Source organism: Pristis pectinata, chromosome 10, assembly GCF_009764475.1.
Source record: "Pristis pectinata isolate sPriPec2 chromosome 10, sPriPec2.1.pri, whole genome shotgun sequence".
Lineage (NCBI taxonomy): Eukaryota > Metazoa > Chordata > Chondrichthyes > Rhinopristiformes > Pristidae > Pristis > Pristis pectinata.
The window spans coordinates 52,118,660-52,262,838 of record NC_067414.1 but is presented as its reverse complement, the minus strand read 5'-3'; the positions used below and the strand labels follow the sequence as shown (position 1 = coordinate 52,262,838).

Genomic DNA, 144,179 nt, shown 5'->3' with positions numbered 1-144,179 from the left:
ATTTTGACCCCAAGAAAAAGATACTGGCTGTCTGTCTATGCCTCTCATAATCCTGTAAACTTCTATCAGGTCAAACCTCAGCCTCCACTACTCCAGAAAAACAACTCAAGTTTGTCCAACCTCTCCTAGCACATGCCCTCTAATCCAGGCAGCATCCTGGTAAACCTCTTCTGCACCCTCTCTAAAGCCTCTATATCCTTCCTGTAATGGGCTGACCAGAATTGAACGTGTACTCCAGATGTGGCCTCACCAGAGTTTTATAAAGCTGTAACACAATTTCCTGACTCTTGAATTCAATGCCTCAACTAATAAAGACGAGCATATCATATGCCGCCTTTACCGCCCTATCAACCTGTGAAGCTGCTTTCAGGGAGCTATGGGCTTGGACCCCAAGATTCCTCTGTACGTCAATGCTGTTAGGGGTCCTGCTGTTAACTGTGTACTGTGCCTTTACATTTGATCTCCGAAATTGCAGCACCTCACACTCGGCCAGATTAAACTCCATCTGCCATTTCTTCACCCATATATGCAACTGATCTATATCCAGCTGTATCCTTTGGCAATCTTCTACACTGTCCAAGATGCGACCAATCTTTATATTGTCTGCAAACTTACTAAACCACCCATCCGCATTTTCATCCAAGTCATTTTATATTAATCTATATATTAATTAATATTAATGAATATTATGCATTAATATAATTAATATAACATATAGTGTGTGTATGCGAGTGTCCTGGTACAGATCCCTGCAGAACACCACTAGTCATGAACCTCCAGCCAGAATAAGTCCCATCAGTCACTATCCTCTGTCTTCTACGGGCAAGCCAATGCTGAATCCAAATAACCATGCATCTTAATCATCTGGACGAGCTTCCCATGAGGGACCTTGTCAAACTCTGGTCCTGATTCAGGGTTTTGACCTGAAATGTTGACAATTCTTTTTCTCCCACACCCACAGATGCTACTTGACCCCTTGAGTTCCTCCATCAGGTTGTTGCTCCAGATTCCAGCATCTGCAGTCTTTTCCGCCTCACCATCACCACCATTTCTTTCATGGCACACTGCAGCACACAAAGGTTTCGAGATTCACCACCCTCTGTGAGAAGAAATTCCTGTGTCCCCTGGGTACAAGAACAGCCCTCTTAAACAAAGGAACGTACTTACAGTATGACATGCTCCCTTTAATGGAAGCATGTACCCTGCTGTGCCCCCTTAGGATCTTAAATGTTTTAATAGGCTCACCCATCAAGTTCTCCAGGTGTGTCCTCAGTAATAACTCTACGATTGTGTAAATACTTAACTGTTTCTAAACTCCAACCCCTTTGCACTAAAGTCCTATGTGCCATTTACCTTTCTAGCTATTTGCTGCATTGGCATGTGAATGTTTTGTGATTCCTGTACAGGAACAGCCATCTCACTATCTAATCCACTCATTTGCAACTTTCTCTATGGATACTGGTAAATTTTACTGATTTCTCCTACAAAAGTGCATGGCATCAGACTTTCCTACATTAAACTCCCATTTATCAATTTTTAGCCCATACATTCAACCCAAGAGTCCAAATATTATCTTGCCAGCAGATTCTTCCTTCTATTTTCAGGTCATCAACAAACTTGGATACCTTACCCTCAGCTCCATCCTTCAAGTCATTAATGTAGATGGTAAATAATTGAGGGCCAAAAACTGATCCTTGCAGCTCTCCAATAGAGACATTCTTCCAGCCTGAAAAAGACCTTTTTGGTTCAATTTTTTGCTTTGATATGATGACCACCCTCCACTCTTTCATCCATGTTACCATACTTCTCCCCCCCACCGAATACAGTGAACCAGCCTTTTATCTAGCATCTTATAAAATTAGGTATCGCGGGAACTCTTTGCAACATTAACTTGGATACCAGTTAATGTGCATAACTCAGACCTTTTGCATGTTTTCATTATGCCAGATTTGGATGGCACTCTTCCATCTTCTACCCTGAGGTAGTAGTCAAGGAACAGCAAAAAGATGAACAGGCCTTTGGTGGTATCCCAACTGCAACAATGATCTTTCCATTCTATTTTTCTTTAAATAAGAGTTTGGGCTGCTTCCTGGAAAGCACCCATTGATGAACACAGTGATGTTGCTGTCTCATTGTTTCCAGACTGCCACTGACATAGCCCTCCATCAGCATGCTGACCACTTTTACCTCTTTCCTGAGATCTGAGCATGACTGCCCTCTGATCTATTGTTTGTCTTTTCTTGCCCTATGGAACACGTTTCTTCCTGTTTTTTTTGCCCCCGATCCAATCTGTTTACACCTACATCCACTTCAATGCCTTCCACTACCTTAAAAATGTCAAGACAAGTCGAATTTGTCATGTGGACAAGTACGGTGAGATACAGGTACAATGCGAAACTTGCTTGTAGCAACATCACAGGCACATAGGCACAGACAACATATGGAATATAAATTATACAAGACAGTGAAGAGAGAGAAAAAAGACTGCAAAGACAAGAGCTTAGAGCAAAAGAAAAGTTTCAAATTCCCTGACTCTATTTAGCAGTTCTTTGCACATGGCAAACCCTCAATACCTCCCATCTTTCATCAGAGTGGTCGGAAGACCCTCTGTCCTTACTTGTCCACTTCTTTCTCCTTCTCCTCCTGATCATTTGCAATTAACAAGCCTTCACCACCCTTTCTCAGTTGGCAGCATCACCATTTTATGACAGTTTCTCTTGGTCTCAACCCTATCACAGACATTTCCCTCTGCTCCCTGCACCTATAGAGTTATACAGCACAGAAACAGGCCCTTTGGCCCAAACTCTCCCCTTTTTCTTTTGCAACTTAATGTTCCATTTCTAAACTTTTTGTTTTCATGAAAGATCAGCAGCCTGAAATATCGACTGTTTTGCACTCCATAGGTGCTGCCTGATCTGCTGAGTATTCCCAACATATCCTGCAGCTTTTTGCTCTTCGACTCCCTGTTTGTTCCTTGACTGGAGAATAAACAATCCTTAATCATTTGCACTCCATCGTCAAGCTAAACATGTTCTCACATTGCATAGCTTCTCTTTTGACACCACTTCTTCCAAATAAAAGGTGTTGCTATAGGAACTGTTTGGGTCTCAGCTGAACTGTTGTTTTCTTGGGATTTGTGGAACATTCTTTGTTCTGCTCCTACTCAGGTCCCCTCCCGTATCTGTTTCTCTGACTTGTTGGTAATTACAGTTTCTTGTTCTCACCCAGACCTGAAAATCCCATCAATATTTTGCACCCTTCCCTCACCTTCAAGTTTCTAGCTCTTCCCTGTTTCTATTTCTGGGAACAGGCTAGTGACCAATATCCACCAGAAGTCCACAGACTTTGTCAGCTGCAAATGATCCACAAATCCCACATATAGCTAGGAGTAAAACAGTTCCCATAGCAACACATTTTATTTGGAGAAAATGAGTGGAGTCACAATAGAAGTTATTCAACATGAGAACTAGTTTAGCTTGGCAATAGAGCACGGTGCTTGACTATGCTTCCTTGTTAGGTAAGGAAACCATTCCATTCTCCCACCTTCTGTCCATTTGTCCTGTCGATGCTATTTTCCATAATGAGAGTACCAAGTCCATGGCAAAATTATAACCATCTTGTATTCATTGTCACAGCACACTGCCCTTATTAAGGATATTTTACTAATTTTGTCATTTGGCCCAAATTTTCATCATCTTTACAATGCACATTTACTTTATAGGACCAGTGATCAACCTGTATGATGACAGTAAGATTCTTCCTCAGGCCTCTTGCAGAAATCAGAAGAATTTTTTTTTCTATGCTCCTCCTTGCTCAGTACGTCATTCTCCAATTATTCATTTGACTTCCATTGCCGTGCTTTTGATAGCTCTCAAAAAAGTTTCTTCACTGTCAAGTGCTATGATTTCCATTAGTAGCATTAAGACAAAGACCTAGTGAAGGAGAGAGCAAGCAAGCATTGTGCTTTCCCTGTGATGCAGACTTTACTATCTATTGGACAGCTGAAGTTGGTCATTCACTCTTGGACATATGTTCACTAGCAATGCTCATTCATGCACTGTAATCCTCTGGTACTCTCTATCCAGTTCCATTATTTTCCTTAGCATCTACCTATTTCAGTAAACTTCAAATCATTTCTTTTGACCAACCTTTAGCTCCCAGTCCTGGCTTCTCTATCTTTCACCCCTTTCCCAGATTTGACACCCACCATTTTCCAAAGTGCAGTGTACTTGAGATGTTTTCCTGCCTGTGATAAGAAGCATATAAAGCTTCACCTTGTGTAAGATAATATTTTGTCAAATTACAAGAGTACAGTGTCTTTTTAGTGGGAAATTACCAAGTGTAGGGGACAGATAATGAATCCATCCAATGGGCAAACGTTGATCAGAAATGAGAATCAAAAAAGCCACAGATGCTGGAAATGTGAAACCCGACAAAGGTCTCTGACTTGAAATGTTAACTATTTTCATTCCACACATGTTGCCTAACCTGCTGACCACTTCCAGCGTTGTCTGTTTTATTATGGAGCAGTAACACCTTGCAGAGTTGTATGCTTTTTCTTTGACATTAACATTTATTAGAATTTGACAAAACATTCGTAGACTTATAGTTGCAGTATTGGAAGCTGCTGGAGAAAATCTAGGTCTGGTACAATGGTTTCAATGGGAAGCTTAAAACATGTGAATAGAGTGTTTCATGTATTTTGTTTCAATGAAAAACTCTGCTTCATAGAATTGGGAGAACAAATATTCTTGTGTGCTCAGGAATTTTCTACATGCTTCTTAAAAACAATCCTTCAAAGCAATGCTGAAATGAATAGAGAGGTGCTATTTTTGTAAGAATGCCTCTACATTCAATACTTTCTGGATTGTACCCAAACTTTGTAAAAGAAGATTGGCTTACTCTTCAAAGTATTGGGATGGTTCTACATCATTTACATTCAAATCTGGTGAATGTACTTGTTTAAGAATCATTAGCTAATATAAATAGCCTAGGAAATTACTGATTCTGTGCACTTTGGCTTAATGACTTTTAATTATAGTAACAGCAACATCTTGATGCAATACTTTGAAGCGAAAAAGAATTATTGGAAAATAGAGTTGTTCCTATAATGGTTTGGTTGACATAAATTATGTGCTCAGTTGTACACATCAGAAGTCTCTAAGTGCAATTACTTCTATGATACTTGATCTTGGCCAACTTGATGGTATGGGTGATCTGCATTAGCTGGAGGAATTTTATGCCTGGGATCAGAAAATTTAGCTCACTCAAAAAATTTAATCAGACAATCCATGGATAGTTGGATATAAAAACACATGATATGATTCACTCTGTGATGTTTCCCTGGCAGTAATCTTTCATTCAGCAACATAAGTTGTGATATAACATGATCAAGGCCCATCAGACTAACCAGCATAATGGTTAGACTGCACATTTATTCAGGACACTAGGCTAGTTCTGTTGTCAGTACTGATCATATCCTCTTTGAGGATTGTCACCTTGCCAAGGTGGAAAAGCTTGCATTATCCAGCGATCTCAAGATTGATGCCATCTGGAGCTTACTGTCCTGTAGGGCTACCTATGGAGGGAAGGTTGAGAGAGAGGTTCCAGAATGATTCAAAAGGTCCTAAACAGAGGAACTGTCGGAGAAAGGCTGTGGCCCCAGTGACTATGAAAATGGAAGAAAGCTGCAACAAAGAACATAAGAAACAGGAGCTGGATTCAGCCATCCAGCCTGCCCTGCCATTCAAGATCATGCCTGATCCTCTACATCAGTGTTACTCCTTTCTCTGCACTTCAAGCACAGGCTTCAATTCTGGCCACTGTCTGTAGGGAGTTTGTACATTCTCCCCGTGTCTGTGTGGGTTTCCTCCAGGTGCTCCCGTTTCCTCCCATATTCCAAAGATGTACGGGTTAGGAAGTTGTGGGCATGCTATGTGGGTGTTGGAAGTGTGGCGACACTTGCAAGCTGCCCCCCCCCCCCCCCCCACCGAACACTAGGCAAAAGATGCATTTCACTGTGTGTTTCAATGTACGTGTGTTTCAATGTACATGTGACTAATAAAGATGTCTTATCTTTTACCCAGGTGCTTTATACTTTCAAAGCAAACAGAAGTACACAAGTCAGAACAAGACACACACTCCATCTGTCCCTCATTACTTAACAGGCTTTGACTATCCATGAGCCCCAATAACTATACGTCACACTTGGGGCTGTCATAGGGGTCTGTGCTGGAGTCCAGGGTTCTTTGTTCTCCATAAAGGGTGGTTCATCTGGTGGTGCCAAAGCCATCTTCACTCCCTTGGTTGTCACCCTCAACGCAGGCCTTCACTGGCTGTGGTTGAGGATCTTCACTGCTGACCACCAGGCAGAGTTATTGCTGCCCTGGCTTGCTGATGAGTGTTAGTTATACCCCTGCTGTTGGCTTCCAGAAACTTCTCTCGGCTTGGCCAATTGGATGGCAAGGTGGGAGAGCCACTACTAGTCACTTCGAATGATGAGTTTGGGGGAAACTTTGAATGTAACCCTCCAAATAAGGTAAGAAGCAGGAAACTGAGGCTCCATTCAATCTGCTTCTCTACTGTTGCTCTTTCAATATTCAGTCACTAATCAATGGACCTGCATGTTGTGGTCAGTAACACCTATTTCTCTCATAACATCACTGACCTGAGCTCAGACTGAATGTTTCACCCAGCTGGTTTTATGGATTTGGATCTTCCACTAGTCTAAGGACAGCTTGACCAAGCTTCCCACGATTCCCAGCTCTTGTTCTGGGAAGCTGTTTGGCCACATCAGTACCATTTTCCTGCACTATCCTCGTATCTCTTTATTCCCTGAATATTTGGGAATCCATCAATATATTTCTTGAAGCAGAGAACCTCAAGGGTTAACCACCCTCTGAATCTTCCTCTCAATCCTAAATGGCCTACTTCTTATTCTCAAACTGTATCCCCAGTCACAGACTCTAAAATCATAAGAAACATTCTCCCTGTAAACAGCCTGTAAAACCCTTTAACAATTTTGTAAGCTTCAATGAGAGCTCCACTCATTCTTCTAATCTAAGGAATACAGTCCCAGTCTCCTCAACCTTTCATCATATGGCAAACCCGACGTCCCCAGAACCAGCCTAGTGAACCTTCACTGCACTCCCTGCATGGGAAGTCCATTCATCCTTGTGTAAAGAGATCAATCTGTACATAATACTCCAGCTGTGATCTCACCAAGACCCTATACAATCTCAATAAGACCTCTTTATTCCAGTAATCAAACCCTCTCATTGTAAAGGCTAACCATTTGCCTTCCTAATTGTCCCACACCTCCATGTTGGCCTTCAATGACTTGTGTGCAAACGAATATACCTCCATTTGAACATCAACACTACCCAACCTCTCACCATTTAACAAATATTCTTCTCTTTTTCCACTTTATATTCCATCTGCCATTTCCCTCCAAAGGTAATGGTGGAAGAAGGGGACCAACCTGGGGCTGAAAATCCCTCTCCCCTTTGCAACAGCATGCCCTCACTATAGAAGAATTGGGCTTCAGTCATAAAATTATACACATGGAAACAGGCACTTTAGCCCACTGTGTCTGTGCTGACCATCAACCACCCACTTACACCAATCCCATGTTATTCTCCCCACATTCCCATCAACTCTCCCCAGATTCTACCACTCACTTACAGAGGTAATTTAGTGGCGAGTTAATTTACCAACCAGTATGCCTTTGAGCTTTGGAAGAAAACAGGAGCACCCTGAGGAAACCCACATGGTTGCAGTGAGAATATGCAAACTCAGAGGCTGTGAAGCAGGAGCTCTACTGTTGCACCGTGCTGCTCAATCATCTGATGATGGACAGCATCCTCAATTCTAAGGGACTGCTGCTGCCCACTGTCAGTCAGTGACCTGTGCCTGGGCATGAATTGACTCTTGTATTATAACATGTTCACCATTATTTCAAGCTGTTTCGTTTCATTCCCGCAATTCACACTGGATGCATTCCCATTTGGAACCAATTGTTGCTTCAGTGGAACTGGAGAAATGAAATAAAAGCCATGAAAAGGAAAATAAAATTGGGTTTGTGGAAGGAGTCAGAGGGTGGTAGTGGAGGATTACTTTTTGGATTGGGGGCCAGTGACCTGTGGTGTGCTGCAGGAATCAGTGCTGGGTCCCCTGCTGTTTGTCATATATGTTAACAATTTAGATGAGAATGTAGGTGGCTTGATTAAGTTTGCAGATGACACCAAAATTTGTGGTGTGGTGGACAGTGAAGGAGGTTGTCTAAGGTTTCAACAGGATCTTGCTCAGCTGGGAAAGTGGGAAGAGGATGGAATTTAATTCAGACAAGTGTGAAGTAATGCATGTTGAGAAGTCAAGTTTATTGTCATATGGACAAGTACAGTGATGTACAGGTACAATGAAAAACTTGCAGCATCACAGGCAGGTAGATTCAGAAAACACACCACAGTAGGACTTGCACAGTAAATTGCAGGGCTTTGGGGAGAGCAGATACACCCTGGGGGTACAAGTACATAGTGCCCTGAAAGTGATGACACAGGTAGACAAAGCGGTGAAGGAGGTGTATGGCATACTTGTCTTAATCAGATGGGACATTGAGTACAAGAGGTTGGTGAAACTGCACCTGGAATACTTTATGCAGTTCTGGTTGCCACATTACGGGAAAGATGTGATTAAGCTGGAAAGGGTGCAGAGAAGATTCACAAGAATGTCGCCGGGACTGGAGGGCTTGAGTTATAAAGAGAGATGGGATAGGCTGGGTCTGTTTTCCCTGGACCGAATGAGGCTGAGGGGTGACTTGATAGAAGTTTATAAAATCATGAAGGACATTGATAAAGTGGGTGGTCACAATCTTTTTCACAGGATATAGGAGGCTAAAACCAGAGGGTATAGGCTTGAGGTGAGAGGGGAAGGATTTAAAGAGGACCTGAGGGGCAAGCTTTTCACACAGAGGATGGTGGGTATATGGAACAAGCTGCCAGAGGAAATGGTAGAGGTGGGTACAATTACAATGTTTAAAAGATATTTGGACAGGTTTATAGATAGGAAAGGTTTAGAGGGATATGGGCCAAATGCAGGTAAATGGGACTAGCTCAGGAAGGCACCTTGGCTGGTATAGGTGAGTTGGGCTGAAGGGCCTGTTTCATGCTGTTTTACTCAAAGACTCCAAAAGCAAAATGATTGAGGGAAGCTAGCTGGAGAAGATCGTAATGCAGCAAACTAATTTTTCTGCTTTAATGAAGGACTTAGAAAATACTCAGGAAATCTCAGCACAGCCCTTATCTGCCTGTTTCCAGTGGGAATTCACCAGGACTGCATCACAAACTGATGACAAGCGGTTACCCATCAGAACCCAAAATCAGTGTTTAAATATCCCAAAATGAATACTGAGGAAAAAAATCTTTTGGTGTAGAAAGAGGAAAATTTAATAAAATATTGCAATCCTGAGGAATGGGAATTTGAAAGTTCATTTCAAGTGGAATGTTGTTGCTATTTAATCAGCTTTACAAAACATTGAAAGTAAAAACTGAGTTTTCATTATTTTCTCCCACTTAGCTCATTTTGTAACTATTATCAGCAAGTAATATCTCAGACACAATTTGTACTCATATTTCACAGCTTCAGTTTAAATGCATTTGCAGTTACACTTCATCTTTATTAACACAGCCTGTTGATTAATATTCTGATGTGTTGGCTCTTTTGTTTTTCATGTGTCCTCTCAAGTAAGGTTCACTTCTGCCTAACCGTAGAATTCAACTGACCCTTTGTTTTCTCAATCAATTGCTCCTTTATTGTACATGTGATGGCAAGTTTTTAAAAAAGCCTCAGTAAGCATATCCATTTAATACGTCAAAAGGATCCATTTCTAAATTCATATGCACAATATCAAATAGGAGATTGTTTTCTAAAAAAAAACTGATTAGGAAGAGAAGGGATTGTGCTATTTTATTAATTGAAACACTGGCAAACTTCATTCATGAAACATCGATTTTGGGATGGCTGATCCCTTGTGCCCTGAGAATATAGCAATGGGGTTTCTTCATGAAATCAGCAACCCATATTAGAAACCTACTTCTGCTTTGCCCTCAGATAGAAAGTTCCAGAACATGTACAGTCAGGTGGGGCTGTGACTTGGAGAGAAACTTGAAGGTGATGGTGTTCTTACAATCTTCTTATCTTTGACAATGCATGTCATGATTTTAGGACCTAAAATGCATTCAGTTGAAAGTAACTATTTCATTCACAGTGTGCTGCTAATTGAGGCAAGTGGAACGGTGCCAATCATGCAGTCTTATGTCATGCATAGTGTTGCAAGTAGTGGACAGTTTTGGATCACTTGCCTCAAAATACCCATCCTCTGATCAACTCCAGTAAAAAGCCTGTTTACTCTTCAGTACCAACCAAAAGATAATCTTGTCAAAACAGGCTGCATTTTCAAACCTTGCCTCCCAATCAACATTCAAAATTAAATACTCTCATTGACCCTTAAGATCTCATGCTACCAGCACCTCAAATGGATTCAGATCAAGAGTAGAACTTAATCACAGCAGGAATCTGCAGCTGTTTGTTGGGCCATGGATTTTGGGAGATCGGTGTGAAGTTTGTTAAACTGGTTGGGATACTGGACAAAGAAGTGGCAGATGGAATACAGCGTAGGGAAGTGTGGGGTAATACACTTTGGAAGAAAGAATAAAGATGTAGACTATTTTCTAAATGGGGAGAGAATTCAGAAATTGGAGGTGCAAATGGACTTGGGCGTCTTAGTTCAGGATTCCCTTGACATTAACTTGCAGTTTGAGTTGGTAGTAAAGAAGGCAAATGCAATGTTAGCATTCATTTTGAGAGGACTAGAACATAAAAACAAGGGTATAATGCTGAGGCTTTATAAGGTGTTGGTCAGACCACATTTGAAATATTGTGAGCAATTTTGAGCCCTGTATCTAAGAAAACATGTGCTGACCCTGGAGAGGGTCCAGAGGAGATTCACAAGAATAATCCCAGGAATGAAAGGCTTAATTTATGAGGAGCGCTTGATGTCTCCAGCCTGTACTCAATGAAGTTCAGAAGGATGAGGGGAGATCTCATTGAAACCTAACAGATACTGAAAGGCCTGGATAGAGTGATTGTGGAGAGGATGATTCCATTTGTATTAGAGTCTAGGATTCAAGGGCACAGCCTCAGAAGAAAGGGACAACCCTTTAAAACTGAGATGAGGAGAAATTTCTTGAGCCAGTGGGTGGTGAATCTGTGGAATTCATTTCCACAGAGAGCCATAGAGGCCAAGTCATTGGGTGTATTTAAGGCAGAGATTGATAGGCTCTTGAATGGTATGGGGGTTAAGGATTATGGGGAGAAGGCAGGAGAATGGTGTTGAAAAAAAAAATCAGCCTTAATTAAATGGCAGAGCAGATTTGATGGGCTGAATGGCCTAATTCTGCTCCTATATCTTATGGTCTAAACAATCTTGATTAAGAGTGTTCAACAAAGGGGCAAACAGTGAAATGAAATGAGAGGCTGGGATGGCTGCTTCCTTTTTGCTGCTGTATTAGTATGCCAAAAAAAAAACTGGCTTCCACCCACTGCAGATGCAGACCATTCCCTCAACAGAAAACCCCTGAAAAATCCCCAAAGAGTGAACATTTTTTTCCTCTTTTGTAGCCTGAGAAAAAGTAAGGAAAAATCCTCTGATGTTCAAGGTTCGATTAGTCAAATCAAAAGCAAAAGTCAGGAAGACGTCTCAATAATGTGACTTGGAGATGAAAGCATTGTGAAAAGAACAGTTTGTAGGCCTCCTGCTGGCTGTTTTATTTAGGGGTATAGCAAAGCTTGAGTCACACTGCAAAAACTAGTGCACAAGTGTGTGTTGATTTACACAATTTTATAACATTCAATGGTGCCAGTGCAACAAAAATACTGCTTCCAAAATCCTGAAACTTATTCTTCCATTGAATCAGGCCTGTTTTGTCTATCTTGATGATGATAGGGATTGGGAGGTATCATACAGCATTGTGCCTAAAGTAGTTCATCATAGAATTTACTCTAACATGGCATCAAATAGCACTAGTTAACTTATTGACTGAAAAAAAATTATGGTCATGATATTTCATGAATGGTAACATTGAAAAGCTTTGAATTAATTAATGTTGGAGTTGTTGGCTGTTGATTAGTAAATTTCTTGGAAAGCAAAACTGAATCTTGGATAATTTGCAATTAGTCAATGATTCGTTTGTGACAATCACGATGTTTACTGTATTTCAAATACAATACCCATGATAGAATAAAGCAATAACTGTGAGGTTCAAGGGCAGGAACTGGGGGGGGGGGGCAAAAACTGGGGCTTGGAGTTAGGTTGCTAGGGCAGGTGGTATGGGGTGAGGAGTAGTGTTTGTTCCTGGGTGGGGTTGAGAGTGGGTCTTCAAAATCTCGGGCCTGGGAACAAGGCTGCTGGTTGGGTAAATGACAGGGAAACAGTGTGATAAAGATCCAGGCCTTCATTGGGGACCTCAGGGAAGTGACCCTGGACCAATAAAATAGTTCAAAGGAGGGAGTATGTTTGATGGAGGAGGTATGACCTGGGCCTTGGCAAAATCAGAACCACCAGGAGGCCTGGAACATCAGATGTCCAAACATCATAGGGTCAGAGAATCGAGAGCATGGGGCCACAGAGGGGTCAAAAGTGAGATTGGGATGAGAGTTGGTGTGGGGGTAAATCATCAGTTCGGTGCTGATCGCCCTGAATACAACTTGTTCCAATTTCCCTCAGAATTCCCTCAGAATGCTCCAGAAGGAGTGTTGCATGAGGAACGACATCATACCGCCTGCAACTGATGTGGAAATTGTGTCAGGTACATAAAGGTGAATAGCCCCAGGAGGTTCCTAGTCAAATTTTGAGAGTGACGCTAAGTGATCTGCAATGGCCATTATCACTTTCCTGGTAAAGCCAATTCTGGTAAAGTCAAGTCCCAGTTGTATAATTCTGAAAAAATTCAGTATAATGTGACCGTTGTTTTATTCGACACCCAGAGTATCTACCTGTTCTTTTCTCAGGAATGCATACGAATATCAAGTCCATTTTACTTCACTGTCATCAGAATCATGCCTATAATTAACATTTAATTGCCATGTATATACATGTTCTGGTATGTCCATTCTTACTGGACAGAAAGGCCTTATTCCAATATTCCTAAAGCAGAATATTGCAGATGCTGGAACTTGGGAAAAAAATCAAAATTGGAAAAACATAAAAACTGTTGAAAATGCTCAATGTGTCAGGCTGCATCTGTAGAGACAAATGAAGTTAATGTTTCAAGTCAATGACATTTCATCAGATCTGGAAACATTAGCATTGAAGCAAACTTTAAGGTGCAGAGGAAGCAGGGAGGGTGTGGAGATAACCAAGTTGCATGTCTGTGGTAGGGTGGGTCCAGGCAAAATTGAATGATGTTACTGAAAGCGGGTGGTAAAGGTGCACGTGGGTGAATTTGTACATTGGAGGAGACAAACAGCAGAAGAGGAGTGATTAAGCAAAACTGAAAGCAGGAAATGGGATATGCAAGACTGCAATGGCTGATATTCAGAAATTGTTGAATTCATTGTTAAATCTTGAAGATCATTCTACGCCAAGTCTGAAGATGTGCTGTTCTTTAAGTTTACATGTAGCATTGTTGACACAGTGTAGGGGCTAAAGACAGAGGTCAGAGCAGAAGTGAGATGGAAAATTAAAGTGACAGGTGACTGGAAGATCAGGCTCATCCTTGTGGACTGAATGGAAGTGTTCTGTAAAGCAGCCCAATTTTCATTTGAGTTTCATGGTGTACAGAAGACCACTTTGTGAGCAGCAAATGCAGAACACTAAGCTGGAGGAAGTACAAGTGAATTGCTACTTCACCTGGAAGGAATGTTTGAGTCCCTAGGCAATAGAAAAGGGCAGGTAAAAGGACAGGTATTGCAACTCCTATGTTTGCATGAGATGGCAAGTGGGTATTGGTTGAAGTGGAAGAGTGAACTGGGGAGTTTGATGTAATAGTAGTCCCTTTGGAAAGCTAAAAAAGGAAGGGAGGGAAAGTTGGATCTGATGGTGACATCATGTTGAAGGTATCAGAAACTAGGGAGGATGATCTGTTGCTGGTGGGGTGGAATGTGAAACCGATCCTTATTCTGGGAGGGACTGGTTGGTGGTAGGAAAAAGGCAGAAGTGGGGGAAATGGGGCAGATGTGAACCAGACCCCATCCAAATATGGTGGTGGGGATACCATGGTTGAGGGAAAGGGAAGACCTCAGAAGAACTGGTGTGGAGTATGACGCAATGGAGGTGGAGAAACTGGGAGAATGGAATGAAGACTATACAGGAGGTAGGGTGGAAGGGAGTGTAGTCAAGGTAGCAGTAAAAATCTGAGAGCTTGTGGTGTATATTGGTCACTAACAAAGCTGCCGAGATGGAAGTACAGAAGTTGAAGAAGGGAAGACTCAAATGGACGGTGAATGTGGATAGAAGTTGGCAGCAAAGATGAAAAGGTTTTGAGTCAGTACAAGAGCAAGAAACAGTACTTATATCTAGACAACATTTAGGCATGGGTTGATAAATGGCAAGTAATAATGGTGAAAAGACAAAATTGAAAGTCCTTTATCTGAATGCACGTAGCATCCATAACAAGTTAGACAAAGTAACGACACAAAGATACCACAGGGACACGTTTGCAAAGTGATCAAGGTTGGGAATTATCTATTACAGAATGTTTATTCTTTAGGAGAGATAGGCAAAGTAATAAAAAGGCTTGGGCTGATAATAACGGATGGTTAAAGGCAGTAGAGAGAAAGAGTCTTAACTTGGAAAATCAAATAAGTAGAATCAGTCAGGGTGGAGCTAAGAAAGGGGTAGAAAACATGAAGGGGCATTATTTATGGCCCCTCCAAATGTAGTGGTAATGTAAAGCATTGTATGAATTAGGAAATACAGGCGCTTATAATAAAGGTATTACAAAAATCATGAAAGACGACAGTTTTCTTATAGACTGGCAAACCAAATTAGCAGTAATTGTGTGTAGCCAAATACCTGTATGAAAGAGTTTTCCAGAACACCATATTAAGTAACCAACTATGGAATGGGTTATCATAGATCCAATATTGGGCAATGGAAAATGCTTAATCAATAATTCCACAATTAAAGGGAAGAGTGAGGATGATTAAAGTTCACATAAAGACCAAATGAGATTTATTTTCAGAATCTTTCCTCTAAACAAAACAAACTACTCAGCTATGAGGAATGATTCACTAATGGTAGATTAGTAGATTAAAAGGTATGAAAGTAAACAAGAAATGAATTACACTTAAAGAATTGTTGCATGGTTTACAACCAGTATATGTATCTCTTCAAGAAGAACAGGAAAAGTGGTTTGAATTGTGGCTAACAAGAAAAGATAAAGGTAGTATTAGATAAGAGGAAAACACTTATAATGTTGTCAAAAGGAACAGCATGGCTGAGTACTGGAAACATTTCAAACTGAGCAAAAGAGGAGCATGGCTTTGATAAGGAAAAGGAATGTATGAGAGTAATCTACTGAGAAACAAAAGCATACTGAGAGCTTCTATAGATGTGTAAACATAAAAAGATTAGTAACAAATAGATAAATTGGTTTCTTATTGTTACATACCACAGTACAGTGGAAAAACTTGTCTTGCATACCATTCATACAGATGAATTCATTACAACAGTTCATTGAGGAAGTACAGGTAAAACAATAACAGAATGTAGAATAAAGTGTTATAGTTACAGAGAAAGTGTAGTGCAGATAGGCAATAAGGTGCAAGGTCATAACAAGGTAGATTGTGAGGTCAAGTGTCCATCTTATCTTACTAGGGAACCATTCAATAGATTTATAACAGCAGGATAGAAGCTGTGCTTGAGCCTAGTGGTATGTGCTTTCAGGTTTTTGTATCTTCTGCCCTATGGGAGGGGAGAGAGGAAAGAATGTCCAGGGTGGGTGGGGTTTTTGAGTATGTTGGCTGCTATACCAAGGCAGTGAGAAGTGTAGTCAGAGTCCATGGAGGGGAGGCTGGTTTCCGTGATGTGCTGAGCTGCGTCCATAACTCTCTGCAGTTTCTTGTGGTCACGGGCAGAGCAGTTACCATACCAAGTTGTGATGCTTCTCGATAGGATGCTTTCAATGGTGATCAATAAAAATTGGTAAGGCCGACAAGGACATGCCAAATTTCTTTAGCCTCCTGAGGAATTAGAGGTGCTGGTGAGCTTTCTTGGCCGTCTTGTCTACATGGCTGGCCAGGACAGGCTATTGGTGATGTTCACTCCAAGGAACCTAAAGCTCTCAATCCTCTTGACCTCAGAACTGTTGATGTAACAGAAGCACATGCACAGTCCCCCTTCTTGAAGTCAATGACCAGATCTTTTGTTTTGCTGACATTGAGGGAAAGGTTGTTGTCATGACATGATGTCACTAGGCTCCCTATCTCCTTCCTGTACTCTGACTCATCACTATTTGAGATACGGCCCACTATGGTGGTATTATCTGCAAACTTGTAGATGGAGTTAGAGCAGAATCTGGCCACGCAGTCGTGAGTATATAGGGAGTAAAGTAGAAGGCTGAGGATGCAGCCTTATGGGGCACCAGTGTTGAGAATAATCATGGCGGAGGTGTTGCTGCCTATCCTTACTGATTACGGTCTGTTGGTCAGAAAATCAAGGATCCAGTTGCAAAGGGAGGTGTTGAGTCCCAGGTCTAGGAGTTTGGAGAGGAGTTTGCTTGGAATTATAATATTGAAGGCGGAGCTGTAGTCAATAAACAATAGTCTAACATAGGTGTTTTTACCATCCAGATGCTCCAGAGATGAATGTAGAGCCAGGGAGATGGTGTCCACCATAGACCTGTTTCAGTGGTAGGTGAATTGCAGTGGCTAGAGGTTGTCTGGGAGGCTGGAGTTGATGTGTGCCATGACCAGCCTCTCGAAGCATTTCACGATGGTGGATGTCAGAGCCACTGGGCGGTAATCATTAAGGCATGTTACCTTGTTTTTCTTAAACGTTGGTCCTTTACAGACTGAGAGGAGAAATTATATTGCAGGATAAGGAAATGGCAGAGAAGATAAACAAATTTGTTGCCTTTACACAGAAGACAATGCAAAACCACTTCTCAGAAATAACAGAGCACAGATATAGAGTGAAAGAGAAAACAATTAGCATTAGTAAAGAAATAGTGTAGGAGAAATTGATTGGACTAAAAGCCAGTAAGTCCCCAGGACCTAATGACCTGGATCCCAAAATTTTGAAAGAAATGACAATGTACATAGTGGATGCACTGATTGTCATCTTCCAGAATTCCATACATTCTAGAATAGTACCCCCAGAGTGGAAGAGAGCAATTGCAACCCCACTATTTAAGAGAGGAGGGAGAGAGGAAACAAAGAACAACAGACCAGTTAGCCTGCCATAGCGAGTAGGGAAATTGCCAGAATCTGTTAACAGGGCACTGGAGGCTGGGAGTTAAAGTAGAGAACAAGGGAACCCTTAGAACAGCATGACAAAAGCAAAATCATATTTGACAAACCTGTTAAGAGTTTTTTGATGTGACTAATGAAATAGATAAAAGGATGCTAAGGAGAAGCAGTTATAATCAGAAGTTTTATGGTGGTAGCCACTAATACAAACAAGAACCAATCCTCAAACTGACAAACAAGCAGTAATCATTCTTGAAATTATAGATGACTGTGTAACTAAGCACCGTGTCTGTGTAGAGAGCAGGCTACTGGCTCATAGCAGGTGACCTTTCAATACAGAGACATAGAGTCACACAGCATGGAAACAGACCTTTGGCCCAATTTGTCTGTGCTGACCAAGGTGCCCAATTAAGCTAGTCCCATTTGCCTATGTTTGACCTGTATCCCTGTTGTGTGAAAAGGTTCTTTTGGAATCTTAAAGATGGAGGCCTCTGGACACAGGCTTTGGATTTTAAAAGTAGTTTAATCACAAAGGCAAACACGGAGACAGAATGAATGGGAACAGATGCACACTCGCACACACACATGCAGGAGACTGCGAACATGAGGGGGAAATCACAACAAGGATGAGATATACATACACCCACACACACACACAATAAACAAAGTGCAGCTTATCAAGGGATAAACACTTCAGTGCCTGAACTCCTTGACCCAGACAAGCATTGGCCCTAACACTCCCTGGAATCTGCCTAAGACGTTTCCAAACCACATGGTGGTGCACACTCTTACCAGTGGTCTCTGCATCATTGTCTCACTATTCCTGTGGAAGCCAAAAGAGGAAGGCCAGGGGGGTGCAACACCTTTTATAGTGCTGGGAGGCTGGGTGGAGCCTGGCCAGGTGATTTAGACAGGCCAATGGCTTGGAGGACAAGGACAAAGGTGTTTACCAAGGCCAATGGTGAGGCAGGTTCAGGAACAAAGGTGCTCTCCAAGGCCAATCCCTATGCCCACACCTGATGGGTGGGGTGGAGCCAAACCTTGATTGACAGTGGTGTCACTTGCGATCTGATAAGCAATGCTAACCTCCAACCAGAGGGGTAAGTGTTGTTACAGGCACGTGACAGCCAAGTGCTGTCATACTACAATCCCTCTGTATGCTTTGGAAACTGGCAGGACAATCTCTAGACACTTATCTGAAGATACTTTGTTAGAAGATGTGACATTCAGTGATACTGTGAGGGCACTGAAATTAACCATTAGGTGTGGGATTTGTATCATTGTTTTACACACAAAGACACAGACACAGACACAGACAAACACACACACACACACACACACACACACACACACACACACACGATAAATAAATGGCTATGTTAATCAGACTGCATCAAAACCCTCAGGATGAGATCCGGGCAGGTTCCAGATTGGTTCTTTTGACACTTAACACATGGTCCTGGTCATACTTGTCAATCAATACTCGGGGTGTTAGTGTGTCCAGAGAGCCACCCTCAGAATACAGTGGTATAAGAAGGGTGGTTTGGGTGTCTAGATTCCCAGAAAAGGTGTCTGAATATTCAGAGTTGGTCTTGTCAATTAAGATGTGGTCCCATTGTAAATATATATTGTCTACAGCCAATCTATTGAAGTAAACTATACAATTGAAACTGTATCTAATCACCCTTTGTTATCTTTGTGCTAAAGACTATAAAAACTCTATATATTTTGAGTTCAGAAGATTCTTCCAGGAGGTTCAATCAAGAAAGTCTCCCACCTTGTGCTTGTGCTGAATGAACACCTGTTACATCTACAGCTTTGCTCTCGTTGTGGCTCATTCAAAGTCAGAACAAAGAAAACCAATGGATGTCGTGTATTTGGACTTTCAGAAGGAAACTAAATTAGAGCACACAAGACTGAGTAATATCCTGGCAGGCATTCAGGATTGGGTCAATGAACACAAAACTGAGAATTGGAATAAACTGGTCATTTTCCAGTTTGGATGTTGTTACTAGTGAGATGCTGGCAGGCTCAGTGTTGGAACCCAGCTTCAATGATTTGGATGAGGGGATCAAGTGTAATGTATCCAAGTTTGCAAATTATACAAAGCAGGGTGGCAGTGTTAATTATGAGGAAAATGCACAGAGGCTTCAAGGGATTATAGATAGACAAAATGACTTGGTGAGGACAAGTCAAATGGAATATAGTGTGGAAAATTGTAACTCATCCAGTTTGGTACAAAACTAAAAGATAAGAGTACTTCTTTAATTGTGAGAAGTTGAAAGATATTGGTGTTCAGAAGGTCCTGGGTGTCTTTGTACATGATTTACTGAAAATTAACATGCAGGCAAAGAAAGCAGTTAAGAAGGCAAGTGGTATTGCAAAAGGATTTAAGTACAAGGTTAGAGACATCTTGCTCCAACTATACAGAGCCCTAGTGAGACTGGACCTGGAATATGGTGTACAGGTGTGGCCTCCCTACTTATAGTAGGAGATATTTGCAATAGAAGGATTGATTTCAGGGAAAGGGAAATGACCTGATGAAAAGACATTAAGCAGAATGGAGTGATACTCTCTTAAGGTCAAAAGAATAAGAGGTGATCTCAGTGAATCATACTAAATTCTTGCAGGGTATGAAAGGATAGAAGCTTGGTTAATGCTTCTCTTAGCTGGGATGCCCAGACCCAAAAATCATAATCCCAAAATAAAAGGTCAGCCATTCAGAACTCAGAGGAGAAGTTTCTTCACCCAGACAATAGTGAATCTTTGAAACTCTTAATCCAAGAGACCTGTCAAGGCTCAGTCAATAGTGTGTTTAAAAGTGATAGATTGTTGGATACTAAGAACATCAAGGAAAATGGGATTGATGGGTTAGTACTGGATGAGGTAAAAGATCAGTCATGATTCTCTTGAATGGTGGAGAGGGAGCAAGGACCTACACTTGCTCCTATTTGTTATGCTTTTATCCTTTTACATATGCCACAAATATTCCAGGCAAGGATTAGTTCCAACAAGAGAGAGTCAAGCTACTTATCCTTGCCATTCAATGGCATTACCATTACTGAGCCCACCACTATCAATATCCTACGATCATCACTGAGCAGAAACTAAATACAACCAATTACGTATATACTGTGACTACAAGAACAAATCATCTACAAAATACACTGTTTAGGCCACTCTGACAGCAACTTGCAAATCTGTGACTCCTACCACTGAGAAGAACAAGAGCAATAAGATGATGGGAACACCAATACCTGCATGCTTCCTCATAAGTCGCATATCATCCTGATTTGGAAATATAATGCTGTTCCTTCAGCGTCGATTGGTCTAACACCTTCAGCAGGGCTGCCGTGGTTGCAGAAGGTGACTCACCATCTTCACTAGTGCAATGAGTGATGTGTAATAAGTACTTCCTTCTTTGAAGGCAGTATGTATTACATGTCCCTCAATACACCAGCTGAAGGCACAAAAGCAACATGATTTCTTCAGTTTTACAAGTTTCAGAATTATAGGCAACAAAATATGCTTTGCGAGGTTTGGATTACATATGAGATCACTTTCTCTCAATGTTCTTAAAACTATTCAAAACTGTACCCAAGCTAAAGGTTTATTTCCATCAGCTAATTTAAAAATGGTTAATTTTGAACTGAATATGATACTGAATTTCAAACATATTCTCAAAAGGATTGCTTGAAATTATGTCCCGTACTATTTATCTAACATAAACTCCTATCTTTTTATAGGGTGACAAACAGCACAAACACGAGGTATGTTACTGGATGAGTAATTCAGAGGCTCAAACAAACACACCAAAGACACGTGTTCCAATCCTAGGAAGAATGGAAAAACTGACCTGCTCATACCTTGTTAGCTCGTGATTTGAAATTCAGTTTATAAGAAGGCTGTCATTCTGAACACAAATGCTTTCTGCAGCTTTTTGATGATGTATCAAACACTTCGAATGATCTGAGGTTAAGGACACAGAGGTCCACTATCTCAATCAGTGCAGTCATTCTCATACCATCTCTTCACTGCATTCAACAGAAACTAGAGAATAGGCAAAACACTGAAGTTCAGCAGGAGAGTGGTATCTGACTGGTCATCCTTATCCAACTGCTCATATTCCATTGAAGTTGAAAATGCCACCCAAGTCCAGGGACCATGCACTTGTTTCCCATAATCAGAATTCCTAAGCTTAGACAGGGTAATGTTCATGACTGCTCAGACCTACTATAGAGGCTGAGGGTTCTAACCACAAGAGGATCTCTTGTCCCAGTTCAACATATAGGGACAGAGAGTATTTTTTTGCACGATTGTGTTTGCCAAAAGTTCAGCAGTCTTACAGATTTGCTGGATTAACACAGATCAAGATTTTTTTTCAAATCATTCTTCAAATAAGTTGCCCAGCCATTTTAGAGAGCTGCTGGGAACCAACCACATGGTTGTGTGGGTCTGGAGTTGCATACAAGCCAGACCAAGTAATGCAAGCTAATTTCCTTTCCTAACACACATGAGTGAACCAGGTGGATTTTCATGACAAACTGGTTTTGATTCCATTCATGGTTATTGTTAAAATTCTTTATGTGATATACATTTTAAAAATTCCAGGCAAATTTATTTACTAATTAAGTTAATTGAATTTAAATTTTCCAGTTGTTTTTGTGTAGGATTTGAACTCATGTCTCTGGTTTAAGCTTCTGAGTTCTTAATGTAGTAACATAATTACCTCTTGGCGGTATGGAAACGATCCCTTGTCATAAAGTAGCCTCCGCTAGCTGCTCACAATAGCATTCTAGGTACTTACAAACATAGAAAAGTAGGAGCACAAATAGGCTATTTGGCCCTTTGAGCCTTATCCGCCACTCAGAATGGTTTATCCTCCATCTCAATGTGATATTGCACCTTTCTCCCCATACTCCTTGTTGCCTTTTGTGACTAGAAATCTACTTACACCCACATGCCTTTGTACATCAATGTTTCCCAGTCGATCACTATTTAAATAATGCTCTCTCTTTGTCCAACCAAAGTGGATAACTTCACATATTTCTGATGAAGGATCTTTGACCTGAAACATTAACTCTGTTTTATTTTTCCACAGATGCTGCCTGATCTGTTGAGTGTTTCCAGCACTTTTTGTTTTTATTTTAGATTTCCAGCATCTGCAGATTTTGAACTTCACATTTATCTGCATTATACTGCATTTATACACATTTGGTTCCCTCTTCCAAATCATTGATGTTTACTGTGAATAGCTCGGGCCTAAGCACTGATCCTTGCAGCACCCCTCCATCCTGTATGTACCTCAGGAATTCTTCCTTCACAGTATTATTGCTGATTTGATTAGGCCAGTCTATATGTCGCCATCATCTGTGAAAAGACAAAAAACCTGTTAATAGTCCATAACCTTTTTCTCAGAAAAGATGCTGTTACTGGAAATTTCACTGGTCCAGTAGATCTTGATTCTTATCTGTAATTCCATGAGTTTTGATTCTTATCTGCAATTCAATCGACAAGTTGATGAAAGCTATTATGACAATCTGCAATAGTTCATGTCAATAAAATTTACTATGTTGCAGGTATGGTAAATTTTGGATTTAAGCCAGTTCTCAGGTGCAGAACAGGCATCGAGAGGTGATAATCATAGAAATTTATGGCACAGGAGGAGACCCTTTGGCCCATCACGTCTATGTTGGCCAAAGAAGAGGTATTTATGCTGATTCTAATTTCTTGGCTTTCAGCCCATAGTCCTGCACATTACAGTTCTTCAGGTACTAAGGAAAATCTAGGGCTAGGGCTTGTGTAATTTATGTGGATCCATTAAATTCCCCTTTGACCTCTGTGCCAAAGAACGTAACTCTAGTTCAGATAATCTCTCTTTGGAAGTAAAATTACCCCACCCTGCAACATCTTTGTAAACCTTCTCTGTACTCTCAGTAGTGCTGTTACTTCCATTCTATGACGTGGTGACAGGAACTGTATGCTGTACTCCAGCTAATGTTTTAAGAAATTCTAGCATGACCTCGCTTCTCTTATATTTTATTCTAGACCAATAGAACTCAGTATCCAGTGTGCATTTTTAATCATCTCATCTACCTGTCCTTCATAGATCTGGGGGAATGCACTCTAAAACTCCGAGGTCCCTCAGTACTTCAACACTTCTTAGTATCTTACTGCTATCATGTATTTTCTTGCCTTGTTTGTCCACCCTCCTACCTGAATTGAATTTGTTTGCCATATACTGGATTCCTTTTGCCACTGTTTTACCCACCTGACCACTCATTAGATATTTTCCTGTAACCTGCAACTTCCTTTCTCTATGTCAATGACTTGATCATTTTTTGTATCTTAATCATGGCATTTAAGTCATTGAAATTTACAAAAAGCAAGTGATGTTTAACAAAGAGCCCTGCAGAAATCCATTTTATGCAGCCTTCTGGCCAATGAAACTCCTGTTCGATATCCTTTTCTTTCTCCCACTGAACCAATTTTGCATCCAATGTCATTTCTGTCTTGGATCCCTTTATGTTTGGAGGCATAGAGTGTATAGCATAGAACCAGTCTGATCAGTTTGCCATGTGGGGAATGTACAGAAGGCTGCGCTAAAATTGATGCACACCACATGACACCTTCATTGACCATCCTTGCCTCCTCCTCAAAAGACTTAACTTATTGGTCAGAAATGACTTTCCCTTGACAAATCCATCTCATCTTTAATTAAACTGTACCTTTCCAACAGATCATTCATCCTGTCCCTCAGATTTTTTCCAATAATTTTTGTTATGGTGTGTTAAAATATAATAATATTATGAGTGACAGAGATGTTGGGTAGATAATTGTTGGGTGCATTGAGGAGTGTTAGAGGTTGGTATCGTAATGTTGTGAAGATATGGCATTTGAGCATAGATTCACCCATCCTAACCATGCACGCAAGGCCATTGAACTGCATCTGGGTTCTTGGGGCTGGATTTCTGGCATTGATATCCCTGGTGCATTCCTTCTACTGCATTTTGAGTGCATATAGAACATAGAACATTACAACACAGTACAGGCCCTTCAGCCCACAATATTGTGCCATTTTATCCTGCTCTAAGATCTATCTAACCCTTCCCTCCCACATAGTCCTTCATTTCTCTATCATTCATGTGGCTATCTAAGAGTCTTTTAAATGTCCCTAATGTATCTGCCCCCACAACCTCTGCCGGCAGTGCATTCCACGGACCCACCACTCTCTGTGTAAAAAACTTACCCCTTACTTCCCCCTTGTATCTTCCTCCAATCACCTTAAAATTATGTCCCTTCGTGTTAGCCATTGTCGCCCTGGGAAAAAGTCTCTGACTGTCTACTCGATCTATGCCTCTTATCATCTTGTGCACCTCTATCAAGTCACCTCTCATCCTCCTTCTCTCCAAAGAGAAAAGCTGAAGGGCTTCCTGCAACTAGTGAACAGTTCTCTGCCTCTCTACATCCTGTACCAACGACTACAATGTAGTGTCCAGGAATCATGAAACCCCTCATCTACCAAATCGCTGTGACCTCCACCCTGAATTCCTCACTACCTGGGGCTCCATTGCACTGTCCCTTAAGAGGTGCATTCTGATTTTAAGATGTGCAGGCCTGGAGCTGGGCCTGGTTACTGGTGAACTGGCAGCTCCTCCTCCCCAGTGGTTGGTCTGCTGACTTCATTGCAACAGGTGACCCCCCCCCCCCCACCCCCGAGGGTCTGCCTCCCTCAGGAGATGCAGCCATTGAATGCCTATGTTTGGAAAAGACTGCTGTGCTCTCCTGGTACACCTCTGCAGGCCTACTGACTCCCTGGAGGCCTTCCGGTGGGCACCACAGGGGCTGGAGTGCATCTTGGGTGAGGATAACATTAGTAAAGTTTGTAAATATTTAAATCAACATGATGTAAATATTGTAAATATGTGCATAAAGGAAGTTGCTGCCTAACTTGTTCTGCTTGCCCTCCTGATTTGGACTCTCAAGGGTCAGCCAGCAGCACAACTATATTCACCAAATGTGAACGTGGAAATTGTCTTGATATATACAGTATATATTAAAAAATCAGTACTTTAGAGAAATAAAACTTCTGTGATTGTCGTGAACACCCATAAAGTAATGGGAATTAGACTCGGGTTGATAATGCACGCTGACAACAATCCTTGACCTAAGCTGAAGACTTTGCGCCTGTACATAAGGTCCCTTCACTGCACCTCAGTCCGTGGTGTCGATTTCCAGCAACTGATAGATTTTGCCAGTAGGTAGTCCCGTGTTTGAGGGGCCGGGCCTTTACCCGCCCGAAGTCATTCTCTGCAACTCCGCAACAGACGAGGAAGTATTTATTTAAGGAGGATATTATCGCACCTGAGGTTTTCAGCGATCGGCACACGCGGTGAGAATTAACCGGAGACAGCATTTTTCATTCCAAAGAAAAGGTAAGAATAGGAAGGTGTTCATAAATTAAAAATCTTCAAAACTTATATCGCTGTTAAAGCTTTTTATTTCCCGCAGCTTAACTTTGCATGACTTCCTTTGCCGGTAAATGAGAATGTATATTGGGGGTACATGTGTTTACCAATACTTCGGGATGAAGGCAGGTCTCATTCTCCCTTCGAAGCTCTCCGGCTCTTTGATTAGAAAACAACCGTGGGTTTTTGCGGCTATCCAGAAAAGTAGCAGCGTAACTCTTCAGACAAATCCTAGTGCGAATTGTGGATGGGTGGAGACTCTGTGCTGAGGACAATTCCAGTCCGATGTGGCTTGGTTTAAAACAGCCAAGGTTGTCTGTTAAATTGGAGAACTAATTAGTGCCAAATATGTAATCTGTATAATTTATAAAGCAATATGGCTGGAATCAGAATACTACAAGACTAAACAATGGTTTCTGATATTAAACTGGCGTGAGGGATTTGGAACCAGGTTGACCTAAGAAGAAAACAAGTTATCAGAAAAATTCTTCCTGTTGTTTAATGACAGGGTCCTGATTTTAACCCTGATGGCACCTCAGGAGAACAGAAGAGTTTTGATTTTTTTGGGGTTTTATCTGGATGGTGAAAAGGTGTACTGGAACCAGGCAGAGATGTGGCAAAGGGAATGGGAAGGAGTTGGAATAGAGAGTGGGGAGAAGTTCCTGTACTCCGAGCTGTTCCATGCAATTACACTAGCATTTACCGGGCATTGTGGAAAATTACCAATTTAAGTCCTATTCACAAAAAGCAGGACAAATTAAATCTGGTTTATTGCTGACCAGTCAACCTGCTCTTAATCATCAGCAGAGTTGTTGACAGTGTGATCAAGCAGCATTTACTTCCTAATAACCTAATTACCAATGCCCAGTTTTGCGTTTCTCCAGGACCACTCAGCTAGAAACCTCATCAAGCAGTCCAAGTATGGACAAAGGGGCTGAATTCTAGAGGTGATGTGGTAGTATCTGCCTCAGACTTTAGGGGAGAATTTTATCCAGGGTGACATCAAGGAAACACAAGAGAGTGCAAAGCAAAAAAATAAGCTGCTGGAGGAACTTAGTGGGTCAGGCAGCATCTGTGGAGGGGAATGGATAGTTGACATTTCAGTTTGAGACCCTTCATCTGGACTGAAAGAGTAGAGGGGAGATGGCCAGTATAGAGAGGTGAGGGGGAGGGATGGGGCAAGAGCTGGCAAGCGATAGATGGATCCAGGTGAGGAAGGGTTGATTGGCAGATGGAGTCAGGTGGGAGAGGGAAGGGCGGAAAGAGCGCCAAAAGGCTGGGAGGTGATAAGTGGAGAAAATAAAGGGGACTCTAGTGACCCCTACAAGCACACGCCATCCTGACTTGGAAATATTTTGTTGATCCTTTATCGTATGTGGATCTAAATCCTGAACCTCCCTATCAGCAGCACGGTGAGAGAACCTTCAGCAGAAGTGCTGCAGCAGTTTAAGAAAGTGGCTGAGCAGAACCTTCTCAGAGTAGATGGGGATGGGTAACAAATTGTGGATCTGTGGCAATGTCCAGGTCCCATAAGGGAATAGATAAAAAGTGAAAGACAAGAGAGTTTTGAGAGAACATGGGGACATGGAGGAAGGAAGACATGAAAAAGAGGGGCAGTGAGACGTACCATGGTAGGTTGAGAGGGGAACAACAGTGAGAGCAAAGGCAGGAGGAACAATAGAGAAGATATCTGGCCACATAGCCTTTGCAGCATCCAGTGGTCTCAGCTATTTCCTTATATCACGTGGAATATCTGTTCACTTATGTCAAGTGGAATGAAGCAAACTGGCTGACTGCCTTTTGTGATGGTAGAGATCTCAGGAAAGAGCTAAGGTGGATCATCCATTTGGCCCTTCTGGATGAAGACAGGCAAAAATGCTTCAGCTTTGCCTTTAACATGGACATTCTGAGATCTCCCTTCATTGCTTACTTTTACCACATTACCACATTAGCTATTTACTTGTCCAGCATCCTCCACCACCTGAATGTGACAGGACTTTAGAGCTTTGATCTGATCCACTGAATTTGAGTTTTCTTAACTCTGCCTATTACAAGCTGTTTTTGCTGTCTAGTATACAGGTAGTCCTATGTTGCAGTTATGCCAGCTGGCACCTCATTTTTAGGTATGTCTGGTGCTGCTCCAAGCATGATCTTCTGCACCATTCATGTGTAGAAGATCATGCCTGTTTATTCAATATTGATTCCCTGGTTTGATAGGAATAGTAGAGTGAGGAAGAGCATGGTTACAGGTTGTGGTTGTGTACAATCCTGCTGTTTCTGGTGGTGCACAGCAGCTCACAGATACCCAGTTTTGAGCTGCCAGTTCTTATTCTGGGTCTATCCTATTTAGCACATCGTCTGTGTCACTCAATACGATTGAATGTATCCTCAGTATCATTATAGGGCTCCACAAGAACTATGCCAGGTTCACTCCTAGCAATGGAGTTATGGTTAGCAATGTTGATGTCTTGGCTGAGGGTGAGTGTGAGAAACAGAACAAATAATTAAAAAGAAAAGTCATGTTGAAGTAAGGATGTGGTTGGTACATAGTCAACAGGGAAGGGATCTTTGGAAGAAAATCATTATAGGACTTTGCAGGTTACCTGCAAATGAGGTCATCCAAAATCTGTATCCTTGTACCACTCCTTTTACATAGGATTCCTCTGGTTGCTATCTGTACGTTCCCAGTTAAACAAAATCTTTTTTTAAAATTCTCCTTTTTTCAATATGAGAAAAACCAAATCTCTCCATGATCACATCCTCACTATCTTTTCTTCCAGCCTTATAACTTTGCCATATATCTGCACACCTTGTTTCAACATTGCTTTCAGCTGCCTAGCATTTAAGTTCTGGAATCCCCTCCTTAATATACCTGACCAGTTCTCTTTCATCCTTTAAGACACTCCTCAAAACCTATCCTTTTGGTTTTAATTATCTGCCCTCAATGTCAAATTTTGTTTTGCAGTCATTATTGTGTAGAAATTTGGGGCATTTGCAACTTTAATGACACAATATAGACAGTTATTGTAGCAAATTAATATAGTTAATATAGCCAGTTATTTTTATTGCTGCTGTTGACCTTATGAGTTTGAAAGAGAAGGAATATAATAATGGAAACACAATGTGATAATTTTGCTCTCAGCAAAATCAGAAAACAAGGAAGTCCCAGACTCTCAACTCAACAGTTCTTAAATTTTACTTCCCGTCTCCAAATATAGTTTATCATTGATGAATTAAGTGGTGAACATAAAAACATTTTGAACCAGAAATCCAGGCATATGACTGGAACAGGAAGAAGAAAAGAATGCAGGAAGGAATGAGGGAAGAAACAACATGATGCAGTGATTGGTAACTTGTCAGGAACTCAAAATTACCACATTTCAAGGACAAAATTCCCAATGATCATACATATTAAGGGATCTTAATAACTATCATTTCTGGTGGTTGATGAGTACAAACATATTATAGAGCGAACCATTGTCTTCCTCACATAATATAGCTCCTCTGCCCCAGCAGTTTCATTGCTACATATTCTGCTGCACTCTATATAATTTTACTCTTTAGATATGAGTGATAATGAAGAAGACCAAGGATGAGCACAGAGATAGATATAAAGTGCTTTCAGAGAAGCCACCGTGAATTTCTCAATGAAGTACACAGATGTATACCCAGCACCCATTCCTGATGTCATCTTATAACATCTTGAACTACTACTGTAACAAGCATAGTACTGTCAGGTTACACTTGGATTTGATGAAACCTCCGTCCTGATACCGTGTATTGGTAATTTTGTATCTGTTCTGCATATATTAGCCCAAGTGATGCCCAAAGTCTTCAGATACAAAATACACCATTTACCCAAATGAGTGTTGTATACATTTTATGTATTATAGCTTCCCAATTAGATTCTCTTGACTTACTGTGAGAAGTAACATCCATGTCAATTGCCACAGGGCATTGATGCATGATGACTGGGATTCTGATAGATGAATGCCTTTTTGGGCCTTGGCAGAGATCTCAACTGCCACAACTTTTTATCTCTCGAATGTGACTGGCAACTGAGCAGGCTGAATGAAGGTTTAGAAGCAGTGTTGATAGGAGGACCAGTTGCTGTTTGCCGCAATGATCCTTCTGCAAAATGCCCTGGTGCATTGACCAAACTGAGAGTGGCAATGTTGGAATTAAGGATTTGAAGCTTTATCTCAAATCTGACTGAATCCATTTTGCAGGATAGTTTTTAATGCCTCAAGTGTAATCTGCTTCAATGTTCAAGTTTCCTTTCAGCTGCTTAGGTAACACTAATAATTCTTTAATTTTAATCCCAGAATTGTTTTTGTTTAACAGGAAATTAGGAATTCACGCAAACCTTTTGCCAAAATTCTGCATTGTGATGTTTGTATCACCAGTGATGTAGCAGGTTCACTTGGTGGGCTACTCCCAACACCATGGCTGTCCCCAGGCACCTATCACCAGAGGGTCCCTTCACTCATGGATTGTAACTCACCAATTGCTTCCTTGTAGGAGAAACATCATTGTACCTATTTTACAGCATAAATTAGACACAAGGTTGTTAAAATAGGAGTTCTATTGCTTACCTAAAAGTGGCATTTGTTCCTAAAATGTGCCAACTTGAAAATGTTGTCAGTCTTGTGCTGGGGATGCTCTAGGCATATATTCTTGCCCTAACTGCAGTTTAATTGTTTTTGCCAAAAATGAATACCTCATATTTAAAAAAAACAGCTTGACTATAAAGGCAGCAAAAGCTGAAATTTATTTTTATGTACTTTGGAATTTGTTTGAATTACTAAAGCCATTTCTTCAGATCTTACAAGGAAATGCCTGTAAAAAAAAAAAAAAAATTTCATTCAGGTAGCAGGGTAAGTAATCTGAGTAATCTTTACAATTTAACAGAACCACAAGGAAATCTTTTCTTTTAAGCACTTTTATTGAAAAGTAATTTGTGGGTAATTCTCTTACAACATTCAGGAAATGCTTAAAGATTTTAAAAGCTTTTCTTGAAGAAAACCAAGTTGATTTTATAGAATGCAGGTTTATTATGAACAATCAAGTCAACTTTAGCACAGTTGGAGTTTAATTGTCACTTTATGCTGCATTACTTGCTCTCTGACGGAGCAGCAATATTGTAATTTCTATTACTAAAAACCTTCAGGGACAATTGCTGTTGGTGAGACCCACCCCATAGTAATTGAATCTATTAAGCTCAGAGAAACCTAGAAAAAAAGGCATTATAGGAGTACCCAGGTTATGTAAGACCTGACTTATGACAAATTCTCCCAGACTCTGCTCACAGGTACAGTACTCTAGCTTCTTCACCAAGAAACAACACAGAGATCACCCATAGAAAAAACAATGCCTTCTTCTAACTCTCCTTCAGGCAGGATCAAATGTTACAAACCCTGAGCCACCCTTCATTAGTGCACACTTTCTTTTGTTAAACTGCCGATAGTTTTCTTGCTGATCAGCAGATCAGCTCCCTGTTACTCCACCTGGGCTGCATTCAGACAAGGATTTGTCACAGTTCACTTGCTGGTAACAGCTATCAGCTACACTGACTTTCCCCAGTCTATTCTTTGCAAATCTGCTGTCGAGGCTAAAGATATAACGATTTTGGGGGGAATTGTTCATTTCTGACATATGGAAAATTCAGTTTACAGGCAGTTCTCAGGAACAGAACCCTTATGTAACCCAGGAACCTCCTGTATTAAAATTCCAGGATGAAAGTCTCAGGAAAGCTAAATACTTATTTAAAAAAAAACCAAAGTAACAAGGAAATGAGGCTAATTAAATGCTTCTTTGAACCAGGCATGATGACTGAATGATCATTTCCTATAGTATAAGATACTTTGAAAAATATTTACACTTGTTCACAATGCCTATAATTACAAGGGGTCCCTGGTTATGAATGACCTGACTTATGGAAATCCAACTTTATACAAATCCTCTTGTACATTTTTGAGGCATTTTCTAGCTAGTAATAATAATAATAATAAAATGTTTCATGGTATTCATTGATAACTGGATACAGTATATATTTCATTAGTTTAATTATGGGTGTGTTAGGGTGATTATTCAATGAAATGAAATTATAACAACTGTATGTAGAGTGACACAATATGGATAGCTATAGAAAATGGATGTTACTGACTTACAGGGAAATTGGCTTACGGACAGTTCTCAGGAACAGAACCCTTACGTAACCCAGGGACTGCCTGTACTGGATCATTTGTGACAAGTTGTGGAAGTCAGTATTTAAAAGATTATCAGAATTTCTGCACAGTGCAATTTAGTGTGTGAAAAATAAGCCATCAAACAGATTCTTGTTGATGATCTCCAAATATAATAATGGTGTAAACTAGGAATGAGGAAATGTAACTAATACTTCATCAATTTCCTAATAGAAGCTAGTTAAAATAATTATTTTTTTCCTAAAATTAAAATAAACTACATCAATGCACGGTTGAAGTTAATGGCCCTAGCTATAATCTGTTCTATGATGCTCAGTTTGGAATCACAGAGAGATACAGCACAAGAACAACCCCTTCAGCCCACCAAGTCCCCGCTGACCACCAACTACCCATTTATATTAATCCTACATTTATCCTGCACTCTCATCAACTCCTCTCAGATTCTATCACTTGCACACACTAGGGGAAATTTACTATGGCTAATTAACCTACCAATCTGCACATCTTTGGGATGTGGGAGGAAACTGGAACACACAGAGGAAGCCCATGTAGTCAAAGGAAGAACATGCACACTCCACACAAACAGCACATGAGTCCAAGATGGAACTTTGGTTTCTGGTGCAGTGAAGCAGTGACTCTGCTAGCTGCGCCACTATGCTGCGAATTTAACCAGGACCACTCAGGTTCAGATCGTATTACAGCCTTAGTTCAAGAGTGGACAAAAGAATTGAATTCCAGCCATGAGTTGAGGGTGTTTGCCATTGACAGTAAAGCAACATTCGACCAAATGTGGTATCAGGGATCCCTGGTAAAGTGGTCATCAATGGGAATCAAGGGAAAAACTCTCTTGACTATTGCGATACCAGGAAGATGGTTGTGATTGCTGGCAGTTCATCTTCTCAATTCCTGCACAATTTTACAAAGTCTCTCTTGTTTTTCAAGTCGTTGAATTTATTGCCATGTACACCAGTATGGTGAGGTACAGGTCCAATGAGAAACTTGCTTGCAGCAGCATCACAGGCTCGTAGGTACAGTCAACACACCGAATATAAATTATACATAAACTGTACAAGGCAGTGAAGAGGAAAAAAAAGACACGTCTTTTTCATGTATTTTGTCACATCTATAAATAGAAAGAACTTTATTTAGCTATCATGTAAGGAGTTTGTACATTCTCCCTGTGTCTGCGTGGGTTTCCTCCAGGTGGTTCGGTTGCCTCGCACATTGCAAAGACGTATGGGTTAGGAAGTCGTGGGCATGCTATGTTGGCACCAGAAGCGTGGCGACACTTGCGGGCTGCCCCCAGAACACTCTACGCAAAAGATGTATTTCACTGTGTTTCGATGTACATGTGACTAATAAAGATATCTTATGACCTCAGGACATCCTACTGTTACACTATTTATTTGAATCTCCTTTTGATAAAGAAATCTACTTATCTGCAGTTCCGATCTCCAGATTCTCTCACAAGCTCATATCGGCAAGCTCAATCAGCAACCTTTAAAAAATCTGTTCTGTCCCTTCCTACTGCCTTCAATTTAAGGATAACAATTTTGCTTTCTAAGAAGGCGTATATATTTTTCTTTTTTGAACATCCTCATTAAAATCTTATAAACTAGATTTAGTTACGCCTCTTCCTTTCTAAATGTAAAGATATACGCTTTGGGAATTCCATTCCTTTCTCTTCCTATTCTTCCTCCTTTTTCCAGTCAAAGGGTAAATAATCAAAGTTTCCCAAAAAAATAATTATTGTTCTTACTCATTTTCCTACTCACTTATAGATCTTCTTACGTACATTAGCCTGCAGTATATTCCACCTGCAGTGCAACATCCCAATATATCAAATTCCTCTCTTTTTAATTTTAACTATAGAATTGCATATTCTCTTTTCAAAAATTTCCTCTTTTTGTATGCATCAGTTTACTTCTTTATTAATATTACCAATTTTTTTTTCTTATCTGTCTGACTGTCTTAAAAATCTGACAGCCCTACATGTTTATTTCCCTTCTCTCCAGGCATAGCGTTGTCTCTGTTACTGCTACTCCATCTAAGTTTCTAGTTTATTTCCCAGATTCCCAGTCGCTGTGACTCATTTATGCAATGGAATGTAAGTTATTTTCAATCAATTTATTTGGAACAGGCTATAATGATGTATTAAAATAAATATTTCACTCCAGGTCAGACCAGAACAGTAAATTTTAAGTTCATGGTAAAATTGCTAGGCTGGCGCCAGAAGCGTGGCGACACTTGTGGACTGCCCCCAGAACACTATGCAAAAGATGCATTTCACTGTGTGTTTCGATGTACATATGACTAATAAAGATATCTCTCTTAATCAGTCACTCTGTTAATATGGGTTCCAATTAATACACACAGATTTCTTTTTTTTTGTCAATTGTGTTTTAACAATGAACTAAGGGTCTGCTGCCCTCATGTTATCTTTATGACGTTCATTGTGATTTAACCTGGCTTATATTTGTGGATTTTGTTTTGGAGTTCATCACATAATGTCTTGGATATTACTTTAGCTATTGCATACTTTTCTTTGTTACTGTAGAGCTTCACTCTATCTTTCACGTTACAAAGCACGCTTTGAGTAAAATTTTACAGGTTTCTGTAAAAGTTTCATTTCTGTAAAAGGACAGTCCAGAAGACTACTCTGCCAACTAATACATTCATAACTATTGCATAGTGGAGCATTTTTTTTCTGTTGTAGCTTTGGAGAAGAGTACACTAGGTCATGCATATGTCCTTCCAACTAATCCTTACTTTTTGTTTTTAAGGGCTCACCATGTACATGACAGTGTATGTATTATCATAATGGGTTTCCATGTAGTTTTGATTTAAGGCTAAGATGCCTAGATATTGTTTATTCCCCTTATATGTTTTGAACATAGCACAAATACCAAATCAGGGGTCACCAGAAAAAAAATCGTATCACTGGAATATTCTCGCTTTAAGATGCTGTCTTAATTTTCTCTTTCAGGAATGGTGTGATGTGACCTTCACATCACGGATGGCATTTGCTTGCTAAGCTTGGAAATGTCTCATTATCCGTGTGCTGCCTGCTGGGAAGCAGGTCAGCTCAGATAAAGTGCTCTCTCTGTAGCAGGCAAACATGAGAAAGGGAGGAGGGTAGGGAGAAGAGGGAACAGCACCCTGGCCTCCCAAGGGAGAACTCCCACTCCCCAACCAAACCCAAGATACGGAGTGGCCCAATGCCCAAGCCACCACCATCAAATTGACTATTTCTTATAAGGTCAGAGCAGAGATGCTTCAACCTATGGCAAGTGCTGCCAGCAATTATACTTGCAACTGAATTGAGGAGAGTGTTTCACAGTGCCAATTGATGGATCTGAGGTTTGAGTGAGGTCCAGAAAGGCCATGTAGAGTGCTGCCCTGCATTTTTCTTGCAGGTGTTGCCTAGTGAAGGTCATGGCCACTGTGCCTCTATATGGATAGAATCCACACTGTGATTCAGAAAGCAGCCAGGGGAATGTCTAGGGGAATGTTAAATTGCATGTGATTCCTGGCTTTCAGTAAGATGTACCCCTTGCTTTCAGAGAGTTGCTGAGCCTTCTGCACTCTCTCCACCCACCATCTGTTCTTTAGGTCATGGGCTTTCTGTTGCATCTCTGACTTCAGGCTGTTGTGGAGCTGTCTCTTTACCCTGCAATCAGGGTGCGGCTTGCAATCCCGAATGCCTTAAACTTGCATTTGATTATCTCCTCAATCTCCTTGTCATTCCCATCAAAACAGTTCTGGTTCTTCTTGGTAGAGAAGCCAGGAATCTCTCACAAGTTCCAGTTGTGGCATATTTCAGGGCAGTCCCATAAGCTGTGGACGCTCTGTGATTTCTGCAGGCTGGGATGTGACAGTGGCCAAAGAGCTGCTTCCTGAATCAGTGTGGATTCCGTCCATATAGAGGCACAGTGGCCATGACCTTCACTAGGCAACAACTGCAAGAAAAATGCAGGGCAGCACTCTACATGGCCTTTTTGGACCTCACTCAAACCTCAGGTGCATCAATTGGCACTGTGAAACACTCCCTTCAAATTCAACTGCCCACAGAAATTCTCTTCCATCTTAAATTTGCTCCATGACTGTATGAAGGCCATGATACTAACCAATTGAACCAGTCTCAGTGAAGACCTGTGTCAAATGTCCCAATGTTTCTTGCTGCAATGTTGTACCTCATCTCCAATAAACCTTCTGTGGGTGTGGAACTAATATTCAGAGCTAATGGGAAACTGTTTAACCTACAGTGTAGAAACAAGGTCACCCAATGTCAATCATCGAGCTGCTGCATGTAAGGTAAGATCTCTTTGTTGGTCACATGTACATCAAAACACACGGTGAAATGCATCTTTTGCGCAGAGTGATCTGGGGGCAGCCCGCAAGTGTCGCCGTGCTTCTGGTGCCAACGTAGCATGCCCACAACTTCCTAACCTTTGGAATGTGGGAGGAAACCGGACCACCCGGAGGAAACCCACGCAGACACGGAGAACGTACAAACTCCTTACAGACAGTGACCGGAATTGAACTTGGGTCGCTGGCGCTGTAATAGTGTTACCCTAACCGCTACACTACTGTTGAGGTTGCTTAGGGGCTGACCTTCAAGAAATTGTTGACTCATTCACTGAAGCCTAAGAGGGGATTGATGTAACACTCAACATCCACAAATCCAAGGTCCTCGACCAACCTGCCCCCACTGTAGCACACGCCGTCTGACAGTGAAGTTTCCAGGTGAGACCCTGAGAAACATGAACGATTTTACATTTCTTGGGAACTACCTCTCAGTGAGGGCAGATATCAGATATGAAAATCACCACCAGCCTTCAATTCGGGTCTAGTTAATTGATTATCCCAATAGTGGAAACCCTGTATTACCTCCCTCAGGATCTTATGTTTCAATAACATCAATATGATCACACCATATTCTTCTAAATATAAATCTAATTTCTTTAGCTATCATGATAAGACAACATTCTCATCCCAGGACTTAGTTTTTTGGAAAGCCTCCAATGCCAATCTATCATTTTTTTTAAATAAGAAGATGAAAATTGTTAACAGTACTTCAGGTGTGACCTCACCAGTACCCTGTACATCTACAACAAGACTTCTCTATTTCCAGATCCCAGCCCTCTTCCAATAAAGGCCAATATGCTATCTGCCTTCCTAATCACTTGCTGTACCTGTCTGTTAACATTTTGCAAACTTTCTCCATTCAGATAATAGCCTGCCTTTAGATTCCTCTCACCAAAGTGCACGACCTCACACTTTCCCACATTAAACTCCATTTGCCGGCTTTTCACCTACTTATTCAACCTCTCTATATCCAGTTGCAGAGTCCAAATACCTTCATCACAACATGCCCTTCCATTTATGTTCATGTCATCAGTAAACTTGAAGACCCTCACTTTTCCTCCGTTCCAGGTCATTAACATACATCCTAAATAACTGAGGGCCAAGAACTGATGCTGGGAACCCTCTACTAGGTACATCATTTCAGCCTGAGAAAGACCCATGTGTTCCAACTATGTGATAACCGGTTTTCAAACCATTTGAACGTGCATCTCCCAATATCATGTGCTGTTATCCTGTTCACCCTCCTTTTATGTGTCACCTTGTCAAATGCCTTCTGAAAATCCAAATACACTACATCTACAATTTATCAAGCCTCAAAGAACTCTAGTAAATTTGTCAAACCTGTTTACTTGGTGTGATTCCGTTAAGCTTTTCTAAATGACTGGTGATTTTTTTCCTTGCTTGTAGACTTCAGCATCTTGCCAACAACCGATGTTAACAAGCCTGTAGTTAGCACTCAGGGAAACAAGTACAGAGCTTTGATCATATCCTTGGGCTTTGTAACTACTGCTGGAGTATTCCACCTGTGAACCTCATTGACAGACAGACTGCTTTTTCAGGCTAGGATGTTAACACAGCACCACTGCCTTGGCAATCTTCCTAACACTCTGCAGATTCAGTGACTCAGTACTGGGCAGAGGCTAATGTAATGCCCCTTTAAAACCCCTGTTCAGTGGAGAATACGGATTAGTCATCCTATTGGGTAAAAGGTGGAATTAGTGGGATTTCTGTTTGATATTATTGGAATGTGACCATTGGAGATTCCAAGTCATATGGCAACAAGATCTGGCATAATTACTAACAAATTCCTCTCTGCCTGGGTGGGAGCCAATGGAGCAGAATGCTGAAGAGAAGATCTGAGTTATGAGGCATTCCTTAACAACAGATAGTGCTTCTTGCATTCACTCTCAACTGCTGTGCACTTCCTCCTTCTTCCATAACTGCCGCAGACAGTGCTTTGTAATGGTTTGAATGTGGAGAAGGAGGTTGATTGTGTAACTGCTTGCAGAAGAAGACAGCTCTCTGTCATCACTGCCTTAAAAAAACTTAGCCTCCAGGTATATTGCTTTTTAGAGTGCTTAGAGGTTATTGTTTCCCCCCCCGTAAGCTCTTGGGTGATAAGAGGCCGGGCTGTGAGCCCTTCTTCCCCTTCCCCTTCAGGGAGCTCTGGTAAGTTTGTGTGGGATTCCTCTGGGTGTTCTGATTTCCTCCCACATCACAAAGACATGTGGTTTGGTAGGTTAATTAACCACTGTAAATTGCCCCTGGTGTGTAGGTGAGTAGTAGGATCTGAGGAGAGTTGATAAGAATGTGAGAGAATAAAAAAAAGTGGGATTAAGGTAGGATGAGTGTAAATGGGTGGTTGGTGGTCAGCATGGACTCAGTGGGCCGAAGGGCCTGTTTCTGTGCTGTATCTCTCTATGACTCCATGAATCTAAGCTTGCTTTGGCTTCTTGTTCCTGGTTGTACAGGTGTAACGCCAACAGTAAAGTAACAATTGTAAATCTTGTGCTTACAAGGCTTCTGTGAGCTGTTGCTGAAATGCTTTTGTGGCCCCCAGAGGGATCTGAGGTGATCCTGTACCATGCTGTTTCTTAACCAGAGGAAAATGGTAGATCTTAAAAGGGAGGCTCTACATAAGCATTGCAGAGTGATTTGCATCTTCAGTGCATGTTCTGCGTGTTGCCATGTGCAAAAGCTTCAAGCGCACTAACATGCCGGCAAGAGATTCTCACGGTACAATGTGCACAAACTTGCTGTATTCATGCAATATGAAGGTCTCATTTGGAATTTCCACTTGCCTAAAGTTCAAAAACAAGTGCTGTATGACAACAATTTATGCTCTCCAGGTAGACAGTGTACCAACAACAGTGGAATTGTTGCACATTCTTTGCTGGCTAACCACGAGACAATAAACTGCCACTTGTCTGAAATAAAAACAGAAAATACTAGAAAAACTCAGCAGGTCAGCCAGCATTTGTGGAAAGAGAAACAGTTAAAGTTTCATGTCCAGGACCCCACATCAGAACTTATCAGTACGGAGTTTATGGACTTGATATTATAACTGTTTCTCTTTCCATGGATGCTGCCTGACCTGCTGAGTTTTTCCAACATTTTCTGTTTTTATTTCAAATTTCTAGCATCTGCAGTTTTGTTTTTTGATTTTTGTTTACTACTTCCCTATGTCTTTCTGAGTTCCAGTATCAGTGTCCAGTCCAAAGTTAGAGTGTTCAGTCCCACACTTGTTTATTAGGCTGGGTTTTAATCCTAGGATGTAGCCTGTCCAGAAGCACAGGGTTAATCACATCCAGACTAATGCACCCTTACGTACCTGTGATTTAGATTTCCACAAAGCACAACTACAATAAAGACAACTGAATAGCTCAGTAAGAAGAATTGAAGTATTCATCACTTTAAAATGACAATTGAAGGTCATAATTTTCCTGTGTACTTTCCTGATGTGTGACAAGTAAATCAAAGTAGAAAATCTCTCTGCAATTCACTAGAAAATAGCACAAGATAATTGTTTTGATAACTTAAATAATTATTCCTCATGAGAAATTTGTGGCAGTTTAGATCACAGAACTTTAATAATTAATTCCAAAGAAAACAATGTGGTATTGTGTATTAAAACCGGTTTATATTTCAGCTCCCTTTGCTCAATTACTCCCACAGCATTGAGACCATTGCATAAAACAGTAACATGAGTAGTTTCAATATTATAATTGCTACTTTAACTGGGAAACCTTGGTATGGTGGCTTACTTGTTTTACCAGTTCATATGTCTCAACACATTTCAATTGTAAATGAACAACATCTCTGCTCTGTCCCCTCAAAACAATTATGTCCTCCCACTTCCTTGTGATGAGTAAGGAGATCTTCTGCTTTGATTCACCTGTCTCACGCAAGAATGTGTGCAGGAAACTTGTCCACTCCCAATGTATTGTTTTCTGCTTGTCTTTTAATTGGTGGAAATTCACTGGGAATTGGCAGTTTTTCGGCAGGTGTTGGGAGTGCAGTTGCAGCCCAGAGTCTCTGAAATTGTCATTGTGGATTGAATTTACTAAAAACAATTTCAAAAATAATACTATATTTATATAATTGCTCCAAATTCTATGTGCTTTCTAATATATCGTATTTTCTCTACAACAGAGAGAGAGGCCATTTGGCCCATGGAGTCTATTTGGAGCAATCCTATTTCTCTACTTACATCCCTGTAACCAATTCTCTCTCACATGCCCAACAACTCCACTTTGATTCTCTTACTAGCCACCAACACCAGGGATAACTTGCAATCACCCATTAACCTACCTGCCAGCACACCTTTGGGATGTGGGAGGACACTGGAGCCCCCTGGAGAAACCAACATTTTCACAGGGAGAACGTGCAAACTGCACATGTACAGCAACGGTGGTCTGGTTTGAAGCATATTACTGAATCAGTAAGGGAGCAGAATTGTCATCTATGCAACTGTGCTGCATTAAGTACAATTAATTTATTTTCTTTCATACCAACTACCTCAATATGATCATAATTTAAAATACCACAAACTGTTACTTTCATAGAACATGGAACATAGAACAGTACAGCACAGTAAGGGCCCTACCACCCCCACCCCCCCACCCCAGCGGTGCATTCCAGGCACCCACCATTCTCAGTGTAAAAAAAACACCTCTGACATCCTCCCTGAACTTTCCTCCACGCAACTTAAACAGGTGACTTCTAGTATTGGCCATTACCGCCCTGGGGAAAAGATTCTGGCTGTCTCCTCTGTCTATGCCTCTCATAATCTTATATACCTCTTATTGTCTCCTCTCATTCTCCGTCTCTCCAAGGAGAAAAGTCCTAACTTGCTCAGCCTCTCCTTATAAGACTTCTTTCATTTCTTTCCTTTTATCCATGTTTACAAGGATCTGAAGATGACTGAATAAAGTTTAATTTTGTATTAGGTACTGATTCCTGGCTGATAATTTTGAAGAAAAAGACAAATTTGGTTGTATGATTTCTTGAGCCTTGTGAGTTGCTAGCAATGACAGTTTAGTAGAACCAGGATTATGATCCTCTCCATATTACCTCTGCCATGCCAAACATCTGCTGATCTCCAATATCATCTCTTTGGCCTTTGAAAATGCTCCCATTTATCTGAAATTAGCATCTTCTCTTTCATTTAGGACTTGTAAAGTACCTTTCTGTCAGAATGTTTGATTGCTATATGTAGGGATGAAAGGCAATAATCAGTCTTTTTAGTTCCATTTTGCTGGTTATTATTCTGTTTTGGTTTGCTACTTTTATTCTTAATCATTACATTATATTCTGCTTTCAATGCCCAAATATAGTTATATTTGGCAAGCTGCTCCAGCAAAAGTGTATGATATTTTACATCAGCTGTTATTAATACCAACTAATTTTTACAGAACTGTAGGAATGAGGAAGACCATCAGGCACTTAACTGTCCAAAACAATGGTTAGGCTTCTCTTTCATGATCCCACCTGAAGTTAGATCACACGGACATTACCTGGGCTATATTATCATTTGAAGAAATCCTGATTAAGCTTGTGTTTACTTAATTTATTCCCTGCTTCGTCAGTCCCTTCCCAGTGTATCTTAGTAGAAATCTGCTCTCTCACGCTGAGCATACAGAGTTAATTTTTCAGCTCCAGGACTCTTCAATAAACTAGTGCTGATGAGGGGTGCTGGAGCTGAAACGTTAAATGCTTCTCTTTCCACAGATGCTGCCTGACCTGCTGAGTATTTTCAGCATTTCCTGTTTGTGTTTTTATTTCAGATTTCCAGCATTGCAGTTTTTTGATTTTGATGTAGAAGAGGGATATCTGTGTGACAGTAAGAAAAACGAGAGGGTATAACTCCAGTCAATAACTTTTTCTCCATCACTTCCCCTGTACCATTGTGTTTTCATGTGAGCCCCTTCCCAAATGCAGGCATTCTGGTCCTCTGCATATTACTGCATCTTTGCTCTGCATCATTGGAGATTTGAAACTATTTCTACACCATAAATATTTGTGAAGAATGCCATGTAGTTTCTGTTTTTTAATTATGTGATTCTATTTGTACTTGCAGTAAATCCAATGCTTCAAGGCATTTACGATGATGCTTCGATCCAGGCATGTGTTATATTGCCTGTTGCTGATTATCTTCTGTCAATGTGTTGAAGTTGAAGTTGATCAGCTACATAGTTCAAATTCTCCTCTTCCAGTAAGTAGCCACCTCTGATAAATATTTTGCAATCAAACACATAACCACAAAAATTGCTTAGATTTTTAACTCTCCTTTTACCAAGGGATAAATTAATTTCTTCCTCGGGCAAATTAATGCAAAATGTGTCAAGAACTTTTAACATGCAAGTAGTTGGCAAAATAATAAAAACTCCAAAGCCAGGAAAGGAGCAGTGAGGCCAGAGATTCTACAACATGTACAATTATGAGACAATCATACTGATTTTTTTCTAAGGAGTTAGAAACTTTTCACTCACTTCTAACTGCTCCTGCCATAACTTCAGCTGGGATCCAGTTAGGATAGGACACACTTATTGGTGAGAGTTTCCTGGATAGGCTGGAATGAGAGGGGTGGCTATCAAGTATGCCATGAAGAGAGGAAGCATATGTATAAGGGATGCAGCTCCCTATTTCTGGACTTTGAAGGACTTAGTGTTTCATTGTCAACAGAGTAACTTCAAAAGGGGCATGCAGAACATTTGTGCCAAGCTAGCAATCTAGGCCAGGATTGTTGCTAGAATGCCTGAGAAAAAAAAGGTAGGTTTCAGAAAAATAAAAATGTGGCATTCTTAAAAAGAAGGCAATCATCTCACTTTCCATAGTAGCCCTAGGATTCATATCCCCATTGTTTACCAGAACCATCAAGTTGTGTTGCACCATCTGGTAGGTTCATCATCCAAGTCTACGAGGAACATAAAAAAGAGAATTTCATTGGTAATGCAAGAGACTGCAAGTGATGGATCAGGCAACACCTATTGGAGAGAAAAGGACAGTCAACATTTCAGGTCGAGACCCTTCATCTGGACAGATGAAGGGTCTCAATGTGAAATGTCAACTGCCCAGTTCCCTCCATAGATGCTGCCTGACCCGTTGAGTTCCTCCAGCGCCTTGTGTGTTGAATGTCGTTGGTATTTGTTCCCTCTCTCCCCTCCACTACCACTGTGATCTTCGAGCTCTTTAGACTTGGGAGATTAAAGTTACAAAGTGAGATTAACCTTCTTGTTTGGTTAGATTCTTCTTCTTAGACAACCCCCAGGAACAAGGAGGGTTTGCTTCTACTCTGGTTTTTCAGGTTCCAAGGTGACTGATGAGGCTAATGAAGAAATGACAGGCTCTTCTACAGATAGAGTGGGAAGTGACTGATAGGACAGGTGGGTGGGCAGTTTGTGAAATATCTCCCTCCTTTCACTGTTTACAAAAAGCTTCTGTGTCCTGAAACTGAGGTTGGTATTGGTATTGGTTTATTATTTTCACTTGTACTGAGGTACAGTGAAAAGCTTGTCTTACAAACCGATCGTACAGGTCAATTCATTACTCAGTGCAGTTAGATTGAGTTAGTGCAGAGTGCATTGATGTAGTACGGGTAAAAACAATAACAGTACAGAGTAAAGTGTCACAGCTACAGCGAAAGTGCAGTGCAATAAGGTGCAAGGTCACAACAAGGTAAATCGTGAGGTCATAGTCCATCTCATTGTATAAGGGAACCGTTCAATAGTCTTATCACAGTGGGGTAGAAGCTGTCCTTAAGTCTGCTGGTATGCGCCCTCAGGCTCCTGTATCTCCTACCCGATGGAAGAGGAGAGAAGGGAGAATGTCCCGGGTGGGTGGGGTCTTTGATTATGCTGGCTGCTTCACCAAGACAACGAGAGGTAAAGACAAGGAGGGGAGTCCAAGGAGGGGAGGCTGGTGTCCATGATGCACTGGGTGCATCCACAACTCTCTGCAACTTCTTGCGGTCCTAGGCAGAGCAGTTGCCGTACCAAGCCGTGATACATCCAGATAGGATGCTTTCTGTGGTGCATCGGTAAAAGTTGGTGAGCGTCAAAGGGGACAAACCGAATTTCTTTAGCCTCCTGAGGAAGTAGAGGTGCTGGTGAGCTTTCTTGGCTGTGGCATCTACGTGATTTGACCAGGACAGGCTGTTGGTGATGTTCACTCCCAGGAACTTGAAGCTCTCAACCCTCTCGACCATTGATGTAGACAGGTGCATGTACAATGCCCCCTTTCCTGAAGTCAATGAGCAGCTCTTTTGTTGACATTGAGGGCAAGGTTGTTGTCATGACACCATTCCACTAAGCTCTCTATCTCCTTCCTGTACTCTGACTCATCGCTGTTTGAGATACGGCCTACAATGGTAGTATCATCTGCAAACTTGTAGATGGAGTTCGAGCAGAATCTGGCCACACAGTCATGAGTGTATAGGGAGTAGAGTAGAGGGCTGAGGATGCAGCCTTGTGGGTCACCAGTGTTGAGAATAATCGTGCCGGAGGTATTGCTGCCTATCCTCACTGATTGCCGTCTGTTTGTTAGAAAGTCAAGGATCCAGTTACAGAGGGAGGTGTTCAGTCTTAGGTCTCGGAGTTTGGTGACAAGCTTGCTTGGAATTATTGTATTGAAGGCAGAGCTGTAGTCAATAAACAATAGTCTAACGTATGTATCTTTACTGTCCAGATGCTCCAGAGCTGAGTGTAGGGCAGGGAGATGGCATCCGCTGTAGACCTGTTTCGCCGATAGGCAAATTGCAGTGGGTCCAGGTTGTGTGGTAGGCTGGAGTTGATGCGTGCCATGACCAACCTCTCAAAGCACTTCATGATGGTGGATGTCAGAGCCACTAGTCGGTAGTCATTGAGTCACTGATGTCAGAGATAAGTGTTTTTTTACACTAGAGAGTGGTGGGTGCGTGGAACACACTGCCGGCAGAGGTTGTGGGGGCAGGTACATTAGGGACATCCAAGAGACTCTTAGATAGATACATGAATGATAAAGAAATGGAGGGCTCTGTGGGAGGGAAGGATTAGATAGATATTAGAGCAGGATAAAATGTCGGCACAAGTTGATGGTTCTGGTAAGCAATGGCGATATGAATCCTAGGTCTATTATTCGAGTGGTTCTTTGGGGATTCTCGTGTCGGGCATGTGAATTACATGGCCTCCTCAATGTATCTGACTAAGTGTAACTCGGGCCACCATTGTGAGGATGTTGGCCTAGGAAAGGACTCTGACATTGGTTCACTTATCCTTCCAGTGAATTTGGAGGATTTTTCAGAGATAGCATTGATGGAATTTTTCCATTGCTTTGAAAAACATGTGTTATATGGTTCAGATCTCGGTAACATATAGGAGGACTGTGATCACTATGGTAGACAATCAATTTTGTGCTGTGTTTGATGCTGTAGTCTTTGAACACCCTTTCCTTGGTCTAGCAAAAGGCTGTGCCAACTTGAGGAAGTATTAAGGGATCTATCATCTTTCAAAATGGACATATAGCCAGGGCCAGATGAAAGATATCCCAGGCTTTTAAAAGTAGCAAGGGAGGAAATTGTGGAGGATTCCACTACAACTTTTCAATCCAGTCTGCCCGTAGCAGTGTTGCCAGAGGATTGGAGGAATGCTAATGATGTATCATTGTTTAAACTAGAGAGGGAGGGATAAACTAAATAAATACAGCTCTATTGGTTAAACTTCAATGGTGGGCAAGTTATTGGAAACTGTTCTAGGGGCAATGTAAACCTTCACTTAATAAGGCACAGTTTAATCAGGGGCATTTGTTAAGGGTATAATTGTTAAGGAAATGTGTTATCAGACTGATTTTTGAGGTAACAAGGAGGATCAAGAAGGACACTGCATTTGATATAGTCTACATAGATTTAATAAGGATTATGACAAGGCAGGCTGGTCAAAAAAATAAAAACTCACATCAACCAAAGGAGAGTGACAAATTGGATCCAAATTTGGCTTAGTGGCAGGAAGCAAAGAATATTGCTTAAAACACATTTTTGTGACCCGAAGCTGTACCCAGTGAGGTTTCACCAGTCTCAATACTTGGTCTTTTGTTTTTGTAATATAATTAATGATTTAGAGTTAATGTATGGAGCATGATAGAGAAGCTTACAGATAATACAAACACTGGCCATATGTTTGACAGTGTGGCGAAAAGCTTTAGACTGCAGGAAGATAAAGACGATATGGTCAGTTGAGCAGAAAAATGGCAAATGGAATTTAATCTAGGGAAGTGCAAGTAATTCATTTGAAGTTAAATCAAGAAAGGAGGTATAGAATAAATGGGGGTATATTGAACAATGTGGAGGAACAAGGGAACCGTAAATGGTGTGTCTGTTGGTCCCTAAAGTTGGCCAAACAGCTCAATAATGTGGATAAAAAAGTGTATTGGATGCTTTCCTCTATTAGCTAAGACACTGAGTATAAGAACAGAGAGGTTATACAACGTTAATTAGACCACAGCTTGAGTACTATGTACAATTCTGGTCACCGCATTATAGGAAGGATGTGATTTCATAGGAGAGAGTGCAGAGGAGATTTGAGGACATTGCCAGGACAGGAACCATTGTATCAGTGCGGCAAGATTAGATAGGCTAGGTTGCTTTCTTTGGACCTGAGGAAGTTGAGGGGAAACTTAATTGTAGTATATAAAATTAGAAGAACCTAGATGGAAAAGACCGATTTCCCTTAACAGATGGTCAAAAACCAAAGGGCCTAGACATGGCAGTAGGATGAAAGGGGAGATTAATTTTCACCCAGAAAGTGGAAGACGTCTAGATTTAACTGCCTGAAAGGGTGGTAGAGGCAGTGAACAGTGCTTGTGGTGTATTTGAGGAGCCATGACCTGTTGGACTACATACCTAGTGAAGCAAGGTGGGGTTCTGTTGGGTAGCTCTTCTTTGTTTGTTACAATGGGCTGAATGGCCTCCTTCTGTCATAAATGTTCTGCATTCTTGGATACGCCTTCTCTTTGAATGGTATCATAAGACCTTAGGCTTCTTCCTGAAGAACAGATGGGACCTCTGTCCCATTCAAGAGATTAAACTTCTGAAAGTGCAGCACTCCCTTGGTTCAGTGTTGTGAGTCTCATGCTCGTGTTTTTAGACTGGGACTTGAAATAATACCTGATAAGTTCTTTCCACACAAAATGCATGACCTGTTAGTCTTGCAGGTGTCCAGTACTTACCAAACCTTACCATATTGCATACAGTCAATGCAGAGGGTTTTAGATGTGGAAGAAGGAAGGCAGAAAATCGGGAAACAATGTTATATGCAGTTGTTGATCTCACAAGAGTGGTTGGCTGCTGTCAGCTGTGCAAATCTTATTGCCAATACCTTGTTTAAATCCTAGTCAAGGTTGTCTCCATTGTATCATGCTTGTTATTATGTAATAGGACAAATATTGTTCGTTTGGGTGTGTGAACCAAACTGAGACAACATTCTAACAGAGTATAAGAAAGAGTTAATAATTTGAGCTTGAAAGATTTTTAAGCAGTCTTATATAATTCAATGATCTCAATATGTCAAAATTCAGATAGAAGATACTTCCATAACAGAAGACAGTAAAAGTCAAATCCACCTCAACAGACGAAAAAGAAATGGTAAGTAATTAATTATATTATGACATTATGATATCCTGTCATATCCCTTTATAAGTGAAGAGGACATTCTGAAACAATTTCCAAACCTCTATCATTAATGACTGAGATTTGTTTAAAAAATCCTATTAATTTTTGAAATAAAGTAATTCTGATTTTCTTAGTCAGATAAGAGGAAAGTAAAATAAGTTTGGGATTAACTGAAATCTGAATTTCATTGTGTCAGGGAAAATATCACAATCATTTATTGTCAATTTTTCAAGAAATTCTTTAAGTTCAACTAACTACTTATAACTTGATCTATACTTGTCCAGAGTGAATGGCCCAATCACCTTATAATTGCAGTCCACACTCTCTCCAATTGTATAAAGCATGACATTTGTAAACACATTTTAGAGATATGGTACAATAATTCCACCAAAGTACAGAGGTTCAGTTATTCTCTCTTAATCAGTAGGAAGCAAGAAGGTGCATGATCAGCCACCTTTTTTTTAGATATCTTTATTAGTCACATGCATATCCAAACACACAGTGAAATGCATCTTTTTGCGTAGAGTGTTCTGGGGGCATCCTGCAAGTGTAGCCACGTTTGCAGCACCAATATGGCATGCCCACAACTTCCTAACCTGTATGTCTTTGGAATGTGGGAGAAAACTGAAGCACCCAGAGGAAACCCATGCAGACATGGGAGAACATACAAACTCCTTACAGACAGTGGCTGGAATTGAGCCTGGGTCGCTGGCACTGTAATAGCATTACGCTAACCGCTACACTACCATGCTTGACATCACTTTCCCCAGGTGTCAATCATGTACCTTGGAGGCCCCTGCCCTGGTTAATATCCAATCATAATAAAACAATCCTTTGCTTTTATCAATCATTTCGTTATTATTAATCACATCTCTTCAGAGGCCTTTTGTACTCTATTTATTGCCACATTTCATCTGGTGACCATTTACTTCCAACATTCCCGAGTCCTCTCCATGCATCCCTGCAGAGATTAATTGTCTTGGCAAGAAACCAGTCTGCAGGGTTAATTTATCTCAGGGGATAGTATTATCTCTCTTCCACATTCATTTAGACACCTGCTATCCTGGGAACAGGCCCAATATCTCCAAATGTATATATTCTGAGAAAACTTGCTGTGTACTATTGACTCCAAATATGGCAATCAAGTCTTCCTCTGTGTTTCCCAATGTGTCTTTGTGCTGAGCCATGCCCCTAATTGCCATGAAGTTGCCTTAAAGACTGCTACAATCTTGCGATCTCTGGTGAAGAGAGATTATCTTTTAGAGAACATTCCAGTAGACTATCCATTGATTATTTGTATGACAGAGCCTTCTAGCTCAGCTATAGAAAATGAGTCTAAAGCTTGTGGGGCAAAACTACACATCATCTTGGTATATGCTTTTAAGTTATAATATGCAAATTAACACCACATGCTACTTTCCCTTGTACAGATGTTCCATTTCAAACAAAAGCACCCGAATAGCTTGTTTTGAATATTCTTGAATGTTCTCAGAATTGGTTTCCACATTTATTAATGTGATCATTTATTGTTTTTTTTATTGAGCTAATTTTTTCCTTTGTTTGCTAAATGGTAGTCAATCAACAAACTGCATATGATATAGACATTGAAGTAAGCATACCTAACAATGGCCTGTCTATGGAAACACTGCAAATGCTCCTGAATAATGTAACCTATCCGTTTGGAATATACGTTGGAAATGATATTGTTAATATTACTAGCATCACTCCTACAACGGGTGAGTATGGATAAAATATATCAGTAACCTTGTGCAAAATATGACTTTTGCAAATATATTGCATTTCATGTGATCTCAAAATTAACATATCATCAAATGTGATATCGTAACATTAAATCTAATGTTGCTGGGAAACTCTCGGTGCTATTTTGGCTAAAAACTGAAGCAAATGCTAAAGGGGTTCAGTGCTAATAAGGATTTAGCACAAAATTTTGGTAGTAACTGCAGGAAAACAAACATTTCTCAGTTTGTTACAGTTGGAATTGAGTGGTTACATGGGATCCCAGCACTCAGTTACACTGTAGATGTAGAGAGCCATGGTTGGAATATAGCAGCATGGCACAGGTAATAGCCAAAAGAGAAAGTGCTGTTGGTTGCAGCTCTAGAAGTTCTGTTGGATGATGGCCAGAACAGGAGGAATGCTCTGTGTCTTATACTCACAAGGAGTAGGCTTCCACCTCTCCCTATTGCCCTTCTCCCCCCACAGTAACTGGTGGTGTTCAGTCTCACTCCTGTGCTTTTCCATTTCTCATCCAGGCCAAGGGGACCTCTAGCAACATTCAAAGCAGAGCACTACTTCTGAAAGATCCAAGAACAAAACAGTCCCGTCAAGTGAAATAGTGCAGGGCTTACTCTTTTTTGTGAAACTTCAGAGAATTTAGGTGAAACTTCAGAGAACTTAGCCCATAAGAGATGGGAGTACAAGGAAGATAGGCAACCCCTCAAGCCTGCTCCACCATTCAAGGTTATGGTTGATCTCACCATTTGTCTGCTCCTTTTCTGTTTGATCTCTATAACTTACCCTTAAAGTAATAGATTCATACAGCATGGAAACAGGCCCTTCGGCCCAAATGGTCCATACCAACCAAGATTCCAATCTAAGCTCATTCCAGTTGCCCATGTTTGGCTCATATCCCTCTAAACCTTTCCTGTCCATGTATCTGTACAAGTACCTTTTACATGTTGTTAATGTACCTGCCTCAACCACTTCCTCTGGCAGCTCATTCCACATACTGACCACTCTCTGGGTGAAAAAGTTGCCCCTCAGGTTCCTATTAAACCTCTCCCCTCTCACCTCAAACCTATGCCCTCTAGTTCTTGATTCCCCAACCCTGGGAAAAGACTATGCACATCACCCTATCTATGTCCCTCATAATTTTATACACAATAAACTTTATGAAGAACAGTAGACTTTTTAAAGTCTATATCTCTCAGCACTGAATATACAGAATGACTCTGCCTCTACAGCTCTCAGGATAGAGAATTCCAAGAAATAAGAATTGTTTGTAAGAAAAAATTCTTCCTTATATCACTCTTAAATGGGTAACTTCTTATCCTGTGACAACACCCCATGGTTCTAGCTGCACCCATTGGAGGAAGCATCCTCTTAGCATCGACTCTGTCAAGCCACTCAGGATCTTGTATATTTCAACAGGAACACTTCTCAAACTCTAGGTAGTATAGGTCCAATATGTTAAGTCCTCCTTCATAAAATAGTTCTGCTATAATTGAAGTCAAAGTAGTGAACATTCTCTGTCTGCCTCTCAGTCAAGTATATCTGTTCTTAAGTAAGGAAACCAAACAGTTCCAGGTATGGTCTTACTAACACCCTGTACACTTGAAGCAAGACCTCCTTATTTCTCAATGATACTACCCTTGCCATAAAGATTTCATTCCTTTTCCTTTGCTGTAACTGCATGCCAACATTCTTTTGTTCAATATAAGGACACATAAGAAAAATAAAAGCAGAAGTAGGCTTGGAGAGGATTATTAGGGATAGGATTTATGAGCATTTGGAAAACTATGGCCTAACAAGGACAGTCAGCATGGCTTTGGGTGGGGCAAGTAGAGTCTTACTAACTTGATTGAGTTTTTCGAGGAGATGATGAGGGCGATTCATGAAGGTGGTGTTGTGGATGTTGTCTACATGGATTTTAGTAAGGCGTTTGACAAGGTCCCTCATGGGAGGCTCATCCAGAAGATTAAGATGCATGGGATCCACAGTGACTTGACCGTTTGGATTCAAAATTGGGTTGCCCATGGAAGACAAAGGGTAGTGGTCGATGTGACCTATTCTGGTTGGAGGTCTGTGACTAGTGGTGTTTTGCAGGGATCCATACTGTGACCTCTGCTGTTTGTGATATACGTAAATGACCTGGATGAAAATGTAAATGTGTGGGTTAGTAAGTTCACAAATGATACAAAGATTGGTGGCATTCTGGATAGTGTAGAGGATTGCCAAATGATACAGTGGGATATACATCACTTGCTGATATGGGTGGAAAAATGGCAAATGGAGTTTAAGCTGGCCAAATGTGAGCTGTTGCACTTTGGGAGATCAAATGTAAAGGGACAGTACACAGTTAATGGCAAGACCCTTAACAGTATTGATGTACAGAGGGATCTTGGGGTCCAAGTCCATAGTTCCCTGCAAGTGCCTGCACAGGTTGATAAGGTGGTAAAGAAGGCATATGGCATGCTTGCATTTATTAGTTGAGGTATTGAGTTCAAGAGTCAGAAAGTTATGTTGCAGCTTTATAAAACTCTAGTTAGGCTGTATCTGGAGTATTGCATTCAATTCTGGTTGCCCCATTATAGAAAGGATGTGGAGGCTTTGGGGAGGGTGCAGAAGAAGTTTACCAGGATTCAGCCTAGATTAGAGGGCATGTGCTATAAGGAGAGGTTGGACAAACATTGGTTGTTTTCTCTGGAGCAGTGGAGGCTGAGGGGAGACCTGACAGAGGCTTATAAGATTATGAGAGGCATAGATAGACAACGGGTATCTTTTCCCCAGGGTCAAAATATCTAATACTAGAGGGCATGCATTTAAGTTGAGGGGGGTAAGTTCAAAGGAGATGTGCAGGGCAAATTTTTACACAGAGAGTGGTGGGTGCCTGGAATGTGCTGCCAGGGGTGGTGGTGGAGGCAAATATAATAGAGGCGTTTAAGAGGGTCTTAGACACATGAATGTGCAGGGAATGGAGGGAACTGGACATTGTGTAGGCAGAAGGGATTAGTTTAGTTAGGCATTTAATTATTAGTATAATTGGTCCAGCAACAACATCTTCTATGTTCTATATTCTAGGCTGTTTGGTTCATCACATCTGCTCCACCATTCATATGAATAGTGGCTGATCTTCCATTTCATTGGTACTTACCTGCACCAACCCATAATCTTTGATTTCCTTAAGTCTAAAAATCAATCAGTTGCTGTGTTGAATATACTGAGTAACTGAGTCTCTATAGCCCTCTTGGTAATGATTTTCAATGACTTACTCCCCTCTGGGTGACAAAATGTCATCTCATCTCTATCCTGAATGGCCAATCTCATATTTTGAGACTGTAACCCCTGGCTCTAGACACCTTAGTCAAAGGAAATTTTATCTCCATATCCACTCTGTCAAGCCCCATGAGAATTTTGTCCAAATCAATGAGATTTTTTCTCATTCAAAGTATAGGCCCAGTTCTGTTTAGTCTTTCCCTATAAAACAAAACCAACATTCCAGGAATCAACCTACACTGAACTCCCTTTATTGTCTCTAAACTTCCTTGGGTCAGGAGACCATATTCCAGATGCAGCCTTACCAGTGCACTTTATAATTTGAGCAAGACATCCCTACTCAAGTATTTAAATCCTCTTGCAATTAAAAGGTGAACATACCGCATTTCTTCCTAATAGCTTGCTGTATCTGTATGTTAACTTCCAATGATACGTGTAAAAGGAGACCCAGCTGCTTCTATCACCAACATCTTTCAATCTCCCACCATTTAAAAACATACTCGGCCTTTTCATTTTTTTCTACCGCAGTCTCACATTTTTCCACATGGTATTCCATTTGCCACATCCATGACCGTTCACTTGTCTACATCTCCCTGATACCTCTCTACATCCTCCTCACAGCTCAAACTGTCGCCTAACTTTATATCATCAGCAAGCTTGGATGCATTCAAATGATTGATTTAGATTGAGAACATTTGGGGCCCTAGCACCGAACCCTATGATACCCAATTTGTCACAGCCTCCCACTCAGAAAATGATTCACTTATCCCTGTTTTGTGCCTGTTACCCAATCTTCAGTCAGTATATTACTGCTAATAGCATGCTGCAAAATGTCTCTGAGCTGCAGTATTCATTATTCTCACAGCATTTAAAAAATTTTCTGCTATTCCACAGAGGATAATCTAGCATTTCTCCATATTCTACTCCATTTGCCATAACTTTCCTCACTCAATTAACCTGTTTATGATCCTTTCCCAACTTTTTCTTTAGTCATGGGAGTGCATCACAGTTGTTTTTTATATGTGCAAATGATGCATAAAATCTGCTTTACATGTTTGCGTCCAGTACCAATGTAAGTCCTGCCCATTGGGAAAATGAAGTAGCAATTTCTGATCGCAAAGTAAGTGCATTGTTATTTTTAGTGTAATGTCTGCACATTCAGTTATGTTAGAAATTAGCTCTAAAAGTCACTACCTATGGCTTTTGCTTTGCACTCACATCCAACAAGAAGCCCACCCTACAGCAGGTCAGCATCTATATGCAAGTTAAAATGTTCCCTCTGTGGAATTAATGGTTTGCTGCATGCTTTGCTGCAATAATTTTGTTGCATTGTGATTTTCTCCAAAGAGATTACTGTTAAAGATCGCAGCATTTCTGTGTTATGCATCTCAGTGATGGACCACCCGCACCATCATTATCCTATACCTTGCACAGACATAGGACCACTTATTGCAAGGCAGTCCATTGGGCCAGACTATCACAAGCAGTGTCTCCAATCACTCTCTTTCTTCTTTATGTTCCACCCACCCCACCTCTGATTTTGTCCCACCTCAGGGCTATTGCCCCATGTCTGCCAAGAAGATGCACATTAGGGCTCTGACAAGCTTCCCAGTAGCCAGAGTGGGAATGATGAGTCAGCTGCCTTTGGGAAGTGAACAGGCAGGAGTTTAACAAAAGGATATGGGTGCAACCACTCGAATGATTATTTTAAAAGGTAAATTTCACTTTGAAATTCTTTTTGTTCAGGCTGTATATCTGATAGCACTAAAAGGGCACCCATGTAATGTATCAAGAATAGGTGAAATCCAATTTATGGGCATTTGTGTCTTTCTCACAACTCCTTTTCCCATCTATCTTTGTATCACCAGTAAATGTTAGTTCGATACACTTGGTTCCTTAACGTTAATCATTATTATAGATAATGTATCATTATAGAACCTTCCAGTTGCACTTTCCCATCTGACAATCTAAGAGAATTGTTTGTGCCTGAATATATGGCCAAAAATCGACCCTTCTCGATCAATGCTAGTCAGTGGTGAGTTAATTAGAAACTGAAAGTCCAACACTGCTACATTACAGGCAAACATGAGGAGAAACCAGCTCCCAATCCCTTATCAGTGTCAGCTATGAAAATCACACTGGCATTCTGTGAGGAATGAATCAGGCTTGCTGGGGTGCCACACATCAAATTGCCAGCCAGGAATTACTATGTGGTCTTATGACAGAGATGAGGTTTATCAATAAAGTATTAGATTTCTTGTGTCTTAAGTGCAGTCCTGTGGTGAGAGTCAATTACCTTCAGGGAAGAAGGGAAATGAAAGGGAAAAAAACTGCAAAAGATGTTACATATTCAAATCATCAAACACAATAACCACACTTCATAAAACTTATCGTTTGACAAACTAAACATTATAGTGATAGGCATATTTTGTATAAACATGCTGCATTTACACCAAAGGAGATAATTTTAGCTTTTAGCAACAGGGTAAAGTGGCCAATAAAGAGTCGTATCCATTTTCAGATAAATTTTCATTGATTTCAAAATCAAACATGTTCCTCCATCTAGTGGCCAGGAGTTGTTTAGCAAGGGATATGTTTATCCCATCTGTGGAAATCTGATCATTACTAGGGTTACACAATGAGAACAAACTTCAATCCACCTCCTTAATAACCTCATGAAGTTATTAAAGAATTTAAGAACAAACTAACTTCTTTTTCTTTTTTTAAACTAATGGTGTGCATATAAAGTGTGCATTGTGTAGAGTGAAGAATGTTTTAAATGAATCCAACTCTAATTGGCTCTTTAACTAAGAGCAGTCTAGAATCACATGTAGGCCATACCAGGGCAGATTGGAAGATTTCCTTCCCGGAGAGCATTAAGTAACCAGATGAGTTTTTATTTTAATAAAATACTTCAGTAATTTCCAGAATTATTTTATTTACCATTAGTGACACTGTTTCATATTCCATAGCTTTTAAAACTTGAATTTAAGTGCCATGATAGGATGCAAACCCATGCATTTGGATCTATGGTCCAGATCTCTAGATGCTAGTTCAATAACATAACCACAATGTGACTGTAGGTTCATTTTCTTATGATAATATTCACATTTGCTTCATTATTTCTGGTAAAATAAATGCCACACTGGGCTTTGAATTCTTCCTGGCTGAATGTCTGATGTCCAGTTCCTTAGTGGTTAAGGAAACATATTCCATCTGAGATAAATACAGTAGATTAGCTGAATGTATGCAGTATGACAAAGCTAGGGAGGATAAGCAGAGCTAACGTTAGTCAAGCAAGACTTAAGTTAACAGCTGTTCTCGTGCCACCAGTACCTGCATGCATTCAAATCACATGCATTCACCTAGAATGATGAAATGAAAATCTCTGCTGGTCATAATATCATTGGTGTCAAGCAGTGTATAGGTACTTTTGAATTGTGTCAAGACAGACTTTGACGAATGTGCAGCCAATCATTTTGGATAAGGATACCATGATAATCACTTGTGCAAATATGTGATAACCAGATTATGTCTCATATCAGTGGTATTTGCCCACTATTTAAGCCTGAGAGCAGACTGATGAAGCTAAACATTATCTTTTGCCAAATTGGCATACTTTGGTCAAATCCAATGCAAAAGGTAATGATAATTAAAAAAATCAGTGTGGCCTGTCTCAACCCAATTTGACAGAAAACAAAGTAACACTCAATTGGGATGAATTTCCGTCAAATTGATGCTCTTGCTGATGAGAGAGTAACAATGGTAGGTGTGCTAGAAGTCCCTTAATGTTCAATGGAACTAGGGAGGGATAGTAAATAAGAGATGACCTCTAAACCAAATTATCTGATCTGCATTCTGTCAAGATCAACTGTTGAGAGAGTGATCTCTACATTAAAATTAGACATTATATGTAAGATATGTTCACATAAAGCATGATAGAATCATGGAAACCTACAGCATATTTGGCCCATTCTGTCCATGTTGGCTGGAAAAGTTTCACAATGTTGAGAGCAATGGTGAAATAGCTTACTTCAAGCTTAAATTGTACTGCTGAGCCTCTTGTTTGGAAGTAGTTGGGCATTGTACTGTCCTTCATATTCAGTTCCATTAACTGACTTTTGGAGGCAGAGTTTTACTTGTTGTCTCGACTATACAATGTAAAAAATACTACCAGGTAGAGATTGGTTTCTGGGCAATAATCTTTTGTTACATTTTCAAAGTATTTTTTGTTAAGATAGAATTTATAAATCATGATATTTAGTTCACAAGGTATCACTAGAGTAATTATTGGGCATTGATATATGAGCTGTGTTTTCTATATTGTGGCTTCATCACCAAATGATAGGGGAATACAACTCTACTGTGCCCTTTGCCAGTAATTTGTAGTTTTAATGTTTTACTTTTGCTTTTTCCTTCTCTAGTCTGTAAATTAGTCAACAACGAAGTTCAATGCACATGCACTGGCGAATTTACTTGGAACTTGACTTTTTGTAGAACATACCAGTCTTGCAGTGAAAAAACTATAACAAACCAGACCTGTGACTGCATCAGGGGCTACCCAAAAGAAAGGGAATTTTGTGACCTCACACCCATCGTAACAACACCCATACAAAGTACTGCACAGACAACCCCCCCTGCACAGACAACCCCCCCTGCACAGACAACCCCCACAACTACTTCAACATCAGCAACCACCACGGAAGCTCAAGGAGGTATATTGAACATGTTTCTCTCTCATTAATGGAAAGGTCTGAACTGTTTGTGATATAGGTGATGTTATTTTAATGAACAAACAGAAATAATGCTGTACTGTGTTACAACCTTCATCGTACAATGGTAGAATGTAATGATAATATTACTGGATCAGTACTGAGTTATAGATCATTTCAATATTAGCAAATCTGACCCAATGACATTGATATCTTTGTGATCAAAATCCTCCACTTACTGAATAATTGGTGAGTGCATCTCTTTAGGATTCTGCCAAACGCCTTCATTGAAAATTGATGTTCAGACCTGTAAGGCTGTTTTATAGGCTTTTGGTAGATTCTTTGCTGTTGGAAGAAAAGTGGAACAATATTTGATCTCAGTTATACTTGTACCCGGAAAAGTTAAATAATCATAACTATTTTATTTGAAGCACCACCTTATAAAAGCTACCTGGGTTAGTTTGTATCCATTTGCATCCCAACCTCTATCATAGCATATAGAAGAGTACAGCACAGGAACAGGCCCTTTGGCCCACGATGTCTGTGCTGACATTAATGCTGAATTAAATTATGGTCTATATCCCTCCATTCCCTGCCTCTTCATGTGTCTGTCTAAATGCCTCTTACATATCTGCTTCTACCAGCTCCCTTGGCAGTGCGATCCAGGCACCACTCTCTGGGTAAAATAAATTAATCTTGTAACTCTCCTTTAAACATTCCTCCTCTCACCTTAAAGCTCTGCTGTCTGGTATCTGACCTTTCCACCCTGGGGAAAAAGACTCTGATTATCTACCTTATCTATTCCTCTCACAATTTTATATATTTCTACCAGGTCACTCCTCAGCCTCTGATGCTCCAGAGAAAACCATCCAAGTTCATCCAACCTTTCCTTCTAGCTAATACTCGCTAATCCAGACAATATTCTGGTGAACTTCTTCTGCACCCTCTCCAAAGCCTCCACATCCTTACTGTAATGCAGTAACCAGAACTGCACACAGTATTCCAAATGTGGCCAAACCAAAGTTTTGTAAAGCTGCAGCATGACTTGTCAACTTTTATGCTCAATGCCCTGACCGACAAAGACAAGCATGTTGAACACTTTCTTTATCACTTTATCCACAAGTGTTGCGTTTCCAAGAAGCTATGGACTTGCAGCCCAAGATCCCTCTGTACATCAATGCCCCTAAGGGTCCTGCCATTTACTGTGTACTTTTATCTTACATTTGACCTCCCAAAGTGCAATATCTCAAACCTGTCCTGATTAAGCTCTATCTCCCATTTCTCTGCCTATACTTCCAACTGATCTATATCCTGCTGTATCCTTGACAACCTTCCTCACTATCCAAAATTCCACCAATTTTTGTGTCATCTGCAAACTTACTAATCAGACCACCTACCTTTTCATCCAGATCATTTATATAAATCACAAGCAACAGAGGTCCCAGCATTGGTCCCTGTGCCACAGACCTCCAGTCAGGATAACACTTCTCCGTCACTACCCTCTGTCTTCTATGGCCAAGTCAATTTTGAATTTAATCTACGAAGTCACTGTGGATCTCATGTGACTCAATCTTATGGATCAATCTACCATAAGGAACTTTGTCAAATGTTTTACTGAAGTCCATGTATGTGACATCCACTGCCATGCCCTCATCAATCATCTTCGTCATCTCCTCAAAAAACTCAATTTTGTAAGACATGACTTCCCCCACACAAAGCCATGCTGACCATCCCTAGTAAGTCCATGCTTTTTCATATACAAATAAATCCTAACCCTAAGAATCCTCTCCAGTACTTTCCCCGCCACTGATATAAAGATAGAGAAAATTATTTGATGTGGAGGGTGGGAAGAAGACAACAGCTGAGTCCATGGCATACGCCCCCATCTGGGAGTTCGTATTCTGTCCCAGAAAAGATCAATGAAGGGACTGGTGTTAATGGACAAATGAGACACACTGGACTCAGAAATGATGTGGACATGTAAGTCCCTCTGACGCACGTTAGTTTCCCAAAATAAAGCTGACAGAATACAAGGACACTGGAACAGGGAATTGTCATTTGAATCTAAAAGCAAACTGTTAATCTGCTTTCTGCCAATCTCATTAGCATGTGGGTGCTGTTCTCCCAGTGTTCATTGACAGGACACAGAATGGAATGTGGGTCTCAGTGGTGATCTTAAAAAGTGCAGACAGAGTGCAATAAAGGGGCATTTGCACATTTTATGAGGCTGGAAATTTAAAGTGCCACATTTTATGCAAGTTACAGAAAAATAGCATAAGAAATAAGAGCAGGCCATATGGATCTTGGAGACTGCTCTGCCATTCAGCAAGATTTTCCACTTCAGTGCCATTTTCCTGCACCATCTCCATATTCCCCTACTGCCCAAGAATTTATCAACTTCATAGAAGCACTGAGGGAGGTCATTCAGCCCATTGTGTCAGTGCCACCTACCAGAGCAAGTCACCAGTCTCATTCCCTGGCCCCTTCTCTGCAGCTTCGCATTTTTTTTTCCTTAACATACATTTATTAAATTTTCTAATGAAGGCCAATAGGGAACATGCATCCTCTGTGTCTGCAGACCATGCGTTCCAGATTCCAACCACATATTGCGTAAAAAAAAAAGTTTCTTCTCATGTCACTCTCAGTTTTCTTCCACTTATTTTATCCCTATGATCTCTAGTCCTCATGCCTCCACCAACCGGAACAGCCAGCCACTTTCCACTCTGTCCAAACCCCTCACCATTTTATATACTTCTATCTAATCTCTCATCGGCCTTTTCTCCCTGAAGAAAACAGCCTGAGCCTCTCTCATTTATTTCTGTAATTCTAATCCCTCATCCCAGGAACCATTCTCATAAATCTTTTTTGGACCCTCTCTAAATATCTTCACATCCTTCCTATAATGAAGCAACCAGAATTGAATACAATATCCAGTTGAGGTCTGACCAATGTTTTATAAAAATTCGGCAGGACTTTCCTGCATTAATACTTTCTGCCTTGATAAGGCCCGGAATTATGCATGCCATATTAACTGCTTTTTCATCCTGCCCTGCCACTTTCAATAACTTGTGCACCCAAGTATTCTATTTGCTTCTCTTCATTCTTCCCACCAAAATTAATCACCTCACATTTCTCCACATTAAATTTAATCTTGCACACATCTGCCCATTTCACCAGCCTGTTTATATCTTGCTGCCACTTATCACATCCCTCTGATTCTGTTGGTATTTACAACCCGGCACTTGTCATACGCAGCCTTTTTTTTTGCTTTATCATCCTCTGTATCTCTTTCATCATCCTGGAAGCTCTGGATTTCTTTGTTCTTGCTTGGCAACTCATAGAAATGTGCATAAACTGCACCTGAACCATCTCTTTAAAGACAGCTCATTGTTCAGTAACAGTTTAGCCTGCCTGTCAACTTTTGGTTCAAGGTTATGTGGGCCAGATCCACTCTCATCCCATTGAAGTTGGCCTTCCTCCAATTAACTATTTTTACTTTGGATTGTTGCTTCTCCTTTTCCAAGGCTTACCTACATTTTATGACATTACGATTTCTATCTCCAATATGTTCCCTTACTGAACTTGGGACACCTGACCCACCTCATTTCCCAGAAGAAGATCCAGCAGTGCCTCCTTCCTCACTGAACCAGAAATATACTGCTCTATAAAGTTATCTGGGACACATTTTAATAATTCTTCACCCTCTCTGGCTCTTAACACTATTATCTACCCAACTCATTGGTGACCTATAGAATGCACCCAATGGTGTAATATACTGTCTACTGTTTCTTAGCTCTAACCAAACAAAATTCTGACTTTGAACCCTCTGCCATGTCCTCTCTCTTCAGCCCTAATATTCTCATCAATCAACGACGCTACCCCTCCTCCTTTCTTTCTTTCCATATTCTTCCTGAACGTTTTGAAAAATAGCATCCATATTTTGTTGTAGGATTCCGAATTGTACAATCACTATAATTCATTATGAACTACCTTAATTGCAAAGAGTTACACACCCTTTATATTTGAAATAATGAAAGGTTAATAATATGAATCTTTTACAGGAAGTATGAAATTTGCGTTGAGAGTTAAAAATCTGATCTTTTCAAAGGACCTGAAAAATTCTTCCTCACCCTTGTACAAAAACATTTCAAGAGAATTCAATGCATTGGTATGTAACTAAGTGAATAACATTGCAAACTCTGAAAGGATTTTTTTTAAACTTTGTGCTGCTGAGGGGAAGTTTTGTCTTTCAGATTTATATAACAGAATTTCTGTCTGAGGGTTAGGCTGACATGTTGAAGTAAAAGCTTTAATAAAGATATTAAAAGCCTCAGAGCAATTAAAAAAGAAAATGTAATTTTGTCGCTATGCAATACAAATTTTTATTTTATTTTAAAAGAAATTGATTTGGCACCGAATCTTGGGAAGAGTAGATTCGGTTAATGTGTGAAAAACTCAGGAAAGCATTTGAAGAGGATCACTTGTTTCTTCAAACAACTGTGATTGTATATTGGCCCAAGATTTCCCCTTATCTTGCTGGTGTTCTGCCTACTAAATCTGTGCATAACAGGAACAGGGATCCCAGGACAAACTGATGCAGATCAACTGGCAGATTCCCCATCATAAAAGCAAGGAAAATGTGGAAGTTTGTCCACTATCACAGGACCACTGGCACCGAAGGCACTGAGAGCAGTGCATAACTGTGCAGAAATTTAGAAAGGGCATATTTACACCTGCTTGGACAGGAATCCTGAACTTATTGCAGAGTGACAAGGCTAAAATCAAGCAGTTCTGGCCATTATTTTCCTCATGTATGAGTTTCCATATGATTGTCCAGAAATAAAATACTGAAGTTGTTAGAAATCTGAAATAAAAGCACAAAATGTCAGAAATATACAGAGAACCAGGCAGTGTCTATGAAGAGAGAAACTGAATTTACATTTTTATTTCCAAAGTTGCTGCTTAACCTATTGAATATTTCCAATGTTTCTTTTTGTATTCTATATGATTGACCAATTTTGAATGTTAAAAGAAAGTTTAACAGGAATTAATTAATATGAATATTTCTGATACAAGATACTCTTTAGTAACATATAAATATAGCAATATTGCATTTTTAACATTAGTAATGAACCTAGCTTGCTACTATGGAATATTTGCCTTGGCCTTTTTTTTAGCTCGGGTCTTGATGATATCTATGTTTGCTCTTCGATTCTGTCATGAGTGAGATGCCCATTTTGAGCCACACAAAGGAACCTCAAAAATTGTAGAAAATCCATCCTACATTGTTTTCTTCTGTGGTTGCATTCTAGGTTATTCAATATATGATTTTTAAATCATTGTGTGTGCCATACCAATGTTGTTTCAAAAGGCTGTGTTTCATCACCTGATCATATCTTTTTCTTTAACTCAAGGAGATAGTTCAGCAACCAGAGTTTGTTTCTTTAAAATAAAACTCTTCTTGGCCATTATCTTACTCCAAGAATGTGTATTTGTGAGACTAAGTGATGTGCCTAAAACTCAAAAATTACCTTAAAATATACAAATCAGTGGGTCTCTCATACTTTTTCCCTCCTGGGTCTGTTAACAGTGCAGTAGATATATGTTGGCTGGGTGGAGGTTCAGAAGTGGCAGAAATACACTGCTGTACATTAAGATAGTGTACAAGGCAGTATTACGATGATAATCCTATCAAGATACTATGGAGAGGCAAGGAGTGTTCAAATAAGAACTGTGTGAGATACATAATTTGCCCAGATTTTGTAGTCAAAATAACAGCAGGCCCAATGGCACTTGTTATTTTTGGGTAGATGGTACAACAATTTTAAGTAAGGTTCAGATTCGTTGTGAAACTGAAGTATCCAAAGGCTATAGTTCAGGATGCACTTCTCAGTTACCCTTACAAAAAGAGTATCACACTGTCTGCCACAGCATTGAAATATACTGAGAGGTATGATGTCTGAAACAAAAGTGAATTAAATTTAGCACAGAGAGATAATCCTTGTCCATTGCAGGTTAAGCATCCTTTCAACTTCCCTGGTACTGAAAATTAACCATTAAAAGTGAGGAGTTTCACTTCTTCAGTTTAATAGCTGGAGTTTTATATTGTGTAAATTGTAAAATTGTACTTTTACTTTTTCTTTACCTTTCCTTTCTGTCTCTTGTCATCTCAATTGATTTTCTCCTCTGTTTCCCTTTCTGCACCTGATTTGATGTTTGATTCTCTCCCTCTGACTTCTATTATTGCACTTATTTTTACAGTCCAGTCTTTTATTCAGGCTTTCAATGCTCTATCCCCTTCATTACTTGCAGTTTAGCAATTTGCCTTGCAAAAAAAATGTAAACACTAAATATACATGGAAATATCTAACCAACAGCAAACAGCTGTAGCTGCCATGGAAATTATGGGCAATTTAAAATATTAACATGAATCATTTTTGTACACATGCTTATATAGAAATAAAAATGTGTAACTCTTTAATTTTTTTCTTTTTTGAAATGTCATTTCTATTTCTAACCCTCTCCTCAGCTTAATGAAGCCTACAAAAGTGTGCGTCCAGATGCTTCTGTAAAAATTTTGGGATTCACGTAAGTGAAGTATTTTGAGGATAGATATCTATTTTGTTTTGAAGATCTAATGGGAAAATTCAGAAAACGTGATGTACAGGTGGGAACTGCAAAGTGCACAAGAACCAATAATGGATTATAATCTGCAATGGAGCTAGTTTTTATCCTTATCATCATTTTATCTTATTATCAGCATTTACCCAGCAGTTTTAAAAAAGAAGCCAGAAGACTTTATTGGCACTATTTAGATTACTTCCAGAAGAGAGTAGGGGCAGGGACCCAGCAACAGCACTTATACACCTCAACCTAGATAATTTTGGATGGCTTCAGTCCGAGTACAACCTCAGGCCAGTTTCTTTATGCAAATGTGCCAGCTCCTAATATTTCAGGGGTGGAATTAAAAATTTGACATCAGCAGCAGGGGTCCAAAATAAGTGCACGTTGGCTCTCGGGGCCAAGTGTGCTGGATTTCAGATGTTCATGTGATATGAAGCAATACATACAAAATGTGGAGGAACTCAGTGGGTCAGGCAGCATCTATGGAGGGAAATAAAGTCGATGTTTCAGGCCGAGAACCTTCATCAGAACTGGAAAAGAAGGAGGGCGGAAGCCAGAATAAAAGGGTGGGGGAGGGGGAGGAGCACAAGCTTGCGGGTGATAGGTGAATCCAGGTGAGAGAGGAAGGTAGGTAGGTGGGGGAGGGGGGAAGTGGGAATGATGTGGGAAGCTGGGAGGTGATAGGTGGAAGAGGCAGAGGACTGAAGAAGATGGAATCTGATAGGAGAGGACAGTGGACCATGGAATAAAGGGAAGGAGCTGGGGAACCAGAGGGAGGAAGGTGTGGGTGGTGGGCAGGTCGGGAGGCTGGAGGAGGGGAAAGAGAAGGGGTAAAGGGGCCAGAGGGATAAGGGAAAACAAAGCAGGGGTGGGGGGGCGGGGAACAGAGGGGAGAGGTTACCAGAAGTTAGAGAAATCAATGTTGATGCCATCAGATTGGAGACTACCAAGACGGAAAATGAGGTGTTGTTCCTATAATCTGCGTCTAGCCTCAACTTGGCAGTAGGGGAGGTCATGGAAAGACATGTCAGTGTGGGAATGGGAAGTGGAATTAAAATGGCTGCCCACCAGGAGATCCCGACTGTTCCAGCTGATGGAGTGAAGGTGCTCGACAAGAGAATATGTCCTCATCCCCCCCCCACCCTCTTTTTTTCCCCTTATGCCTCTGGCCCCTTTACCCTTTCTCCTTCCCCTCCCCTGCCCTCATGGCCTGCCCACCACCCACACCTTCCTCCCTCTGGTTCCCCAGCTCCTTCCCTTTATTCCATGGTCCACTGTCCTCTCCTATCAGATTCCATCTTCTTCAGCCCTTTGCCTCTTCCACCTATCACCTCCCAGCTTCCCACATCATTCCCACTTCCCCCCTCCCCCACCTACCTACCTTCCCCTCCTCACCAGGATTCACCCATCAACTGCCAGCTCGTGCTCCTCCCCTTCCCCCCACCTTCTTATTCTGGCTTCTACCCTCCTTTCCAGTCCTGATGAAGGGTCTCGGCCCGAGACATCGACTGTTCATTTCCCTCCATAGATGCTGCTTGACCTGACGAGTTCCTCCAGCATTTTGTGTGTGTTCCTTCCAGCATCTGCAGAATCTCTTGTGTCTTCATGCGATATGAAACAGAGTAGACAGCCAGCACCTTACTCCTGCCAATCAAGGAGAAGTGTTGGAATACAGGGCATGATGTTTCAGAGTCAACTTTCTCTGTATTAATGGTTTTGGAAAGGAAGAACTCTGGTCGATTTGAATATGTTAATAGTCCAAGACTATTGTGGGTGCACCTATGGCCACAAGGTGGCCCCAAAGTGAAAGAAAAAGTCAAATAAGCACCTTTTGTAATTGCTTAGATTCTAGTTGCATTTTGGCTTCATTCATCATTGGTATTTACAGATGAACTGCAAATCCCTGTCACTTTTGTCAGAAGGAGCCATTGAATCAGTTGAACAGTAAACCTGTTTGAACCTCATGAAAGAGAAACCAGGTTCTCATTTTGTCTTAGCTACTCCAAATAAGGGCAGAACAATCTCATTTAGTGTACTGGTAATGGGCTGCTTATCTGAATTATCTTATTTAAGAAAATGCCTGTTATAATACCTTTTTTTTGTCTTCATTAATTCAGTAACGGGAGCATCATTGTGGTCCATGAAGTATTCTCTCGCTCACCTTTAAGCCCAGGTGACATTGCCTCCAGCCAGAATGAAGTGACAAATGCTCTTTCTAATAAGTACATAACAGAATTTTTACCAGGCAAGTAGCTCTTTGAACAATAAAATATTTTTTGATGGAGGGTCTCTAATGTTATAAATATTCATCTTATGACCCATCTGAACAGGATGGCAGTTAGGACAGTACAGTACAGAAACAGGCTCTTCAGCCCACGATGTCTGATGACAAATTAAACTAATCCCTTCTAGTATTGGTATTGGTTTATCATTGTCATTTGTACTGAGATACAATGGAAAACTTGTCTTGCATACTGATCGTACAGGTCAATTCATTACACAGTGCAGTTACATTGAGTTATACAGAGTGCATTGAGGTAGTACAGGTAAAAAAATAACAGTATAGAGCAAAGTGTCACAGCTACAGAGTAAGTGCAGTGCAGGTAGACAATAAGATGCAAGATCACAACAAGGTAGATTGTGAGGTCAGAGTCTATCTCATCGTATAAGGGAACCGCTCAATAGTCTCATCACAGTGGGATAGAAGCTGTCCTTGAGCCTGGTGGTATGTGCCCTCAGGCTCCTGTATCTTCTACCTGATGGGAGAGGAGAGAAGCAAGAATGACCTGGGTGGGTTGGGTATTTGATTATGCTGGCTGCTTCACAAAGGCAGCAAGAGGTAAAGACAGAGTCCAAGGAGGGGAGGCTGGTTTCCGTGACATGCTGAGCTGTGTCTGCAATTCTCTGCAGTTTCTTGCGGTCCTGAGCAGAGCAGTTGCTGTGCCAAGTCATGATGCTTCCAGATAGGATGCTTTCTATGGTGCATCAATTGGTGAGCAAAGTTGATGAGTGTCAAAGGGGACATACTGAAGTTCTTTAGCCTCCTGAGGAAGTAGAGGCACTGGTGAGCTTTCTTGGCCGTGGCATCTGCATGATTTTACCAGGACAGGCTATTAGTGATGTTCACTCCCAGGAACTTGAAGCTCTCAACCCTCTTGACCTCAACACTGCTGATGTAGACACCTGTGTACACCGCCCCCTTTCCTGAAGTCAATAACCAACTCTTTTGTTGACATTATCGGAAAGGTTGTTGTCATGTCACCATGCCACTAAGCTCTCTATCTCCTTCCTGAACGCCAACTCATTGTTTGAGATACGGCCTACTACAGTGGTGTCATCTGCAAACTTGTAGATGGAGTTAGAGCAGAATCTGGCCACACAGGCATGAGTGTATAGGGAGTAGAGTAGAGGGCTGAGGACGCAGTCTTGTGGGGCACCAGTGTTGAAAATAATCGTGGCGGAGGTATTGTTGCTTTTCCTCACTGATTGCGGTCTGTTGGTCAGAAAGTCAAGGATCCAGTTACAAGAGGGAGGTGTTGAGTCCCAGATCTCGGAGTTTGGTGACGAGTTTGCTTGGAATTATAGTATTGAAGGCGGAGCTGTAGTCAGTAAACAATAGTCTAACGTAGGTGTCTTTACTGTCCAATAGTCTAACATAGGTGTCTTTACTGAGTGTAGGACCAGGGAGATGGCATCTGCTGTAGACCTGTTTTGGCGATAGGCAAATTGCAGTGGGTCGAGGTTGTCTGGGAGGCTGGAGTTGATGTGTACCATGACCAGCCTCTCAAAGCACTTCGTGATGGTAGATGTCAGAGCCATTGGTCGGTAGTCATTAAGGCATGTTACCTTGCTTTTCATCGGTACCGGGATGATAGTGGTCCTCTTAAAACAGGTGCAAACCTGAGATTGAAGCAGGGAGAGGTTAAATATGTCTGCAAATACTCCCACCAGCTGATCAGCACAAGATCCGAGCACACGGCCAGGGACACCATCTGGGCCAGATGCTTTCCTCGGGTTCACTCTCTGGAAGACTGATCTTATGTCATTGACAGTGACTACAGGTTCAGTTGCATTGGGGGCTATCAGGGTGGGTGGTGACAATCAGAGTGCTCTGAGGAGGAACTATTTTTACAGAACAAGTGGTAATGAAGCAGAGATGATTAATGTTAATAGGGTGGGCACTTCAGGAAGGAAATGCAATGTCATTGATCAGGGAATGGGACTGTCCAGGACACTCAAAAAAGAACTGGCATGAACTTTATGGGCCAAATGGCCTCTTTCTTTGCCATAATGACTCTACCTGCATTCTTCTTTGGTATCTGAAAGATCTAGGGGACAAAGTATGTATGGCTGCTTTTGTTTCCTTGCTTTGAGGCAGTTTGCACCAGACCTGAATGTCTTCTGTCAGGACCAATTTTCCACTAGGGTTCTCTGTTGGTGAGATGTTAGCTGCAGGTATCTGACACATGCCGTACCTGCTGATAGAATCTTCTGCTTGCATTAGCCAAAGCAGGCAACTTGGTACAAGTATTCCCCCAAGCACCATGTCTGTTGGAACATTGGTTAAGGATCAAAAGAGGATTTTAGCTTCAGGCCTGAGAGGCATACTGCTGCAATGTTGGCCATTGGCATTGCCTCATGTGGAGCCTCAATTCTATTTTATCACAAACTGCCAGAAAAGCCAATGCAGAAAGTACTGAGCAGTTCAACATCAGAGTATAAGAAATAGGAGAAAGACTAGGTCAACTCTGCCAATCCACAAATAATCAAATATGCTCATGGAGCAAAATATAACTTCATAAACTTGGGGGAACTAGACTATTTATCTATTGGAAAGCTATATCATTTTTTTTTCTTTCAACAGAAGATGAAATTCCATGCAGCAGTAGCATCTTTGGCACCACAAATTTTAATTCCATTGCAGAAATTCCCTGTATGGGAGTGGGAGGTGTCAAGAAAGCAAAATGTGGAAAGAATGGAAAATATGAAAAGGAACTTGATTTCTGTCTATTACCTGCGATTAGTAATCTTCTTGAGGTAGGTACTGTAAAGAATTTTAATCAGATGTAAAACATGATTTAAGTAACTCCCTCTTTGCAGTATTTTAACACACCCGAGAGCTGGTTTAAAATTGTTGTGCTATTGATCACTGTTTCAGCATGTTTCTAGGACTCAACCATTCAAAAATAATAAGCTGACATAAATGTTGATGTAGAATGGATAATATTATGAACCAAGGTTGATCTGGAAGTTTAATATTTGTGCTACACAACAATGGCATCAGAAAAAAGGACCAAACATATACCCTTAACCATAATTGGCAACACTTGCCATACCATCAAAATCCTTTGGTTTACCATGACTTAACCTTTATTAGGCATATCAGTATTGTGGCACCATGATCAGACGCAGTGGCCAGTTGCTTTTTGACGACTGGATTTCTTCCTGAGCCCTAATGTCTTTCAAGCCAACAGACAAGTGCAACAAATGATTAGAAAAGCAAATACTACGTGATTCTTTATTACAAGAGGACTTGAATAAAGAGTAAGGAAATCTTATTGCAATTGTATAAGGCTTTGGTAAGACTGCACTTGGAGTACTATGTAAAGATTTACCGAAGAAAGGATGTACTTACCATGGCAGGAATTCCATGAAAATTCACGGGACGGGTTCCAGAGATGGAAAGTCTGCCTTAAGAGGAGAGATTGAGTAGATGAGGCTTTTATTCTCTGGGGTTTATAAGAACAAGAGGAGATGTCACTGAAACTTACAAAGCTCTTCCAAGGCTTGGCTGGCTGGATACATGGAGGATGTTTCCCCAGGCAGAGGAGTTCAAAACCAGGGGTTACAATCTCAGGTTAAGGGGTAGGCTGTTTAGGTCTGAGCTGAGGAGAAATTTCTTTGCTCAGAGGGTAATGAGTCTTTGGAATTCTCTAACTTGGATGGTGGAGCTGACTCAGTCATTCGAAACAGAGATGATAGATTTCTGGAAATTAAAGGAATCATGGTATTTGAGGAAAATGGAACTGTGGTAGGAGATAAGCCATGAACTCGATGAATTTGGAGCTGGCTCCATAGACTGGCTGCCCGACTCCTGCTCCTGTTTACTGTGTTCTTCTGTTGTTCAAAGACCTGCAAAAAACATTTGATGGAATTCTCTGCACCATGCAGGTATAACGACTCTCAATTTCATCAAGGACAAATGTAGGTGGATCTGTATACGTGGCTGTGACCTCTGAATCCCACATCCTCCATCATTGCTTCTCTGTGGCTGCATTATAAATACTCTACAAAATGCACCACAGCAATTCAACAAAGTTAATTTTTGACCCTAAATCTTTGACCATCAAGAAGAACAAGAACAAAAATGGACCAGATAGCAGTAGTATTGGTATTGGTTTATTATTATCACTTGTACTGAGGTACAGTGAAAAACTTGTCTTGCATATCGATCTTACAGGTGCAGTTACATTGAGTTAGTACAGAGTGCATTGAGGTTGTACAGGTAAGAACAATAAGAGTTCAGAGTAAAGCGTCACAGCTACAGAGGAAGTGCATTGCAGGTTGACAATAAGGTGCAAGGTCACAACAAGGTAGATTGTGAGGTCAAGAGTCCATCTCATCATATGAGGGAACCATTCATTTGCAGCCTATGCCTTGCACTTACCAAGTATGCATGCTCCACAATAAAATTAAATTCTTGTGGAAGTCCAGCTCCTAATTTCTTGCTGGCATCACTGCCGTTGCCCTTCTGTGAGACTCAGCAGTGCACCAGCAACAACTAGGCTTCAGGCTGCTGACTGTGATGTCCTAGCCATCAGCTGGTCTGATGTCAGTTTGACAGGTCACGCTGTCAAACATGTGGGTCTTTTCAGTCACTTTCCAATTTTTTTTCTAAATTTACAGAATAGGGCATCAGTGGCAAAGCTAGCATTTATTACCCAGGCATAACTGCCCTTGAAAAGTTGGTGGTGAGCTATCTCCTTGAACTGCTGCAGTCCTTCTGATGAAAGTACTGCCCCAGTTCTGTTGGTGAGGAAGTTCCAAGATTTAGACTGAGCAACAATGAAGCACCAACAATATGTTTCCATGTCAGGATGGTCTTAGAATTGGAGGGAAAACTACAAGTGATGGTGTTCCCATACACCTGTTGCTCCCAGTCTTTCTCAGTGATAGGGGTCACAGGTTTGGGAGATACTATCAAGAAGCATGGGTGAGCAACTGCAGTGTATTTTACATCTGGTACACAGTGCAACCACTGTGTGCCGGTGGCAAAAGGAATGAACATGTATGTGGTTGATGGGGTGCCAAACAACTGGGCTGCATTGTTCTGGATGCTCTCAAGCTCCTAGAGCATTGTTGGCACTCTGCACTCCGGGGAAAATGGAAACATTCCATCATACTTCTGGCGTGCCTTGCAGTTGGTGTTAGGAGGCAAGTCAATCACACAGGGTATCTAGCCTCTGAACCTGCTCTTGTAGGCACGGTATTTGTGTGACTAGTCCGGTGGACTGTGGTGTCACGAACCAGCAACAAAAGAAACACACTGAGCATGATTCAGTGTTAAAAACTATTTTATTAATCACTACTTATGATAATACGTAAAATAAAAGTAAAAATGTTAGTATGTTAGAATTCAAAAATGTTAAACTTTGAACGTTAACCCCAAAACTAAACTCTTTGTGTGTGTGTGTGTGACAAAGTCCAAAACTCCCAGTTCCGGAATGGTTCTTAAAGTTCAGTTCCGCAAGCCATAAGGTGAAACATGAGCAAGGGCTTCTTCAACAACCACCGTTGTCTGAAGATAAGATGTAGATGTAGAAAAACATAGAGAGAGTACATACGAAATCCAAATGTTCCACGATGGAACCCAAACGACACTTCAGTGTTTACTCGGTAGTGACTTCCTCACCCCGAAAGCATCCGAACCGTGGTCGTCCACACACAAATACCTGTTTCCTTCTACAGGTCAGCAACAAAGTGAACTCCACCGGATTACTTCCAACTTCCATACATGGATTTCAGTGGCAAACACAGTTATTGTTTCTCATCCATCGATAGAGAAAACAAGCAGGCTGGTGTCTCTCTCCCTTCTCTCTCTCTCTCCTTCTTCTTCTAACTTCTTCAACAACGTCATTACGTCCTTTATCTTCTATTGACGTAAGCACGCCCCACACACACATACACACACACACTCTCTATCTTAAAGGGACTTTCACTGAGTCCGTAACAGTGGTGACCCCTTGAATATTAATGGTGGGGGATTTGGCGGTAGAAAGGCCATTGATTGTCAATATGTTGTTGATAGTCACAGAGATTCTGAAACAATTGAAAGGAAATTAAATAATTGTTAAAAATAATTAAAGATGATAAATTTATTATAAACTCATTACATTACTAGATGCATCTAGCACCTTGTCTTACTAACTCATGGAATGTACCTCGACTCAGTTGTGAGTCCAGAGACAGTGCAGGAAAGCAGATACTCACACATCTGATCTGCAGTCTGTTGTTGACTTCCAGAATCAGGTTTATTATCACTGACTTTTATGCTGCGGTGCACAGACACAGGTGAGTGGGACATTTGGCCACGTACCCTTCAGGTTGCTGGCAGTTCTCTTGGACCCTCTAGCTACTGTCACTGTACCCTGGACCACTGATAAAGGAAACACCCCCCAAGCCATGCACGGCACTGATGTCAAAGGCGATAGGTCTCTCCTCATCTCTGGAATTCAAACATTTGTTGATGTTTGTCTCAAGGCTGTGATGAGGTCCGAAGGTGAATGGTCCTGGTGAAAGCCAAACAAGATATCAATGAACAGGTTACTGGAGACTACTTGATAGCATGGACAACGGCATCTAGCATAATTTTGAGTATTAGAGTGGACATTAATTAAAATGAGAACCAGTCTTCATGAAATAATACCTGTTCACAATTTAACTTCAACTGATACATTAAGGCTATTGAAACCAATCATTGGGTGTGGGATATTCTGATTCTGTCCCATTGAAACTTTGCAGGGGAAGACAACAGATGAATGTTCATGTTAGTTGGTGGTCATTGAAAACTTCAGGATGAGATCAGGGAAGGCATTAAGTGGCCATCTCCTGAATTAGCACATTGGTAAATGTGTATCCCTGCTACTCTATGGAAAGTTCAGGACAGGTCTGTTTTGTCACTGAATATTCTGGCTAGTTGTATATTCAGGGAGCCATACCTCAACACTATCACAAAGATTTTGGGTGTCTGGAGTTTGTGCTCAGAAGCTCTCGGACCAGCCACCAGTAATGAATATTCAAAGAGGTTCTGCTAGTTGGGATGTGCTATCATTGTAAGTATGTAATTCTGCAAAGTTACCTGTCTATATCCAAAATGTTAAAGTTATGTAGGTGATTATAGCCATTGAAACTGTAGTTAATCATTTATTGTTATCTTTGTGTTTAAAAAGTATAAAACATTGTGTCGGGAGAGGAGAACTAGATTCTCTCCAGAAGATCTAGATTCTCTCCAGAAGACCTGCTGTTTTGAATAAAGACGTTTATACCTCCCAGTTACAGCTTCCATGTGGCTCAGTTTAATCAGTCACAATAGTACTTAAGAGTAAATTGGCAAATCTAACAAAGGTAAATGATTGGTGTGAATGCAAATACAAAAATCTAATGACAGGCAGGACTCTCTGGCTGATAGAATTAGAAGAGATAGCAAAAGGCTTTTCTTTTTGCAGAAGGGCATCAGTCTTTGTAGCAAACTGCTAGCCTGAAGAGTAAGTGTAGATTTACTGTAGACATTCAAAAGGACATTGCGCATCAGATTGTGTACCTCACAGTCACTGTGGTCTCCTGGGATTTTTTTTGATTGCCTCTGTAAATCAGAGAGTAATCTCAGACTTTATATTTCCCCTATTGACAAAAGGTTTTAGAAGTGAATTGTTTATTGGTTCTCCAGATTTTATGTAGCCATTGGGATTGGTTTGGTGGGAATAGGGGGAGGGGGGACAGGTGGGGGAGGGATAGTGGTTGGGGAGAGGGTCAGCTACGCCATGAACATTTACTGGCCTGTCTCCTCCAGTCCAGCAACTTTATATATCTTTGTAAGCATTTCTACTTTCATTTTTCAGTTGACCAATTCTTCTGCTGAAGTGGCAAAGAACTTTTCCAGTCTTCTTCAGGAGTTGTCTACTGCCTCACAAAATGAAAACATCACCACCCCTGGAAATGTACAAGCTGTTGTAACCATCCTGAAGATATTTTCAGAAACAAACACAACTGTTAACGAAACAGATTTGGGGGTAAGAACAAGCATCTGCCAGGGAAAGTCCCGAGCCCTTTTCTGCATCATGTCTTTTTCGTATAAAACGGTTTAGCAAGGTGAACAGCAAGGGTGCAGTTTGTAGAATTATACTCCCTCCTCTGTAACATATCTGGGGAATGAGTGATGAAGTCGATCTTTCACCTCAGTAACCCAGCTCAAACCCACAGGCCAGTTGATGCAAGAATCTGGGTTTGGGTTTGTATTAATCTAGGTTAGGGCATCAGTTAATATACAGCACACATGCCCAGAAATTGAACCACCTTTCTCTGGCATGTAAAGCCAGCACAATGTTAGGCCCTGAAGGCCAATGAGATTACCTTCAAATAAACATGAAACAGAAGAAAGCTGTGTTTGAAATGGTCCAGGGTGTTTTACAACCAAAATCATGCACTAAATGGGACATGTGCATTTCCTAATAGTTTAGCCCATTGTGTGCAGCAGTCACAGAAGGGTATCAGCATTTAAAGGCTCATGCAGCAACAACACACACCTTGGCAACCTTGGAAGAGACAGAGGCTTCAGAGCGAGGGAGGCAGCCTGTAGATTTAATGAGGGAGACCTGGACTTTTTCATCAGTGAGAAAAATATCGGGAGGGGAATCCTATGCAGAGCGAGCCCAGAGATCCACCAAGGCCACCACGTGAAGAACCTGGTAGTTGATGGGTGGCTGTCTCCTCTGGTGTGTAAATCCCCACTCACTTCCTCAAGAAATGTTAGGGAGAGCTGCACAGAAATAAAGCAGTTATATTGACAGATTTCAGCAATGGGATCAGGGATTCTTTCATCAAAGTGTTCTGATCTTTGCAGGTAGTCCTGCGAAAAGTAATATGAGGGATGTGCCACCTGGGCTCCCTTAGGCTGATTACTGATGAACTGTGTTGGTGTTAAAGGCAGTGAATGGCTTTGTGGACTATGATTATGCATTGCCCCTTTGCTAAGACTTTCCCTGTCAGGGAGCTCTTTATTGCCCGTGTAGTTAATGTCTCCCTCCTGTGCTCTGCTGGAACATCTCCCTGTACATGCTCCTGCTCCTCTGCCTATGCCTCATGCCCCGTCAGGATTTTGTTCTGTGTGCTGCCCTTCCTCTGGCTCTTTTGCAATGTTCAGGTTGTGCAGCACGGTGGTGTAGCGGTTAGTGTAGCGCTTAGCGTAGCACTTTACAGCGCCGGCGACTCGGGTTCAAATCCGGCTGCTGTCTGTAAGGAGTTTGTACGTTCTCCCTGTGTCTGCGTGGGTTTCCTCCAGGGGCTACGGTTACCTCCCACATTCCAAAGACGTACAGGTTAGGAAGTTGTGGGCGTGCTATGTTGGCGCCGGAAGCATGGCGACACTTGCTGGCTGCCCCCAGAACACTCTATGCAAAAGATGTATTTCACTGTATGTTTCGGTGTACATGTGACTAATAAAGATATCTTATCTTATACACGAGAAAACAAGAGCAGGAGTAGGCCACCAGGGCCCTCAAGCCTGCCCTGCTTTTCAATATGATCACGGCTGATCTCTGCTGGCCTCAACTCCTCTTCTGTGCCAAGTCCCCATAATCTTCAATTCTTTGATCTTTCAAATATTTATCTATCTTCACCTACCTATTTATCTCTTTCTAGCCTCTACCGTCCATGGGGGCAGAGAATTCCAGAGATTCACTGCCCCCTGAGAGAAGAAATTTCTATATTTCTAAGTTTTAAATGACTGGCCCCTTACTTGTAATTATACAGCACACAACGATGTCATCTCTTCTCCCAGCGGGTATATCCTGCAGGGTGCCCCTGGACTGCTATCGGCATTGGAATTTCATTCAGAGGGCCAATGGCATTTTGCACATTGATCCGGATAATTCTCATTGCCGTGACATTCAGCTGCTGTGGTGGGACTGTGAAGTGGTGTCAGGAACCACGGAGGTAGAAGGTAGCCCTTGAATGGCAGAATGAAGACATTACGATCTTGCCATATGGGACGTAGCATTTACCATCAGGAAAATCCAATGATGAACCACGACCGCCTGCACAATTGGGAGTGGAAAGCTTTGTTAATGTGAGAAAGGTCTGGATTTTTAAAGCCCTTATTGGGACATGAGTGTATTCAATGATGCCTGGCTGATCCATGCTGGCCTCATCTCCTCTTCTGTGCCAGGTCCCCATAACTCCTCCTTCACTTGTGAAAACCCAACAATATCCCATGCACAAGGTTCCACCTGTTCTTCACTGGTATCAAAGTGGATGAAATCATCTCTGTGTGAGCACAGTGCCTGATGCACTAGTGAGCAACAGATTGAGAGACAAGGCAGAGATTTGGAGCAGCTGTTTGGAAAGAGCCTGTGATGGGGAGGATGGGAATCAATGTGACCTTGAGCCCTGTGAAGCGAACAGTGCAGGTAGCTGAGTGTAGTTAATGGTCATAACTCAGCATTTCATGTATCTCAGTGATGACAGACTGAGAAGACTTGTGAATAAATTGTTCATTGAAAAGATCCAATGTGGTGAATCTCTGGAATTCTCTACTCCAGAGTGTTCTGGAGACGAGGTCATTGTGGGTATTTAAAGAGGAATTTGATAATCTTTTGAAAAATCAAGGAATTGAGGGCTATGGGGAACTGGCACAAAAGAGGAAGTGATGCCTTGAATTGCAGGGCAGGCATGAGAGACCAAGTGGCCTATACCTGCTCCTATTTTGGTATGTCCTTGTGGAGGTAGGATGTGGTGTCTTTGAAGATGGTGGAAGTAGGCTCTTTGCATATGGGCTTGTCTTTGCCTCCTGCCCTGAGGCCCTCAACCAATTCTGCAAGACTAATCATTCCAATGATGTTTCCTCCAGTAAGAGGGTGCTGCCTTCAGTGTCTATCTTATAACAGTGGGAATTTTATGCCTTGGATTAAGAATTAACTCCAGTTCTTTTTCGGCATAAATTACCAGCTCTGTTCCTTAAGGAATGGTGTTGGACACTGCACCTTGCATTTGTGTTTGTAAATCACCTTGAAAGTGATGTTTATAGTCATAGTGAGTAGGTCTGTTAACAATATCGAAATTTGTGCAAGGGTTAGAATGAAATGTCTTGTAATCTGTATGATGGGAGAATAAGTGAAACAGTAGCATTGCAGTAACTTAACAGTAGCATTAAGTACAAAATAATGTACGTTGATAGGCCCAGCATAGAATGCAGCTATCCATTGAAATGAAGCACTACATGAAACAGATGAAAAAGTAGATGATCTATGTGCACAGGTCACATCCAGAGAATCCATAGGCAGAATAAACAGGATATTGAATGGTATTTATAGAACCATTAAACACTTGTCAAGAATTACAGGTTTTGTAATTCTTGACAAGTATTTAATGGTTCTATAAATACCATTCTGGGACACATTGCGTAGCTTTGGTCACCTTACATGGTTGAAGGTATAATAGTTCCAGTTAAGATTCAGAAAAGAGCTACAAGACTAATGCAAAGCCCATAACAATTGACAAATTTGGCAATTTAACAATTAGGGAGGACTTGGCTCAGGCACTTGCCCTTTCCAGAAAGAGAAGGAGGAAGCTGTTCTTTTCCCAGAGAGTCCCAAGAGGCTGGAATGCGTTGCTAGCTTGGGTTGTCTCTTTGCAGGCCTTCAAAGTTCTTGGCTGAGGCAGAAATCACATTGTGGGGAAAAAATGGGGATTTCCAGTTCTTGTACACAGAGCAAGTATGACATTCTGGAGTGGCTTTGATCATCTAGGGAGGTGGGGGAAGAATTTTTCCAAATTTTCATTTTACTTTACTGGCCCCGGCTTTTTCTTGTTCTGTGTCTCCAAAGAGATTCTGTGGCTGGGTGGGGGAGGGGTGAGACTGTTTGTTGTTAAAATTCTAGTCAATTTGCTTCAGTCATTTCTTGAATGCTTGTATGTTCAAGTCTTTATCTTTGTCCATTTTGTTTCAAAAATGTGACTTGTTTTGAATTGCATTTCACTGTTTTATTAATAAAGTATTCCTTTGTGTTTTTCAGAATTTCTTGCAAATTGTAAGCTCCGTGATTTCTACCAACTCAATAGAAACGTGGAGAATTCTCTCTAGCACAACGCCTGAAACGAACCCCAGTTCTCAATTATTACAATCAGTGGAGATATTTAGTAGTCGTCTCAATCTGACAAAGGGCACTTTAGAAATTAAACAAACAAATCTTAAACTCAGTGCTACTAAAATTATTAGCCCTAAAAATCTCTCTCCCATTAATGTAACCTTTGATAATTTTACCATTGAAGGCTATAACAATTTATCTGCTAATTTATTTATTTCTGCTGATGAACTAGAAAATGCTGAAAATAGTGTAGTTGTCACAATTGCATATCCAACATGGATTGATATTTTACCCAATAATACAAACTTTGGTGAAAATTTCTTAATTAATGGTCTTGTTGTGACAATAACATTAAGTACTAAGAAATCAATTGAAATAGATATGACCTTCTCACCAAGAGACCCCACACTTGATTTTAACACTGCCAAGTGCGCATTTTGGAACTTTACTGGTAATGGTATATGGAATGACAGAGGTTGTACACCTATCCTTGATGGAGAAAACATCATTTGCAAATGTGTGCATTTAACATCCTTTTCAATTTTAATGTCCTCTAAAGAAGAGGAGAACAAAGTTTTGGATTATATCACCCAAATTGGAGTTGCCGTTTCTCTAGGAAGCTTACTAATAACCATAATTATAGAAGCAGTAGTATGGAAGCATGTGACCAAGAATAAAACATCACATACTCGCCATGTTGCAATTCTGAACATTGCTATAAACCTGCTGATAGCAGATGTGTGGTTCATCGTGGCTTCCTCTATAAAACCAGAATCAGGAGCTTGTGTGGCTGCAACTTTTTTCATCCATGTTTTCTATCTCGCCTTATTTTTTTGGATGTTTACCCTTGGCATTCTACTTGTGTACCATCTGTTTTTCCTTTTCCATGGTCTCAGCAAGTCTGCTTTGATGGGAATCTCATTTGGTATTGGCTATCTGTGTCCAGTAATAATCTCAGTAATCACAATTGGAGTTACCTATCCACAAGACAGTTACATAAGAAAAGGTGCCTGTTGGCTTGGTTGGAGGGATAAATATCCAATACTTGCTTTTATTTTGCCGGCTCTGGTTATCATCGCAAGCAACATTATCGTTCTAGTTATGGTCATATTTAAGGTCCTACGACCAACAATTGGAGACAGGCCTAGAGGCCACAACGAGGAGAAAGAAACATTCAAACAAATCGTGAGGAGCGTTGTAGTGCTAACCCCGATCCTTGGACTCACGTGGGCCTTTGGAATACCGACCTTCCAAGAGAACTCCCATATTGCTTTCCATTATATATTTACAATTCTCAATGCTTTTCAGGTATGTATTATAAATGAGCTATAACCTTTGATATATAACTGCATAGTTATAAGTATGTAGTATGATCCATGTAAAACAATCAAGATCAACTAAGTATGTGCCATAGGTTCAATACAATGGATACTTCGATAAAAATCTGCATGACAGTTTCTATGTGAAAGCAACTAAAGCCCAACACATTGATGAGCCCAGCAGAGTAGGCATCATGGGAAAATTAGTTTTCCTGACAGCCCATTCTTCATGATGTCACTGAAATAGGATATCACTGAAATATTAACTCTGTTTCTTTTTCAACAGAAGCTGCTTGACTTAAGTGTTTCCAGCACTTTATGATTTTATTTCTGATTTCCAGCATCTGCAGTTTTTTTGATTTTCATGTCATTATTCCACATGGGGCTTCTTTGAATTGTGCCTTCAACATTGCCAGGGCATCTCAACATGCATCATGTGGAGCAATGCCATACTTTTTAAGGTGTAACCACAGTTGTAATAAAGACCAAAGAGCTATAGATAATATTAGATAAAAGCACTGGAACAGCTCATGGCCTGGACCATTAAACGAGAGGGACAAATCTGAATCCCAACATGGCAACTGGAGAAGTTAAATTCAAGAAAATAAAAATTAATCTAACATAAGGAGTAACCTAGCACCATAAAACCACTGGACTGTTGTAAAAAACTGACTGGTTCACTAATATCCTTCTGAGAAGGAAATCTTGTTCTTCACTCCATATCAGTAATATGTAATTGGTTTATTGTGGTCACATGTACTGAGATACAGTGAAAAGCTTTTGTTTGCATGCCATCCGTATGGATCATTCCACACAATATATAGAGGTAGTACAAAAGGAAAAGAAAACAGAATGCAGAATATAGTGTTAGAGTCACAGAGAAAGTGCAGTGCAGGTTGACAAACAAACTGCAAGGACACAATGAAGTAGATTGACACTAGATGCACCAATTAGGGATGGACCTTAGTGTTAGCATTGCTAGTATATCCTTATCCTATAAGCAAATAAAAAACTGCTCTGTGGAATTAAGTGCCCAATCCTCTGTGGTTTGTCGATCTCCCACCTGACCATTTCCAAACCCAATCTGTGACTTCCAGTTGCAGCCTTACTCAGGTGGCTTTCTTTCATGGCATATTCAGCTTTTCAATATGGCTGGCTGCAGCATGGCAAACTGAATGCTATATTCTTCAGACTTCCCAGCTACTGGGAAGTAAACTAAACCTTCACCATCTCCCCACTCTGGCCCTTCACCACCCTGTTGTAGGTATTGGGGCCATAGAACACTGTTTAACTCTTGTCCAGTGCAGAGCAGTGCTTTTAGCAGGATGTCAAGGCCTTGGGGAATGTGGAGAATTAATTTACCAAAATAGTGTTGAGAATGAGGGCCTTCGGTTATATGGAGAGACTGGAAAAATGGGTATTATTTTTCCTAGAAGAGAGGGAAAATTAAAGGGACTTTAATAGAGGTTTTTTTTACAGAGAAGACAAGACATAATTGTTTCCAGTAACACCAAGACTTTAGGTAATTGTTATAATTTGGAATGCTGTATCTGAAAGGGCAACAGAAGCATATTCACTGATAACTTGCAAAGGAGATTTGGATAAATTCTTTAAAAGGAAAGAAATAGCTGTCCAAGGACTGGAAGGCTGGACTGCGGAGGAACTCTTTTGGAGAGCTGCCATAAACATAATGGCATAAATACACTCTTCCAGTGCTGTAACCATCTAAGGATATATCCAGGGCAAAGGTCTTCAAGTCATGTTTTTGTTCAAGGAGATATAAATTGTTGGGGTTTGTAGAAAGTAGAGATACATTACAATCATAATCTTTAACAGCACAGAAGGGAAACAAAGGGTCTTCTTACTGCATTCTCTGAGCATTTCACCTCATTATCGGCCCCTATCTTTTCCTCATATAACCTTCTTTCTCAATCGCTTAGCTAATCATTTCTTAAAAATAGAGGAATAATATGAATCCCTGGGAGATGGGGGAGGGGGGGAAGGAAGATAGATGGTGAGTGATTGATAAATGAAAAATGAAAACATTTATTCCCAGTTTTAACAAAGGCAGTTTGTGGGATTGAATAGGGTGACCAATGAGGTCCACGAGTTAGTTGCTCAAGAAAACTTTTGAGGGTAAGTGCCTCCAATTTAACTTTTAGTTCTAACAGCTGCAGATTGGTTTCTATGAACTCAGGAGCTGAAGGAAGGAATATCTCAAAGAGATTCACAAGCACAGAATCAAAACTTAATACCAAGCTACAGAAGATGATTGTAAATATAGGCGACCAAAACTTTGGTCAAAGTGGGGAGACAAGAGACTGAAGATGCTGGAATCTGGAGCAACAAACAAAATGCTGGAGGAACTCAGCAGATCAAGCAGCATCTGTGGAGGGAAATGGACAGTTGACATGCCAGGTCGAGACCTTTCATCAGGACAGGTTAAAGTGATTGCTTTCAATAATAGTCTTAAATTTAAGGAGAGAGAGAGAGACAGAAAGTTTTCAGGAGGGAATTATAGAACTTATGGCCCAGGTAATTAAAAATGTGGCTGTAATGGTGCACAAGAAGCTGGTATCTGAAGAGAGCAGAGAGCTCAGGGGGATGTAGGGCCAGAGGAGGTTGCAGAGGAAACTCTATGGAAACACTTGTAAACAGATGAGGAGTTTAATCTTTCTGATCACTCTCTGTAAAATAAGTGTGTGGATTTTAAGTGGATCAGGATGGTCTGGGTTCTGAGTGGGCCTAGATCATGTGACAGAATGGAACTCTTCAGACCTTTCAGCATTCTAAGAGGAGAGTTGTGATAGCAATGAGCTTGGACGTCACTGGTTGGAAAAAACATCAGCTTTTAAAACTTACGTTAACCTGAGTAAACTATTTGGCAGGTCAACATTTAATGAAATGTTACAAAATGTTTGAAAGTTTTTAAAGATCTATTTGTTAACTGCTGAAAAATATTTTCCATTTCTAGGGTTTCTTTATTTTGGTCTTTGGAACATGCTTGGATAAAAAGGTGAGCTACTGTATATCTGTTACTTTCACCAGTTTTCCTGCCATTTTTTTTCACCTCACCTAATAAGATGCTTTGTTCTGCTGCTAACACAGGTGCGAGAAGCCCTATTGAAGAAGTTCTCATTGACAGGATTTTCTTCCCGAACAAAGGTAAGGCTGTTAAGAAAAAATACACATAGCAGATTCTGAAAAAGAAAAGATCTATTTATGTTTAGGAATTTGGAGAAAGGTGGTTAAAGGTGAGGTCAGAAAGATGAGTTTGGCATTGGTTTCTCATGGAAGGTGGAGAATTAGAGAGGTGGAGAGACCTGATGTTCCTAGTGCTAATGAGAAAGAAAAGAGTCAAGGGAATACAGAGAAAGGGTAGGGACAGGAGATAGAAAGGGATTCAAGACTTGAACACGATGAAAAATGTTTCCAAGGCAGAGCAGTGAGGAGGAGGGGCCTGCATGGGCTACCCACCCATCGCACCAACTCCACCTGCCCCGTCAACAATCATTGAGCATGTTAATGATGTGTGACAATGTGTAATATGGTGAATGTGCCTCTCCATGAATGGTCAAATTTCAATTAATGTTCTCACTCCTGCCCTGAGTTGTGGAAAAATTCAGGCCCCAGAGAGTTGTGAGGAATCGACATTGACTCCCTGGTGTATATGTAACAATATGAAGACGGAACTGAATAGTTCACTGTACAGGTTGTCATTAAAACAGCCATCAAAATTAATGTAAAATTAATTGGTGTTTAGGTTTACATCAATCTTCAGATTTTCAAGAAATATATTTAGTTTTGCACTTCGTTTCTTTTTGTGGTGCAGGTTTTAAACAAGTCCACAGAAACATTAGGTTATTTTTGGATCCAATTAGAATAGTTTGTGGTTATTGCCCTTTATTGCAAGGTGTGGCAGGGACGGGGTGAGCACCAGGGTGACGAAGTCTTGCTAAAACTGTGACACCACACCCAGGCTACTGTCAGCAGTTTTGGTTCCTTATCCAAGGTTATACTTTCCTTGGAAGCAGCAAATGTTTTCTGGTTTGATTCCTGTCATCCTAAATGAAAGTTATGGGCCTATGAGACCAAAAGGATGTTATTTCCTCCCTCCCTTCTATCCCACCCCAACCTTCACCACTCTCAAACTCTAGTTGGCTAGATACAAATTGTCATTGAAGCAAACTTCTTCCTAATGGTCCTCCTTTGGAACAGTGTGATATCTGAGAAATGGTTTATATAGTCCAATGCTCCCAAGTGGGAGCACTTGTAGGAAGCAAATCTTGTGAGGTTCTAAACTGCATTCTAGTAATTTGCTGACATGTGCTTCAAGAGACCTTCTGAACTGAGAAATGGGTAGAGAAGGAATTAGAAGCAATAGAGGTTGCTTCATGCATTGACACCATCCCTTTACTTTTTCAGAGTGCACAGAGTACTTCCACTGGAAAGTTTCCCTCCAAACATGGAAGGGCATTTCCTGGGAAAAAAAGTAAGTATAACCATAAAACTGATGGGTTGAGATAGTTACTGCAAAGTTTACTTTCTTACAAATAGCTGTTACTTAGTAGTGAAGGAATCTGTGTTTTGGATTCTAATTATCTGATTAAATTAGCTCCTTGGGCCTTATTTTAACTGTTAGCAGAGTTCTGCGAGGAAACTGCACTTATGAATAAATTTTATGTCGTCCTGTATTGGAAGAAAATCAAGGGCAATTTTAACAGTGAAGATACATTTAAATGTTAGTTAAGTTATGAGGGCATAGGTTTAAGATCAGAGGTGAGAGATTTAAAAGGGACATCAGGAGCAGCTTCTTCCCGCAAAGGGTGGTGCGTATTTGGAATGAGCTCCCAGAAATAGTGGTTGAGCCGGGCACGTTAGCAACATTTAAAAGCCATCTGGATAAGTAGATGGAGAGGTTTAGAGGGCTAGGGTCCAAATGCAGGCAGATGGGACTAGCCTGCTGGGCAACACAGGCGGCATGGACAATTTGGGCCAAAGGGCCTGTATAACTCTATAACTCGAAGTTCTTAATGGGAAGCCGACAGGTAAAAATCACACAACTGGGTGAAAGGAATGGGGGCTGGTGACAGCTAGAGTTGGTCTGTGCAACATGGGTGACTGAAAGGGCTTTCTTCTGCACAGGTAGTGACATGGGAGGGTGGGGGAGTGGGATGGTGGTGGGGAGGAGGTGGAGAGTAATAGGGTGCCGTGAGCAACACCTCTGCTTTTCCTGACTCCACTAAGGAGAATCCTTAGATGTGATGTCAGAGCCTCTCTGAATTCAAACCTGCTTCTGTACAGCAGGAAAGTGGCCTCAGCTTCTCTAATTGCCAATCTCAGTCCAATTATTGCCACCATCAGATCCTGTTGACTTTATAGGATGTTGACTTAAGAATACTTATGAGGGTTCTGCCTACTTTAGGTGGGTATCCCATACGGAACAAAATCTGACAGGTTAAATTCCAAATGGACAGGTTCTTTGTACCCTGCTTGTTTTGACCCACCTCCTTGCTGACCTGCTGCTTGTTCAGCATGAAGCCGAGAATGACCATCTGCCAGATTTCCAGGACTGTCAAGACTCGTGCATCTATTTCAAAAGAAGCTTGCACCTCAGCACAGGATTCTGTGTCCCTCCCTGAGAACGACCCTGGACCAGAGTGCACATGCTCAATGTCCTATTTTACCCAATGTATATTTCAAACCACTGGCCCTGTCTACCTGTTTGCACCTCAGTAGTATTTGCTGCCTCTACTCTTGCCTCTGTCCCATCACTGCCGACTTCCAGCCTTGATTCCCCCAGTACTCTCTTGCCAATCACCCAAACTTCACGCTACTTAAACTAAAACTCATTCTAACTTCTGCCACTTATCCAGCACCACACATCCTCCCTTTCCACCTTTTTTTTTCTTCAGTGTTTCTTCATGTGATGTGGACATCATGGGTAAGCCCAGCGTTTATTGCCTTCTCTCAAATGCCTTCTTACTGACTGGCTTGCTTAAGCCATTTTAGAGGACAGTTATTGTGGGCAAAGTCAAACATATTCTAGATCAGGTAAGGAGAGTAGATTTCCTGTGTTGAAGGACAGTAATGGGAACTTACAATCATCTGGTAGTTCCATAGTCATCGTTAATAATAGTTATATAATAATAATAATTATAATTATAATAATAATAAAATTTATAATAATAATGTTATTTATTCCAATTTATTTTGTTTGCTAAATCTTTAAATTCTCCTGCTGCCATAATGGAGTTTGAATTCATATTTTCTGGGTTTCTACCCAGTTCTCTGGATAAGCAAAAGCATAACCACCTTGCAAATATATCTCACAATTAGCTCCATAGTGAATTGAATTTAAAATTTCTGCCCACACTGCCTTATCCTTCCTGTATTTGCCACCTCCTCCAGTCTGTGTCCTCTGCTCTTCCTTCTCACTCATCCCAATAGTTGACAACATTTGACTTTCTCAGTTCCTTTGAGCTTTCTCTACAAATCCTTCGGCATTGCTGCCTCTCATCCTTTGATAGACTTCTCATATGATCACATCTTTGCTCACCTTACCCCATTTTTCCCCCATCACTGCTCAAAGTCTGGTTCCGATCACAATGCTTCAATTGCACAGAAGTTGCACTGAAAATATAAGCTGTTGTTAAAGCTGATGCCTCGCTCATTGCTGCAATAAAACAGCAGATGAATCCATAAAAAGATGTGCATTAACTTTTCTCCTGCTCTTTCAGAGGACTACAAGATTTCCAATCAATTACACTCAGGTAGCAAGGACAAATCCCTGAGCTATTCTACTCTGAATTAACTGCTGCAGCTTGGAAGATAAAACTGACCCTTCAGATGCAGAAGAAAATTGGTTATCAACTTGACAAAACTATTTCAGCAGTGAATTAAGAAAAAATGGTGACTTATGACAAAAGTTACAAAACTGTAAGGAATGTTTGGCATATCATTAATATGCATTATTCCAAGGGATAAGCATTTTTTCATTGTATACTGAGGTAAACAGTAATATCAATGAAGAACAAGAATATTTTGGATATTGAGCAATTAACTACTGTATTGTATTGTGTAGATTGTTATAAGATTCTGCCATTAATGAAATTATTCACTCACATGGATTTGTCTAACTGGATAATTTGGTTATGTAGACAATATTCAGGTTCATTTTAGATAGCTATTTTTGTGCACTGTTCATTCTGACTGATTACATGTGACTCTTACCGCCCAGCCTTCCCAATCTCAGGTATATTCACTAATTCCTGTAATGGATCTGCTGAATTTCTCACAGCATCTTGGGTTTTGAACTTTTCCAAAAACATAGAATTATTCTGAGGCTCTAAAATTTGCTTCCTTTCCCATTGGAAGTATGCAGAACTTCGCAGAAACATTCATCAGGACCAGTGGACTGGGTTGCCTCCCTTTAATAACTCGTTTATTAAATACATCACAGATCAGCATGAAGATATCATTGATAGTTGACTGCAGTATGGTAGATAATAGGTATGCCGTGGGTAGGGGAAGGGAAATAAAAATAGCTCTTGGGTAGGAAAGAGGAAATAAATTTGCCATGGTATCCACTTTTGATTTGCCATTCCCTGAACCCTGCTAGAAAGTATATATGTTTAGATGCTGGTTAATGACAGGAGCAGGCTTTGCTGTGATACCTTCTCCGTGATTGAATTGCCTGTTGTCATTCACTGACCAGGTTCACACACACACAGGATGGTATTTGGGGGAGATCCAGAGGACTACTTTCCTTGGGATTATGCTGCATTTTGAATCAATGCATATACCTGAACAAAGAGTAAAAGATCTGTCCATTCATTCTCTGTGATATGAATTGTATGTGGTCTGACTGGGTTTGGAGTCAAAGGACAAATGATCTTTTCCACTTTTTTTAATTGTTCTTTTTAGAGCAGGGTTGATTACTTCCCAACTCCTACCAATATTACCATTTAAATTAGTCATTGTAAGTGTGTTTCTTTCTTTCTCACGTTATTTTAAGGGTAGATTTTTTTATACATTCACACAGACAATCTAAAGCTTCTCGTGAAGCCAGGAAGACACACTGAGAATTCAGAAGGGAGGATAAATGAGCCTCACAGGCTTCTCCAGTGCATTCCTATTGGTTTAGCATGTTTCACATCAAGAGAGAAATTCATTAAATCTACTCAGAGTTTTTGATGGTAGCAGTGAATCAGGAGAATATTTCAAGTCCCTTCTGACTACCAAATGCAAAAATGTTATAAGTTTCAGTATTAATTACTCCTACCACAGTACAATTGTTGCTTTGTTTGCTCTAAATTATTATCATTTACTGTGGTATCCTGTTTCTGGGCTTCCTCAAGCCTCAGACTTTGTAATTTCTACGAATTGGTCTGTTCATTCCAGAGCAAGATTCAATTGAAGGCAGGTTACTCACTGTTGGGAGGTAGCAGGATTTTCTAATTTTCTGGCTGTTAATTTTAAATGCTAGTTGAATCAATGGATAGTGAATCAATCATATTGAGTTCGGATTCTGTTGAGCCTTTCTATTAAGTGAAGTTCCATGATGCATTTTTTCCCGCCCTTTAGTAAAATGCTCAGAAAAATTTCAGCTTTGTGCTTCTGTTTCAGAGTATCATGTAAAAGAGGAGCACATCTTAGGATATTGGGTAGCTTGATCTCTGTGGGTGCTGTGTTTCCCCATTGTTGTGTCTGGGAACATAGCAATAGGCAATTATGGATCCAAATGAGTGATTATGGATGTATGGATAGGTTTTATTTCTGCTTTTATATTGTTCTCTCCTTCACTGCAATACAATTATTCATTAAGAATTCCTTTTGAATTTTCTGAACAATCTCATTCACATGCTGAAGGTGATTCATCCAACAGTAGAGCTTTCTCATTTGATATGGATAAAGTGAATTATTATTTATGGCATGATTGTGTTGGTCCATTGAATTCTGAAAACTGAAATCACGGAAGAAAGGAATTTAAGTTTTATTACTAGGTGATGTAGTTAAAATTAATAATATGAATCCGTTTAAATACTGCAAGTACTATTTTTAAACTGTTAGAGATAATTAACAAGGTTTCAGAATACTGCTGTAAAAAAACATTTTCAGTGGCAGTGTTGTGTGAAGTGGTTCTTTTCGCCCTTAAGGATGAAGGACTCTGGACACAAGCTTTGGATATCAAAACTAGCTTAATCACAAAGGCAAACGTGGGGACAGAATGGATGGGAACAGATACACACTCACACATACACAGGAGACTGCTAACGTGAGGGGGAAATTGCAACTAGGATAAGATACACGCACACACACACACTGATACACACAAGCACACAATAACAATGTACAACTTCAGGATATAATACTTCAATGCTTGACCCACACTAGCATTGGTCCTTAATGCTCCGAGTCTGAGTGAAACACTCCCAAACCACATGGTGATGCACTCTTACCAGTGATCTCTGCAGCGTTGTCTCACAACTCCTGGGGTCATCAAAGAGAGAGAGCTGGGGGATTGCAACCCTTTTTATGGTGCTAGGAGGCTGGGTGGAGCCTCACTGAGTGATTTCAATGGGCCAATGGTTTAGGGGTCAAAGACAAAGGTGCCTGCCACAGCCAATGGTCAGGCAAGTTCAGAGACAAAAGGTACTTTCACACCTGAGGGGTGGGTGGAGCTGCACCTTGACTGACAGTGGTGTCACTTCCGATCCGAGGAGCAATGCTGTCCTCCGACCAGCGGAGGTCAGTGTCGTTACTCTCACGTGACAGCCATGTGCTTTCTCACTACAGGCAGTTAGAAGCATGTTGTTGCTTCCATACTTCAATTTTCCTTTAATAATAGATTAAGTCTTGAAAAATATGCATGTTTGAAAACTATTTTTCATTTTTGGAGAATTTTTAACAATGATAAGTTATGAATGGAATCTAACTTTTGTAAATAATTGAAGTTCCACAATCATCATAGAGGACAGCCGTCAATGTGTTCTGTTCCTCTTCGTGCCTTACTATTAATATAACATTTTTTGTATATTTTATGATATTTGTGAATACAGAACACAAACAATTGTAATGGATGTGAATGTAAATTGTTAAGTGAGTGATATAAATCATTAAATAAAATCAGTGTAGAGTTAATACAATAAATATAATGACAAGCAGCACAAAGTCAATGCTCATGATTCATTCCACTATGCTGTACATAGATTTATATTTGTCCTTGATATAATGCTCTCTTATTTCTATAAATGTTGTATCTTGATGGCAAAATTTTAAAAGATAACAGTAAAGAAATACATCTCAGGTTATCAGCATTAGAATTGATAAGAGACAAAGACTCTCACAATATTTAAGAAGTATCTGGAATAGTACTTGAATGGCTAAGATATAGAAGGCCACAGACTAGGTGCTGGGAAATGGGATTTTTAGTTGAATAATTGATGGTCGGGGTGGGCCAAAGGGCCTGTTTCTGTGCTGTATAATTCTATGACTCTATCACTCTTAGAACTCCCTATCGGTATTGGTATTGGTTTATTATTGTCACTTGTACCGAGGTACAGTGAAAAACTTGTCTTGCATACCGATCGTACGGGTCAATTCATTACACGGTGCAGTTACATTGAGTCAGTACAGAGTGCATTGAAGTAGTACAGGTAAAAACAATAACAGTACAAAGTGTCACAGCTACAGAGAAAGTGCAGTGCAATCCAAGCCTTTGTTACTAAAGTAGAGCTTTGGCTGAATTTTTTCCACTCTGGGGAGCCAGTTTAGAGATCAGACTGTTGTCCGAGCTGAGATCAGTAAGTTCAACACAGGCTGGTGACTAAATATTTGCTTTCATGGAATAAATGCTTTAGATTTTTAATCTGATTTTTAACACATTAAAGTAACATTAGCAGGAATGTCTAGCTAATAGCTTGGCCATGCACTGAGTAAATATCTCAAACTGCTGTGGAAACTTGACCAATATAGTTCCTGATTCAATTATTGTTACTCAGTTGAGACAACAGCAGATGGATGTTTCATGTGCAATATTCAGAACAATTAACGGAGTAGAACTGGTCTTCATTTCCAATATATATGTGCTTATATAATCTGAAATTCAAATTTCAAAATCTACAGTTAATGCCAAAGTGTCAGTATGATTTCTTTTTATTTATTTTTTGGGCTCTGGGCATTGCTGCCAAGAACAGTGTTTATTGCCCATCCCTGATTATCCTTGAGAAGGTGGTGGTGGTGAACTGACTTCTTGAACTTTTGCAGTCCTCCTGGTGAAAGTACTCCCAATGTAGGGAACTCTAGGATTTAGAAACAGCAATATTTTCCATATCAGGATTGTGTGTGACCTGGAGGATAACCTGCATGTGGTGGTGTTTCCATGCACCCTCTGCCCTTGTTCTTATTGGCAGACGTCACAGGTTTGGAGGTCTTGTCCCAGCACCCTTTTGTAGGTGGTACGTAGTGCAACCACAATTTGCCACCAGTGAAAGGAATGAACGTAGAGGGTTGAGAATGGGGCCCAGGTGAGACCATAGCCAGAATATTGTGTGCAGGCCTGGTCTCCCTCCTTAAGGAAGGATATCCTTTTGACAGATGACGTGCAGTGAAGTTCACTAGATTAATTCCTATGACAGCAGGTTAATGAATGACAGGAGGCTAATCAAACTGGGTGTGCACTCTCCAGGGTTTAAAAAAAGAGAGGTGATCTCATTGAAATATCTCAACTTCTTTCTGGGGCTTTGCACCCTGGATGCAAAAGTGATGCTTCCCCTGGCTGGGCAGGAAGTGGTGCTGAAGAAATTATTTTGTTGAATGGCAGAGCAGATACAAGGGGCCAAATTGCTTCTACATTTTGTTTTGATATCCTTATGGAGTGCCAGTCAAACAGGCTGCTTTGTCCTGAAGTCAAGCTTCCTGAGCATTGTTGGAGCTGTACTCATCCAAACAAGTAGAGAGTATTCTATCACACTCCTGACATCTGCTTTGCAGATGATGGAAAGGCTGCGAGGTGTTGATCCCCAGAATGTTGATGGTTGGTAACGATGGTAGTGCCATTGAACATCAAGAAAAGGTGGCTTAGGCTCTTTTTCGTTGGGAAGAGCCGTTTCCTAAAATTTTTGTGACACAAATGTTACTTGTCACTTATGTCGGCACATGTCTAGGTCAAGCTTCATGCAGGCATACAAACATAATTAATAGGAGCAGCAGTGGGCCAGTTGGTCCACGGAATCTGCTCCACCATTCAATAAAGTCATTGCCAATCCGAGCTTGACCTCAAGACCACTCGCCTGCTTTCTCCCAATGCAGATTGACTCCTTTGAGGTTTAAATACATGTTAACCTCTGTCTTTAATATGTTCAATGACACCACTTCTACGGCTCGCCAGGGTAGAGAATTCCAAAGATTCACAATACCTGAAAATAATTTCATCATCTGAAATAGCCAATCCCTCATTTTTAAACTATATCCTTGGTTTTAAACACTTACATTAGAGGAAACATTCTCTTAGCATCACTTTGTCAATCCCATTCAGAGTCTCATATGTTTCAATTAAGATTACCGCTTATTCTTCCAACCTCTTGTGAGTGTAGGTCTGATCTGCTCAACCTCCCTTCAGATGTCAACTCATTCATCCCAGGAATTAATCTAGTAAACCTTCATTGCACTGCTTCCAATTCAAACGCAACCGTCCTTAAATATGGGGACCGATACTATACAAACACTCCAAGTCTATTCTCACCAACTTGGACTGCTTCGTTTGCTGAGGAATTGCTAATGGAATTGAACGTTGGGCAATCATCCTTAAACATCCTCACTTCTGAACCTATGATGGAAGGAAAATCATTGATGAAGCAACTGAAAATAGTTGGGCCCAGGGCACTGCCCTAAGTGATGTCACGGGGCTGGGAGAATGACCTTCAACAACCACAACCATCCTCCTTTGTGCAAAGTGTGACTTCAGTCTCTGAAGTGTTTTCCCCTTGATGCCCATTGACTTCAGCCTTACTAGGGCTCTTTGATGCTGCATACAGTCAAATGCTGCCTTGATGTCAAAGGCAGTCAATCTCACCTCACCACTGGAATTCAGCTCTTTTGTTCAACTTCACATCAAGGCTGTGATAAGTTGCCATTTCTAGGTGACTCTGTTTACTGTTTTTTCTTTGTGTTCTGGATTGGTTTTTGGGTCTTTTTCTACCCATGTTCATTCCATTCCAATGTTACCTGGGGATGTGTTGATAGATGTTCTTGGGTTCCTCTGGAAATCATTTAGGAATCCAGGCCATGATGTATGCATCTGCAGGAAGCCAAAATCTGTGCATTCTGGGCTACTTCAGGACCTCACTATGAAGAACTTGAAGAGGAATCAACCCAACAGAAGCTGTGAGATTTTGGACAGAATAGTTTATGGAGGAGTAAGAAACCATTTGGAATGGTTGAACATATTACATTTGTGGAAAATATTTAAAACATCACAACTTCATCATGTCCATTAGCATTCAAGTGCCCATATCCAGGCTAACTTCCATTGTTCCAATTTTATGTACCACAATCTAAATGAAAGTTGGTTGAATATTTACATGATTATTACTGTAGGTTTTTCTTCTGATAATTCTAATTGTTTCCTCTGCTATAAGGAGAAATAAATTCAATACAAGTACTGTTTAATGATGAATATTTGTACCCAGTGTTTCCTGTAAAACAGTTATAGCAATGATTAACCAGAACCATAAATGAACTGTATTCCAGAAATGAGTTGTCTCTCTACTAGACTTCCTATACTATGGGTTTTGTCAACAGTAACCATTTCAAATATTAACCTTTGTTCAAGGTGCCTGCATAACAACAGCCACTCAACCTAGAAGTAACTAATTATGTGAAGCACTTTGATAAGGTGCTGTATAAATTAAAGTGTAATATGTGCCTCATCAGTACAATCATAAATTGAAATCAGATTTACAACAACCAAATCTGCTTTCCAATCTGTTTAATTGTTACAATTTATGAAAGTTAGTCACAATAATACAGATAATCAATACACAACTAATTAACTGTGACCATAATGTGAGGCAGGTAATAAAAGCCATATTTTTGTCAATGCTTACTTACAACATTAATGTTGATCATACAACTTACTCCACTAAAGTGTAAAATTCACAATTTATGTTAGAAGTAAACACGATAAACAATAAATAGATTTTTTTGCTTATTCATTTTGTAGGATGTGGGCATCACTGACAAGGCCAACACTTATTGCTCATTCCTAATTGCCCCTGAGAAGCAGTGTGTGAGCTGCTGCCTTGAACTGCGCCAGTTCTTCTGGTGGCATTTGGGTGAAGGGATCCAAGATTCAGAACCAGTGATGACTGAGGACTGGCGCTATATTTCCACGTCAGGACAGTGTGCAACTTGGAGGGGAACCAGCAGGTGAGGTTTTTCCCTTGCACCTCCTGCTTTTGTCCTTTTTAGTGGTAGGGGCTGCAGGTTTGGGAGATGCAGTTGGATTAGCCCAGGCAAGAAACTACAGTGCATTTTGTAAACAGTACTCATCGTTGACAATGGCTTCCATCACTTTGCTGATGATTGAGAGTGCGTTGATTGGGCCATAATTAGCCAAATCGGCTTTGCCTTGCTTTATGTGAAAAGGACTTGACTGGACAATGTCCAACATAGTTGGGTAGATACCAGTGTATAACTGTATTGGAGCACTTTGTCTGGAGGTATAGCTGGTTTGGAGTGCAGGTTTTCAGTACTACAGCTGGGACGTTGTTTAGTCCCATATCATTTGCTGTATCCTGTATCCTCAGGGGCCTCATGCTATTATATTGAGTTAATCAAGTTGGCTGGAGACTGTTTTTTGTGATTGCGGGTGTTTCAGGAGGAAGCTGAAGTCGATCATCTGTTCAGCACATGATGCAAGTCCATTAGACTTGGTTTTCCATAAGTACTTCCATCCAAAAAATCTTAAAACTAATTGGTCTAGAAAACTTGTGGAAGTTAAATCCAGGAAGTCACATCAAACGACACCTGATGCTGAACTCCCACAGCTGAAGTTTCTGAGTAAAGGGAGGAGGTCACAAGCATGGACTTTGGATGTGATTCTTTTGTTGAAAACCTGCCAGGTACTGGCAAGGGTGAACGTGCTCAACGATTACCTGTTTCCCTCCCCCCTTCAACCCAAGGCAGCAACCTGGAGCTTTGAAAAATATCAAAACATTTCTCCTCCTTCCAACCTGCAACACCCCCATCTATCCACCATCCTCTCCTCACCCTTCTCTATCTCGTTGTGACCCTCATTTCCTACGTAGACAGCCATTTGACCTCATTAGATCATCTTATGGTCTCTTTAACCTGTCCCCAGTCTCTTTAACCCGTGCTGTCTTTATCCCTCCTTCAGATGCCCAAACGTGAAGACCTGGTACTGCCTCCCTAATCCTGTTTGCTTCTCAACCTCCCCCTTCTTCTTTAAAGCATTTCTCAAAAGCCACTTCTTTATTTTCCCTTTTGGTCACCCCCTTAGTATCACCATCTTTGGTTCAACCTCTATTTCTCTGTGCCTTGGTGCTATATATCACTAGTTGACCCTATGTAGACACATTGCTTGATTTCACTTCCAGACCTGATGCAACCACCTACTCAGAGATAGGTGATTGCCAGATATGATAGGATCACAGCATAGTACAATACAGAATAAGACCATTCAGCCCATTGAGTCTACTGCACCAGCTCATTCAGACAATATCCCAATTAGCCCTCCTGCCCCTTTCTTTCCTATAATCCCGGCAATTTATTTTACTTCAAGGTTAATCTGACTTCCTTTTAAAAGCTCCTGCTGAATTTGTTTTCACCAATTTATTAGGTGATTCATCCAAATCCCAACCACTTACTTACTCTGCTTCTTACAATGCTTACTCTGGTTCTTCTGCTAATCATTATCAATTTGTGCTCTCTGATCATTGACATGCAACCACTGGAAATTATTTCTTGGCACCTGCCTACGTCTGATTTATGCTGTGTTGGAAGGGAGAAAAGCTAATGCCCTTTTGGTTAAACTGAACTAAGTCTCTGAGTTAAAGGTCATACTGAACCCAAGCAACAAAGGCTTAGAGCTTTGTTCAATGCATGGATGGATTACATATTGGGGACCACATTATATTCCTGATTCAGTTAGACTGCTGCTGAAACCTGCATCTGTACCTCTGTTAATTGATGACTTATCTGTTAGTATGAGCTGTGATGCCAGTATGAGGCAGAACATTATGTCAATTGGTATGCAGTTATTCTGGTTTGGAGCTCAACAATCACACTAGCATACCCTCTAAGCCTGCATGGGTGAAGATGTTTTCAGTTGAACGAAGGAGGTCAATTCCACCACTGGCAGTACCCGAAGAGATCATGAATTATTACAGGTTAATTGCTGATTGATTTCTTCTGGTTGCTACTGAGATTCTGCAAATGTTTTCTACTTTCTGTAATTGCTTTAAGTTGCAAAAGTCTATACTCTACCTTTCCTCCATTACTAGTCTTCACATTAGACACAATTCAAAACCAAAAGCTAATACAAAACAAATATTTCATTTTTTAATGAAATCATGTAATATTGCATATAAAAATCAGCTGGTCCTTTGTCATGCTGCCTGTGGCTGCTGTATGCTTGGTGGAAGGCTGTAGAGGAGTCTGCAAATGGAATCGGTAGATCACCTTACCAGCTCTGGGCCCAGACGGGCCGATGCTGGATTGCACTGCTCCATCATGTGTAGCTGCAGTGGGCTTGCTGGCTATGAATCAAGAACAAGAGCCCATGCCTTCATGGGACCATGAATGCTGCCTTCCTGAGAGAGAAGACAGTCGATCCATGCTCCATCAGAGATACTGAGGAACTGAACTGAATGCTTTTTTGTTTGTTTCTAGTGAAACAAAGCTATTCACTTTCTTACCAACAACAATTTATTTTTCACATATTCAATGCTAATCGAAAATATACAATGGTAAATTACAATCTCAAAATATTCCAGTAATCTGGAATCTCTGTTCTTAAATTCCATTCCTTAATCAATGCAAACCTTTTGCAGTTCTCAATTTATAGCAATAGTATCTTTTTCTTATCCCAAGGGTTCATGAGCAACACCCAGAAATTAACTCACTGGCACCACCTACTGGTATAAAGTCAAAGTCGAATTTATTGTCATATGCACAAGTAAATGTATGCACAGGTGCAATGAATAACTTTCTTGCCGCAGCATCGCAGGCACGTAGCATCAAATAAGCAGCATTCACAAGAAAAACATAAATTTAACATAAATTATACACAATTTCTACAAGAGAACAAAATAGAATAAAAAAATGAAGTCCATTTTAGTTCAAAGTGGTCAAAGTGGTCATAGTGTTGCTAAACTCTAGTGATTAGGGTTTTGCTGGTTGGTTCAAGAACCAAATGGGTCATGCCATCTTCTTGTAGCTACCAATGAGCAGGAGGTACAGAAGCCCCTCACTGATTGAGGTCTGCCCGTTAGGAAGTCGAGTATCCAGTTGCAGAGGGAGGTACAGAGGCCCAGGTCTTGAAGCTTAATGATGAGTTTGATGGGATGATCGTGTTGAATGCTGAGCTGAAGTCAATGAAAAGCAGCCCAACATACAAGTTCCTGTTGTCCAGATGGTCCAGAGCAGAGTGAAGAGCCAGAGAAATTGCACCTGCCTTTGACCCGTTGCGGCGGTGGGCAAATTGGAGTGGATCCAGGTCATCTCTGAGGCAGGAGTTGCTTTGCGCCATAACCAACCTCTCAAAGCACTTCATTACAGTTGATGTAAGTGCCACCAGACAGTAGTCATTGAGGCAGGTCACCACGCTCTTCTTGGGCACCGGTAAAATAGATGCCTTTTTGAAGCAGGTGGGAACTTCAGACCGCAGAAGCGAGAGGTTAAGTATGTCTGTAAATACTCCAGCCAGTTGGTCCGCACAGATTTCGGCCAGGTACGCCGTTTGGATCAGACGCCTTTGGTGGATTCACCCTCTTGAAGGATGCTGGGACGTCTCAGACACCAAAGTTACAGAGTCATCTGGAGATGTGGGGGCTCGTGTGATGTGTCATAGTTCTCCCTTTCAAAGTGTACATAAAAGGCATTGAGCTCATCCGGGAGAAAAGGTCATTGCCACTTATGCTACCCAATCTCGCCTTGTAGGAAGTTATATTTTGCAAGCCCTGCCACAGTTGTCAAGTGCCCATCTGTGGTACCAGTTTAGTCCAAAATTGCCTCTTTGTACTCACAATGGCCTTCCAGAAGTCATACCTGGACTTCCTATGACTCTGGGTCGCCAACCCTAAACGCCACAGATCTAGCCCTCTACAGATTATGAATCTCTTGGTTCATCCAGGGCTTCTGTTTGGGAAAGACTCGGAATGGCACCAACCAATGGTGGTCTTTAAGTTACTTCTGATCTACATATTATCTCAAGCATTTTAGCTTTCACCTTCAGTTCATGAAATAAAATAAGACTTAGAATAGTGAAATTAAATTTTATACAATGAAAAAAAACCTTATTAAGTGAATGTTAGTCAGGCTTTAAAAAAAGAGATCAAAGTTAGAATGCACATAATAAAAATGACAGATTGTACTAAAGTAATATATTTTTCCACTTTCAATTGTGATGGCTGATTCTACTTATATTGTGTGAAAGTATAAAATACATTAGGAGGGAACTTAGAGCATTTTGAATTTTATCTATTGATAAACAAATATTCACAACACTTCGTTATTTGCTTGTTGCTTCCTCTTCAGCCAAACACAATAAGGCTTTATTAAACATCGTATTGAGCTGTATCAATATCATATTGTAGCATAGACTTACAGCTGAACTTCCCATATTTTGACAAAGCCATGTACAGCTGAACACCAATCCCTGATTCCATGGTTCAACTGCATCAGTATACTGTCTCCTAGCTGCTCTATCAGTTGCTGTGCTGCTGTGTGTTCTTTATTACTTCCTCTGTGTCATGGTAGAGTTCACTTGTGCCCTACTGTTTGCACAATTAACTCCAGAGGATTAGTTTTCCAATCCAGAGTACTGGGTGGGATCATTGATCTAGTTGAATTACTGAATTACTGCTCTCAGTCATTGTTCATGATCACTGCACGGAAGATTATCTGAAAAGCAACAGTAGGACTAACTATCTTGATGTAACCCTGTTGCAGAATTTTTTTGGATGTGCTACGCTTGCATAATTTGAATGGTGTTTACTTTTCGAACAATCTTTTGGGTTTGCAGTAAAATTAAACAGTTCACAAAATGCAGATTATTTATTTTGGCAGTTAAATCGTTCCAGGAAATATCAGCTTTCATTGTAAGTTTTTGTTTAGTTTTTCATCTCTCCTTTGGTGGCCAAACTATAAATACAAGGGAATTTATATCCCTGAGTCACTCTATCGACGCAATGTAGGAATTGTTTGTATTTGCTTCAAAATCATTCATTTTTCAAGCAGATTTCCTAAGATATGTAAAAGCTACTTTTATGGTTTAGAAGGGAGTGTACACATGTTGGAGTACTTATACCACTCTTAATTATGTCAGATTTAGAACCCTCTGAGTTTTCCGAGGTCCTCCAATTCTAGAACATTGATTATTGCCAGTTTTAATCGTTCCACCATTGGTAAGTGTGCTTTCAGCTGCCAAGGCCTTAAGCTCTGGAATTCCCTCTCTAAATCTCTCCACCTCTCTATCTCTCTCTCTTCCTTTATGATATCCCTTAAAACCCTCAGATTGATCAATGTGGTTGCGTTCCCTAATATTTCTTAATGGCAATGCTTTAAGTTCTGTTTGCTGACATTCTTGTGAAGTGCCCTCGGGCGTTTGGTTGTGTTAAATATAGTATATTGATACAAGATGTTGTTTTTCTCTCAACCTCCATGAACGGAGCATAACATCAATAAATTACAATAATAGTTTTCATAATCATCTGGAAATGATGTTTCCTTTTGTTGGACAAGCACTTATCATTACCTCAAAATGCAAGAAACTCTTTATTGTTTCTTTTTGTATCATTTGTCCTTTAATATCTGCATTATCTCTACCTCTGAGAAATCCATATCCAAATGACTACTAATTTTAATTTCTTGTTTAATTTTTTTTTGATCCTCACTTCCTTTCTTGTTGCTCTAGTGAACTTCTTTGAAACAGAAGTATTATATGTGCTAAGGTTTCTCAACTGACATTCATGTTAATATTTTGGTTCCCACTTCTTTGTTACGTTCAGAGCTCAACATTCAATATTGATATTCAAGCATAAGGAATGTAGCTTTTAATCAATAAGTTGTTATTGGATGCTTTGTAACCAGCATCTTGGAAGTAGAATTGAACAATGAAAGCAATTTTAATTGGAATGACTGGAATTATTGGAGAGATTGTGATATATTTGTTTGTGGAATATACAATCATGAATGTTGGAATTATTTTATGGAGTTTGTTCTGACAATCAAAAATATTGGTGAATAACCAACAGCCAGCACAGATACTGCTTAGAGTGGATTTGCTCCTGTATTATTCAAACTATTAGTTGTACTTGATAAGGTACCAATGTCACAATGTAATTTACTAAACCGTGTTGTTTACTGCTAAGGTAGATTGGAGTGGAAGGTCTCCCTCATTAGGTGTTGGATATCGTGAGAACAAAACTTAATTGCAACACTTATAAATCATTAGAGGTAGACAGAAATCTTTACTGCTTTTTTTTTTGGCTTGAATGAATATCCCTTAGGTAAGAGGATCACATTAACTACAGTCCCTAATGTGGAGTCTATTAACAGGTTTGTGATGCTGACTGATGTCCCCAGTGGACGATAACCTTTGAGTCCTACTATAGTTGTGACTGGATCTAAGATATAGTAATTAGTTGACTGATGAAACTCCTGTATTTTGCTATATAAACAGCAGATGAAAAATTCTTTAGAAGGTAATTAGTGTTTAGTTGAGGAGTGAGACAGGAGTGTTGGAGGATCTGGTGAGTGTTCTGTTTTGATTCAGTAGAACCAATGGTGAAATCCTTTCACTTTTAGCTTATCAGAGCAACTGAAAAATACATTCACTGAGTTTCTAGATGAAGAACAGAAAACAAAAAATGATGCAATATGTGAAGATAATCTAAGTTTTTTTACTGTTTCTGGTTAAAACTAAATTCATGTTTTATTTCAGTTATCTTTCCCAAGTGAACTGCTTGTTTCCAGGGAACAATTTGAAGTTCTGTCCTTTTTTGTTAAATTGGTCTTTCAGGCAAAAATGATTGATTTTACAAGCATATAATATTTTATTGTTTTTATTGTGTATATTTTTCAGAAGGTAGTTACCTAGCTATTTCAGAAAATCAAAAGGAGGAAGATGCGACCCAAGTCAGAGGAATTCCATTTCCAGGTACTGGGAGTTTTACTTTACCTGGTTGAATAGGGAGTGCTTCAAAAATCAATGTTATCTCTCTTATCACTGAGCCTTTGTCAGTCTAAAACCTAAAATAATAATAGCAATTATTACTACAAATACAATGCAATATTAGAAATTATTAATCAAGGAAAATGAAAGGAGTGTTTTACTAAAATGTATTAAAAGCAGAGTTGCATCTTGCAGTTATATTTTAATTTTGATCCAATCCATTGAATCAGAATCAGAATCAGAATCAAATTTATTATCAATGACTTATATGACATGAAACTTGTTTTGCAGCAGCCATACAGAGCAAATGCATAAAATTACTGTAAATTACAAAAATAAATGAATAGTGCAAAGTAAAAAGGAATAACACGGTAGTGCTCATGGATTCATAGACTGTTCAGAAATCTGATGGTGGAGGGGAAGAAGATTTTCCTGAATCATTGAGTGTGGATCTTCAGGCTCCTGTACCTCCTCCCCTGATAGTAGTAATGAGAAAAGGACATGTCCCAGATGGTGAGGGTCACTGCCTTCTCAAGGCACCACCTCTTGAAGGTGTCCTTGATGGTGGGGAGGGTTGTGCCCGTGATGGAGCTGGCTGAGTCCATAATCCTCTGCAGCCTCTTGCGATCCTGTGCATTGGAGCCTCCATACTAGGTTGTGATGCAGCTTGTCAGAATGGACTCCACTGTACATCCATAGAAATTTGTATGAGCCTTTGATGACACATCAAATCTCCTCAAATTCCTAATGAAATAGAGCCGCTGGCATGCCTTCTTCATGATTGCATCAATGTGTTGGGCCCAGGATAGATCCTCTGAGATGTTGACGCCCAGGAACATGAAGCTGCTCACCCTTTCCACCATTGATCCCTCAATGATGACTGGTGTGTGTTCTCCCAATTTCCCCTTCCTGAAGTCCACAATCAATTCCTTGGTCTTGCTAATGTTGAGTGTGAGGCTGTTATTACGACACCACTCAACCAGCCAATCTATCACTCCTGTACTCCTCCTCATCACCATCTGAGATTCTACCAACAACTGTGGGGTCATCGGCAAATTTATAGATAGCATTTGAGCTGAGCTTAGTCACACAGTCATGAATGTAGAGAGAGTAGAGCAGTGGGCTAAGCACACATCCTTGATTGTCAGCAAGGAGGAGATGTTATTACTCACTGACTGTGGTCTCCCGATAAGAAAGTCGAGGATCCATTTGCAGAGGCTAATTATGTTTGTTATTGTATTTTTGAATGCATAATAGAGATGGTTCGAACTATTCTTTTACACCTTATTCTCAGCCAACTTTTGACTCCTCATTCCAGCAGTGAACACTAGGGTACACATAATAATTATTTTGATATATGTGTACATCTGAGGAAAAGCTATTGCAGTTAAGTGATAAATATTGTACTTTTGTCTAAATTAAATGCTTTGGTAGGAATTTGGCTCTTATGGAATGAAATGTTCAACATTTGTCAGAAGTCATTGACAGGGCTCACTTGAGTTAGTTTACTTATTTGAATTTCTTATTTACATATTTAATCTCGTAAATTCCAACATTTTTGATATCTTCTGCTTCACATGGATCCTGCTAATCCTGCTAAAAATAAAACTGAGACTTACTGGCTTTTGAAAACATTCTGGTTACTAAAAGTACCAAATCTCATAAAAATTGATTTGTCATGTCAGAGACACAAATTAGTGCATCAGCTCCATTGATTAATCTTCATTGATCTATATTAGTCTGCTCTAGCTAGGAAAGGGATACTGTAGGGTAATGTGCCAATCCAGCTTTAGGTTCCTCTTCTGAAGATACTGCTTCCTTTGCTGGGTGTTGTTTGCACCACATCTGACCTTGATGCATGTATGTTTCGAATAAAACTCACTGGTTAGTCATCAGGCATTGGATCACTACTGATTTTTCTCACTGTGACTTAGAGGCATTGAGACACCTGACATCAAAACAACATTTTTGTTATTTTGAACCATGAACAATATATTGCTTTATTGTGATCATTAGAATTGGAATTGGTTTATTATTGTCACGTGTACTGAGGTACAGTGAAAAACTTGTCTTGCATACTATTCATATAGATCAATACATTACACAGTGCATCGAGGTAGTACAAGGTAAAACAATCCAGAATGCAGAATAAAGTGTTACAGTTACAGAGAAAGTGCAGTGCAGGCAGACAATAAGGTGCAAGGTCATAACAAGGTAGATTGTGAGGTCAAGAGTCCATCTAATCGTACCGGGGACCATTCAATGGTCTTATAACAGTAGGATAGAAGCTGTCCTTGAGCCTGGTGGTATGTGCTTTCAGGCTTTTGTATCTTCTCCCTGATGGGAAAGAGAGTGTCTGGGGTGGGTGGGGTGTTTGATTATGCTGGCTGCTTTACAAAGGCATCAGTAAGTACAGACAGAGTCCATGGAGGTGAGGGGAATGATAAATTTGGGAGTATGCAAAACATTTGAGACTAAAAATAATCTTGAGTGAAATGTTAAGCAAAATTTATTAGCATGCATTCTGCATTCCTTGAATCAATTTCTCTCCCTTTTTTAAAAAAAAACTTTTAGCTATTTGGGTCACCTCTTCTGATAGATGACCCACTCACAGGGGACATTGTCACAGTTGCCACCTAATCTTATGGCCCCTTGTTGAAGTTAACCAATTTTCATTCCATTGATTTTAGTGAGTTGTAATGGAGGGAGGCTGCACACTGCATTAAGTTGCTACGCAGGTGACAAAGTTGGCAAAGGATTCCAACATATTTTATGTATACAATTATCAACTTGCCTAAAATTAAGAAGGAATGTTAAATGCAATTTATGAGGTGTAGTATCTGTAGCAATAATATTGAATTCTACTCACTAAACAACAATATTCATGATTGAAATATATATGGACAAAATGCATATATTGTCATCATACAATATGTGTTTGCTGTAACGTAGTCAAGATATTACAACAGGAGAAATGGAGAAGGGGCAGAGAAAGGCCACCGAATGATATCTAAACTCAGGGAGTATTGAAATAATCTGAGGGAACTAACACATTGAATTCAAGATGAGAGGAGGTTCATAAAACGATGAAGGGAATAAGCTCTGTTGAAGAAATTAGTTTATTTGAATTCGATATGAATAGGACAGCTAGGAGGTCTGAATGTAAAGTCAAATTAATCAAGGACTGCTGTTTTAACTGGCAGCTAAAGCACAGGCTCCGCATCAAATGACCCAGGCAGTAGGACGCAGCTTCCCAATCCACAGTGTCTCCGGATCTACTGGAAACCAAATGGATGAGCAAACGGGGGTTAGAGATTCGGGGGGTAGGGGAGGGGAACAATTTGAGACATGAAACAATTTATTGAGACGCATCAATAAAGCCTTTCCAGAGATAATCCAAGATCCTGCATTTAGTTTCAGAAATTCAAAAAAACAATTCCAATTCTGTAACTTATCACCAAACTATCAGCGCATTGTAAGCTCCAAAAACTGTTCCATTTTGAAAGTTTTCTTTGACATTTTTCTGCTTGCAGTTGGATGTAGTGGGATATTAAAGAAAGGAGTCGGCAAAGAACAGGAATTCATAAAAAAAAACTATCGAAGAACGGACGGATTGAATTATTTTGGATCTCTACTACCAATACAAAGACTGCGACATCTGCAAGTAGAACTAACATGAATGCAAGTCTCGGAAGCCCAGAAACGGTAGAACACTGCTATAAATTTGTGGATAAACCGTGTCTTAGAACAATCCGGTCCCATGGTCTCCGAGCATCGCTTTATGCGTTTGGCGCATTGGCAATTCTGGTTACAATGTTTGGCAACATGTTAGTAATCATTTCAATCTCCCACTTCAAACAACTTCACACACCCACTAATTATCTCGTTCTTTCTTTGGCAATCGCTGATTTTCTGCTGGGATGCATGGTGATGCCTTATAGTTTGATAAGGTCCATTGAAAACTGTTGGTACTTAGGAGACTTGTTCTGCAAACTTCAAGCAAGCTTTGACTTCATGCTCTGTGCGGCGTCAATATTCCACCTGTGCTTTATTTCTGTTGATCGATACTACGCGGTGTGTGACCCGCTGAAATACAAAACCAGAATAACTTTTCACATCGTTCTAATTATGATCCTCATCAGTTGGATTCTCTCCGCATTTGTGGGTTTTGGTATGATTTGTTTAGAATTAAACTTGATAGAAATTAGAGACTTTTATTATAAAGAAATATTTTGCTCTGGCGGTTGTACTCTGGTGATGGGGAAACTATGTTCGGTGATCTACTCCATAGTTTCCTTCTACTTCCCAGGATTTATTATGCTTTGTATTTATACAAAGATTTACTTTGTAGCCACAAAACAAGCCCGAGCCATAAATGACATTACAAGACAAGTCCACTCCATCAAAGAAAACAAAAACATAACTTCCCAGACAAGTGAAAGGAAAGCTGCGAAAACACTGGGGATAGTGATGGGGGTGTTTTTAATGTGCTGGACTCCATACTTCACTTGTAATTTCTTGGATCCTTTCATTGCACACACGACACCCCCGCTTATGTTTGACACTTTTTTTTGGTTAGGGTACTTAAACTCGGCGTTCAATCCGGTGATCTATGCATTTTTTTATTCTTGGTTCAGAAAAGCCCTGAAAATTATTCTAACTTTTAAGATATTCACAACCGATTCCTCCAGGATAAATCTCTTCTAATTTGACTGCAGGAAGAGAAAATAGCAGTTGTGGGACTAGAGTGGCACTGGTACAGATGTCCCCCTTCTGTTTAGAATTTATTACAAATGCCATAATGTTATCATCTTAGCCATTTACAATTCTATCACCGAAATCTGTGAAGTTAGTTCAGAAAGCTTTAAGTATCATGTTGTTACTTCTCACTAGCAGCTCAGAATGTTAAAATTACTGAGAATGAATGCGGAGTTGTATGATATTATACATGAATAAAAGTTTTCTTCCATGCTGTGTATTGGGTTTTTAGTTGAAAATGTATACTACATTCAAGGTCTGCTAGTGGTGTGAATGATTGCCCTGTTAGTCCTTGGAGAGTCAGAAAGAGATACAGCACTGAAACAGGCTTTCAGCCCACAGAGGCCATGCCAACCATCAAGCACTCATTTCTACAATAATCCCGTTTTAACCTATTTTATTCTCACCACCTTCCGCCCAGATTCTATCATTCACCTAAACACTATGAGCAATTTACAGTGGCTAACTAACCTTGACTCCACTGCGAAGTCTCTTCAAGGATGCCCACTTTGAAGAAGTTTTCTTCCTCCCCTCCTCCCCCACACCTGCCTATCACAATCTCTTACCTGCATCCACCTATCACCACCTTGTGCCCGCCCCGCCTCCCCTCTTTTGTCCACCTATCACTGCTCTGCTTTTCCCTCCTATATATTGGGCTTCCCCTTTTTCTATCTTCAGTCCTGAGAAAGGGTCCTGACCCGAAACATTGACCGACTGCTTTTCTCCATGGATGCTGCCTGGCCTGCTGAGTTCCTCCAGCATCATCATGTTTTTAACCTACCAACCCACACATTTTTGGGGTGTGGGAAGAAACTAGAACACCCAGAGGAAACCCACACGACTGCAGGGAGAATGTGTAAGCTTCACACAGACAGCACATGTAGGTCAGGATTGAATCTGGAGCTGTGAGGCAGCAGTTCTACCACCCCGTGCCACTGTGCCATCCAATTCCGTTGCACCTCCATTGGTGTGTTAAAGGAAGGATGTGGCTTTGGAAAGGGTATCAAAGAAGTTTACCAGGTTGCTGCCTGGATTAGAGGGTATGAGTTATAAGGAGAGTTTGGACAACCTTGAGTGTTTTCTCCGGAGCGTTAGATTATGACTGAATGCCTCTAAGTCAGAATCCTGCCTAAATGTAATGTAGGGACATAATGTAAAAGAGGAGCGATCTAATAGAAGTTTATAAAATTAAGAGAGGCTTAGATAAGGTAGACAGTCAGAATCTTTTGCCCAGAGTAGAAATGTCAAATGATAGAGGGCATGCATTTAAGGTGCAAGGGGGAAAGGTTAAAGGAGATGCGTGGGTCAAGTTTTTTACACAGAAGGTGGTACGTACCTGGAATGGGCTGCCAGGGGGAGTGATGGAAGCAGATACAATAGTGGCATTTAAGAGGCTGTTAGATAGACACATAGGGAATGGAGGGATATGGATCATGTGCAGGCAAAGTTTAATTTGGCATCATGTTTGGCACAGACATCGTGGGCCAAAGGGCCTGTTCCTGTGCTGTATTCTACGTTCTATGTACTCATTAACCTTGACAGAAAATGGGCAAATACCCACAGAGGCTTCTCCCATTTATCTCCTGCAACTTTGCTGGAAGAACAGGTGACTGGGAATGTCTGGAAAAACTGAGAATTTTATTCTCATCAGCAGAGCCATTCCATCTGTGCAGAATCCCCGTGCAGGTAGAACAGGAAGGCATAATAAGATGCTGTACAAATATTGTATTTCTGCATTGACCTTATCATAAATATTCATATAAATGATAAGGCAATGATATTTACAGTATTAGTTATAGGGGTCAATTCCTAGAAACGCACCACCTTTCTCATAAGATAGTTTATATCTCTGTGTAGTAAAGCAAAAATAAAGAGCAACAGTCTCTCGTAATCCTTGCAATTGACAATTTATTCTTTTTCATTGTTCTAGTTAACTGCAAGTTCCTCTGCGCTTCACTTTGCAAATTGTTAATTCTTTGGTGTGATTGCAATCTGAGGATGACATAGGCAAGTAGACTGAATCATGTGAAGCATTTCTGGTTCCTTGACATTAATTTGCATCTGTTACATATCGATTTGAAGTTGTTTACAATTTTCCTTGTAAAATGGTCATACAATACCATCATGATATCTGTCAAGGACATTACATTTACCTATTATTAAAGTTCACATTCTAATGTCAGCTGCATGAAACAGCTTGCTTAATTATCTTTCTGCTCTTTGTAATATCTAAATTAAAACTGGATTAGAAAGAACTCTATGAGCTGCAAGCTGCAAAGACCATATGCTGTTTGTTCACTGAAAGAAGATGACTGTGTGCTAGTTCCTGAGAAGTCTGACATTCCACCGCTCCAAACACAGCTATGAAAGATCTCATTGAACCCATTAATTGTCCAATGTGGCTAAGATTGATGTGGGATGTGGTAGATTTACCAGTTGTTATGTGTAACCACTCCCTTGTTTGCCCAAAGCACACACTATCCTTTAAATTCACCTCCTGATTCACATAGAGTGAAGGGCTTATCAAAGTGGACTGATTACATTGTGGTCTGAAAATAATACTAAAGCAGTCACCTTGAGATGTAGCAATCAATCTTGAATATGGGCAAATTGATTTCTTTGTTTTTTTCTGGTTCCCTCCCTGCCTCTTCTGTTTGATTTTGCTGCTCTCCATAGCCTTATTTTCCAATCTATTTCCACCTTTTGTTACCATCTTGCTATCACCCTCCAAGTTGTTGCAGCTTGGCCTTTCTACTGATTTTGCTCTCCCTGTTTATTTTTGCAGCTGACTTTTTGGCAAATAAAGAGGTGTGTACAAAATAGTAAGGAGAAGTTCCTCAGATTAAACTAGTTAAATAATGACTAAAGGTAAAGCGTAAGAGTAAAGTATGAAGAGAACCAGAGAGGCAAGAATGGATGGGAAAAGCTTGATGGTGAGTACAATCATTAATTTTAATGTTTTATTTTCTCTAAAATTGTATTTTGATGCTTAGCTTATTATTTATAAACTAATATGAATCATGTATTTCTATTTTATGCTTTGAAACCATATGAGTGTTTTAAAGCATTTAATGTGAAGAAATCTAATTTACATTGGCTGCTTAAGGTTTTGGTATCAATGTGAAGATCTGAACAGATTTTCCACATCACTCCATCCCTGTGATTGTATCACTTGCAATGCTGTTGATGCAGTTACACTGGTGCTTTCCAGGAATATGGTTGAATTTATTGGTGTCTTGTTTACCTATTAATCACTGGATGATCACTTTCCAATCCTGAAAATTGGTAAATAGATGCTGTTCCCAGTCTTTGTTCCTTATTGCAGTGTAGAGGTTGTTCTCAGTGTGGGGTCAAAAATCCACAGAAGTATCAAGAAACACAACTACTTGGTCGGAGAGTTATTGGAATTGTATCCACATTGTCTTGATGGTCTTCATTTTGAAGGGCATTTAAAAAAAATGTTTACAAATTGGCTCCAGAAAATAGTGTCTACAGTAAGTTTCCTTCCACTCCTAAAGCAATAAATAAATTTTCAGTTGGAGCTTTGGATCCACTGGGACTGATGCCACAAATCCTTGAATCACTTCTTTGTTAACACAATACTGTAATCATTTGTGTTTGATTAGAAAACGTTATGAATTGCTCAACACTGACGTAACAGATAACAATGTTTTTGTGCTTGTATCTTCTATTTGTATGAGCAGTCTGACAATGAATTAATCAAATACACATCTATTCACTTAAGTGCTGTGGTCAGTTATGAATTTGTGGGGGTTAAGAAGATGGGGACTAGATCGTTCTCAGTGAGATTATCTGGAAAAAAAGAGGTTTCCCTAATATTTAGAAATATTAGTCATGCTATATTTCTCTTTGATTGGTCTTAACATTTCATTCAGCTCATTGTTAGGAATTACTTTCCAAAGTTATTCAATCCTACAATTTGCGCAAATATCTCACGATTCAAAGTATTTATCCAAATTTTTCCTTCATAGTGGTGAACACATTCATGCTTAAGCACAGCACATTACCGCAAATATCAAAAGAATATACTGGATATTTAAAAATAATTACTTGCCTATTTTTTTTGAAAAAGGAAGTGATGCCAGAGATGGTTTAACAGAAGATTTAATATCAGGGCATTAAGATGAACTAACACAGAAAACACAGTAACAAGCCTTCTATCATGTTCCAAGTAAGTAATAAGTCTCTACATGGGATAGCTGCCACAGATTCACTGCCATCATGCCAACTGATGGATAGCAAGGCATACTGCTCTCTTATTACTCATCCTGAATTCCCTGTCTCTAATCTCACCAAGGCCTCTACTGTCTACCTTTTCCACATGCCCCTCATGTAAATGGTGGCAAGGGCTTCTCAGCAGATCACCGTCCCATTACCATTGTACTTTGTGCCCTCAATTTTGAAGGCAGCGGCAGGCTTTAGGAAGCTGAGGTCAGCAACCTCTCCTACCACCTATCTGGATTGACTGGTAAGAGTGAAGAGTTCTTTAGTGTTGTCATGGTTGTTTCACGGGGAAATGAATAAACTGACTGACACAGGTAAATAAGGCATTTGTGATTTGTATGATTCAACTGTGCAATTGAGGTAAACAGATTTGACAGGTCCCTTTTTGGAAAGGCCAGTGGAATACACATTTAAGCCTAAAGTTATCTTCACACGCCTTATAAAGCCATTCAAGTCCGGGACAGATTTTCAGATCCGGCTGTGAGAATGTATAACGTTCGTACACATGTGATATGGTCCTAGGAACTTGTAATCTTTGTATGCAGGTATTTTTAGACATATCCAAACATAATTACGTGTTCCTGTAAATATGAGCAGCAATATAAGGGATGGTCTTAACTGATTACCAGAGGTGTAAAAGTGCTTCACTGAAGTGACACTTCTGATCCTTATTTTCCTTCACAACCTGCCAATACAAAGGGCTATCCATCAGTACAAAACTGACAGCCACATATGGAAGACGGGAGGACATATTCAAGAGGCGGTGCCTCAAAAATGCACTATTCATCATTAAGAACCCTCACCACCTGGGACATGCCCCCTTCACATTACTACCATCGGGGAGGAGGTACGGGAGCCTGAAGACCCACACTCAATGTTTCAGGAACAGCTTCTTCCCCTCTGCCATCAAATTTCTGAATGGTCCATGAACTTAGTTATCCCTCTTTTGCACTATTTATTTATTTTTGTAACTTATGGTAATTTTTATGTCTTTATGTCTTGCACTGTACTGCTGCCACAAAAAAACAAATTTCACGACATATGTCAGTGATAATAAACCTGATTCTGATTCTGATTCTGAAATAAATCTAGTTAAGCTAGTATCAATTGAACTACAAAGAAACTGGAGAACTTGGAAGGTCTGGGACCCAACTTAATTTGCAGACATGATTAGTACACTATGTGTAGAATGCTTGCTGCAGATATGAAGGCTACTTCAATGCCTGGTCAAAAGTCTTGGGGAAGAGGTCATTGGGTCTGAAAATTGGCCTTTCCAGTTTAAGCATAAAGGTGAACTTTGCTCATAATCCCTTGCTGGAGGATGGCAGATCTTGCATGGCACATCATGTTAAATGAGTAATCGCAGAAAATGCCCTCTTTTCAATCGATGATCTTGCAGACCCCAGAGCTAAGCAACATGCTGGGTTGGACCGCAAACAAGAAATCTCCAGCTTAACGTTGAAGGATGTTCCTGGGCAAAATAGAAATCTGTCACAAATATACAGAAGTCTCATAACATGCTTGTCCTTCCATTTCAAGAAATCCCTGTCACCAATGACCAAGTTGCCAGCTGTTATTTACTTTTTTATACTTAGTTGTCACACAAAAGAAATTTGAAATAGGCTTGTGGTTGACCAATGTACATATCAAAGTGTACTTTGAAGTTTAATCATATAATTTATCTTTAATTATAAAAATAAATTCCTCCTTGGCCTCCAGTCAAACCACTCCCCAACTACCGCTCTAGTAAACTTCCACATCCCTAAAATGCTCCAACCCTGATCTGTTATGCAACCTTCCCTATTTCACCATCGCATTGGTGACTGTGATTTCAGTTGGGTATGCCCAAAGCTTCGGAAGTTATTTCAGAACCTTTGCTCTTCATCTCTTTAATCCAGAAGTTTTGCTCTTTATCTCTTCAATCCAGCTTTTATTCATCAATCTTATTGTCCATTCTTTGGCCTAGTGTGAATTATTTTTATCTACTGCCACCACCTGTGAAATGTCCTGGGATCTTTGCTTGTATTAAAGGTGCCTATAAATTAACATTGTTTCGATAAAACAAATGGCAAGTTGTAGGAGGCTTAGAGACATAAGAGACTGCAGATGCTGGAACCTGGAGCAACAAACAATCTGCTGGAAGAACTCAACTGGTCGGGCAGCATCTGTGACAGATGCTGCTTGACCCGCTGAGTTCCTCCAGCAGATTGTTTGTTGCTGTAGGAGGTTTAGGTATAACTAAACTGCTCCTGCAACCTTGTTATATCCTCTCATTACTGATGCTTTCACCTTTTCAAGTTAATCTGCAAGCTTTCCGGAACCAAATATCCTCCTTGATTTCCTACACCAGAATTGATAAGGTTGGTAAGGATTATGTTTCACCCTGGCAGCTCACCAAGTTACCATAAATGAGTCACAAAGATAGCTTAGGTCACCTACAGCTGTTGATCACGGAGATTCCTGTCACCCTCCTTTCGGATATGGAAATCAATCCTCTGAGATACCCAAATTCAAGTAAAGAAACATTTGATTTACTGAGAACTAGGGACATGGTTGCAGTCTATTTCGGCATCATCATTTTTTCATGGAAGTAAAATCTTTCCTGTGGATGAATTGCTTAGTTTTTAAAATGTCCCCTTGCAACAATGTTACTAAAATTGCTTCCTTTTATATCTTTTAAATATTGCAGTAGTACATATAGAAGTTTGTGGGAAATAATGATTCATAGAAATTAAAGGTTACTCACCTTAAATTGTTAATCATTAATCCTTTCCAAAGGCAATACACTTATGGTAACATCTGTTGCTTCAAATATATCAGGATTGCTCCATCACTTGGTATACAGCTGTATTAATAAGTCTCACCTGCACATTTTCACAAAGACAAAAGCATAGCTACCAGATCAGAACAATGATAGGTTAATAATTATCTTGTGTTCATTTTGTAAATAAAATAACCTATTTTATTGAAGGGTTTTTTTCCCAAAGATTAGTCTTGGTTTCAAAATTCATCTGGATTTGTTCACCAGTTTTATGGAAAATAAATTTAGGGACTATCTCATTAATCACTAAATATTAAACTTGTTACATTGGAGGAGCTTGTTAAACGAGAACAAATTCAGTGCTTGTTGGAATCATTCTTGTAACTTGCAGGATTGTATATCAATGAAATATTGTGAAGTCCAACAAAGGAGGTGGAGGATGGTGGGGAATGGATTACACAGGAAAGGAGAAGGAGTGGAGGGGTTCAGTCTGCTTTTCCTCTCCTGATCATTATCTGCTGTCTCATTTAGAATGCCCATCCTTGTGGTCATTAGTTTGAGATTAGACTCAACTCAGACAATGTCTGGAGTGGAATAAATGGTCAACAAACATTGTTATTGTTTCAATCCTAAAACCATGGCAGGGAGTGAGACACCAGGACCTCACCATGGGGGAGTGATGCTGCTGCAAGGAATTAACTTGTTTCAGAACAAGTGAGGAAGTACAGGAAAACCTGATGGGGGAGAAAAATAAAGAGAAGCTTCCACCATAATAACTTGAAAAATTAAATTTAAGCTTTCAGTGAAATCTCTCAGAATTGGGTCACAACTTCATCCTTAAGCATTTAACAGGAAAAGTTTTCTTTGTAGATGGTTATGTAAAATTTAGATGTTTATAGTTATCTTGCTGTTTACAGATATATTAAACAACAGACAATTCCAACAAAGCAAAATTAAAGCAGATATCTTTATAATAAAATATTTTTTGGAGCAGATTCTACGTATTTCCCTCTTCCAGGTTTTGCACAGATCCTCTTAATTTCACCTCCTTATAGCTCAGCTACTTTTTGCAATGGCCATCCCAAGCTCCCAACTGCATGCTGTTTCAATTGCCCTTCCCATTCCCACACTGACCTGTCCATCCTCGACCTTCTCCACTGCCAGGGTGAGGCCTAACGCAAACTAGAGAACAACACCTCATATTTCACCTGGGTAGTCTACAAGTTGCTAGTTCACTCATCTGTTTCTTAAATCACATAAAGTGAATCAAATCATCTGATAACTAGCTGCAGTGATGGCAAAAATTGCAGAGATGGATCATCGACTCAGCACTCCTGTTTGAAGTTGGATGCAAATGTTTCAACCTTGTCTTTGATGCTTAAGCTCTGAGCTCTGCCATTAATGAGGATATGGATGTTCTTTGAACTTCCTCCTCCCATTAGCTGTTTAATTATCTGCCACTATTTACAATACATAAAAAAGATACTGAGTAGAATTCTTTTCCTGTGCCCTAAGTGTTGGGATTGATGCCTATGGTCACATGAATGGAATCAATGACTCCTTATTTTGGGAATCCTGCATCTTGGTAAAAGCGCTGGATCCTATGAGCCGCAGTTTATTATTGATGGAAAGGTACCTTTCCTGGGAAATCTATAAATCTGCTGAATCTCCTGAATCATATTTCTGATGTCCAAGTGCAAACTGGCTTCAATTAAATTGTAAATTGAGAGGGATTTATAATGGATGTCTGATCAAAGATTAGTTTGACACTATCAATCCAATTCCAAAGAAATTATTTTGACGTTACAAGGAAAAACAAACTCATTCTGGATCCTTTATCAGAAAGGCTAAGGGTCTTCAATCTGAAGTGTTAACTCTGTTTCCCTTTCAACGGATGTTTTCTGACCTGCTGAGTGCTTCCATCATTTCTGACTTTATTTCAGATTTCCAGCGTTTGCAGTTTTTCAATTTTTCATTGCACTGGATCCTTCTCAATCTTTCAACCCATACAAGCTTTTGACATAATGAAGCCACAGATGGACAAGCTGCTTTTTCAATTGGAACAAAACCTGTCTAATTTGTAGCTTTTTGTCATCTTGACCATAACAATAAACCTTTATATTACTGAGGGACAAAGTGTTACAGAAGTTGCACAGCCACTTCACCTTACTATCTTTCTGAATGACTGCCTATCAATTTATTCTCACCCTGCTTTATTTCAACTATTTTTTTTAAAGATATTTTGCTTGAAGCTAATCTATTGTGGAGTCTGCTTATACCAATGTTACTGTCATGGTATTCGTTATCCTAGTAAGCCTTTGTATATAAAAGAAATTTCCCTTACCTCCTGCATTATTCATTTGCTAACAATCTATGCTGCTAATTTACAGAGCATGATTTTAAATACTTTTGTCTTAACTCCTCTTAACCATCTTAATTTAAATGAAAATACACCACTTACTTTAGCCTTCCCTTTTGCCCAAAACCTTGTGTTTCTAGTACCATCTTGGTAGCCTTGATATCCTTTCTCAAAGTCAAAGTTGAGTTTATTGTCATATGCACAAGTACATATATGCACAGATGCGATGATAAACTAACTTGCAGCAGCATCGTAGGCACATAGCATTAGATAAGCAGCATTCACAAGAAAAACATAAATTAAACATAAATTATACATAAAGTTTACAAGAAAGAACACAATTAGAACAGAATAAAACAAAGTCCATTGCAGTGCCAAGTGATCAAAGTGGTCATCATGTTGCTATACTAGGGTAGTGATTAGAGTTGTGCAGGTTGATTCAAGAATCGAATGGTTGAAGGAAAGCAGCAGTTCTCTAACCTGATGGAATGGGTCTTCAGGCTTCTGTACCTCCTGCCCAATGGTAACTGCGAGAAGAGAGGACAAAAGGAGGTCATTCAAAACTGAACATAAGCACTTTAACTGTATCATGAGAATCTGGGCAGAGATCCCATTTTAGGCTAAGTTACTGTATGCTATGACACAACCATTACTGGAAGACGTTCTATTGTATGTTTGGGACTCAATCTGCTATGTTTAAATAGCAATTTAAGGAAGAAAATTGAGAGTGATCCATCAAAAACATTCAGATTTCCTGGAATAGAAACTAGCTTCCCATTTTGTTTACAATACTCAGCTGGGAACTAAATTTTGAATGCCAAATTAATGAGTTCGTAGTTTATGCCCCAGATTTGGACAAATATTTAGCTCTTCTGGATGAGAGGGAGTTCATAACAGTCCTATGAACTCTGTTGCTTAAGTGGGTGGAAAAAAAGTAATACATTTATTACCCTTTATCTTGCCTGTATAATTGCCATTTATGGAATAAATTCATGTTAATGATACATCTTTTCTACATCAATACACACATTTTAATAAAACTAAAGTAAAATAGTTGTATGGAGTGGTTGCTAAATTTGGCTTTTAAAAGGGATTTTAACATTGGCACTTAATGCTGGACTATAGCGTCAGAACCATCGTTCCCTTAACAACCCATTCATTGATATTGTTTGCCAGTTGCCTTATGTTTAATTGATGCTTTGGCTGTAAAGGACATTGTCAAGAAATTATTTGTAGAAAGGAATTCACAATATAGGGAATAATGACTATTATGCTGTTGGTAAATATTTGAGAATGGCTTAGAATGTGTTATTCATAAATAGAAGGGGATGTTCTCTATTGACCAGTGCTGGATGTTTGCCCCTTGAGAGAACTTTAATTGTGCACATGGCTTTAAATTGCAATCTCTCTATGGCTGTGTCCTAGATCATAGAACAGATTTGTTTGAAGTAAGACATGCATATCCTGCATGACTTCTGATTTTTGAGGAGACAGACACTGGTAGCAGCAGGAGACAGTGAGGGAATAAGTAGCTGTGGTAAGTGTTCAGCTTTGTTCATGACTTTTGAATTTTACCAGGTTTTGTGTTATTTATATTGTCTATTCTTAATCAATTTTACAGATAAACAGAGCAATTATATTAGTAATTGAAAGCTTCATAATTTTTTCTGACGTAAAATCATCCACATTTTAAGCTTTATAAAGCTATTAATGTGCACAATATAGTTGTAGGGAAAAATGATCAGAAACTGTTTGTGTCTTCTAAATGTTAACAATGAATCTCAGTTACATCTCTACTTTACTCATTTCATGTAGATAAAAATGATAATATGTCAAACTGGTGCTGAATTTATCAATGGATTGACACAATTTTACATTAGCAGAAATGTTAACATATTAACAATTTTAAATTTCATAAAGTTAGTGCTTTGATTTTGCAATTTCAAGTCACTGACACATTATAAAATTCTATCAAGATCTATCATTCAGTCAAAACTGAAACATGCAGCAAAAGATAATGTGTGTAGAATGAAGCATGCATTGAATTTAAATTCAAAAACATCTCACAATGGATCTGCACTACACAAGCACCCAGAATAATTTTATCAGCGGCAGTTTCAGCATTGTGTGACTGCCTCATCTTCTAGCACTTATACCATTTCTGTGAGTTAGCCAACATTAAAAAGTTTCCTTGGCAAAATCACCAGATTTCTCCATGGAACTAATCCTCTACTGATTTCTACTGCCATTAGCTTGCTGCTGCCCCTTCACTTCATTCCTCCTGTAATCAAGTGCAACTTCTCAGCTTTCCATTAGCTGAACTTATTCCATCACTCTGCATGGTTATTGATCTCAACCAGTCCCTCACCATCATTTTGCCTGAGTATCTTTTGCGACAGAATGGACTAACACGTTTAGGTATTACTTTGTTATTCATCACTCTGTTCACCAGTGTCAGGGATTATCTATCAGTATAGAACAATAAATACAACTGGACATTAGTTTTGTCACTCCTTTTCTCAATCCAATGATCAGCTGCTCTTCAAAATCACACACAATACGTTTTGTATCTGGCCTCTTTCCTTATCCATATAAGCAGCTGGTTCTTTTCACATTTTGAGTGATTATATTTTGCTCCTGGACATAAATGAACTGTACCATTGATGAGCCCTGTTCCCAGGATGAATTGATTTGGGTCAGATGATTCAGCCAGAATTGCAGAAGAGGTATTGCAACTTACCTGAGCACCCTGATTAATGACAGAAGATAATCATCCAGGGTTATTGTCTACCCATCAAGGTTAAATAGCCTACAGTTGCATGTTATCTAAGATCACAATTCTTTAACGTATTCATTTCTGGGATATGGATAATGCCAACACGTCAGAGTTGTTCAGGTGAAGCAAAAACAGAAATGTTGGAAAAGCTCCGCCCAGTCAAGCAGCATCTGTGGAAAGAGAAACTGGTCAATGTTTCGGGTCAGTGACCCTTCCTCAGAACAGAATGTTTAGCTGACCTGAAATATTAACTGGTTTCTCTTTCCACAGATGCTGCTTGACTAGCTGAGTTCTTCCAGTGTTTCTGTATTTTTTAGAATCCAGCAGCTGCAGTTTTATTAATTTCCATTATTGCCCTGGTGGACTCTGAGCTTTGTTCACTGCGATGCGTCAGGGACAGAGAAGGTTATATATACATTCTATACTAGGAGGCATTCATATCCCTTAAGTAAGCACAGTAGATTTGATCAGGGATACGAGGGTCTGGCAATGAGTGAAGCAGGTACAGGGATTCAGTAGGTTGAGGTGGAGGACCCTCAGCCCTTGAATTTGTCCAAAAAAGTATGAGATTCTTGTACTTGTGGACAAGGGGACAGATTGCAGGGAGGGTGAGCACACTAACCACAGCATTGTGGTTCAGGGAGACTTTCAAGTTAGTGGATTGAAAAGTAATGTCGTCGTGTTAGGGAACAGTATAGTTAATTGGATAGATATTGTGTCCTTCAGCCATGAGCATGAATCTTATAGGCCATGTTTCCTGCTTGGTGACTGGGTTAAGGACATCTCCTTGGGCTGGAGAGGAATGGAGTGGAGAAGAAAGATCCAGTTATCATGGTCCTCTAGGTACCACAAAAGTAGGACTAAGAACATAGGTATGCTCAGGGAAAGTGTGTAAGTAGGTTATGGGTTAAAGAGCGAAATCACAAAGTTATAATTACTATCCAAGCTATATGGAAACTGGTATAAAGTCAACAAGAGCAGATTACTGAATGCATTCAGCTGGTGTGGGAGAACTGGGACACTGGCACCAGTACTGAAGAAGGAGGAAGTTCCAGGCAAACTGGATAACTAGGGATGCAAGGAGATTTTGGAGTTGGGGTTGTAGATGGTTGGTGAGGAGGGCAAGTTGTTAGTTAATAGTGGTCAAATGGATAATAATGACGAGAGTATAACAGAAAAATGCAGAGAATGTACCTGCAAATAGTCAGAGGATAAAAAAAGATGGAAAAAAAGATAAAATTAAAGGCTCTTAATCTGAGTGTGTGCAGAATTCACAAAAAGATAGATGAATTTATGACATAAATAAAAATAAATGAGTACACAATGGATCATTTCTGAGATATGATAGGAAGGAGACAGGCTGCAGACTAAATATTCTACAGAATGACATTTAGAAAGTAGGTTAGAAAGGAAAAAGAGGTGGCTGACTCTGTTAGTATAGGATAAGATAACAATGGTGGTGAGAAATGATTTTGGCTCAGAAGATTAAGATATGGAATCAATTTTGGTGGAGATAAGAAATAACAGCAAAAGAAATCACTATTGGGAATAATATACAGGCCCCCTAACTGCGCTGTAGGACACATTAAGGGACTGTGAATAAATCCAGAGTGGGTGCTTACAAGAATCTTGAGTGACTTTAATCTTCATGAAGATAGAACAAATCAAATTGGCAAGATAGCTTTCAGGATAATTGTATTTGGGAACCAACTAAAGAACAAACTATTTCAGACTTGGTCATGTGTAAAGAGACAGGAGTAATTGATGACCCTATAAGTAAGAGAAAGAGTACACTGAGAAAGAGTTATCATCACATGAGAGACTATTGCATTCAGTTTGAAAGAGCAACATAGGTCTTAAGCTTCATTAAGCCAATTACAGAAGTTGAAGGTCAAGTTGGCAAAATTGGACTAGGAAAATAGATTCAAAGGTAAGGGTTTTTGAGCCAGGGGCAAGGTGCCAGAAGACTGGAGAATAGTCAATGTTGTTCCCTTTGTTAAAAAGTGTAATGGACAAACCAGGAAATTATAGGCCAATGAGCCTTATATCACTGGCAGAGAGATTATTGGAGAAGCTCTTAGGGACAGGATTTACTCACATTTGGAAAAGCATGGACTTATTAAGGTTAGTCAGCATAGTTTGTGGCCTGCTACTTTGCTGTACTATTCTATGTTCTACAAGTGGCAGACAGTTAAGAAGTTATTTTATAGAAACGTAGAAACATAGAAAACCTACAGCACAATACAAGCCCTTCAGCCCACAAAGTTGTGCCGAACATGTCCCTACCTTAGAAATTACTAAGCTTACCCATAGCCCCCTATTTTTCTAAGCTCCATTTACCTATCCAAAAGTCTCTTAAAAGACCCTATCGTATCTGCCTTCACCACTATTGCTGGCAGCCCATTCCACGCACTCACCACTCTCTGAGTAAAAAACTTACCCCTGACACCTCCTCTGTACCTACTCCCCAGCACCTTAAACCTACGTCCTCTTGTGGCAACCATTTCAGCCCTGGGAAAAAGCCTCTGACTATCCACATGATCAATGCCTCAAATTATAATTCTCTTTCCACCCACAATCTATAGTTCAGATTATGCGTTTTCTGTTGGATTTAAGCCTTCAAGTTCCTGTAGAGCTGTTTCTTTTTCCCTTGCAGGGGAACCTCCAATCTAAGAGCACCTAGTGTTTATGGTTAATAGCTCTTAGACCTCCTGGTCATTCTCATTAAATCAGACCTGATATTGTTTCAATAGAAAAGCCAGAGTCTCTCCACAGATGCTAATTATGATGGATTTCAGGGCAGCCCAGAAACTGTGAACATTCAGGAACTCCTGTTGATCAGATTGTCTGTGAAGTGATACCTGAGAAAGACTCTTTGCAGGCTCCCTGACAATGTCAACAATCATTTTCTTGGGGCAGTGCTTCTGTTGCCATTATCATTTCAGAGCCAGGTTTATGGAGATAACAGTGGATTAGGCAGTTGCCATTCTAGCAGTCATTGGTACCTGTCACAGCACACGTGATGTAAACATCCCTGCCCACACAATGATATAACTTAACAGATATTAGTGACTAGATTGGAGAGTGTCTCTAGAGGACTTCTACTTGCGTTTCTGAAGAAACAGGGAGTTGGTTACGACAAGACTGTTCTCCAAGCATTTTGTCAGGAGGAGGATGCCATTAGCTTTCCTTATTCTTTCTTTGAAATGGCGTCTATCCAGAGGATTGCAACTTTTCCGATGCTGGCACCTTCCAACCCAGGAGGATTAGTTTGTCTCCCTCTGGGATGTGGCCAAGGTTTTCTCAGAGTCCGAGTGGAAACTCTCCTTTCCTGGCTTGCAGGATTGGAGTATTAACTGTCCACCATTCTGTGTTAGTGAGCCGGAGGATCATCAGACATTCCCTTATACCACAAAGAAGATGGCTGAGAAGTCAGGTGAACACAATCTTGATGGCAAACCTACCCAGGCAAACATCCAGAAACTGGTGTCCCTGTTGCCTTATTCTTTGAGCTAGTCATCTCCTGCTTATCATGTCTCACTCAGTGCAATGACATCCATGCCAGAGCATTTGAGCTCCAAGCCATGATAGGTGTGAAGCTGTTGGGATTGTCCATGAGGGTCCGATATTGCAGGTCCTGAGCATTACATTAAGGAGTGAAGGTTCCAGTGTGCCTAAGTAGGCAGTGAGTATTTGTAAGAAAATAAATGATTGCCCAGCAACATTTTGTTACAATGAGTCAAATGTTGCCGGACAGGCATTTGGGATCACTGGCTTTCAGCCACTGAAACTTCTGATAGTCTTGAACTGCAGCACATGAGCTGCCAAGGACTTAAATCCCAGATTTACTAGTGACAGATGAGGTCCAGTTTGTTGGGATCCTCCAGTATTATACCTGGTGTAATCATCTCTGTGATCTGATACCATTTGGAGGGACTATTGAATTCAGTAGAGATCCTTGGTCTGTGGATTCATGGCATATTAGATGGCGTGACTTTTTTTTAATGATTTCATTTTACTATATTTATTGCTAGGTGTTTTAATAATGTTTAATTTTTTTTAATACCACTTACAATTTACAAGTTTGTAAATGTCTCCAAGATCGTTGAAACTGCCCCATCCTGGCTTTCCCTTTTGTCAAAGCCTATCGGGAGCTTCCTGGGACAGAGCCTTAGCTGAGATTAGCCCTTTGACTTGAGATCAGGAGTGCCAGCGAGGTGGCCCTCATGTATGTTATTCAGGCATATGAGAAATACTAATCTTTTAACTGTGTCATTTGTTTTTTTTAAACCAAAGTATCAATTATTCCAACTTCTTTGATTTCCTGTCATTTTAGTTTAAACATCAATATAAGGCCATTTGGGGGGGGGGGGGGCGCACAGAGTGGCACAGCTAGTAAGAATTACTGCCTCACGGCTCCAGCAACCCGGGTCTGATCCTAGCTATGGGTGCTGCCTGTGTGGAGTTTGCATGTTTTTCATGTGACCAACTCGGTTTCCTACAGATGCTTCTGTTTCCTCCAACACCCCAATGATGTGCAGTTTACCCTCAGAATGTAAGGGTTGTGGTAGAATCTTGAAAGAGGTGTTGAAATGTGTTTAGAAGTAATTGGATTGCTATAGAATTGGTGTAGGGTTAGTGCAAAAAGGTGCTTGATGGTTGGCATGGACTTGGTGGGCCAAAGGGCCCTGTTTTCATGCTATATGACTCAATGATTCAATGATATGGTGGATGACTTTTCACCAATTCAACAACAATATTACTAATACCTTCAAATAGATCAATATCAAAATTACAGACTCAGTTTCTCCATAGATACCGACTGACTATTTCCAGCATTTTCTATTATTATTTTATCATAGGTCATTATTAAGGTTGATCATAGTTTTTGTTGAGAAAAATAAAAATAATTGGTTTAAATAAATACTAGGTTGATATATTCTGTTATGAATTCAAAAGTCAATTACACTATTCAATAATGTCTTTTCTGTACTAATTGTAATTTGCATAACATTTCAACAGTAAAGTTTACATTTTGAATTTATTTTGCTGTCTAATCAACTTTGTCAAATAAAGGATAAATTGTGAAATGTTTTTTTAGGATGTCCTCTAAAGTAAACGGGAACATTCTACTTGAAACGTAGATGTTCCAGAATATTGGTTGACAAGGAAGATCAATAGATGTGTTTGCTGTCACACTTTAAAATTTTCAATGGATTAAGTGTATGATGTAGATCATATTTAAAAAAAAGGCATTCAGAAAATAGTCATGTAATTGTTTACTCAAAAACATCATTTGTTGTTGTGTGCTAAACAATGACATATTAAAACATAGAACATAGAACAGTACAGCACAGGAACAGGCCCTTTGGCCTATGATATTGTGCTGAACTAATTAAACTAGTATTTAAACACCTGACTAATCCCTTCTGCCTACACAATGTTCATATCCCTCATCATACTCATGTGCCTGTCCAAGAGCCTCTTAAATGCCTCTATCATATTTGCCTCCACCACCACCCCAGACACCCACCACTCTCTGTGTAAAAAAAACCTGCCCCGTACATCTCCTTTGAACTTACCCCCTCTCACTTTAAATGCATGACCTCTAGTATTAGACATCTCAACCCTGGGAAAAAGATACCAGCTGTCTACTCTATCTATACCTCTCATAATCTTATAAACTTCTATCAGGTCTCCCCTCAGCCTCCACTGCTCCAGAGAAAACAACCCAAGTTTGTCCAACCTCTCCTTTTGGCACATGCCCTCAAATCCAGCAGCACCTGGTAAACGCCTTCTGCACCCTCTGCAAAGCCTTCACATTCTTCCTATAACAGGGTGACCAGAGTTGAATTCAATACTCCAAATGCGGCCTAACCAGAGTTTTTTAAAGCTGCAACATAACTTCCTGACTCTTGAACTCAACGCCTCGACTAATGAAGGCAAGCATGCCATACACCTTTACCATCCTATCAACCCATGCAGCCACTTCCAAGGAGCTATGGACTTGGACCGCAAGATCTCTCTGTACATCAACACTGTTAAGGGTCCTGCCATTCACTGTGTATTCTCCCTTTTACATATTGTGTGCTAATTACTGATATAACTCTCAATTTGTTCCACAGATTATTGATATTAAACATTGGGATTAATGAGAATTAAGTAATTCCAGATATGTACCTCAAACTAAGGATTTCCACTGATATGTATACAAAGGTAAGATAACCCACAATTCTAAATTATTAGAAAATATTGTAGGATACTAAACCGCAACGTGATCACTTGAAAAATCTTCATACGAATACTGTTTTCAATGGAACACAAAAAAAAACTTAGTCTTGGATCTAAAAATAACATTCCCAGCTGCACTGTCAACAGTACCTAGATCCCAAAAATTAATAGAAAAAAAAACTAAGGCCATTTATGTTCACTACTTCAGTACAGAGATTTTGACGATTAATACTGATACCTTTTCATGCAATATTAGAAATCAGTCACTTTGGGCTCACAAAACCCTTAATATCATGATTGTTCTGATGCTTGAAATAAAATCAGATGTATTTTAAATAAAGTTAAAAATTTAGTAAATGATTACTGTTTCCATTAAGTCAGATATTATTTAACTCTCAAAAGATGGTTCAATTATTATAAACGTGTAAATTTAGCTCATTAGACTAAATTGTGGAATTGAACTATACCTATGATTTTTGTTTTGCCCTTCATCTAGTTCAAGTTGATGTGACGAAGAGCTGAAGCAGTGAAGTACCCAGTTCTACAAGGATTTAGGATTAGATTGAGAAATCAAAAATTGACAAGCCTTTAAAAGAAGGAAATGGACACAAACACCTGTGAGGGAACAGAAACTGTTGATTACTGTTATGAATTTGTAAATGGATCTTGTCCGAAAGCAACCCGATCAAGCAGCCTTCGAGTATTCTTGTATACATTTTTGATGCTAATAATTCTTTTTACCATCATTGGTAACCTATTGCTCATCATTTCAATATTCCACTTCAAGCACCTTCAAACACCCACCAATTATCTAATTCTTTCCTTGGCTACTGTTGACTTTCTGTTGGGATGTTTGGTTATGCCTTACAGCATGGTGAGATCAGTGGAAACATGTTGGTATTTAGGACATGCATTCTGTAAGATTCACAGCAGCTGTGATATCATGCTCAGCACAGCTTCAATATTGCATCTTTGTTTCATTTCTGTTGACCGCTACTATGCAATGTGTGACCCACTGAGGTACAACTTAAAAATAACTTTATTTTCTGTACAGTTAATGATCTTCATTATCTGGAGTGTTTCTGTTGTTTTTGCCTTTGGCATGATCTTTTTAAAATTAAATTTGAAAGGCATTGAGGAAGTATACCACAATGATATCACTTGCCATGGGAGTTGCACACTTGTATTCAGTGAAATATCAGGGGTGATTGCTTCATTGATTTCTTTCTACATCCCAGGAATTGCCATGCTCTATATTTATTGTAAGATTTATTTTGTGGCTATGAAACAAGTGAAAAGTATAAACAGAGTAACCGTTCAAGTTCAAAGCATCAGAGTAAACAGAAGCAGGTTTTCACGAAAACATGAAAGAAAAGCTGCCAAAACGCTAGGAATCGTGGTGGGCATATTCCTGATTTGTTGGTCTCCGTTCTTCATTTGCAACACAGTGGATGCATTTCTCAGTTATTCAGTACCACCAGTTTTGTTTGATACTCTTGTTTGGTTTGGTTACTTGAATTCTACGCTTAATCCTCTTATCTATGGCTTCTTCTTTTCTTGGTTTAGAAAAGCTGTAACAATTATTTGTACATGTAAGATATTTCAGTCTGATTCCTCTAGAATAAACTTGTACTGTGAGTAAAATATAATTAAACAGTGAAAAAACTTGTAAATGTAAATGATAATCAAGTTACTTGTTCCTTTTACTAATTAGCATTAGTAATGCTTTCATAAATGTGCAAATGTTGCAACTAGAAATCTGCTGTTCAGAGGGCAGAATCTTACTTCCATGTTACTGCTTGGCTTCACAGATATCACAATGCCTCTCCTGATTCCTCATTCCATTAATCCCTTATAAATCCAGATTAGATTTGGAAAAACTGGCAGAAGTCTCTTTTAAGAACTGCTGCTTAGACTGCTCCCCACCCAGTTTTACTATTACTTGAAATCTCTTCTGGATCCATGTACATTGTGTGACTCAGAATGATTTACTGAAGTAAGTTTTTGTCCGTATATATGTGAAAGCTTGAGCAACTCTCATAAAAGTCCCTGCCAAATGGTGTTAGGCAAGATTAAAGTGAGGATTTTACGGGATTGGTGGGTACTAGAGGATGAAGAGAGGTAAGTGTGAAACCATAATATAGGCCTGTAGTTCCCTTTTTGTCCCCCTTTTCCCCAATAATCTTCTCAAAGTATCAGGAAAGTTGTGCAATTTAGTTTGACTCACATAACACTCCTGAACCTATCTTTTACTTTTAAATAGAGTGCCAGACAAAATGCATGGAATAGTTTTAACTTTAACCAGCATGGGGCAAAAGTGGATATTCCTGTAAATGGGCATGAGTACCACAGTGTGTGATTAACCTGCATCTACAGAACCTGATTCATGCTGTGTTTTCATTATGATTTAAGTGTGCTCCCAACACTGACCGTGCTATTCATTGGCATAGTGTCTCAGTGGAGGGGAGGATTTTGGGGGAACAAATTTTTCTTGAGTGGCAAGTATCTGGTTAAAGACAGCTTGCACTTCACACTATGGCGTACAGGACGATGTCCAAAAGCAAACTTCCCACTGAAGATCATCCTCCATAGTCTCCTCCACTGAAAATCAATGGCCTTCCACCAGCCATCTGCAACCATTTGGTGAGCACCCTGCAGAAGCTTGACAGCTGGCAAAGGCACTTTGAAGATGGCCTGTAGGGAAAAACCCACAAGAAATTAGCTGATGTTTATACACAATCTGGCATGACTTTGACTCATAAGAATGCTTTGGAAGGTTTATTTTGTATTGTCTTTTGACATTGTGGCCAAGTGGACACAGATGGTCAGCAAAAGAAGAACAGTTGATAAATGAGGAATTGAGATTGTGTTTGGGGGACACAGTGAGATAAGTTGATTAGAAATACGTCAGCCTGAAAGGGCCTTTCTAGGTTGTCTCCTTCCTTCTTCCTACCTTCTGTAAATCTGGGCTCTGATGACAGTGAGGACATGCAGCCTGCAGATGTCACTACAAATCATAAAGCCATAGAGTCCTACAGCACAGATACTGGTCCTTCGTCCCACCATGTCCCTACTGACCATCAAGTACCGATCCATACTAAACCCATTTACCAGCAGTAAGCCCATAGCCTTCTATGCCTTTGCAATTCAAGTGCTCATCAAGACACTTCTTCGATGTTTTAAGACTACCTGCCTCCACCACACCTTCAGGCAGTGTAAGCTAGATTCCAAGCACCCTCTGGAAGAAAAAATCCTCCTCATATCTCCTCTATACCTCTTACGCTTAAGCTTTGACCTCTACTTTTGGACACCTTTGCAAGAGCAGGTCGTAAGTGGATAACTCTTTTCACCCCTTGTACCCTTCAAGTTTCACTCCAGAGGTTTGAATAAAGAGATCCAGCCTGGCACCTCAGAGCGTTATTGAGTGAGTGCTGCACTATCAGTGGTGCCATATTTCAGATGAGGGGCAAAGTTAAGTTCCTGTCTGATCTTTCAGGTGCACATAAAAGATCGCAAGGCACTATTTCAAGGAAGAGTTCAGGAGAAATCCCTGAGGCCCTGGCCAATCGTTATCCCTCAAACAACATTAAAAAAAATCAGATTAATTGGTCAATATCATATTGTTGTTTATATGAGATTTGTGTGCATGAATAGGCTGGTGTGTTTTTCTAATTTACAATAACAGTTCAAAAGTACTTCATTGGCTGTAAATTGCTAAGTAGGTGAAAGGTGCTAAATAAATGTAAGTGTATTTTTCCTTGTTAGGTCAGGTCATTAATGGGTATCTCTCTCAACAGGTGGTCTACTCAGCTCAGCATTCCCAATGTTTTCTATTTTTTTTCCTTACATTAATTTTAATTGCAATGTTTTGAGTATAGTTTGCTACTTTAAATTCTGTGATATTGTACACAGATACCTGACATAATATTTTTGGAACAGCATACTGCATCACATATTGGTATCTCTCTCTTAATTTTATCCATTTTCTAGGTTTTCAACACAAGGATGTTTTGACTCACAGTTGAGATGTAATATGCAATCCGCAATGATACAGCTCATAATAGCATTGCCATAGCATTAATCCTAAGAAGAGTGGTATCTTTGGTTATTCATTTATCTAAAGCTCATTGAATGCAGATGAATTACCTTCAAGAGGAAATTGTACCGGTCATTTGACCATAAAATGGAATATTCAGGATGCATGTTATTTTCAACAATTTTATTATTTGTACTAACATAAAGAACAAAATTGAAAACAATAGGAGTCAGACATGGAGAAATAATATTAAATCATAATTTGTTATGAGATTAGAAAATGCATTATTTATATTAAATATTAACTCACTTTAATTTTTTATTTGCTGTTGAACATGCAATTCTAGATTTATATTTTTCATTGTTATTATGATTTATACCATGAGACCTACGGCAGATTCTGGAGTAACCGTGTTAAATGTGGAAATCCATAAATTATAGTTAAATCACTGCTCTTCAAGTTATGCAATATTCTCCAACCAATCTTCAGAAATCGGTCATTTGAGCAAGAGCATAGTTGTTTAAGAATTACTTCCACTGTTAAATTCCTTGGGAATGTCATGCTTTGATTCATGTGTGAGAGTTTTAATGGTGTACCAAAAAATACTTACTGTTTAGCAACCTTTCTGAACCTAAAAAAAACTTTATATGGTGGATTATAATTTCTTCGTATACTGTATTTCAAATAAAATGGATTTAAAGTAATAACTTTTATCATTTTTAAAATACTTTATATTTCAACATCAGTCTTAAAGCTTTAACACTTTATTTATACATCACTGTAACAGACCCTTCCAGCCCAATGAGCCCGTGCCGCTCATTACACCCATTTTAACCTACTAACCGGTACATCTTTGGAATGTGGCATGAAACCAGAGCACCTGGACAAAACCCACACAGTCACAGGGAGAACGTACTAACTCCTTACAGCGGTGGGAACTGAACCCTGATCGCTGGCGCTGTAATAGCGTTATGCTAACTGTTACGCTACCGTGCTGCCCCCAAAACATGTTTGTGGATTTCATGTGCATTTCATGCTTGTGCCGGTCTTAGCTTTACATAAAATGTTTAAAATTGGATAAAAATTGCTGTTTTCACCTCCTGCTTTTGCTGCTCAGCCAGCTCGATGAGATCACTGACATTGGACGCTATTGATTCAATTGAACCAACAGCTGCAGCCAAATGGCTTCATAAAAGGGAAATTCCACACTACAGTGATTACTGGATCCTTACGGGTAGCTTTCTCCAAGGTCAGTGACACCAGCCCACTGCCTACAGCAAACTTCAGGTGATAGCATTAACATAGTGTTAGCATCCAAAATCTTCCTTCATCCTTTCCCTTTATTATCAGACCTTTAAGATGGTTGCATGATCAAATTATCCAAAGATGTCTCTTATATTCTATGATTCTGCCAGTTGGGATAGAACTGTGTTTTTCAAAGAGTAACCTGGCAAGAATCAGAAGTACAGCTATGCACATTGTCATAACCAGAAACACTGAAGCTGTACACTACAAAGGCCACTATTCATACATGAATTAGAGTAAATCCTGCACCTAGATGAGACAGCCTGCACATTTATAGTGAGCATTAAAAGATAAACTAATAGTTTTCCTCAGCCTTTGCCTCCAGTGGAAGTAAATGAGGCATGTCAGGAAATTGGATGGCTTGATCTTTCTTGTAAAAGTAGCCCAAGCAGATGCCCATTCAGGCTGTAAACACACAATATTCACGTGGAGATTTAAGCAGGAGCTCAGTAATTGAATACAGCAGAAGCAAACAACGGCCTTCAGCAGACCTGACAATAGTTGCCTTGGGATCCTTGGGATATTTTCCTATACCAAATATTTATATAAATGCAGAGTGTAAATCAAAATAACTGCAAATGCTGGAAATCTGAAATAAAAACAGAAAATGCTGGAAACAATCAGTGGGCGAGACAGCATCTGTGGAAAGAGAAACAGAGTTACCATTTGAGAGCCTTCATCAGATGCTACCTGACCTGTTGAGTGCTTCTAGCATTTTCTGCTTGTATTATAAATTAAGGGTGCTGTGTTTCTAAGTAGCAAGGATTTTAAAACTCACTGTTAAGAGTGGCAAATAAAAATAATTTTCAATAATTTCAAAGATTTTTTATTCTCCATTCAATCCACTGTATTCATCATATTATGTTCAATTGAACCAGTAATTTCAAGTGAATTTTATGACTTTTGCAGTAAATATTTCAGGATTTTTTTTTTCTTTTTTTAGAATCAGGTGATGATGGAAATGTTTATGCAATAACTGAAAGAGACTGACTATATACAGTACATGTTCAAAGAGTTTTGTTAAATAGCAACATTGTTAAAGAAAGTGAAGACAAGACCCTTTTCCAAAGAAAAAAATGCATCACTTACTGGAAGCACACCAAGTTCAGTCTTTTGGCAAATGACTACCAACCTCATGCTAGAACTTACTGTGAAGACATGCCAATCACAGTATCCATTTAAAGGAACAGATGCAATAACTGTGATTTTTTTCAAAGGCACTTTAAACTTCCTATCAACATAAAGTGCTGAAACTAGTTGAAAGAAAGCATGGTAGGCAGATCAGTGGCTTCCAGAGGTGAAATGCCAGCATCTGGCTTTCTGCTTAGATTCACTGGCCAAACTGGTACTGACTTTAAAGCATTTTTCCACTGTCTCCATTTTACATGGGGAATTTGCAATTAACTAAATTGATGGAAGGGGTAGCAGGAAATACATTCCCAGTACTTTACACAGTGAAAATGGTAGCAAACAATACTCTTAATCTAATTGGATCATTTTTGAAGTCATCATGGAAAGATTTTGTGATTGTTCGGTAATTATATTTTGGTTTTGTTTCATGAGGCAGGCAGTGCAATCGGATAGCGACTAAGTTTAAGACCAAATTGCCAACTGTAAGCCTCTTTTGCAAATCAGAGCCCAATTGCACGACTGGGTTCTTGATTTTTTGATGAATACTAAAGACCAATTTACCTTCCCGCCTTTCTCTGCTCAGCTGTGCTGGTATTCTGTCCAATACACAAAAAGTGCTGGAGGAACTCAGCAGGTCAGGCAGCATCCATGGAGGGAAATAAACAGTCGACATTTCAGGGCCGAGACCCTTCATGATGAAACGTCGACTGTTTATTTCCCTCCATGGATGCTGCCTGACCTGCTGAGTTCCTCCAGCACTTTTTGTGTATTGCTCCAGATTCCAGCATCTGCAGAATTTCTTGTGTCTCTGGTATTTATGTCCAAAGTCATTAAGTTAGTCTGGGGTCACCTGAATGTAACTCCAGCCTCGGGTAGTGGTTAACACTGAGAAAAGGAGAGGAACATTTGACAACTGCTACAGGCCTCTTGTGTAAATCAGGTTCTTAAAGTCACTGCTTTTGCTGCAGGAACTTCGCAGTCAGAACGCCAAATTGACTTTCAACACCATCCTGCTCTTCTTGATTTCATGCAGGATCTACAATCAGTAGAGATCATGGTGCCACTTTTCACTGGGCATTTTAATGGTTGTTGCAGCAAGACAATAAGAATTTCTTCTGCCACCTCGCGGGCTAATGAGTCTGTCCATACGGCCCGGCTTTACCCTCCTGATAAAGCAGAAATCCTGGAGCAATAAATGAGGAAAGAAATAGATTGAAATCTGATCTCTCTCACCTTTTTCACTCATTGTTTCATCCAAGAAAATGGATACTCATTAAAATAAGGGGTTTAAGCAAATGCAGAGGCAAAGTTATGAAGGTCATAGATATGGTAGATAACGAGTAACTTTACACCCTAGCAAGAGAATCTATAACCTAATGGCATAGATTTAATGGAGTCACAAGAGACTGCAGATGCTGGAATCTGGAGCAACATACAATCTGCTGGAGGAACTTAGTGGGTCAAGCAGCATCTGTGGGGGGCAAAGGATTGTCAATGTTTCATTGGATATAGGTCCTGATGCAGGGTTTCAGCCTGAAACATTGAGAATTCCTTTCCCCCACAGATGCTGCTCAACCCATTGAGTTCCTCCAGCAGACTGGGTGTTGCTCTCCATCCATTATATTCCTTTGTTTGAATATTTTCCTTCTTGAGTAAACCCTTATGATAGCAGAATACTATCATTTCCTCATGGTAACATAACAGTAACTAATTGCATTTAGGTTTTGCAGATAAATGCAAATACATTTAGTGTAAATTTATTTTTGTTTCATTTACCTTCCCTGTGATGAATAACATAGTACATCACCCAGAGACTGAGGATTAGGATAATTCCCTCATAACTAAGACCTTTATATATAAATCATGATTTTATTATTTGTGGATTGAATTAAAAGATAATTTCTTATTTATGAATAAAATTATTCATGCATTTTGGGATCTCTCTTTACAATTTGAGTCTGTATGCATTCCAAAACCACAAGGGGGCAGAGCCGGTTTACATCCTCCACCTGAAACAATAATGTATTCATGTCACTGGTTTAATGACAGACTGATATTGTAATTCATCTTGAATATTCTAAGACTTACAAGAAAATAACTCTGGAAATTTCGATAACTTCTCCCATTGTTAATCAATTTTTTAAGTAATGAGAAGAACAGCTTGGCAACGTTTGATTCTTCTGTGTGTTCAAATCATGAGTGTAACTTGACTATGCATGAGCACATTGTGAGCTTGTAATGTAAGGAACCTATTAATAAGAAAATTACATTTTGCAAAAACAATGAAAAATATTATTTCACTGTATTAAAGCCAGTATACATAATGCATGCTTCAGTGAATGAGCTGATGATAATTTGGAGCTCTGTCTCCAATTGTGTACATATGGAAGTGTTATCTGCATACTGCAGCTCAATGAATGAAGCTGTAGTGAAGCTGATGGTAGAGTACCAGCATGATGACCATGTGAGATCTGGATTGGGTATGGTAACATAGTGGTTAATGCCTCATGATGAGCATTTTTTAATCATTAGCACATACACCCCTACTCATACCCTTTAATATGTTTCAATGTAACACCTCTTATTCTTTTAAAATCCAGTGGATATGAGTCTATTCTGACCAACCTTTCTTCATGAGACAAGTATTAATCTAGTAAACCTCCTTTCAATTGCTTCCAACCCATTTACATCTTTCCTTAAATGATCTTCTAAGATTTGGTCTCACCAATGCTTATAACTGAAGCACAACCTCCCTAGTCTTGTATTCAATTCCCCAAATAATAAACACTAACATTTTATTAGCTTTCTGAATTGCTTGTTGTACCTGCATATTAGCCTTTTGTGAATCATGTAGTAGAACACCCAGATTGTTCTTCATGTCAGTGCTGTACAACATCTTGCCATTTAGATAATACGTTTTGTTTTGTTTACTTTCCAAAATGGACAATATCACATTATGCTCCATGTGTAGGTCTTTGCCCACTCTACCTATATTCCTTTGTAATCTTCTATATTTCCCCTTCACGGCTTTCCTACCTTTCTCATGTCATCAGCAAATATAACAACCATACTTTTGTACCTTCATCCAATCAGTTATATAACTTGTAAAATGTTGAGGGCCCAGCACTGATACCTGTGGCAACAATATTCATTACATTTTGCCAATCAGAAAAAGACCCTCACACGCCTACTCCCTCTTTCCAATTAGCCAGCTGATTCTTCTATCCATGCACTGTTACCTACTACACCATGAGTTTTTTATTTTCCCCAAATAACTTTGTCCCTAATAACTTTGAATTCATACCTTATTAAATGCCTGCTGAAAATCTAAGTGCATAATCCACTGGTTCCCCTTTATCCATAGCACATGTTACTTCTTCAAAGAACTCAAAAAAATTGTTCAAATATTATTTCCCTCACATAAACCATGTTGACTTTTGGCTGCCCCCAGAACACTCTACGCAAAAGATGCATTTCACTGTGTGTTTCGATGTACATGTGACTAATAAAGAAAATCTTATATTCTTATATCTTATCTTATATCTTTTTCTAAATGCCCTGCTATAATTTCTTTAGTAATAGCTTCTCCCATTTTCTGTATGACAGATGCTAAGCTCACCTTCCCTAAGTTTTCTGTGTTCTATCCCGTTCCCTTTTGAAAAAGAGAGTTAAATCTTATGAAACCTTCCCCGAATCCAGGGAATTTTGGTAAATTAGAACTTTATTAGCAATTTATTTTAAGACCTTAGGGTGAAGTCCATCTGGTGCCAATGGCTTGTCAATCAGAATTTCAAACAATTGCCATTGCATTCTGTCCCAATTACAGCTAGTTCAAGTGTTTACCAAACTTTGGATTATAAATGTTTGCTGCCTTCGGCAGTTATGATAGATTACAACAAGATAATCAGTGTAATAAACCAGCAACTTCAGTAGAGGCCATGCTGAAATTAGTTTTACATGACTCCACATCCAGAATTGTCAAAATGCAGATGCTTTTAACTTTAAACATTTCAATTGCCACACCAGCTTTAGGAACATGGGTTTGATGCTGACCTTGGGTGCTGTCTGTGCAAGTTTACATGTCCTCTCTGTGTCTGTGTGGGTTTACCCTTGGTGCTCTGGTTTCCTCCCATGTCCCAAAGACATGCTGTTAGGTTAATTGCCAACTGAAAATTACCCACTAGTGTAGGTTAATGACAACAAGAATCAAATAGGAGTTGATAGGATAAGGGAGAGAGAATAAGTTACAAGGTTGCAGGGAAATAGGGACGGGGATGAGAGCTGTCTTGGACCTGATGGGCTGAATAGCTTCCTTAGTGTATCATTATACTAATAAAGGTAAGAAATATTCTTAAATGTAAGTTAGTATCCTTGTCCGAAACTTCCCTAATAATGAAATTGCACAGAAAATCTCATGGTAGTTCTAAAATAACCTTCATCAGTCTGCAGAACTCTGATTCCCCACAGAACTGCCTGTTAAGTCTAACATAACCATATGTTCCTATAATTCTAACTGCACATTAGATTATGACTAGAATGCCCATGAGAATTTTAATACAAATCTAAATGAGAATCAAGAGTCAAGTGTTGATGAGACCCCATGGCTTTGCAACATAAATAACATAGCATATTAATTGGGCATTAGTGTTTACACAGTTCTTTGGGAGCCCTGCTTGACGTGATTTGTTCAAAATAATAAGTAATTTGTAACCTATTAATGTCAGGTAACAGGCAGAACATGTTATGTGTTGTGTTGGACCACACTGATAGCTGACCAGCAGGTCCATGGCAAGAGCCAGCTTGCTCCAGAGCATACATCAGCACATTCTGACTCTGCACTGAATGAAATCAAAGCTTTACAAGCTTACCCTAATGACAACATAATAGTCCTTGGCATTCGTCTCCATATTCAAATCTTGAAAGAACATCCTGGTTGAATTCACCAACAAGATCCTGAATGATTGTTGCTGTAGCAGTTGCCGAACTCGTCTCCCTTAATTTTGTTGTGATGTTCAATATAGTCAGTCCTTCCATCTCCAATCCTTGGATTACCTCCAACTATGACCTTCTATCTATTACCTCCTACCTATTACCTTCAATCTCCACATGGTTCAACTTCCACTTGAACCAACAGTGTCAATATATTTCCTGCAATGGCCTTTCATGCTTTTCAAGGTTATATCCAACAGATACCAAGGTTTATTTTTATCCTTTTATAGGATGTGGAGATTACTGGTGAGATCAGTGTTAATTACTCAATTTAATCATCCATGAGAAGCATGGGTGAGCCACAGTCTTGAACTGCTGCAGTTCTTGATTAGTAAGGGCATCAAAGGTTACAGGGAAAAGGGAGGAGAATGGGATTGAGGGGGAAAAATAAATCAGCCATGATCGAATGGTGGAGCAGACTTGATGGTCCGAATGGCCTAATTCTGCTCCTATGTCTTATGGTCTTATGGTCTGACTTCTGCTGAAGGTACTTCTACAATACTGTTGGGTAGGGAGTTCCAGGATTTTGACCAGTGACAATGAAAGAAGGGGTAATGGAAGAATTTCCAAATCAGGATTATGTGAAACTTGAAGGAGAACTTGCGGACAGTGGTATTCCAATGCACTTGTCCTTGTCCTTCTTGATGGTAAAGGTGACAGGTTTGGGAGGTGCTATCAGAATAGCCTGAGCAAGTAGCATGCAAGAAGATGTGGTAAGAGCATGTTAAGCATTCATATCACAGTTTGAAAATGTATCGATTGATGGGTAAGAGCAATCACACACAAAATATGTAACAGCCTTAAAATCATGTAAAAAGTATCCGAAGGACTGAAAGTTTAGTTTCTTTGGGATTTTTTGACCAAAGTTTGGCATTGCTTATCTTCTCAGCTTATCTGAATTTGAGTTCAGCAAAGTTGTCTGATAGATGGTGCTGTTAAAGGAGTAGAAATTTCCAAGTTACCTTCCAACAAAAGTTACCTATTCCAACAATATTATTTTGCTGGTAATCTAGTATTGAGCTGGATCATGCTTGATCCAACCGGTCACCTGCACTCAACCCTCACATTAATCCCACAGCTCAAGAGCCTATTGCAGAATGCATGGGGTCATTTGTACTGGTGGTTTCCAATCCAGAACCTTACTGCAAGGCGTAATAGGCTGTGAGTGGCCACTAGGCCTTGCAGATTCCTACGCTCTGCCCTCTGTACTGCCGTAATGATCTTTGACACTTTGCTATGGTCAAAGGCATTATTACTGCTTTTAAATGTGTTTGTCATTCAGTTCAAAGTGGATTTAATTATTTTTTAAAAATTTGAATGCTAGGTAAAAATAAAACAAAAATTCTCTCAAAAATACATTAAATGAGTAAATTCATTAGAAGTATAACTACAAAGGGAAATAAGGAAAAATAAACCTTAATCTGAATTTACCCTTTTAATGTAAATTGACCACCTCATGAAAATGAACAGGTGAGTTACTTGTATGTAGTCAGTCATGTTGGCGTAAAGCTAAAGGGCCCAATGCAAATGGCACCTGATCCCTCCGCTGCGTACGATCTGGAACCACAGCTGGATGCAATGCTGAGGCCCAAGGGCAGAACAGGAGTTCAGATGCCCAAACACAGAGTGAAAGATGTTCTTAAAGTCATTGGGTGAGTATTGGAACTTCATCCAGCCCAGTATTATCAAAAAATTTAAAAATGCATCACTGTTACTTGCATACTATTTTCTACTACTTGTTATTTTTGTCCCAATTGTTAGTGGTGTTCAAGTCCATTGGAAAGAATAAAAAATGGATTCTTAAAATAGTGGATGGCACAGTGCTACAGCTAGTAGAACCTCACAATGCTAGAGACCTGGGTTCAATCCTGACCTCAGGTGCTGTCTGGGTAGAGTTTGCAGGTTCTCCTGATAACATGTGGGTTTCCTCTGGGTGCTCTGATTTCCTTCCAAAGATGTGTGGACTGGTAGGTCAATTGGCCACTGTAAATTGCCCCCAGTGTGTAGGTGAGTGGTAGAATCTGAAGGGAGTTGATGGGAATGTGGAGAGAACAAAAACTGGATTAATGTAGGATGAGTAAATGGGTGATTGATGGTCAGTTCAGACTCAGTGGGATGAAGGACCTGCCTTCATGCTGTACATCTCCATAATTCTACGACTCCCCCAGATATTTCACAAGAATGAACACTGTTATTTAGAGGCATATTTCCAATAAAATCTCTGAAGGCATATTGAAGCATTGAAACAACATCACAGAATATCCCAGACATTTTAAGATGCTTTAGCTCTGGGACTTGACTTGTTTAGATTAATTGGTTAACAGAATTCTATAAGTGTTCAAACAAAACTAGCTCAAGCACTTACAGATTCTGCTAAATATTCATTTAGATATCATTGCATCAAACTGAGGCCAAAGCACAGACTGGGGTGCAAGTATTTCAATTCACAGTCCATATTTTGAGAACTGGTATACAAACAAGACCATGACTTTCTAGCCATGCATTTTAATGGATGAGCTGCGCATATGTAGTTTCCCAGGATTACCACTCCTGAGACGCAAGCAGGCTTGTACTAGCTTTCCCCGTATTCCTCTCTGCAAAGCATTAGAAAAAAATGTTATATTTATGTATTCACCCTCTACTTCTTCAATGATTTTTCAGATGGTATCATTCATAATTATTGATCTGCGAGTGTGTTATTCATTACAGCAAAATAAATTGTACACCTGATGCATGTGTTTAAGATTGTGCAATAAAAAGCTTCTGAAAGTAATTTAAATGAACCTTTGATGAATGGGATTTGTGGTAATTGTCCAATTAACTGCAATTAATTGACAGTCCAAATCAATAAATAAATGAGAACACAATCTGTTTAGTTACAGGTCATCCCCAGGTTACAAACGCCCAATTTATGTGCAGCCCTCACATATGATTGAGCATTTGGAAGACAGGCAAGATGGATGAGGGTGGATTTGCTGAGTGCTGTGGGTTCGCAGGCATATTCTGGGTGGGAACTCAGTTCATGGCAATATCTGAATGGTTGAGTTAAATATCCTTGTTTAATTACAAGTAGCCCTTAGTTGGCCCATGTTTTTATTTAAATGTATTGTGGCCGTATTTCTGACTTGCAAACTGTTCGGATTATGGGAGGACCTGTATGCTGATTTGAGTATAAATATTTTTCTGGACTCTATTCCTGTTCTCCTTTGAATAGTCTCTTTTGCACAAATGAGGAACTTGGTTTAATCTTTTATTTACAAAGTGGTACCTTTAATAGTAAGATTTTTGTCAATAAAGGGTTGAAATGTGAACCTAAATTATGCACTTAAATTTTTCCTACTTACTCAGAGGCAAGAATAGTCTCACTGTGATAAAGCCAACACAAGAAAATGTTCAAGGTGTAACAATATTTCACCTCACCGTAATTTTATGTGATTATTTATCAATATTATTTTCTACTTGTCACTGTACTTTATGATATCACTTAAATGTTAACTGTCTCAAAACACCCTTTGAGATACTGAGAAGGTTATCTGCAGCTTTGATGTAGCATAAACATATCTTATTAACTATGCTCTGTCATTAAGACTGCCACATAAGCAAATAAGTTAATCTCCTTAAATTTACTTGTCCTGGCACTGTTGCACTGGCTCATAATATGTAAGGAGGAACAGCAAAAAAGATACCATTGTGAACATTGAAATCATAATTATTAAATGTACTATCAGATTATGTTCTACGGATCCTGGAAACATCCCTCAAGGACAATACTAAAGAGGATAACATCAATAAAGGTATTGATCATTTCATTGTTAACATTTATAGGAAATTAAGAAAGCCAACTACCGTAAACTCTCATTTATCTGGCATATATGAGAGAATTCTCACACAACCGGCAAAATTTTCTAAGAATATTAAGAAATGTCATAATTTTTTTTCAAAAGGCAAAATAAGTGTGAAAAGATATCTTAATGTTTTTATTTTAATACATAAGGGCAATTCTCATGCAACCAGCATATTATGCAACTGGCACCCCAATTCCCCATGGATGTAGGATGACTGAGAGTATACTGTATTTAATAATAATACATTTTAATTCTTAGTGAGATATTTTGCAGAAGTGCTCAAACACATACAAATTCTTCTTAACTATCTTTCCCTCAGGTAAAATATTCTGCTCACAAATATAAATTATGTGATTTACTGGCTGGTAAAATTATATGCTGTATTTTTGAGTAGCTAACCTGACCCCCATTAATTTGAAAAATTATTAAAAATGGTCAAATCAATTTTTGGAGGAAGTCTGAAAATCACAGCTGCAAGAAAATTAATAATGTATTAGCATAAAAAATTATTTGTATATAATGAAGTATTACAATTGCATATAGAAAGGATATATGGCAAATATGTATACACAACATTATAAAAACGTATTATGTGTATATTTAGGGTGTGGAGAAAACAGCAATTTTTCTAACATGGAATGTGCTTTTCATTATCACAAAATTTTCAAAAGTGTCAAATGACCTTGATTAAAGTATCTAAGTGGCAATGATCAACATTTCTAAAATCTTTTAATCTTTATATGCACCATGGAAACATGTTTGAAGAAATGCACAGCTTTTAGCTTAAAGAGCAAAGAATTTAAGTTGATAAGCGAACATCTATTTCTTGTCATAGATCTACTTCATAATGGATTTTGCCAGGAGATGTTGCTAGTTCATTATTGATCTGCTGGCATCTCTATGCATGAGTGCCAACATGATCAGGATTCCCACAAATCCCAAACTTTTGTTAGCTGCTCACTAAGAAATCTACAACTATGTTCCAATGCTGGATCCCTCATGGAGTCCAGCAGCAGAGAGCAAAGATGTGGCAACTGCCACTACTTGAGATGGGGAATCCAGTTGAACATCTGTGCAGTTCACACAGAAATAGAGCCTCTTTGCATAACACTATTACAGCACCAGTGACCCGGGTTCAATTCCGGCCACTGTCTGTAAGGAGCTTGTACGTTCTCCCCATGTGTCTGCGTGAGTTTCCTCTGGGTGCTCCGGTTTCCTCCCACATTCCAAAGACGTACGGGTTAGGAAGTTGTGGACATGCTATGTTGGCGCCAGAAGTGTGGCGACACTTGCGGGCTGCCCCAGAACACTCTACATAAAAGATGCATTTCACTGTGTGTTTAGATGTACATGTGACTAATAAAGATATCTCATCTCATCTCATCTCATCTCATGAATGGCTACAAGAGACTATGGTCAATGTCAGCTGGTTTACATTATTAATTATTTCTGTTAATTTAAATGTTTTTAATTGTTCAAATTATTTTTTAAATTTTTAAAATATTTAATATTTTAGTCTTTTAATTGTTTGAATATTAAGTAGTTTGAAAGCTTCTGAACATCAGAAATGCTAATAAGTTTTCATAGTGCCTTGTCAAATGTGCTAACCCAGAGAATGTGGCTTAACCAACCATCAAAGCTTTTTATTTGGCATTTTGATGGATGGCATGTGTTTTGACTTCACCCCCCTCTGCTCCATCCAGTGACCACACAGAGAGTTCATAGGCTGGGTTTGTTTTCTTTGGAGAGGAGAAGGTTGAGGGAGTAACCTGACTGAGATATACTAAATTATGAGGGTCATAGATATAGTAGATAATGAGAAATTTTACACCTTAGCAAGGGTAACTATAACCAAAGGGCATGGTTTTAAGATAAAGGGTAAATTTACAGGAGATTTGAGGAAGAAATTTTACACCCAGAGTGTGTATGGAATCTGGAACATACTATCTGCAGTGGTGATGGAGGTAGGGACCCTCACAGCATTTAGAGTAGCACTTGATGCTCCACATGTTATGGAAGGCTATGGGCTGAGTGCTGTAAAATGATATTAGTAAATATAGGTACTGGAGAACCAGCACAGACATGATGGGCCAAAGGGCTGGTTTCTGTGCCTATGACACTACCACAGATTTACATTCAGAAAGCCCTGCAATCCCTGCAAGGCCTCACTGTAAAGGATGGAGTTACCTTTGTCCAACAAGTTGGCTCAAATGCTGTCTTGTTTTGTAGAGAAGTGGTGAGCACAGGGGGATCTGCTGCATTGAGAAGTTAAGTGTTAAATGACATACGACCAGTAATGTTACTTTTATTATAGTTAACAGTAGGGGGAGTTTCATTATAATTTCCCGACAGGTCAAAACCAAATCTGCCAATATTCTTATTCCTGGAATATCTAGATCTAAACTTGGTAATATATGGCTTAAAATGTAAAATTATCACACATTATATACCAGTATGATTAAAATGAACTTTAGCATTCCCTTTTGTAACTTTGACCCACAGCCCTTCTATATTGCCATTTTAGGGAAATTATGCATCCTGCGATATCAGATCATCACTACAATGGGCTGGATCATTTGACTATTTCCCTCTTCTGGGTTCTCTGGCCTCCACCTCAGCCACTCCCATGGCTTGCCATCTGCCCATCCAATCCCAGACTCTAGCCTCACTTGTTCTACAACAGAACCCACCAACCAAGCCTTGGACTAGAGTAATGTACTAGAGTGCACAAAAGGATTGTAGAATTGTGTAATGAAGGAAAAAGTAGTTGCTGAGATAAAACTATCCACAGATATGATTTAATTTTTTAGTAAAGCATACCCTGTACTTATGTACTGTAGGTTGTTTTCCCCTCCAAAAAATATGCTGTATCCATTGACTTCAGCAAATTACTGCTGTTAATAGGCAAACTTTGGCACAGTTTTATCCAGTTTGACCACAACCTAACTTCAATATTTTGAAATGTATCCAGTGTTAGGTAGGCCCTTATTCATAAATCCTTTTACACAAAGAATCTCAGTCTTTCCACGAAGTCTGGCAATAAGCTTGTTCCTTTGGCCCGGAGTTTCTTCTACCAATCGAAAATAGGCTATACAGTTTGCAAAGGTACCATCAATCTATCTCTCAAGATGTTCCAGTACCATTTAAATATTTGCATACTTGGGATATTTTCTTTAGCCTTTAGTTGTCTCTGGTCAGCTGCTTTCAACGATATTTGAAGAAAGTTGAATGGCTTCAAAAGGTTTTCTCAATATAATTAATTTTAAGTAGCTTTCTTTTATAAAGTAGTTGATAGTTTCTTATTTTACTAATGACAAAACTTTAAAATAAATGAAAAGCTGCAGATTAGACACCTGCATTCTCAGCTTCAGAACTGAGAGGAAAGAGACTGATGCAAACATTTTGTGTGCATCCTGTATAAAGTTGTTGGATTGTGATAGGGCAGGTCATCTGGCTCTAACCATTAACCACATTGCAAATGCTGTCTGGGTTGTGAGTCCCTATCTGGATTGAGACAATAGAAACAGGTTCTCCACTGAGGAGCTGAAATTTGGAACACAATCCTGGTGTCCCAGAACAGTTGACAAAGATGGAAGGAGGCAGTGAAGAAATATCCGGGCAGTGTCAGGCTACATTAGAATTTAAAACTGTGGTATAATGGCTCAATTGTAGAGTTTCTTGATCAAGTCTATTGGCATATCAGTGTTTAAAGGATTAAATTATAAGGGCAAGTTTGATAAATTTGAACTGTATTCTTTTGTGGTTAGAAGATTGAGGAAGCAATCTAATTAAAGTTTTTATAATGAAGAAATTTCACAAAATTGAAAATAATTTAAAATCCTTGAAATTAAATTATCAAGGAATTTAAAATTAGCTTCAATTTCACAGTAATATAGCATATTGAGATAAGCTTTAAATGTTTGAGATTATGTGAAATGGAAGGTTTTAGCTGGTAGCCTGGTTGGTTTTGCTGAGTTCAATGGAAATCAATATCAGTATTCATCCATTTTACACTTTCACCGAGATCTTTCACCCTGACAAGAAGTTAGATGTGGAAAAGACAGGTGCTGCAATATTCAAAATCTAGATTATTATATTATGTTAGGAACTTATTTTGTAATTCCTTACAATTTTATTTTGATTGG

The 144,179-nt window shown here is 39.8% G+C and overlaps 3 protein-coding genes across 4 annotated transcripts; all 3 read left to right on the top strand.

Annotated features, from left to right (window-relative positions):
* The first annotated feature begins 25,687 nt into the window (after nucleotides 1–25,687).
* Nucleotides 25,688–90,325, top strand: LOC127575466 (adhesion G protein-coupled receptor F5-like). Of its 2 annotated transcripts, XM_052025361.1 has the most exons (15): nucleotides 25,688–25,901; nucleotides 42,588–42,722; nucleotides 48,056–48,122; nucleotides 49,724–49,885; nucleotides 57,590–57,880; nucleotides 61,939–62,045; nucleotides 64,407–64,465; nucleotides 66,619–66,746; nucleotides 69,366–69,538; nucleotides 74,620–74,790; nucleotides 78,790–80,169; nucleotides 83,155–83,196; nucleotides 83,289–83,345; nucleotides 84,606–84,672; nucleotides 86,921–90,325. In XM_052025361.1, the coding sequence occupies exons 2-15, from the start codon at nucleotides 42,615–42,617 to the stop codon at nucleotides 86,992–86,994; spliced, it is 2,886 nt and encodes a 961-aa protein (XP_051881321.1). In that variant the 5' UTR covers nucleotides 25,688–25,901; nucleotides 42,588–42,614; the 3' UTR covers nucleotides 86,995–90,325. The 2 variants fall into 2 exon arrangements, with proteins under 2 accessions (XP_051881321.1, XP_051881322.1); XM_052025362.1 differs by lacking the exon at nucleotides 57,590–57,880 and having other exon boundaries at nucleotides 25,763–25,901.
* Nucleotides 90,326–99,719: 9,394 nt separating this feature from the next.
* Nucleotides 99,720–106,513, top strand: LOC127574881 (trace amine-associated receptor 1-like). Its single transcript, XM_052024353.1, has 3 exons — nucleotides 99,720–99,829; nucleotides 101,509–101,583; nucleotides 105,132–106,513. The coding sequence occupies exon 3, from the start codon at nucleotides 105,274–105,276 to the stop codon at nucleotides 106,303–106,305; it is 1,032 nt and encodes a 343-aa protein (XP_051880313.1). The 5' UTR covers nucleotides 99,720–99,829; nucleotides 101,509–101,583; nucleotides 105,132–105,273; the 3' UTR covers nucleotides 106,306–106,513.
* An 18,816-nt stretch (nucleotides 106,514–125,329) lies between these two features.
* Nucleotides 125,330–126,370, top strand: LOC127575214 (trace amine-associated receptor 1-like). The gene is made up of 2 exons (XM_052024919.1): nucleotides 125,330–125,645; nucleotides 125,718–126,370. Exons 1-2 carry the CDS (start codon nucleotides 125,330–125,332, stop codon nucleotides 126,368–126,370), a joined length of 969 nt encoding a protein of 322 aa, XP_051880879.1.
* Nucleotides 126,371–144,179: the final 17,809 nt, after the last annotated feature.

Excerpts from the sequence above, each read along its gene's own strand:
- LOC127575466 (XM_052025361.1), top strand. The coding sequence starts at position 42,615 with ATGATGCTTCGATCCAGGCATGTGTTATATTGCCTGTTGCTGATTATC. Across the intron at positions 83,346-84,605 it reads GATTTTCTTCCCGAACAAAG|AGTGCACAGAGTACTTCCAC; the intron begins GTAAGGCTGTTA and ends TTACTTTTTCAG. Across the intron at positions 84,673-86,920 it reads GGCATTTCCTGGGAAAAAAA|AGGACTACAAGATTTCCAAT; the intron begins GTAAGTATAACC and ends CTGCTCTTTCAG.
- LOC127574881 (XM_052024353.1), top strand. The coding sequence starts at position 105,274 with ATGAATGCAAGTCTCGGAAGCCCAGAAACGGTAGAACACTGCTATAAA.
- LOC127575214 (XM_052024919.1), top strand. The coding sequence starts at position 125,330 with ATGGACACAAACACCTGTGAGGGAACAGAAACTGTTGATTACTGTTAT. Across the intron at positions 125,646-125,717 it reads GTATTTAGGACATGCATTCT|ACCGCTACTATGCAATGTGT; the intron begins GTAAGATTCACA and ends TCATTTCTGTTG.